Source organism: Lepidochelys olivacea, assembly GCF_965140295.1.
Source record: "Lepidochelys olivacea isolate rLepOli2 genome assembly, chromosome: 5".
NCBI lineage: Eukaryota > Metazoa > Chordata > Testudines > Cheloniidae > Lepidochelys > Lepidochelys olivacea.
The window spans coordinates 3084809-3225355 of NC_140415.1; the positions used below are offsets into that span (position 1 = coordinate 3084809).

General features: G+C 56.7%; 2 protein-coding genes and 2 long non-coding RNA genes across 15 annotated transcripts; 2 read left to right on the top strand and 2 right to left on the bottom strand.

Moving 5' to 3' along the window:
• Positions 1 to 1770: 1770 nt before the first annotated feature.
• IL11RA (interleukin 11 receptor subunit alpha) lies at positions 1771 to 74653 on the bottom strand (the record flags this gene model as incomplete). 7 transcript variants are annotated; one of them, XM_084628328.1, is made up of 12 exons in its annotated part: positions 1771 to 2342; positions 2940 to 3022; positions 4075 to 4174; positions 4730 to 4825; positions 5239 to 5544; positions 5839 to 6005; positions 7431 to 7463; positions 11963 to 12077; positions 12443 to 12609; positions 17251 to 17311; positions 18312 to 18411; positions 74290 to 74653. In XM_084628328.1, 11 exons carry the CDS (start codon positions 18409 to 18411, stop codon positions 2326 to 2328), a joined length of 1245 nt encoding a protein of 414 aa, XP_084484454.1. In that variant the 3' UTR covers positions 1771 to 2325. The 7 variants fall into 7 exon arrangements, with proteins under 7 accessions (XP_084484454.1, XP_084484455.1, XP_084484456.1 ...); XM_084628329.1 differs by lacking the exon at positions 74290 to 74653 and adding an exon at positions 38447 to 38589; XM_084628330.1 differs by lacking the exon at positions 74290 to 74653 and adding an exon at positions 25027 to 25270.
• LOC311520678 lies at positions 22469 to 25005 on the top strand. The gene is made up of 3 exons (XR_014711659.1): positions 22469 to 23080; positions 23216 to 23417; positions 24189 to 25005. It is a non-coding gene; the product is annotated as an uncharacterized lncRNA (long non-coding RNA).
• Positions 74654 to 77832: 3179 nt separating the features above from the next.
• On the bottom strand, positions 77833 to 95387 carry LOC311520734 (dynactin subunit 3-like). 6 transcript variants are annotated; one of them, XR_014711689.1, is made up of 6 exons: positions 95160 to 95379; positions 92627 to 92711; positions 91371 to 91457; positions 84568 to 84626; positions 83337 to 83483; positions 77833 to 80208 (listed from the first exon to the last, which is right to left on the bottom strand). XR_014711689.1 is itself a non-coding variant. In XM_084628448.1 (5 exons), the coding sequence occupies exons 1-5, from the start codon at positions 95247 to 95249 to the stop codon at positions 84245 to 84247; spliced, it is 342 nt and encodes a 113-aa protein (XP_084484574.1). In that variant the 5' UTR covers positions 95250 to 95387; the 3' UTR covers positions 83345 to 84244. The 6 variants fall into 6 exon arrangements, 1 of the variants encoding a protein (XP_084484574.1); XR_014711691.1 differs by lacking the exon at positions 77833 to 80208 and adding an exon at positions 84168 to 84265 and having other exon boundaries at positions 83343 to 83479; positions 95160 to 95385; XR_014711693.1 differs by lacking the exon at positions 77833 to 80208 and adding an exon at positions 84168 to 84265 and having other exon boundaries at positions 83347 to 83483; positions 95160 to 95386.
• An 18234-nt stretch (positions 95388 to 113621) lies between these two features.
• LOC311521275 lies at positions 113622 to 133913 on the top strand. The gene is made up of 3 exons (XR_014711842.1): positions 113622 to 113656; positions 130563 to 130640; positions 133802 to 133913. It is a non-coding gene; the product is annotated as an uncharacterized lncRNA (long non-coding RNA).
• Positions 133914 to 140547: the final 6634 nt, after the last annotated feature.

A 140547-nucleotide genomic window follows, 5' to 3' on the forward strand; every position in this document is an offset into this window, starting at 1 on the left:
GGCTGGGGCAGCAGGCGTGCGGCCAGGACCGTGTTAGCCTGTGAAATGCCACCGCAGAGCCATCGGGGGAGCCAGCATGCTGGTTCTGGTCCTGGCTTTGCCCCAATTAGCTGGGGTGTGTTAACGAGTTGTAGAGCCTGAGGGTGCCCAACCCAAGGCGGCACCTAGGCACAGAGTCCCTTTGAGCACCGTGCGGATACCCTCCAGCAGTGCTGCATGCCCACTCCCAGGGTGTGCCCCAGGACGGCTCCCTGAGCATACACCCCGGCCTTCCTGGGGCGCCCACCCGCCCTGCCAGGCACTGCACCCAGCCCAGTCCTCCGCTCTCAGCAGGGCCGGGCAGCCCAGACCCTGTGCCCAGAGTCCGCACCAGGGCCCCCACATAGCCCTGAGCAGAGGGGCCCCCGAACGTGGCTTGGCACCTGGAGCGGCTGCCACCACGCACAGGGCGCGAGGCACTGCCGGAGCCACATTGGGCCTACGCTGAGGCAGAGGAGCCGGGGGCTTGGGCTGGGGGGATTCAGGAGCCCCCATGTCCCCCTTCCTGCCCCCCAGGATAACCCCACTGGAGCCCCACAATCCACAGCTCCCTCCCACCCTTTCCTCCTGTCTGCCTCAGGCCTCGCTGGGGTGACCCTGCCCCACCCCTGGTCCCGCTGCCTGGCTGGATCTGTTTATGGCTGCCAGCTGCCTCTGCTCCACCTCGCCCACAGCTCCCCCCAGCCCAGGGCCAGCGCCTCCTCCTCCCTCCCCCCAGCCCAGGGCCAGCGCCCCTCCCCCAACACCCCCCAGCCCAGGGCCAGCGCCCCTCCCCCAACACCCCCCAGCCCAGGGCCAGCGCCCCTCCCGCTGCACCCCCCAGCCCAGGGCCAGCGCCCCTCCCCCAACACCCCCCAGCCCAGGGCCAGCGCCTCCTCCTCCCTCCCCCCCAGCCCAGGGCCAGCACCCCTCCCGCTGCACCCCCCAGCCCAGGGCCAGCACCCCCTCCCCCAACACCCCCCAGCCTAGGGCCAGCGCCCCTCCCGCTGCACCCCCCAGCCCAGGGCCAGCGCCCCTCCCCCAACACCCCCCAGCCCAGGGCCAGCGCCCCTCCCGCTGCACCCCCCAGCCCAGGGCCAGCACCCCCTCCCCCAACACCCCCCAGCCCAAGGCCAGCGCCCCTCCCCCAACACCCCCCAGCCCAGGGCCAGCACCCCCTTCCCTGCCCTGTTCTCCCCCCCGCCCCACGCCCCCAGCTCCTCCCGCTCCCCGCCAGGCTCTCGGCTCTGGCACGTTCCATCCCATCTGGATGTGATTGTGGCCCTGGGCCGCTGGCTGCCCAGGCCGGGCTGCAGCCCCAGCCGGGAGCCAACATGTGGGAGCCATTACCCAGCATTGGGAGAGTGGGTCCAGGCAGAACCTCTATGGGGGCGGGGGAGGGAACTGCTGCTGCCACCCCTCACCCCTGCTGCCCCCCTGCCCTGAGCCCCTCTGGCTGGCAAGGGCAGCCCCATCAAACCTCCCCTGGGGGAGCCCCTGGGCTGCTCCCACTGTGCCGGGGTCCAGCTGTCAGGCAAAGCAACCCCCCATGGCGCCAGGGACTCAGAGCCCCCCTCAGCCCCATGGCACCTGGAACAAGCAGAGGCAGGGCTGGCGGGGGGGCCTGAAGGCTGGCGGCCCCCCCTCAGGCCTCTCTTCCGGGGGGTTGAGCAATAACCAGCCCATCCCCCGCTGGCTCTGACCCCCAGCGGAGCTGCCCCCTGGCGCTGTGCAGAGAGAGCCAGCCCGGACCCTGCTGTCACAACCCCCTTTATTGGGATCCCAGGGCGCTGCCCGGAGGGGCTGGACAAGCCCCAGGGGAGGGGGGAGGGGGAGTCCTCCCAGCCACTGGAGGGGGGGTTCAGGGTGGGGAGGGGTCAGTGTCACCCTCACACACCCGCCAGCACCCCCAGCCCGGCCTCCCAATGTCCACGGATCCGCCAGGACCCCAGCCACGTGCCTGGCTTGGGTTGGGGTCCCCGGGTCCCCTGTCCATGAGCCCGGGCTCCTCAGCTCTGTGGACGCCCCAGGGATGCCCCCGCCTCGCCCCCCATTGGGCGCGGATCCGGCTCAGGTCCACACGCTGGCGCCAACGGCAGGACCCGGGCGCAGGGCCGGACCATGGCACCGACCCCATCGCCTGCCCCTGCTGCTGCCGGGGAGCAGGCAGTGCCCTCCGAGAGCCGGGCCCGTCTCCCTCAGGTGCCCGCGAGAGTCTGTCCTGGGGTCCGGGCGAGGCGCTGGCCAGGGCAGACCGCACAGTCCTGGGCGGGTGGGCGGGCAGGCGGGCGGTGTCTGCAGGTCCTGCTACAAGATCTGGGCCTCTGCGGAGAGAGAGAGAGAGCAGGTTGCAGGGGGAGGGGCTCAGGGACCCCCCCCTCACTGGTCAGCACTGCCCCACGCCCATTGTCAGCCAGAACCGCCCTGCCCATGGGGCAGTGCCCGGCCGCTCGTCCCCCATCTCAGTGCAGACGCTGCTCCCCGGCCTCGCCCCAGCTCTTATCCACCAACCCGCTGCCCCCCGGCTGTCTGAGCCCCCAGCCTCCCTCTCGGCCCTGTCTCCCTGCCCTCCCGTTCCATGCCCCCATGCCACCACATGCCCTCCTCACCCGCACCGTCCTGACGTCCCGCACCCGGCCGTACAGGGCCCACATACTGCCCAGTCCCCATGGCCTGGGAGCCCACTGCCACCCTCTGCTAGCCTGTGCCAGTCCATGCCATGGCACGCAGCGCCAATCCGTACCCACGCCCTGAGCCGTGGGGTCCCATAGCACCCCGTGCAGCCCCACGCCACGCCAGCCAGTACGCTGCCCCACGCCCTCCCCTTGTGCAGCCCTACGTCAGCCAGCACGCTGCCCCATGCCCTCCACCCAACACTGCCTCACGCTGCCCCCCTCCTCCCCGGACCCCAGGTCACTCACTGGGCAGGGCCCTCATGTGCACGGCAGCTGCCAGGAAGTCGTGCTTCTTGGTCTCATCTTTGCTGGGTTTTCTCAGACGGAGCCTGGGGGCAGAGCAGAGGGTTTGGTGGTGCTCTGCAGTCTCCACGCGTTGGCCATAGCTTCGGCCAGTTCCCCCGCAGCCCGGCAGGACAGATCCCCAGAGGGGACCCGGCTAGCTGGTGCAGCCCCTTACACCGTAACCTCTTAGCAAAGATTGGTACTTGGTGCCCAGGAACATCCCAGCTCCCCCCAGGCCCTGGGATCACTAATGAATCTAGCCCCCCCAACCCCTGGGAGTTGGGTCTAGGTGACTCTGGGCCATGGGATGACCCTGGGGCAAATGGGGGGCTTCTCTTGCATGTGGGGTGACTCTGGGTGTGGGATGACTCTGGGGCACATGGGGAGGTGGTTCCCTGGTGTGTGGGGTGAACCTGGGGCATGGGAGGGTTCCCTGTGGTGTGGGGTGACTCTGGGGCATGTGGGGGGTTCCCTGCGGTGTGGGGCAACCCTAGGCTGTGGGGTGACTAGCAAGCAGGGGTGGCTGGAAGGAGGAGAACAGCCAGACCCCCGGCCGTGGGCTGCACAGGCAGAGCCATGGGGCCCTGGGGCAGAGGGGGTCCACAGCCTGGACGGGATCCAGACCCACTGCCAGCTCTCATTGCGGCCCGGAGACAATTCTCCCGGCCAGGCCCTGCTTTGCTCACTCCAGAGCGCAGCAGGCTGGGGGAACGGCAGGACCCAGGCTGGGGGCGCCAGGATGCAGCCGGCTGGCAGTGGGGTGGCGACAGACAGGCCCACGGGATGACTGGGAAATGGATGCCAGGAGCACAGCTGGGCAATGCCAGCTCAGGCTTTGTCCCCGCGATGCCTGGCAGGCTCTGGCTTGAGGGGTTCCTTAGCGGTGCCACCCTCCCTTGCCACATGCCCGGGGCCTGGCATGAGTCAGTGCAAAGCCGAGAGCTCCAGCCGGAGCCCTCTGTCCGCAGCCAGCATCCTGCGCCCGGGTCCCACATGAGGTGACTGACTGAGCTCAGAGGGTGAGCCCAGCACCCCAGCCCCTGCCCGCCCTGTGCTGCCAAAGGGCCTGTCCCAGCCACGGGCGTGGGGCACCTACCAGACTGCGATGGTGATGCCCAGAACCACAGCCAGGATGAAGAAAGAGAAGATCCCGAGTGAGATAAGGATGGCGACCTTCTCCATGGGGTCGCTGCGATCTGCGGGGACGGACAGACGGACGTCACTGCCAGGGGATGCCCACAGCTCTCAGGGCACCCCACCGGCTCCACGACACCACGCAGCGAGGACTAGGCAGGTAGGTTAGTGCCACCCCCTCCTGCCCCTGACATGTTCATCAGAGACCCAGGAGCACCCAGTTGCCTGGCCTTTGGTAAAGAGGCAGGTGCCCCATTCACGGGGACAGCGTCCGGGCAGCTCTTTCCGTGCCATGCTGACTGGCATTCATTCCGCCAAGCCCGGCTGCCCCATTGCAAACCTCGCCTCCTCGCAGCTCCCCCTGCTCTGGGCAGCTCCTTACCCAGAGGAGGGGGCCAGTCTGTATGCTGGCTCGCTGGCCCTGGGCACCTCAATCCGTGCGGGTTGGGTGTGGGCACGGTGCCTGGCCAGGCACAGGGGGGCCTTGCTCCCACCCGCCAGGCGCTGCCCGCTGCACTGGCTAGGCCAGGACCTCGCCCTCGCAGCCCCCAGCCTCCACCACGGGCCCCAGTCGCCCTCCCTGGCTCCCCTGTCAGTGCTACGAAGGGGCCGCTCACCGATGGGCTCAGGGTTGGGGGCCAGCGAGGGCATCTCGGCCGGGCTCTCCAGGCCGGCGTTGGTGGTGGCTTCGTCGCCTGGCGTCACGGTCAGGCCTGCAAGCGACGGCAGGAGAGAGTCTGGTTACTTGGGGCAGGGGCCACATCCAGTCCCACAGGGCGGGGGCTGTGCCAGGCCACGGGAGAGCCGGGCGGGGCCCGTGCCAGGCCCAGGGGAGAGCCGGGCAGGAGTCATAGAATCATAGACTATCAGGTTTGGAAGGGACCTCAGGAGGTCACCTAGCCCAACCCCCTGCTCAGAGCAGGACCGATCCCCGACTCATTCACCCCAGGGTAAATCATCCCGCACCAGGCTGGGGGGAGAGCAGGGCGGGGGTTGCAAAACCTTCAGGGAGAAGCGCTGGCCCAGGAGACGCTCAGGAGACTGACCCCCGGCAGAGTCCCCAGAGATGCCTTCCTGCCCCGTCCCCGCAGCCCTGGCCCTGGGCGCCCCGGCTGCCCCTCCTCACCTGGCCCGGGCGTGGCCCGCGCCTTGGCACTCCACTCGCTCCAGTTGCCGGCGTCCAGGAAGTCCTTGGCGCCAACCTGCACCACGTGCTCCAGGCCGGAGAAGGCGTCGGTGATGACTTCAGAGAGGTTCACGGTCTCCACCATGGACCAGGAGCCGTGCGCGACGGGTCGGTACTGGAGCCGGAACTTCAGCTGGAAGTGCGGCTGCTTGGGCCAGGAGGCCGGATACTGCCAGCGAACCCGCAGCCGCCGCGGGGCCGATGGGACCGGCTCCACCACCAGGCCTTCCGGAGGATCCGGCTTAACTGGACGGGACAGACATGGGCAGCACCGTGAGCCCCTCCCGCTGGGCCGCTGCCTCCCAAGGGCTCCCCTGGGGGCTCTACCCAGGGTGGGGAGCGGCTCAGCCGTAGGGCAGGGGAGGACCCCAGAGCCCTCAGCCCGGTTCGCCACAGCCCCCAGGCTTGGCCTGAATTGGCCCCTTGCTGGCAGCCGCAGTCCAGGGCTGGCTGGGCCATGGGGAAGGAGCGGCCTGCCCGTGGGGGCCGCCTGCCAGGCAGGGCCCTGCTCAGTGCCCATGGGTGGGGGCTGGCACTCACTGATGGCCTGCATGGTGACGTCGAGCAGCCGGAAGCTGGAGCCCAGCGGGTTCACCTCGGTGACGTTCAGCCGGTAGGAGCTCCAGAACTCACACTTGTGCACGCTGCAGGTGTGCGGGTGCCCGGGGTCCTGCACGCACGGCCCCACCTGGCTGGGCTGGGTCCTGCTGACGAGAGCACAGGGCAGTCGGTGCCAGGCTGCCGAGCCACAGCTGTTTTGCGGGGTGAAAAGCTCTCGCCCACACAGCAAACACAGCCGGGGCGGGGCGCCAAGGCACCGGACCCATGGCCCCCAAGTGCCACGCAGCTGTGACCTTGGCCAGGCCGGTCCTTCAGCGCAGGCTGGGACAGGGTCTGAATGGCAAACCAGGAAAGCTGGGGGTGTCCATGTCCCAACTGCCCCCAAAGAGCAGGCACAGGGGGCCCCTTTGTATTAAAGCACTGTGCCAGCCAGTCTAGATGGGCATGCGCCAGGTAACCCCCTGCCCTGCCCTGCCCTGCCCTGCCACACACACAGACTTTTGCTCACCATGTGATCCCCAAGCCCCTCGTGCAAAGCCGTGCTGGGAGTCACGCAGGCACCCGGGTGCGGGCGCACCCCTGTGAGGGGCTGGCCCGTGCATGCAGGCCCGTGCATGGCACACTCACAGGCAGGGCTGTGCAAATCCTGCGGCAGGCCCCGCATGCATACGGCCCGTGCACTGGCAGCCGCAGCCTGGGCATGGTCTAGGGCCCGAATACACCAGCCCTGCAGAGCAGCTGGCCCGGGAGCTGCAGCCGGTGAGGAGCAGCAAAGGGAAGGCAGGGCACCGAGGCCATGGGATGGGGCAGGGGCCATGGCGCAGAGAGCCCTGGGGGCAGCGGGGAGCCTCTGGGCTGGCGCCAGGCCCCTTTTCTTCCTGTGGCAGGAAGGTGGGGCGCCAGGGCTGGGTGGGGATTCCCCACAGCGTTGTTCTCATGCGCTGGCATGACAGGAAACGGGCCAGGATGTTTATCGGGCTGGAAACTCCTGCGGGGGCTGCAGGATGACGCGTGGGGGCCGGATCGGGGGCACTGGGCCTTGGGCAGCGTGCGTACAGGCTCCGGCTGTAAGGCAGGGACCCGGCTCCGCAGGCCGGTCAGGGCGGGCCGGGGGTGAGCGGCTGGGGCGGGGCCCCTGGCAAGGGGCTGGCCAGGCTGCCGTGGGTCCAGGACTGGGGGCAGGTCTCGGAGTCCCTGGCCAGGGGCTGGGGCCGGGGGGAGGGGGAAACTGGCCCCAGTAGGTGCCAGCTCCGGAGACTCCAGCCCCTTCTCCCCCCAGAGTGGGCAGTGCCAGGCAAGCTCCCCCGCCCAGCCACGTGCCTCGCCTGCCCTGCGGGACGGGGGTTCGGGCCCGGCCTCACTGCGGACCAGCCGGCTAATTCTGCTTGTGCCATGCCAGGCTGGGCACTGGGCATCACGGGTACGGTGGGCGCTGTGGGGTGGATTCGGGGGGCTCCAGCAAGCACAGCAGGGCCCCTGGCACAGTGCCAGCCATTCCGGGGCCCGGGCACCCTCGGGCAATCAGGGTCCGGGACTGGGCTGTAGCGGGTAGGGGAGGAGCCGGGTCCTACCTCCATTTCTCACTGTCCATCAGCAATTTCTTCCTGGTCGTGGAGAGAAACGGGAAGGCAGCCAGTGAGTCTCGGGGCCCAGGACGGGGCTTTGGAAACGTGCCAGCAAACCCGGCCGGGGGGCCGGGCCCGGGGGCAGAGGCGGGGAGGGGGAGGCCGTCACTGGCCCTGGCTCCCCGGCACGCTTCCAAACCCAGCTGCAGAGACACGTTGGGGGTCGCAGGCAGGGGCTGGAGAGAAGCCCCGGGCACTGCAGGGAGGCCGAATGCATTCAGCAGGGGGCGCTCCTCGCCCGGAGCCAACGTAGGTGCCCGGGCCGCAGTGCGGCACTAGGGGGCACTGTGCCGCTGGCCGCATCCCTCGCACGCCCGGGGGGCGAGCACAGCACATCACGCGATTTACAAGTGCCAGGCCCTCGGGTCTGTGCCAGGGTTAGGCCGCAGGTTCCTCGGGCAGGGCCGCAGCAGCAACTCGAGCACGGGGGGCAGAGCTGTCAGCCCCAGGATCCCAGGCGGGACCCAGCGGGGGGAGAGGATCCCGCTCGGTCTCTCGTCCGTTCCTGGGAACAGGCCGCAGTTTGTCACTTCCTGGCCTAACCAGCGTGGAGCTGCCCCGTGCTGACAACAGCGGCTGTGCTCCACCCCAGAGGTGGCTGCATGCCTGTGCTGAGGGAAGCACACAGGTGACACTTTGCAAAGTGCCCGGGCGTGAAGAGGAACGACTGTCCCAAACGCAGCCAGCTGGCGCCTCCTCGCCCCCTCGTCACCCGACAGCCCTGCCCTGGCCCCAACCCTGAGTCACGTAACACGCCCACACGCCCCGCCTGGGAATCCTGGGAGCGTCCCCACCGGGGGTAGACCCTGCCGTGCATGGCCCCCGTGCAGTGCACTGGCCCGGGCTGTCTGGCTGCTAGTGGTGGCGGCTGGTGATGTCCCACGAAGGGTCTAACAGGGGCTTGTGCTTCCCAGGGTGAGCCCCGGCCATGCTCCGTGTCTGTCTGCAGCCTACAGAGGTCAGCCTGCAGGATCCGCCCCCCGAGGGGGATTCTGCCCCTGCCCGGGGATGGGGTTGGGTGATTTCACCATCCTCTGGGCGCCCGTGGAACCCCCTCTCCGCCCGGAGCTAGGCACTGACTCTGTGCCCAAAGGGGGGCCTGGAGGGGAGAAGGAGGGGCCGGAGCCCTGCACCAGCTCTCCCCAGCTTCAAAGGGACCCGCAGCTTCCTTCCTCCCATGGCAGCATGGGGAGCTGAGCCCAGGCTCGCCTCCGAGAGCAAATCCTCCCTCCCAGATCACTGGACACGGCCCTGGGGCAGGAGCAGCTGGAAGATCCGGCTGGGAGACTTTTCCCATTATAGGCCGCCCACAGGGAAGGACGGGACAGCAGCTTCCCCAGCCAGGCGGCTTGGACACTGGGTCCAGCTCTCCTCTCTGTGGCGGGGATCGGCTCCCCCGGGGCGGAATCGGGCCCCTGCAGCAGCCTGGGGACAAGGGCCCTGATTTTGCTCTGGGGTAACTTGAGAGCCGCTCCCCTGACCCCAGTGCCGGGCCCCTGTCGAGCCCCTGAATTCTCTGTCCCCACTGGGCCCCAACACCTCCCCACAGAGGTGACAGGCCCCTGGCTGAGGCAGCCGCTCTATTCCCCCAGGGGCTCAGCGGTGTCCCTCACACAGCCCAGAGGATCTCCCCACCCCGGCTGAGACCCTGCTCCCGGCCTCCCAGGGCGGCTGCTCTTTGGGAACCTGCCCGGTGCCCTGTTCCTCCCTCAATCTGCTCCGGGGCGGCATTTCCCGCCCCCGCCAGGTGTGAGAGCAAATGGCTCCGAGCCGGTCCCCAGCCCCCGGATACACACACAGCATCCTGCTCTCCTACGCCCTGCCTCGCATTACACACCCCGGGCGGTTCAGCGGACAGGGGGCCGCTCCAGGAGTTCTAGTCCCGCTCTGCCTCCAACACCCTGTGCCACCCAGTGTGCCTCAGTTTCCCCCTCCGCAGAATGGGGCTAATGCGCTCGACCTTCCTGTGGCCAGTGCACTGAAAATGAGGGAGGGATGCACGCTGCGGGAGCGAAGCACTGCGACCATTCACTCCCCTTGTCGCGCTGCCTGGGGCCCCTGAGTGCAGAGCCAGGCCCACGAGGAAAGCGATCAGCACGACTGCACTGCACAGGCCCCCAAAGGCCCCAGGCAGGATTGGGCCCTGACTGTGCTGGGGGCTGCCCGTACCCAAGGCTCAGCCTGGCCCCGGGGAGCTCCCACCCTGCGGGTGGCTACGCGGTGAGCTGGGGGCAGTTCCCAGGCGAGATGTATCCCTGCTAAATCTGACTGGGCCAGAGCGCTAATCACATGGCACGGCTGCCCAGCCAGGGTGCTGGGCGGGGGCGAGGTGCCCCCAATACGTGCCCCTCGGAGGCTCTAGGCACATGCCCGGCAGTGGGGCAAGCAATGTGCTTAGTGCCCTGGCCCGCTCCCGGCTAGCGCGGGTACAGCTCCTCGAGCCAGGGACCTCCCACCCCGCTCACAGCACGACGGAGCGTCCCTGGGCAGGCGGGGCCGGAGGAGGCCGGGAACCGACCCCACAAGTCAGTGACTCCAGGCCAGAGGCAGGCCGAAGCTCACTGGCGGGTGCAGAGAGACGGGCTCCGAACACGGGGGGCCTGGCAGCCGAACATGGAAACCAATCAACAGCTGGGCACGTTCTCTGCTCCAGAAACAGACACCGGGTCCCCACGTCTTACAGGGGGGCAGGAAGGTGCCCCAGACAGCAACAGGTAATCACCCGGGAAAACGGCCTCCCCCATTTCTGCACAGCTCTGCTAGGGACTCCTCAGGGCTTATGTCCCACACAGACCCATCTCTCCAGCCCTCCATCCACCCCCCAACTCTCTCCATCCATCTCTCCACCCATCCGTCCCGACACACGCCCATCTACCTAGCTATCCATCCATCCATCCACCCCCCATCTCTCTCCACCCACACACTCACCCACCTGTCCCCAGCCACACCCATCTATCTACAGTGGACGAGAAGCTGGATATGAGTCGGCAGGGTGCCCTTGTTGCCAAGAAGGCTAATGGCATTTTGGGATGTATAAGTCGAGGGACGTGATCGTTCCCCTCTATTCGACATTGGTGAGGCCTCATCTGGAGTACTGTGTCCAGTTTTGGGCCCCACACTACTGGGGAAGGGACACATGACTTACAAGGAGAGGGTGAGGGAACTGGGGATGTTTAGTCTGCAGAAGAGAAGAATGAGGGGGGATTTGATAGCTGCTTTCAACTACCTGAAAGGGGGTTCCAAAGAGGATGGCTCTAGACTGTTCTCAATGGTAGCAGATGACAGAACGAGGAGTAATGGTCTCAAGTTGCAGTGGGGGAGGTTTAGGTTGGATATTAGAAAAAAAAATTTCACTGGGAGGGTAGTGAAGCACTGGAATGCGTTACCTAGGGAGGTGGTGGAATCTCCTTCCTTAGAGGTTTTTAAGGCCAAGCTTGACAAAGCCCTGGCTGGGATGATTTAGTTGGGGATTGGTCCTGCTTTGAGCAGGGGGTTGGACTAGATGACCTCCTGAGGTCCCTTCCAACCCTGATATTCTATGATTCTATCTGATCCGTTTCTATCGAATGACTTCATTCTCACACGAGCAGACAGAGGCACTTGGCCACTCCCTGGCAGCTGGCTTTGCCTTTTCCAACACTCCTGGTGCTTTCCATCCTCGCTTCCAAACCGATCCCTGTGCAGATTTCACCCCCGCCCCCCGGCGGTTTGCCCGGGGAGCGCGCCACTCGCCCAGCCAGCATTCCATGGGGTGGGGTGATGGCGCTGGGCCGTGGAGGGGGCCTTCCCAGCTCCGACTTCCACCGCCACCAGCAGCCGCCCCAGGCCGGATTTCTGCCTCGTTAAAGCCGGGCTCCGGGCACGGGACTGAAGCGGCTCCAGGGCACCTGGCCACAAACCCCCAGCTCTGGGGTTGTTTTAACTGAAGGAAAACGGGTTCCTCAAGCATGCGCCCCGCAGCAAGCCAGCGGCAGCCCCCAGAAAACGCCGCTCGGCCTGTTTTAATAAGCAGGGCTGGGTTCAAAGACCCACTGTCGGATAACTGAGAGCTCTGTGATAATGAAAAACACGGTTCTCTTATTTCCCCAACATCTTTCATCCGAGCAGACCACAAAGCGCTTCCTGAGGCTGCGACAGGCAGCAAACTTCAGTCACTCTGATCCCCGCCCACCTGCAAACCCAGCCCACCCTCCCGGGGATGAGAAGTCTCCAGCCAAACCCAGAGTCATTCATCAACAATACTTTTATGGCCCCATCTCATTTTCATAAACAAGGTTGGACTCTCCATCTCCCCTGAAATGCAGCCAAGTCTGGGGTGGAACGCAGTGCATAGGGACGCTACACAGAGCTTGAGGCCAGGACGTGACAGGGAATCCTGTCTGCAGGGAAAACCGAAGGTGTTCCCCGAGCTGAGGCCACCGTGGCTAACACCCCAAAGCGAGTGGCATCCCCCCCCTGCACACATGGCCCAGCCCTACCGGTAGGTGGTGATGTATCTGGTGGGGAGGAACGTCTCCACGCTGGGTGTCCAGGAACAGGAGAAATTCTCGTAGTCAGAAGCTCGGCAGGTGACGGACGGGATCCCGGGCAGGTCTGGTGCCGGAAGGGAGGAGACGTTTAGGGGACTCTCCAGGGGCCCCCAGCAAACCAGAGCCTCCCGCCCCGACACCCTGGGCTTTCAGCTGCTAGGGGGCGCTGGGCTAGGTACTAAAGTCCCCGATGGAGCCAAGGGCACCCATGGGGGGCTGTGTGAAGGGATGGGGGGGCTGCCCGCTGAGGCCTATCCCCTGGCCATGGAGCAGGCAGCCAACGCCCGGCACAGCTGGTCTCCCGGCAGCGTGGAAAGCAGCACGTTCACCCCGGTGACAAGCGGGTCCAGTCAGGTCCCAGAAGGGGCATCCCCTGCCCAGTCCTGCCCCTGCCCAGCCCCCCGGTGCCCCGCGTGGGAGCTGACTTACAGCCCAGCCGGAGGGAGACGGAGCGGAGGAGCTGCCCGGTCCCGTCATGGCAGCTGTAGTCTCCTCCCGCAGCAAGCTCGGCCTCTGGCAGCAGCAGGTCGCCGTCCCGCAGGATGCAGCCCTCCGGGAGCGCGGCCGCCCCGTCCCGCCGCCACTCCACCCCCGAGCTGGGGACAGGAGGCCGGGCACTCGGTTAGCGGAGAGAGAGGGCCTGGCTCCTGGCATTGCCACGTCCAGACCCAGCACGGCTGGTGTGTGAGCACGGGAATAGCAGGGGGCTGCGGGTCGGGAGTGAGGGGCAGCACAGAGCTGTGGGGCGGGGACCCAGGGCTGGGATAGCAGGGGGCTGCGGGTCGGGAGTGAGGGGCACCGACAGAGCTGTGGGGCGGGGACCCAGGGCTGGGACAGCAGGGGGCTGCGGGTCGGGAGTGAGGGGCACCGGCAGAGCTGTGGGGCGGGGACCCAGGGCTGGGACAGCAGGGGGCTGCGGGTCAGGAGTGAGGGGCACTGGCAGAGCTGTGGCGCAGGGACCCAGGGCTGGGACAGCAGGGGGCTGCGGGTCGGGAGTGAGGGGCAGCGCAGGGCTGTGGGGTGGGGACCCAGGGCTGGGACAGCAGGGGGCTGTGGGTCGGGAGTGAGGGGCACTGGCAGAGCTGTGGGGTGGGGACCCAGGGCTGGGATAGCAGGGGGCTGCGGGTCGGGAGTGAGGGGCAGCACAGAGCTGTGGGGCGGGGACCCAGGGCTGGGCTAGCAGGGGGCTGCGGGTCGGGAGTGAGGGGCAGCACAGAGCTGTGGGCTGGGGACCCAGGGCTGGGCTAGCAGGGGGCTGCGGGTCGGGAGTGAGGGGCACCGGCAGAGCTGTGGGGCAGGGACCCAGGGCTGGGACAGCAGGGGGCTGCAGGTCGGGAGTGAGGGGCAGCACAGAGCTGTGGGGCGGGGACTCAGGGCTGGGATAGCAGGGGGCTGCGGGTCGGGAGTGAGGGGCAGCGCAGGGCTGTGGGGTGGGGACCCAGGGCTGGGACAGCAGGGGGCTGCGGGTCGGGAGTGAGGGGCACTGGCAGAGCTGTGGGGCGGGGACCCAGGGCTGGGACAGCAGGGGGCTGCGGGTCGGGAGTGAGGGGCAGCACAGAGCTGTGGGGTGGGGACCCAGGGCTGGGCTAGCAGGGGGCTGCGGGTCGGGAGTGAGGGGCACCGGCAGAGCTGTGGGGCAGGGACCCAGGGCTGGGATAGCAGGGGGCTGCGGGTCGGGAGTGAGGGGCACTGGCAGAGCTGTGGGGCAGGGATCCAGGGCTGGGCTAGCAGGGGGCTGCGGGTCGGGAGTGAGGGGCAGCACAGAGCTGTGGGGCGGGGACCCAGGGCTGGGCTAGCAGGGGGCTGCGGGTCGGGAGTGAGGGGCACCGGCAGAGCTGTGGGGCGGGGACCCAGGGCTGGGACAGCAGGGGGCTGCGGGTCGGGAGTGAGGGGCAGCGCAGGGCTGTGGGGTGGGGACCCAGGGCTGGGACAGCAGGGGGCTGTGGGTCGGGAGTGAGGGGCACTGGCAGAGCTGTGGGGTGGGGACCCAGGGCTGGGCTAGCAGGGGGCTGCGGGTCGGGAGTGAGGGGCACCGGCAGAGCTGTGCAGTGGGTACCCAGGGCTGGGATAGCAGGGGGCTGCGGGTCAGGAGTGAGGGGCACCGGCAGAGCTGTGGGGTGGGGACCCAGGGCTGGGCTAGCAGGGGGCTGCGGGTCGGGAGTGAGGGGCAGCGCAGGGCTGTGGGGTGGGGACCCAGGGCTGGGACAGCAGGGGGCTGTGGGTCGGGAGTGAGGGGCACTGGCAGAGCTGTGGGGTGGGGACCCAGGGCTGGGATAGCAGGGGGCTGCGGGTCGGGAGTGAGGGGCAGCACAGAGCTGTGGGGCGGGGACCCAGGGCTGGGCTAGCAGGGGGCTGCGGGTCGGGAGTGAGGGGCAGCACAGAGCTGTGGGCTGGGGACCCAGGGCTGGGCTAGCAGGGGGCTGCGGGTCGGGAGTGAGGGGCACCGGCAGAGCTGTGGGGCAGGGACCCAGGGCTGGGACAGCAGGGGGCTGCAGGTCGGGAGTGAGGGGCAGCACAGAGCTGTGGGGCGGGGACTCAGGGCTGGGATAGCAGGGGGCTGCGGGTCGGGAGTGAGGGGCAGCGCAGGGCTGTGGGGTGGGGACCCAGGGCTGGGACAGCAGGGGGCTGCGGGTCGGGAGTGAGGGGCACTGGCAGAGCTGTGGGGCGGGGACCCAGGGCTGGGACAGCAGGGGGCTGCGGGTCGGGAGTGAGGGGCAGCACAGAGCTGTGGGGTGGGGACCCAGGGCTGGGCTAGCAGGGGGCTGCGGGTCGGGAGTGAGGGGCACCGGCAGAGCTGTGGGGCAGGGACCCAGGGCTGGGATAGCAGGGGGCTGCGGGTCGGGAGTGAGGGGCACTGGCAGAGCTGTGGGGCAGGGATCCAGGGCTGGGCTAGCAGGGGGCTGCGGGTCGGGAGTGAGGGGCAGCACAGAGCTGTGGGGCGGGGACCCAGGGCTGGGCTAGCAGGGGGCTGCGGGTCGGGAGTGAGGGGCACCGGCAGAGCTGTGGGGCGGGGACCCAGGGCTGGGACAGCAGGGGGCTGCGGGTCGGGAGTGAGGGGCAGCGCAGGGCTGTGGGGTGGGGACCCAGGGCTGGGACAGCAGGGGGCTGTGGGTCGGGAGTGAGGGGCACTGGCAGAGCTGTGGGGTGGGGACCCAGGGCTGGGCTAGCAGGGGGCTGCGGGTCGGGAGTGAGGGGCAGCGCAGGGCTGTGGGGTGGGGACCCAGGGCTGGGACAGCAGGGGGCTGTGGGTCGGGAGTGAGGGGCACTGGCAGAGCTGTGGGGCGGGGACCCAGGGCTGGGACAGCAGGGGGCTGCGGGTCGGGAGTGAGGGGCAGCACAGAGCTGTGGGGCAGGGACCCAGGGCTGGGCTAGCAGGGGGCTGCGGGTCGGGAGTGAGGGGCAGCACAGGGCTGTGGGGTGGGGACCCAGGGCTGGGATAGCAGGGGGCTGCGGGTCGGGAGTGAGGGGCACTGGCAGAGCTGTGGGGTGGGGACCCAGGGCTGGGATAGCAGGGGGCTGCGGGTCGGGAGTGAGGGGCACCGGCAGAGCTGTGGGGTGGGGACCCAGGGCTGGGCTAGCAGGGGGCTGCGGGTCGGGAGTGAGGGGCACTGGCAGAGCTGTGGGGCGGGGACCCAGGGCTGGGACAGCAGGGGGCTGCGGGTCGGGAGTGAGGGGCAGCACAGAGCTGTGGGGCAGGGACCCAGGGCTGGGCTAGCAGGGGGCTGCGGGTCGGGAGTGAGGGGCAGCACAGAGCTGTGGGGCAGGGACCCAGGGCTGGGCTAGCAGGGGGCTGCGGGTCGGGAGTGAGGGGCAGCACAGGGCTGTGGGGTGGGGACCCAGGGCTGGGATAGCAGGGGGCTGCGGGTCGGGAGTGAGGGGCACTGGCAGAGCTGTGGGGTGGGGACCCAGGGCTGGGCTAGCAGGGGGCTGCGGGTCGGGGGTGAGGGGCACCGGCAGAGCTGTGGGGTGGGGACCCAGGGCTGGGCTAGCAGGGGGTTGCGGGTCGGGAGTGAGGGGCAGCATAGAGCTGTGGGGTGGGGACCCAGGGCTGGGCTAGCAGGGGGCTGCGGGTCGGGAGTGAGGGGCACCGGCAGAGCTGTGGGGCAGGGACCCAGGGCTGGGATAGCAGGGGGCTGCGGGTTGGGAGTGACGGGCACTGGCAGAGCTGTGGGGCAGGGACCCAGGGCTGGGACAGCAAGGGGCTGCGGGTCGGGAGTGAGGGGCAGCACAGAGCTGTGGGGCAGGGACCCAGGGCTGGGCTAGCAGGGGGCTGCGGGTCGGGAGTGAGGGGCAGCACAGAGCTGTGGGGTGGGGACCCAGGGCTGGGCTAGCAGGGGGCTGCGGGTCGGGAGTGAGGGGCAGCACAGAGCTGTGGGGCAGGGACCCAGGGCTGGGCTAGCAGGGGGCTGCGGGTCAGGAGTGAGGGGCAGCACAGAGCTGTGGGGTGGGGACCCAGGGCTGGGCTAGCAGGGGGCTGCGGGTTAGGAGTGAGGGGCACCGGCAGAGCTGTGGGGTGGGGACCCAGGGCTGGGCTAGCAGGGGGCTGCGGGTCGGGAGTGAGGGGCAGCACAGAGCTGTGGGGTGGGGACCCAGGGCTGGGATAGCAGGGGGCTGCAGGTCGGGAGTGAGGGGCACCGGCAGAGCTGTGGGGCGGGGACCCAGGGCTGGGACAGCAGGGGGCTGCGGGTCGGGAGTGAGGGGCAGCGCAGGGCTGTGGGGTGGGGACCCAGGGCTGGGCTAGCAGGGGGCTGCGGGTCGGGAGTGAGGGGCACCGGCAGAGCTGTGGGGCAGGGACCCAGGGCTGGGATAGCAGGGGGCTGCGGGTCGGGAGTGAGGGGCAGCACAGAGCTGTGGGGTGGGGACCCAGGGCTGGGACAGCAGTGGGCTGCGGGTCGGGAGTGAGGGGCAGCACAGAGCTGTGGGGCAGGGACCCAGGGCTGGGATAGCAGGGGGCTGCGGGTCGGGAGTGAGGGGCAGCACAGAGCTGTGGGGCAGGGACCCAGGGCTGGGCTAGCAGGGGGCTGCGGGTCGGGAGTGAGGGGCAGCAGGGCTGTGGGGTGGGGACCCAGGGCTGGGATAGCAGGGGGCTGTGGGTCGGGAGTGAGGGGCAGCACAGAGCTGTGGGGTCGGGGTCTCCCCCTCCACCCCTCCTGCTTGGAGCTGGGTCCGTTCCAGCCCTGGTGTGAGCAGAACCAGAACCGAAACCGGGCACCCTCCCCCGCCCAGTGGGGACCTACCGTCCGGGGGCGCCGGTGCAGGACAGGACGACGTCCGCTCCCACCTGGCCGTACTGCACACCTGCAACGGGCACAGAGCAGGTGCGTGAGCAGGTGCCGCGGGGGGCAGGGGCTTTGGTTCCTGGGGCTGAGCACCGCAAAGGGCCCGCGGACCCGGGGTCCAGGCCCAGCATCCGGCATCTCCGGGGTAGCCAGGTGCAGCCCCCTGGGTGTGTGACCCGCCGGGGCGAGCAGGGAGAAGGGCTGGACTCCCAGCAGGGACGACTCCCTGGAGACCAGGGCCGCGGGGCTCCCAGGACCCGTGCTGGGCACGGGGAGCCCCCGGGCAGCCAGGGTTCTCTTTGCCCCCGGCACGGGGCATGGGAGGAGCCGGGGGTGGGGGTTTGATCCCTTCCCAACCCCGCCCCGCTCAGAGCACAGCTCCCCACCTGGGGATGCCCTGCCCCAGGAACCCTTCACAGCCCACCCCCAGCACAGCCCCCTGCCTGGGCATCCCCTGCCCTGGGACAGGTCTCCTCTCCCACAGCCCACCCCCACCCTAACACGGCTACTTACAAACGTGGAACTGAAGGGGCCCCAAAAGCAAAGGACACCGGCCAGAGCTGGCAGCCTCCGCGGGAGGGGCCTGGCCCAGGAGAGCCAAGCAGGGGGGCTGGGGATCAGCGGAGCTGGGTGGGGAGAGGGACTGTGCTTGGAACAGCAGGGGCTGCGGGTCGGGATTGAGGGGCACCGGCAGAGCTGGGACAGAAGAGTCGGGTTATTTAACCTGAAAGCAGGATCAGGCTGCACCCCCCGGCGCTGGGAGGTTCACAAGGGTGGATGCCCTGAGCAGGTTTCTCATCCTGGCTCTGATCCTGACTCGCTCCAGAGCCGGGGGGAAAATGCACCGTGCCTCAGTTTCCCCATGTGTAAACTGGGGATGTCCTACTGAGCCCCCACCCAGGGGGCTGGGAGGGCCAGTGCCGTGCCGTGCTGTGCTTGGCTTGCATGGCTGATACGAGCCACAGGGCAGTGTGGGGCCGGGCACGCGGGGCCCAGCGGCTGAGCCTTCCTCCTCTCACCTTCCTCGCGCCAGCCTTCCCCCGCAGCGACAGAGGCGGACACCAGGGCTGCAGCCAGAAGCACCATCACCCTTCTGAGGCCTGGGGTGGGAGGGCACATCTGGGGGGAGAGAAAACACCCTGTTACCCCCCCCCCGCACAGAGTCCCCTGTGCCCAGCCACTCCCACGCTGGGCTCCAGCAATCACTGGCCAAGAACGGGGCTGGGCTGGCCAGGGCTGCCTTGCCCAGAGCCCCCTCCCTGCAGGAAACAGAGCCCCACGCTGAGCCAGGGGCCCTGGGGCTTCCCCGTGTATCCGATCAGTCCTGGGGAAATCAAACAGAGGGCAGCAGGCAGAGATGGGCGCGCACAGACACACACACAACACAACTCAACACCCCCCCCCCGAGCCAGCCAGGACGGCTCCATCACCAGTGGCTGGCCAGGCCCGGCTGGCTCCGAGTGGCAGGGTCACCCCTTGTGCCTGCCCCCCGCTGGCCGGGGCTCCAGGGGCAGGGGGCAGAGCAGGAGCCGGGGCTACAAGGCGGGCTGACCGGCAGCGTGGCCAGCAAGTCGCGAGGCAGGCATGCAGGGGAGGAGGAGACGCTGGAGAGGGCTGTGGCTGAAGCAGGCACGTGGATAACGGGTCCCCCACATCTCTCCACCAGCCCCACGAGGGAGCTGGCTTATGGAGCCGCGACTGGAGAGGGTAACGACAGGTCTCTGGGCTGGCCCCATCCCTGGCGGGACCCTGCGCCGGTCCCAGCAAGGGTCCCGCAGGCAGAGGCGGGGAGGGTGACACAGCGCCAGGGGGTGCCGGAGCCGGTGGGGATGGGGACACGGTCCTGCAGGATGCCAGGGAGGGGAGAGTGGGGGGGTGGGCCCGGCACGGGGGCCGCGCTCATGCCCTGCCTTCCTGCACTCAGGAGTCACCCCGCCACCGGGGCTGGGTCCGACATACTTGGGCCACCAAGAAGCAGCCAGCCCTGAGCTCAGCCTCTGCCCCGGACAGGGGCCGGAGGAGGGGAGACTTACTGCCCGGCCGTGGGACCTTGCGGGAGCCACTCCCGAGGCGAGGGTCCCGTCACCAGCCCGTGGCTCGCTCCAGGGAAGGGGCCAGTGCGAGGGGCCCCGATTCCCTACAGAGCCGCGATGGAGGGACAGAGCGAGCAGGGCCTCCGGCTCCCGCAGGTGGGGGATGGACCGAGCCACGCAGAGCCCTGGCCACCTGCCCCTCCCTGCCCAGCCGAGCACGGGGAACGCAGCCAGCCGGGCGCCGCAGTGGGAGAGCCCTGCAGAGACGTGCCGTATCTGGGCCCAGAGCAGCCCGGGCACAGACGCCACGGCCGTCCCTGCTGCGTGGCTTCCTCCCGTGCCCCTGTGCCGCACCCCCAGGCAGGAGCGCGGCATGCCACAGACCCCCACCGTGGCTCTGGCCAATGCGGCCCGGCCCCCTGCCAGCCCCTCTTTCAGGACACAGTATCTCTGCGGAGCACTGGGGGGGAAGGGAGGGGAACAGGGCTCGGGGAGGCCCCCTGTCCCCCTGGGGAGGGGACTGAGCCATCTGGGTCAGCTCAGCTCCAGGGACAAGCCACCCAGCATGGGCCTTCTTGGCACTGTGTCTGAAGACAAGGAGGTGCCGCCCAGCTCCTAACTCCCTTGGGCTTCAGGGACAGTTCGGAGCCTAAACCCCTCTGAGGCTCCAGGCCTGAGTGTCCAGCTGCTGTGGGCAATATAGACAATAGGGGCCCAGCCATGGAAACGCCCCCAGCCTGGGGTTAGTCTGGCCCAGCTCCCCAAGGCAGAGCTCATGGCTCCCTGCCCCAAGGGACAGAGCACCCAGCCGCCTCCTCCGCGGCCGGTTGCCTCTCCCCCCAGTCTCCTGGGTGAACCCCCCCGCAGAGGGCCGGGACAAGCCCCCCCCCCCCCCCCCAGCACACATCCTGTACCGCTGCCCCTTGCCCCGGGAAGAATTCCCCCGGTGCCACCTGAACGCCAGGGCCAAACCCCGGGACAGGCACATCGGGGCAGACGCAGGGGACATGTGCTCAGGCCAGCAGCGGAGACCCCATGAGACCAAAGCGGCTCGTTGCTCGGTAACCCTGTGAAATAACCGGCGGAGGTGCCCGTCTCGCCACAGGCCGGGGGCTGGAGGGTGCTGGCACCCGGCCCGGGGAAGAGGGTCTAGTTCACACGGCCGGGCAAGGAGATGTGACTCTGACCACAAAGGCCACGGCCACAACGCCAGGCCTGTGCTGGGATCCCGAGCCCAGAAACCGAAGACCCAAACCTGGTGCATTGGGAACCAGGCCTAACGGCACCCCCCCGCCCCTCGGGGTCCTCGAAAAGAGATGGGCGGAGCCGGCTGAAAGACGAGAGAAGGGGTAGGAGCGAGGTTCACCATCCCGGCTCCCACCCCAGCTGTCTCAGGGACCAGGCCCCTTCTTCGCCCTAGTTGTGACCGGAGCGGGCCAGAGCAGGGGACCCAGCGCCATCCCCACTTCCGGCTAAATCCGAAGTGCGCCCTCTCCTTGTGTGTCCATTCTCCCCCCCCTCACTTCTTGCTCCGATCCCTCGTCTGCCTTGGGCTAACGAGTGTCTGGCTTAGCTGGCCACGGCTGTGTCGGTGAGCCGGTGAGCAGAGAGGCCGCCGAAGGCCAGGCCCTAGGCAGCCTGTGCCGGTACGAGTTGCCGGGTCTCGGTGTGGCTGGTCAGACCGTGCGCTGGGCCCGTGTCCAGCAGTGGGGTCACAAGGCCAGAGACGGACGCTGCAGGCTCTCTCTGGGCTGTTCTTTTCTCTCCCCTTTTGGGTGTGTTTGTCTGGGTCCAGAAAACGGGATCCAGCCCATCTCAACTAACTTCTGCATTGCCCAGAAGGGCAGCTAGCACCGTCAGACACCAGCCAAGAGCCGGCCAGACCAGGGGCTTTCCTGCTACATGCCCTCCAGCTAGAGGGAAAGGGAACAAGGCGGCTGTCAGAACGAAAGCCGGACTCAATCCTTTACAATTCAGATGCTGTCCCTGCTTTTCCTTCTTTTCCCTCTCTCTGGGAAAAGGTTCAAACAGCGCCTCTCAGACCTCAGGGGTTCAGGAGCCAAATTAGTGATCAGCATCCCCCAAAGCCGGCCTAGCGTGAGTTCACTGTTTCATTTACCCAGTGCTATAGAGTCAGAGCCCCACCGCGAGGCGGGGAGAAGGGAGATGGTTCTCACTGCGCGTAAGGAAGCTAATAACTTAACTGGCTAATAACATAGTCCCAGCTTCCTGATTGGCTCATGGCTTAGCTCGGATAATAATGAAATCGCCCAGTGTTTTAACATCACGTGCTGCAAAGGGCCACAGGAGACACACTAAAGAGCCACGGGCAGCTCGTGGGCCGCGGCTGGAGCCTTGCCGGGGCGTTTGCCAGGGTGCTCAGCAGGCCGAGCTGGGTTTTCCAAGCCCTGGGCCATGTCTGACATGGTTTGATCCCGGACAGTTTCAGGGTCACGTTACCCCTTTTGACTCTCTGGGCACACCGACCCCCTACCGCACTAACGGGCCAGTGTCTCTGAGGGCACCGCGATCCAGAGGCTAGCCATCCGCAGCCGGCTGGGCCCTGCCTGACCCACGCGAGGCTGCCGAGGGGAAGTGGTTGGAGCCCCAGGCGGCGGGGGGCTCGACAGAGACCCTGGCTCGGCTCTGGCCCTGTATGGCTCTGTGTGGGTTTCTGGCTCTCCTTGCCACCCGGGCACAGGCAGAAGGGGAGCATGGAGCCATGCAGCAGTTGGCAGCTCAAGTGTCTTTCCTGGCCCAGCCCCCATCTGCCACGCGTGGAGAGCAGCCCAAATGCATCCCTGTTCACCACACATGGAACATGTGTGTTGGGAATATGTTGTCATGTGAGTTAATCCAAGCCAGGCGAGATGTCCCCGCTTCCCACCGCGAGCCTGGCTGCCTCTCCCCCCGCGGGGCGGGCGGGGCTCATGGAGAGGCTCCAGGCAGACAACGAGCTCCCCGCACGGGAGCTGGCTCGGAAGGATGCCTAGTGGGCAGAGCACTGGCCTGGGTGTCAGGAGACTTGGGCTCCATACCTCAGACCTGTCCCCGCCCCCGGGCCTCTGATTGCCCTCCCGCCCTGTCTCTGTCACGTCTGTTTAGACCGGGAGCTGAGCAGGGACTTTCTCGCTCCGTTTCTGTGCAGCACCCAGGCCTGGCTTTCAGCTCCATAAAATACAAATATTGCCCCCGCGCCGATCAGCTCAGGGGAGGGAGGAGAGGGCTCCTGGGACACACTGTGCTCCGGTACGGTGAGAAAGTCTGTTTATGGTCAGAGCTGGCGCCAGGGGCAATCCGGCGGGCTGCGAGTTCCCTGCCAGGCCGCTCCAGGGTGTGCAAGGGGCAAAGGTCGGTCACCGGGAGGGAGGAGCCGGAGGCTGCCCAGGGTTGGCAAAAGCTGCACTGAATTAAAGTCTCTCTCTGGAACTTGGCCGGCTGCCCTGGCTGGCTGTAACTCCCGGGCCGTGAACAATGCAAGCGGCGCAGGGCCCGTGACTCAGGCCGGGAGCCGAGGGAATTGGTGTGCCGGCTGAGTGCAGGAGACATAGCTGACTGTGCATAGGCCACGCCACAGCGCTTACGGGGAAACAGGACCCGTGCGCCAGGAGCCCCGGCTGCCATTAACCCTTTGGCCAGGCCGCTACACAGAAGTGTCTGCGATCCGGGCAGGGAGAGGGCGTTCCCTGAAGCGCGTACAGGACGGGGGGATCTTTTCGGGCAAGAGGGGAGTGCAGTGACACTTCAGTTCTGGGGTTTGTAGTTTATTATCAGTGGCACGGTCCTGCCCTGGACCGCCAGCCATGGCCCGGGACCCCAGGGTGCCAGGCGCTGTGCACAGACCCGTATCTAGAACGGTTTGTTCTTACAAGTTGTGTCTCTTGATCCAGGCACCCATCCTGTGCCAGGCAGACAGGCCTGGAGTTCTCAGTGTTAATACGTCCCCTGCAATCGCGGCCAGAGGCACCGATCAGCCCAAACTCCTCCCTCGGTGCAGGATCCGGACTGGGGCCACCGAAAGGCAGCAACATGCAAACAGGACTGGAGGACGCAGTCCCGCTAGGACCTTGCTCTGCAGTCTTGACACAGCAGGTTGGCGGGGGCAGCCGGGGGGGGGAGGGGAGGGGGAATTATAAAAAGATGTGACTGGCGTGTTTTGCACTACTGCGGTTTTGTTTCTCTGGCATCTGTTCTTGCCTGGCTCGTCTGTTTCAGTTTTGAGCTGTGGGGGAAGGGGGGAGCATGGCTGTGTGTTTGTAGGGCGCCTGGCTTGTGTGTATTGTGTGTTTGTACAGCACCTGGCTTCACGCCCCATGGGGGCCTATGACTGCGAGTGCAGTACAAGGAATGAGCGTTATAATTAGACAGTCAGGGTCATTTCACGACACTCACACACCTCCTGCGTGCAATGACAGCATTTGTACACAGGAGCAGCTCTGAGCGAAATCAGCCTCCCCATGTGCTAGCCGCTGTACACACACGTAACAGTCCGAACAGCCACAGGGTGGGAAGAGAAACTGAGGCACGAGTGGGGAAGTGACTCCCAGCATTCGGCGGGATCCCCCCGCAACACAGAGAGCCTCACACTACAGCCGGGCGCAACGCAAGGGTTCCAGCCCACAGGAAATTCCCACCTTTCGGCCCAACTCGGAACGAAACGGGGACATTTCCAACCACAATCCAATTCAGAAACACTAGCCTTGTCCAAGCACATCCACGCGACCGAACGGCCACTGTACGTTCATGTCCTCACTGCCTTCTGCGAGAGTCATAGACCGCAGAGAAACACAAAGTGTGTTGATCATTTCCCTTCGAAATGCTCCAAAATTGATACGCTCTTGGGGAACATTTCAATGCTGTCAGATCAACGCTCGCCGCAGGAAACCCGTGGTGTGGGAAAACTTCCGACTGGTTCTGGTCCCCGCCCGGAGCAGGGAGCAAGCAGCGAGGTCGTGCTCCCTTTGGCCGGCTCCAGCTGGGTGCAGGGCAGAGCACCGAGATGTCTGAAAGAGTTTGACATGGAAAAAGCAACAGGCAGCTCCCATACCAAGGTCAGGAGTGTTTGTTTACACACAGATTCCTGGGCTCAGTGCACGGGGGGGATGGATGGCAGCAGGCAAGCCAGGATCCAGGCACCGGGCACCGAAACATGACTCAGGAAATCCACGAAGCCATTGGCTGGTGGGTCTGACACTTGCCGTCTCAAAGAGGCCAGGGAGGGTGGTGGTGGGAGATTCAGATTTACTTAACGCTGGTGTAAATCCAGAGCAACACTACATGCCTTTTAAAGAGCGCCCCTCTCCACCCCCACTGGTGGGACCTTGCCTGCACCGTGCGTCCGAGATCATGCTGGTGGGGGGGTCGGTCACGCTGGCAAGGGCAGGCCCAGGTGATTCCCAGAAGTACCCAAATGGCCGCGAATCTGCGAGTGACCACCCCATACAGGTCAGCATAAGTACAGCCCTCGGCCTGACATCTGCCACAACCTGGAGCCACGCAGAATCACAGGGTTGGAAGGGACCTCAGCAGGTCATCTAGTCCAACCGCCTTGCTCAAAGCAGGACCAATCCCCAATTTTTGCCCCATATCCCAAATGGACCCCTCAGGGATTGAACTCACAACCCGGGGTTTAGCAGTCCAATGCTCAAACCACTGAGCTATCCCTCCCCCCCAGGCCTGGCCTGAGTGCCCCTGGATTTACCCCAGCGCCACCGGAGCAGGATGTCGGTCCCAAACACTCCTGGTTTTGAGTTACACCCTGGGGAGCTCGCAGGGACGCGGTGAGAACGGCCTCTGAACCCAGGTCCAGCACCGTGCTAACGGCTCTCGCAGCCAGGATCCCTCCAGGCACACCAGTCCCCGGCTCCGCGCTGGAGGCTTGATCAGACCAGAGTCTCCTGCAGAAAATCACGCGGCTGGCTATGCCTGTGCCCGTTGGCCCCCTGGCATGGCAGTGCTGGGCTGCTGCCACCCTGGAGCGCAGCAAGGGGCCCCGGGGGCTCAGCTCCGGGCCGAGGTTTACTCGACACTGTTTATTAGAGGCTTGTTTGTTTATTGTCCGCCAAGGCCAGGGTTTTATTTTTCCACATCCTGCTGTGGGATTTATTTGGACAAGCGGTAACCAGCGATGTTTGGATTTCTTTCTCCTAGGGCAGCACCCAGCGTCCTTGACAGTTACAGATTAAACCTGCCTTTGATGCCGTGTTTCCACTGTCCAAAGGCGGGACGCTGGGCAAATTCAGAGGGCCTGGAAACCGGGGGCTGCTTTAGGTGTAGGAGGTGCCACCAAGCCGGCTCCAACATTAGTGTCGAGCGGCATCCCAGCCCCAAGACCTTCCACTCTAGCCCCTGGGTTTTCACTTGCTCTGAACTGCCTAAGAAAGCCATCCCTACCCGGCGCTGCGAAGCTCCCCGGAAGCGATGACACGTCCCTCCGGCTCCTAGCGGAGGCTCGGCCAAGGGGGCTCTGCGCACTGTCCCCACCCTGAGCGCCAGCTCCGCAGCTCCCATTGGCTGGGAACTGTGGCCAATGGGAGCTGTGGGAACAGTGCCTGTAGGCGTGGACAGTGCGCAGAGCCCCCCGGCCGCCCCTCCAGCTAGGAGCCAAGGGACATGTCACTGCTTCCGGGGAGCCCCCTGAGGTAAGCACCACCTGGAGCCCATTCCCCGAACTCCTCCTGCACCCCAACCCTCTGCCCCAGCCCTGAGCTCACTCTCGCACCCTGACTCCCTCCCAAAGCCCACACCCTGCACCCCAAGCCCCTGCCCCAGCCCTGAGCCCCCTCCCGCACCCAACTCCCTCCCAGAACCTTCACCCCACATCCACTCCCACACCCCAACTCCCTGTCCCAGCCCCCTCCCAGACCCTGCACCAAACTCCCTCCCGGAGTTCACATCCTGCACCCCCTCCCGTGCCCCAACCCCCTATCTCAGCCCAGAGCCCCCTCCTCCACCCCAGAGCCTGCACCCCCAGCTGGAGCCTTCACCCCTCCTGCACCCCAACTCCCTGCCTCAGCCGGGAGCTCCCTCCCGCACCCTGAACCCCTCATTTCTGGCCCCACCTCAAACCCTCACCCCTCCTGCACCCCAATCCTCTGCCCAAGCCTGGTGAAAATGAGCAAGTGAGTGAGGGTGGGGGAGAGCGAGCAACAGAGGGAGGGGGCTGGAGTGAGCAAGGGGTGGGGCCTCGGAGAAGGAGCGGGGCAGGAGCAGGGCTGTGGGGAAGGGCTGGGGCAGGGGACGGGGCTAGGAGGTTCGGTTTTGTGTGATTAGAAAGTTGGCAACCCTGCAAACGTGGGATCTTCATTTTGCACAGCTCTGCCACCCACGCAAGGGGCAGGACACGGAGATCTGGCAGGAGAAGGGCCCTGGCTGACTGAGAACCGCCTGGAAAACTATAGTGAAAACAGCTTTGGATTTGGGTGAATGGCAAGCCTGGAAAAACATACTGCAGGCTTGCGCGGCCATGTGTTAAAGATGGCAGAGTGGCCATTAGAGGCTGGCTGGCCCAGCTCACGCTGTTCGTGTAGCGACAGAGTGAGAAGTGTTTGCAAGTTCAAAAACGTCTGACTTTCTCCAGCGAGGTTCCCAGACGGCCCTGGCCGCTGGACGTTTCCCCACACAGACCAGAAACGAAAACCCCGGAAAAGCCAAAAATCCCAGAAAAAGAAATTAGATCCTCTTTATCAGTTCAGACAAAACCTCCAGCACTTAAAGGCAAAGGCCTGGCTGGGTGGCTGCGGGCATAGACCTTCACCTGTGCAGATGATAATCATAAACCAGTTATTCCTACCGCCGCACCGCAGTGCCCATGTCCCCACACCGCCCAGCGCGTCAGCCGAGATGCTATGCTTCCCTCACTCGCCTCACAGTATGCCCACAACACAAATCCCCCTGCAGCCTCCAGCGCAGGCTCCACGCGTAAAGAATTCGCCTGTAAGGCTGGAGACTGGCCTGAGCTTTCCCTGTTAAACCACACGTCCAAACATGCTTCTCTAGGCACAGCAGTTACCAGACCTTGGCCAGAAGCGCTCCACCGACAGCTGACATGGCAACGGGCGCCAGTTCGCTCAGTGAAACAGTTAGATACTGAAATGGGGATTTAAACCCAACAGGACCAGCCCCTAGGCCAGAGCTAAGGTTATTGTGTTGTGACAAAATGGGCATTTGTAGAGTGGTTAAGCACAGGGTGTTTCCTTGGGCAGTATAAAACATAGGATGTCTGGAGCTATTCGGTCTGCTGCCGAGTGCCTGGCTTTTGTAAATGATGTGATGGGAACACACCCGGCTCTCACACAGCGAGCCAAGCCGCTTTGCTTTGTGGATAGTCTGTGCATGCACCCAGCCTAGTGATGGAGTTTTCACCCTCTTCTTAATCCCCTTCCACTGCTCCCTAATCACCTTGCAGGCCAGTTCAGCAGGGGATTTATGCAGAGAGCTCAGAAGCAATGTAGCCTGGCTGAGCTCGGAGATTACCTAACTGAGCGAAACCACAATTGCTGGATGGTATTGCTGTGGTTACCCGCCTTAGCAAGAGCTCCACTAAAGGTTAAGATAAAGAAAAACCCTCACGTTAACTCCTTGGTGGCCAAAGGCACTCGCAGCTCCCAGGGGACAGACACAGCAGAAGAGATCATGGGCCCATTCACCGGACAGCAGCGGGTACAGGGGGCAGCACCCAAGGTGGGGTTTGCCCCATTACAGGCCTGCCGTGCCTCACTGCGACAGCTAGTTCAGGTCCCCGAGGCAGGCCCAGGCTGGCACTGCTTTGATGGTGCTGGGGTTGTGTGGCAGGAAATATTTTTCATGTGTTTTTGCATATGTCACTGGGTGCCAAGGGGCCCTTGGCTTCACCACAAAAGACACTGAAACTTCCCCAGAACCCCGCCCCTGTGGGCCCAGCCCCGGTTGGAGACGTGCCATTTTCAGCACAACACAACGTATGGGTGTGGGTGCAAAAAAAAAAAAAAAACAAACCCCGCTCAGAACTCAGATACAAGATGAAAGTTACACATAGAACCGCATCAGCAAGTCAGAGATTCGAAGCGCAGCTGGGACCATTAGATCGTCTAGTCTGACCTCCTGCCTAGCCCAGGCCCTCACATTTCACCCAGTTACCCCTGTACTGAGCCCAACCACTTGGGTTTGGCTAAAGCACCCTCCAGAAAAGCCTCCAGCTGGGTCCGAAGCCATCAAGAGCTGGAGAACCTGCCATGCCCCTTGGCAGTCTGTTCCAATAGTTAGTCACCCGCCCAGTTACACATTTGTGCCTTATTTCTAATTTGTCTGGCTTCTGCTTCCAGCCGTTGCTTCTTGTCCAGCCATTCTCTGCTAGATCTGAGTGCCCTTCGGTCCCTGGGATTTTCCTCTGGTGAAGGCAGTCATGCACTGACCGAGTCCCATCTCAATCTACTCGTTGATAAACTAGACGAGGTTTAACTCCGCATGGCTGTATTAAACCCCGCTTCGCTTTTCACAGGCCCGGCTTACACAGCGACCCCGATCGCTCTGTGGGGCCTCGTCACTATTTATAGCTCCGCCAATCTGTGTGCCCGCCGCACGTTTTACCAGCAGGGATTTTATATTTACTGCCCGAATCGGGGCGGGGGAGACGTTGAAAAGCGTCAGGCCCAGGACGGAGCCCGGCGGCCTCCCGCTAGGACCCCATTCGATGAGGATTCCCCTTTTGAGAGCTCCTGTAGCCAGCCCTGAACCGGCTCCCGCAGGCTCTGGTGATATTGCAGAGCGCTCACTTTCACTCTCCACGTCTCCGTTCCCGTCTGTCTCCCATCCTCGGGCTGGGCTGGCCGTGGAGACCAGGAGCTCTCGGAGGCAGGGACTGGCTGGGTCTGGGCAGTGCCTGGTGGGACCTGATCAGAGGTGGGGCCTTTGCCATCCCCATTCCAAGCCCCAGACAAATGCTGAGCCCGCAGAGTCTAGCAGGGAAATCCCACAGGGCAAGGGTCTGCGGAGGTGACCCTGACCCCTGCTAGGAGCCAGCCCAGAGAGCGAGGGATCGAAAGAGGCTGCCTGAGAGAGGGATAAAGGGCCTGGGATGGAACCTGCGGCTAATGCCCGAGCACAGCCAGCCAGCAGAGCGCCCTTGCCAGGAGGAGCCCAGAGAGAGGGGCAGAGAGACGGAGCGTGGGAAGCCCTGGGCCGGCATCTGAGCGCGGCGCCCTGCCCTGCTGTCTGCATGCCAGCCGCTCTGTCCCCGTCGCTGCGGAAAGGAGGGAGGGCTTTTTTCTCCCCTTTCAGTCCCCCCCCCCAGCGGGCAGCGGAGTGGAGCGGCTAAGGGCTGGCAAACGCCATGGGGCAGGCAGCCCCGGTGCCAGCACATACTTAGCAGGGCACGGCCATGAAAGCCTGGAGTGCGGGCCCACATGCGGAGCCAGAGCGGCTCAGAACAGCCAGCGCTCTGTGCTCTGTGCCCCGCCCGGCTCCTGGGCACGGCCCCGGCAGCGAGGGGGGAGAGGGCTTTGTGCTCCGATCCTCCTGGAGAGCCCTGGGGAGGGGCCTTCCCCCGAAGGGCAGGGCGGCCGCAGAGGGGCCTGCGTGAAATGAGTTGGTGGGGTCTCAGTGCCGCGCCCTAGGCGCCCAGACCATGGAAACGAAGCCAAAAGGCACCTGTCCTGGTACCGGCCTGAAGCGCCCGACGTCACCAGCGTTTGCCAGGCTTCGGGACACCGCACGATTCCAGGCACCCGCAGGGGGAGGGAGCGGGACAGAGACGGAAGTGAATGCTACAACCCGACGTAGCTCTGCGCAGCGCCCCCATCAGACAACCCAGGGCAGCTGCTGCCAGCCCAGAACCAGGCTGCCCCCCTTCGAGGTGACGAGTCTGAAAGCTGCTGGATCTAGAAGATCTTGCCCTGCTGCAAGGACAGGAGCCCAGAGCTCACCAGGAGCTGGACGAGGCAACACGCTGTACCTTCACCCCGAGAGCCTGCAGGGCCAGGGCTGACCAAGGGCTCAGTGCAGACGCGGCAGGCAGCTCTAAACCCAGCTGAATGGCCGCATGACCCAGGCAAGAACACCCAGCTTCTCTGACAGAGGGCTTGTTGTCACGGAGTCCCCGGGCGATGCTGTTGAAATGCTCCCTGCGAAGCCAGGCAGGACTCTGGGGAAGTCTCCTTTCTGTGAGCAGCCTGTCTGCAGGACACACAGCTCACCCGGCTTCCACCTTCCTGGGTCCGACCTCGGAGCATTCAGCCTCCTCTGCCCCTCCATGCGCTTCCCACAGCGAGTCCACTCAGGCGGGGCTCCTGGGGAAGCCAGAGGGTCCTGCCCCCCAACTCCGCAGTCAGACGTGACTCTCAGCCAGCCAGTAAAACAGAGGTTTATTAGACGACAGGAACATGGTCTAACACAGAGCTTGCAGGTGCAGAGAACCGGACCCCTCAGCTGGGTCCATTTTGGGGGCAGTGAGCCAGACAACCACGTCTGCCCTTCACTCCATGTCTCCAGCCAGCCCCAAACTGAAACTCCCTCCAGCCCCTCCTCCCCTGGGCTTTGTTCCTTTCCCAGGCCAGGAGGTCATCTGAGTCCTTTCTTCTCCAACCCTTTAGCTCTCACCTTGCAGGGGGGAAGGGCCCAGGCCATTATTTGCCAGGAAACAGGGTGTCAGCCATTCTCTGTGTCCAGACCCCTGCACACACCTGCCCTCTAGGGCTCTGCAATGAGCATACATCCTTATCCCACCTCCTAGATACTTAAGAACTGCCTAGGGGAAACTGAGGCACCCCCACACTATTCAGAGGAAACATTAAGAACAGTCCCACTTCGTCACACTTGTCCTCTGGCTTCTCACAGAGCTTTGCCAGGGAGGTCAGCGCCGTAAGCCTGCATCCCAGGGGGCTCCCAGCCTGGGCGAGACACCCTACCTATCTCTGGTACGGACAAGCCCTACCCAATACTCTGAACCCTATGGATGAGCACCCAGGGCCTGCCCACGCAGAGCCTTCCTGCAGAGCAGGGACTGGGAGGAGCGGGCAGGTGCCTTCTGGTCTATCCCGCGTCTGGGGGACCAGGCAAATCATTAGAATGAAGACACAGTTAACGCCATTCATTACAAATAACTGGCATAAAATGCCACCCGCGAGGCTGCACAAAACTTGGCAGCCACGAATCTACATACAAACGACTTCATCACCTCTCCCCGAACGCCCCCCACAATTCCAACACCCCGTCCACCAGCCAAAGGAACGTCGGCGAGCAAAGCAAAACCCACAAGCCTTCCCCAGGCAGAATCACGTCCCAAAAGAGGAGAAAGACAGACGCCCCCTGGAGCTCACAAGGGATCCACTGTGGAGTTTAATGTGGATGGTGCCTAGATACTATGGTGATGGGTGGCAGGATAAAACAGACTAGATAGACAGACAGAGCTCCACAGAGCAGAGCTGGGGCAGCAGAGGGGGGTCTGGAGAGAGGAAGCCAGCAGGAGACAGACGCCCCCCTTCTATATTTGCTCCAATGATGACCTAAGCCCCAGCACAGGGAGTCCCCAGCAGGGGAAACAATGGGACACTTTCTTCCTCCGCTGGGTGGATTCCTCTGCTGTTAATTACAGAGCAAGAGCGTCTGCTGCCCACGGCCTGGTGCAGCCGGGGACCTCTCCAGGCCATGACCGGCCTCACCCCAGCCCAGCCCGGCAGGCGGGGCTGGCTCGGAGCTGAAATGCAGCAGCCGCTTCCAGCCCTCCCAGGCGGTGGGAAGCCGAGCTCAGCTGCGCACCCGGAATCAACGTGGTGTCTTGGGAGGGTCAGCGGAGGGGGGTCCCCATCTTCCATCACACGGCGCCGGGGTGGCGGCCTGAGCCAGCTGCCCCTCCCATCCCAACACCCTCCATGCAGCGGGAGTCTGGCGCCCGTCCAAGTAGCTTCCTCCCCCCTCCCCCCGCAATCCAGCCAGCCAAGGGGCGGCCTTGGGACCCCAGCCGGGGCAAGCCGCCAGGCTGCTGCTGGCCAGGGGCGACTCGAGCCTCGAGGCACCAGCCTATCCGGTCCTTCTGCCCCCACTGCTCCGCGGCCCCTTGCTTTGCTCTGAAGGAAGGACTGGGTGCGGACAGGGCCGCCTGGCCCTTGGCGAGGGCCCGCCCTGGCAAAGCCCAGCATTCGCACAGAGCTCTGGTGAGCAGGGTGGCCATTACCTCTAGCCCTGCTGGATGATGCAGGCGGAATCTGGGCTGATCAAGATGCAAGCAGCAGCCCTGGCCGCCGGCTGCCTGCTCGGATCTGCGCGGCTGGTGGCGACAATACTCCTGCGTGCAGACATCTGCCGGGTGCCGGCTGGGCAGCAGATGCGGTGCGAAAGGCCAGCCAGCAGGGAGCTGGAGAAGGCAGAAGAGCCTAGGCTTGCTGCAGAAAAGGGGGGTGGGAGTTGCCCAAAGCGCCCAACGTTGGCCAAGCTCCTCCGAGTTTTCCCGCTCACTACAGTCCAGATCAGCGCAGCTTGCTCGCGGTTTTCTCACAAGCCTCGTAGCGTGGGGCGGTTCTCGTACAGCCCCACCTCCCGGAGTCCTGGGATTCGAGGGGAATCTTGGCTCGCGTTAGCAAAGCAGTACGTTTCCAGCACCTCCTGGCTGCAGGGAGAAGCTAGGAAATGTGACCCCTACAGCCTCGAAGCCCAGAGGATGACTGACCAGACCCCAAGCGGGTTACTTAAAAAACCAAAAACCTCATGATCTTTCAAGCCAATCTCATGATTTCTGTGGGGGGCCAACTCATGATTTTGGAAGGTTTGATGCTGGAAACACAATGGTGATCCCAGCTGATCCGAGGGGCGGGAGGGGACCTGCTAACACAGCCCTCCACAAGAACCATCCCCTTTCAAACTACGTGAGCCCAAATGTCCCAGCTTATTTCCAACGGCACCCCCTGCAGGCCATCAAATGGCCGTGCACTCGGACACAAGTTAGCTGCGTCACCCCATCGGGAAGCTCCCGCTGGCTGAACGAGCCCGAGAACCAGGGAATGGAACCCAGCAGCTCTCGGTTTGTAAATTAACCCTTCCAGATGGCGCGCCTGTGATTTCCCAGCCTCCGTTGACCTATCTAAATGCAGACCTGATCCCCAAGCCCCATGCGCCTCTGGGGGCCTTGAACCAGCCAGCACCCCAAAACGCCCAGCAGTTGGCATGGCCCGTCGGCACCCACTGTCCTGCTCTGCCCCCATCCACTGACAAGAATCTCTGCTGGGTTTGCTGCTTGTTTTGTTTCCTGCTGAGGATGACGAAACACACACGCGTGTGCGCACAGAGACATACACACACTCGTTCTATGCCATGCCCCGCAGTGGCCTGGCAAGGAGATGGCCGGGATTCCTGGGGGAGGCACCAGGGTTGGGCCAACTTTCCACTGGACTGAGTGCTCTGTGCTTGGGTTTTTTTTGCTTCATTTGATGTCACTCTTCAAAGCGAAAGGGAGACGCGGGCAGAGATTGGGGAGGGGATGCGGGGGGGGAAGAGACGCTCGGGGACTGGGGTGGGGACAGAGGCCCCTGCCAACCAGGCTGAGGCGCCATGGGGGCCTCCGAAGCTCCCCACTGCCAATCCTCCCCGAGGGTGGTCTAGGGCAGTCCCAGTGAAGTGGTGGCACAAGGAGCCAAGTGGGCTTGGCAGCGTCTCCCCCTGCATGCTTGGTGCCAGCTTGCTGCCTCCAGGGTCACCCGCCTGCAAACACAGCGTCAGCCACCCTGGGAGCTGGGCGACATCTCGCCCACGGCACCCTCACCATGGCAGGGGGATCCAGGCTGGGCTGGGTGCCACGTGCCGGGCGACTAGAACCCACGCTCTAACGTGCCTGGATGGGGCCTCCAGCCCTGGGGGGCACCCTGGTGAAACGGACCTGGGCACCGTGTGGCTGCAGCTGCAGGCGAGAAACCAACGGGCCTCCAGCCCGACCGGCTTGCGAGAGCCCTTCTGTGCCAGCCCAGGACACGAGGCCCCAAGCAACTCGCTGCTCAGGAGACTGATCCAACACTGTGCCTCAGTCTGGGCAATGCAGGGAACATTCGCACAGCCGCTTCTGTCTCTGAGCTGTCCGGGGAAAGAGCCCTGGCCCCAAGGGCCCCTCCATCTCTCCCCCCAGCACCGCAAGAAGAGGGCGCCTGGCCCAGGACGAAGGAGGTCAGACAGCCCCAAAGCGCCTTGAGAATAAGCTAGAACCATATTCTGGGCTTGCCTATCCCGACAGCGGCAAAGTGCTTCCCAACCCGGGGGGCCGACCCCTCCATTGACTCCCCCCAGGCTCTGCACCGGAGCCGGGGATCTGCCCCTCCAGCCCTGGCTCCTAAGGGACGAGCCATCCCTGCAAGTGAACAGTGCAAATCAAACAGCCTGACCAGGCACTTCCCTGGCTGTGGATCCCAAAGATAAACCAAGCAGGGGCTGGGTACGGGGTGTCCTTTAAAGAGACTCTCGGGCCCTGGGGCTCATGGACGCAATCCTGGAAATGGCCCTGTCCAAGAGCGGGGATACAAACACGCCTTCTGCCGGCGGGACGCCTTGCCCCGCATTGCGGCAGGGGGCGCGCACTGTCCTACCTACACAACCCCGACTGCCTGTGCACAGAGCCCGGGCTTGTGGGGGCAGTGAGCACACGTCACCACACTGAGCTTCCCAAAGGGCTCGCTGCCTGCGGGTCCACCAGCCTGGGGCTGCAGTCGGGCCTGAACCAGGCCTGACGCCACGAGGACTTGCACCAGGGGAGGGGCTGGCCCAGGACTTTGAAGGGGCAACTCCAATTCGCCCTCCCAGCTGCAGAGCTCCAGCGGCAGGTGGTTGGGGCTAAGCCTGATCCCCCCCAAACCCCACGTTCTCCTCAGTGCTCCTGGTAAGGACCCAGGCCCAGAGCCCCAGCAGGGCCCAGGGAGCCTCAACGCCTCTCCAGAGGAGGGACGCTCCTTCCACCGGCTCAGTCACGGCCAGGATGAAACATGTGTCGGACTGTGCCCGTCAGCCCCCCAGCAATACCCCTATGGCCCAGCAAACCTCGCACTCCCTTTGCATGGCCCGTCTTTAACGCTCTCCCAGTTACTGGCCCTAGAAGGGAAAAGGTTTCCCCCCATGAAGATGCCAATTAAACCAAGAAAAACTCTCTGCAAACGCTGCCCTTCCTCCAAGCGCCACGGCAGAGTCCTGGAGCCCCACGCGAGCTCGGAGCCCAGGTACGCTCACATGGGCTGCAGCCAAGTGACCCCAGAGGAGCCTGGCACCGAGCGGGTCCCTGGCACCTGCCCGCCAAGCCAGGACCAGGTCTGCAGCGGGTGTGAATGTGCTGGAGCCGACAAAGCAGTGCCCACATGCCCGCTGCAGACCTAGCTCCAGGCCCTCTCCCACCAAAGCTTAGCGCTTCTCTCAGGAATATCCCCACCCTCGCCCTGCCCCTCCCTGTTAGCCCCCATGCGGATCCGCCAGCCCTGCACCAGCGTTCCGTCTGGGGGGCTCCCCCCAAGGTATCGGACGGCGAGGAGCAGCCCCTTCCTTGCCTGCTTCCGCAGTGGGGTTCTCCTGGGTGCTGGGGCCAGAAGGGGCCAAGGCGACCGCTGGGCTGACCCATGTAACACAGGCTGGGGCATTTGGGCAGGCCCCACCAGCCATGCAGCTCCTGAACCCTCCTGGCCCGGTGGGCCCAGCACACAGAGGCTCAGAACAGACGCAGCAGTGCTGGGGTGCAAGAGGTGGACTTGGCCCCAGCCAGGAGCCTGCTGCCGCGAACCCGGAGCAATGCTGCTGGCTTTAGTCCGTTTACACTGGAGTCACGGGGGGCAGAAACCCCGATCCCGAGCTGGTGTAAATCAGCAGAGAACTGATTTAAAGTCCATGGAATGACACCGAATCACCCATGCGTGCATGCGTGCGGCCATGCTCAGAGCAAACCCAACCGTGGGCTGTGTCTAGGGACCGGGGAGCCGCGGGGGTTCGGAACGACAGGAAAGCACTAGAATGGCTTCCGTTTGTTTGAGGAACTCGTTGTGTCCCCAGAGACGGTTCTGAACGACCGAAAAATTCAATCCCCCTCCATTGCAACAAGCGCAGGGCTTGCTGTGCACACGAGGAGTCAAGGCGGACAGTCGCCCCTGCCTGGCTTTTGGGATCAGAGCTGCACCCCCAGCCTTGCCTCTGACTAGGATCAAACGGAGACAGCGTCTCTGGTGTCCCCAGCTCCCCTCAAACCGTAGGGCCCTGAATGGGCTGAGCCCGGCCGGCGAGGAGACCAACACTGCCAGAACGAGAGACAGCCGCAAATCTCACCTGTGCCCCCACCCTTCGTACGGACTCGAGTCTCACTCGTGGGAGCACCCCCCAACACTTGCTTTCTTGCTGCCACTCCGGAGCACCCAGGCTGGGCAGCGCGGGCATGTCCTGACCTATAGGCAGGAGCCAGCAGCCATCCCCCTGAAATCGTGACATCCAGCGACCGAGTGCCTGGCTCCGACACCAGCTTGGGCGTAACGCTGATTGTAAACCAACTTGCCGAGTGGCGCTGCCCAGCTGCCCGCAGCGTGTGCCCGGAGAAGGACGCCGCTGGGATGGCAGGTTGTGCCATTCCCCAGTGCGGTGCCCTGGTGGCCCGAACCAGCAGAGCGCTGCAACTGCACCAGCTGTTCTGGTCTCCCCAGGGAGAGAGCGGGGAGGTGGCAGAGGGGTGCCAGTCCCTCCTCTCCCCAGCCAGGCGCATCCAGCAGTGCTCAGGCTGAGACGGTCAGCAGAGCACACCCCAAGCTCCCTCAAGCCATCCACTACCCCCGCGCAGCAATCGCACCAGGCCGGAGCCTCACCTCACATCAAGCAGCCCAGGTCCACTGGGCCTGCTGGAGCGGGGCCGATTCACACCAGCTAAGGACCTGGCCCCACACGTTATTGGGTCGAGTGGGAAACCCATGACGGGGACAAGGTTCATACAGTCACCGTCAGGACAGGACCGGGGGCCAGGTTCCCATCTCAGCTACTCCACCGAAGTCAGCTGAAGTACACCGGCACTAAACCAGAGTGACTCCGGATTGGCACCGGGCGCGAGCAGGACGTCCCTCGGCAATCCCCTCTCTGCCTCAGGGTTCCCCCAGAAGCGTGACACTCCCTCGGACGGACGGGGTGAAAGGGCCGTGTTTGTTGTGAACGCTAGCAAAGGCCTCTATCCGGCCAGCTCCGAGCACAGACGAAAATAGAAGACAATAGACATAAGCAGCCAACAAATGTTAACGCAGACAGATTAACGAGCTCCCAAGGCAGCTGGGGAAATCTGAATGAGCCCGAGGCTGGCCAGACCGCCGGCTGGCGTAAGGGGGGCGCTGCGGTGGCACCGGGAGAGGGCGCTGGTGTGGATTGTGAGGGAAGGCAGAGCAGGAGAGCCTGGCGGGAGGCTGGCGCGGGCAAGACCACGGCCAAGGCGTGTGCGCAGCCAGACTGGCGTTTACACTGTGCTGCTGGGTCCCGCTTCCCCCCCCAGTTCGCTCACAGGAGCCGCCCGGCCCCTGCTGCCCCCTTCCCCATCACACTGAGCTGCAGAGAGTGGCCGCTTCCCACCTGGGGGTGCCCTGCCCCTCTCACGTGGCGTGGGGCTGCCAGCCAGGGACGGAGCGTGACCCTTAGCAGCAGAGACAGACCCCCATCCCTCTCACTGGGGCAGGCCACTGAGACAGTGACACTCACCAGGGGATGGCCGGAGTCACGCCATGGACTCAGCCAGGGCAAACCTGGAGCACCCCCCTCCCTCCCCAGCCAACCCTTGTCCGGTCACCCTGGGGCAAACCTGGAACACCCCTCCAGCCCGACCCTGTTCCAATCACCCCGGGGGCAAACCCAGAGCAACCCCCCAAGCCTGGTTCTGGTCACCCTGGGATAAATCAGCTTTACCCCCATGTCCAATCAGACCCAGCACGCCCACGGGCTGCCTGGCTGGGCAGCGCCATCTGGGCAGCCCCAGCCCACAAGCACCAGTCGATTGGCCTGATGTCCCGATACTATCCGGACTATCCTGATATTAGGGGCTTTGTCTTATATACACAACTATTCTCCCCCTCCCCTCCCAGCAGCCTCCTCCGGGAAGGGTGCCCCTGGCCCAGCACAAACCCGCCCGGCCCCGAACCCGTGTGCCGGAGCGGCTCCCCATCCCTCCATCCTACCTTCAGAGCCGGCTGCCACGGCCGCAGGTCCCCATGCTGGCCTGGCTGCCCCGACCCGCGCTCGGCTGCGGAGAAAAGGGGGGATTCTCCCCCCTGGCCTGCAGTGGGAGGCTCGAGAGCGCACACCAGAAATCTCACTCGCGCTGGCCCGCCCCCTGCAGCGCGCCCCCCCCGGCCCCACTGCAGGGAACCAGAGCCTCTCGCTTCCCAGCGGTAACCCGAGGCGCTGGCAGAGCCGAAAACCAGGGCACTGAGAGCAGCCGGCAGCCAAGCCCGGAGTCGCTGCCAGCTGGGAATAGTTTTTATTGCAAAAAAAAAAAAAAAAAAAAAACCTTCTTCCCGCCCCCGCCCCCGCCCCCACCCCCGCCTGGGCCGCCCCTCGGCCCCCAGCCATGCCGACCGCACGCTCCAGAAATTCCTAAAAATAACCTCCCAGCAAAGTAACAGCTCAGCAGTTGGGGGAGCGGGGCGATTTCAGCCCCCAGGCAGCCGCAGGTCGCCAGGCGGATGGGGCAGGCCGGGTTCGGGGGGCTCTGCAGCCAGACGGGGGGCCCAGAGCTGCAAAGAGCAGGGCAAGGCGCTGGTCCAGCAGTGAGCCCCCTCTCGCTCCCCACAGGTTAAACAAGTGTGGTATAGCCCGTCACGTCTCTGGGGGTGGGTCGGGTCCCTCTGGGCCTCTCCCCTCACTAACCTCTGGGACCCCGGGACAGACGCTCCTCCAGCCCCCCTCCCGGGAGGGGGAGGGGAATGTCCCACCAACAGGGGAAGGGAGAGGTGCAGGCCTGGGAACCCCAACAAGAGACGGTTCCAAAATGGATCTGAACCAGGCCCCCAAACCCTGCCAGGAGGGGGTGTCAGTACCCGGCCTGGCCATTGTCAGCCCTCAGTACATGAAGAGTTTGCCAGCCTGGGTGCAGACGGGCCTGGGGAGGAGGGTTCCGGCGCTCCTGGAGGCTGAGAGCGGGCGCTGCCCGGGCATGGCAAACTGGCCTGCCTCACGACAAACGGGGACACCACCTGCTCAGTCGCCAGAAGGCTGGTGAGTGCCCGGAGCAGCCCTGGGGCTGTGACGGGGCTCACGACCCAGCCAGGCCGCGTTTGCAGCCCGAGCAGGGTGCCCGGGCAGGAGGAATCCCAAACCGCACCATGTCCCTATGCCCAGCGTGTGCCAGCCACTGGTTCACACCAGTGCCAATTCCTTGGCCCTCACTGAGCTGCCTCCTTAGGCGCAATGAGCTCTAAATGAATCCCACTACAAAACTACCTTCCACTTTGCCCCGGTGGCACGCCCGGGACCCAGTTGCTGGGGAATGTCCTCTGTCCCTCGCCTTGTCCCCGGCCAGCCCCACGGCACTTCCCCCACCAGTGGGCAGAGGAGAGGGAGCTGTGCTCGGGGCTGGGAAGCTTTCTGGCCTCCGCTCCCTTCCAAGCACGAAGGCTCCCGGGTCAGCCAAACACTGGAGCTCGGCAGCTCCAACCCAAACAGCCACCGTTCCTGCTGGCCTCCGGCGCTGGGGCACAGGGGAGCCTGCAGCTGGCCATGTGCTGTCCCTCCCTTTCAAAACAAAGCCACTTTGGGCACCCAGCGGTGCCAGGTGAAATACACGCCCTCCCCCACATGCACACAGGGTCACTGGGGGTTCCTGGGGACCAACCCTGCCAGCTAGGACCCATTAGCTCCTTGGCACCTGCAGCAACCTGGGCCGGGCGTCAGGCCGCGGCCGCTCACAGCAGAGATGGAACGACACAGGGCTGCTGCACCCCCCTCCCCAAACCCCTCCTGGGGACGGACCCAGCGCAGTGGGTAGACAGGCGCCGAGCACCCTTGTCGCCTGCTAAAGTCCACGGGCTCAGGGCTGCCCGGGCTCAGCCAGGGCTCCCCAGGCTGTAGGGGCGGGAGACAAAGGGGTCCTTGTTGCTCAGTCCACCCCCACCTGGGATGCAGGGCCAGTGCCCTCTTGGAAGCGACACCCCCCCAGGGCAGGGTGGGGAGGGAACAGGTCTGCACCGCTGAGACCATGCACCCGAGACACTGCCTCCTCCATGGCCTTCAGCACTGGCCTGGTCCCAGAGAACAGCAGCTGCCCCAGCCACTCAGCTCTCGCCCTCCACGTCGCCCAGCAGCCGCCTTGCTGAGCTGGCAGGGCCCACGCCAGGAGCCAAGAGTGGGCAGATGCTGCCCGCGGCTGCCTGCCGTGATCTCAACGTCAGCCGGAAGGAGAGGTGGGAGGGGCACGGACAGCAGCAGGCTCTGCCTCCAGCCCTGCCCCGCCCGGTATCCATCAGCCGGCAGCACTGTGCAGCCCCCCAGGGGTCCCTCGACTTCATTTATCCTCGGTGACTTTACCGGCATGACAAAGAAGGGGGGCAATTGCTGCCGGAGCTAATCCACCCGCACCACTTCCTCGTAGGACACCTCCCGCTCAGCAGAGTCCCTGCCCAAGCCGGCAGCCACGGAGCGAGGCACAGGACGGTGTGACGGGAAGCAGGTGCCCCGGCCCTGGGGCTCAAGAATCACCCTGCGCCTGGGGGCCTCTCGGTCAGAAAAGCTCCGATGGGTCCCCTTCCTGTTGCCAACGCAGCCACGTCCAAATCCAAATGGTTCCGCAAAACAGAAAACAAGGCTGGTGTCCCATTTCTGTCTGCAGGGTGAGTGGCCCCAGGATATCGGAGAGACAAGGGGGCTGAGGTGAGATCTTTTACCGCCAGCCAAGCTGTCGCACTCCACAGAGCTCTTCTTCGGCCCTGGGACCCGCGGAAAGGCTGCTCAATGCAAGGGGGCAGCGCCTTGCATTGCCGCTCAGTGCAAGGGGGACCGGACTGCTCAGCGCACCTAGCTAACCCCGATCGCAAGAGACACTCCAGGTGCAGTGGCCAGCGAACAGCTCAATGCCCAGCCCCGAGGACGAGCTCTGCGTAGGCCGGAAAGCTTGGCTCTCTCCCGAACACAGGTTGGTCCAATCAAAAGGTTTTCCCTCCCCCACCTTGTCTCTACCGTCCCGTTTCCACCTTTGCAGGACGAAACATTCCCACTGCTCGTTCTGAAATGGCTGATTTTACACGACGGCGCGTCTCAGAACAGGGAGCGGAATCACAACGGGTTAAAAAGGAAACATTTCAATCGACCAAAACTTTTTTTTTTTTTTAAATTTCCCTTTATTTTGCTCCGATTCAAAATGAAGCCAAAGTTTCAAAATCTCCAAATCCTCCATGAGATGGAATTTCTGGTCTCTGCCCCGCTCTAGCTTTGGACATCAAAAATCCAGGCCCATACGCTGCGAACAACGGGCACGAGGGCTACAGAAATCTCCTCGCACACGAGGGCAGTGGGGCGGGAACCTGCTCTCAGCGCTGCCGGAAACAAAGGCCTCTAGCACTTGAGCTAAGGGAGCATACCTATAGCTAGCGGCAGTAGTAGCTGCTTTATCTTCCACTCGTGTCTTTCACCCACACTCTGGCCCCATCAACTGCAGCCGACTGTAATGTTGTGTAACGGCACAAACGCTGCAGGAAGGACGCAGGCATTTTGTAGCTCCAGCCCCCCCTTGACCCCAAGCGTCTCTGGCTTCCCCGTGGGAGCTGCAGGCTCCAGTCCGAGAATGTCCCCAGGCCGTCAGACAGGCTGAGCGAGAGCAGGACAGAGGTGAACGACCTTCTGTTTTGAAAGTTGTACCGAGTTAACATTCGGCCAGCTGGAAGAGTGAACCTGGCCCCATGGGAGGGGGCATGCACCACTTTCCACAGCGGGGACACAGCCAGCGCAGCAGCGGACATGCATATGATGGGGCAGGAGACACTCGCGCCCAGTAGGGGGCAGCGCTGCATGGGCAAACTATGGCCCCAATCCTGCAATCAGACCTGTGTGAGCAGAGCGGCTCGGTTACCCCTGACCCCTGGGCTATGTTCCCTGTGCACACGTCTCCTCGCTCCCAGCAGGGGCAGGATGCGCTGCTTGGCAGGCAGTGCTCCCCGGGGTTCCTGCCAAATCCCACACACCCAGGGGGGTCAGGGAGTTGATCTGCAGAGCGTCCTGATCAGCAGCCAACACCTCGGAGGCTGAGTCAAGCCAGGCCAGGCCACGCTACGCTCTCTGCGGGTTCACTCAGCACTACCTTCCGCCCCCAACGTGTGGGGAGAGTATCCAGCAGCAGACAATGCTCCCTCATTGCCACAGGCCGTGCACAGCTGGCCGTGAGGAGCTGAGATGTGGCCACTCCCCCAGAGGCTGCCGTAGCTTGCATGGTGCTAGGAGAGATGCCTCCCCCTTCCTCGGGCCTCCAAGGGGTTCGCAAACCTGAATGCATCTAGTCAGCCAGTCACTCTGCAAGCAGGGTCAGGGGAACTATGCTCAAGGCACAGATGGGGAAACCGAGGCACAGGGCAACTAAGTGACTTGCCCACAGTGAGCCACAGACAGAGCTGGCAATTACTCATTAATAACAATAAGAAGAAATGACTCGCTAAGCCCCAAATGTGCTCTGTGCTGTAACAGACATGGCAGGAGATTAGGCAGGGACCCTGCCCCAGCAAGCTCAGCCTAAGTGAGCATTTGGTGATGGAAACCAGACCTCTGGCTCCCAGGCCCCTGGCTCATTACACAGCCCCCTTTCCTGCCTAGGTGGGGTGGAGGGTTTGCGGGGCCCAGATTCCTGTCTGGGCTGCAAGGGGCCACGTTTTCAATAGCAGTTCTCCACCCTATATGTGCGCTCAGCTGGGCGAGCCTATAAAACCCCAGATAGCAGAAGAGCCGACGCTGCCCAGCACGGAGGTACCTAGCACCTGTGTGCAGACAGCAGGAGAAATGCCCCTTGCACCCGGGTGAGAGCGGGTGAGCCCACGGACATTCCAGCCGCTCTCGCACCGAGCCCTGCGACGGGCCGATGTGAAAACCAGAGCCAGGCCGTGCCTCTGTTCTCAACTCTGTCCCGTCTCCGGGACGACCCACACTCGCCCATTGGCGGTGGCTCTGCACCCTCCTGGCACGTGCCCAGACGCAGCCCAGCCATGCCCATCTGCCCCCGCCTCTCGCCTCCCTCACACAGACGGCCCTTCATGGGACACGCACAGCTGCTGTGGCGTCGGGAGCACCCCCCCCCCGATCAGCACGGCCGGCCCCCGGCCCCGGCCCCTCGAGAAGAGGCCAGATGCTGAGCTGGTGTTTGGGAAGGGAGCGGGAGCCTGCGGATGGAGATTGTAAAGCAAGCCTCCCTCAGGTGCATTTGCCTTGGCTCCGGCTCAAGCCAAGCCAATTAGGGCTACAGAAAACAGCTATTAAAAATCAAGGAGAAAAATAACGTTCTCCCCCGCTGGGCCCCGGGGCTGGGCCGAGGTTCCTTGTCAGGCTGAGCCCTGGCGCTATCAGGCCCAGCTGGCAGCAGGGCGGGAGGGGTCCGTAAAAGGACAGCCTTGTTTCGGAGCGAGTCTCTGCGGCACTTCCATCTCCCAGCATGCCCAGCACCTGGGCTAGGGGGGCACGGGCTGGGAGGATGGGCTGGGCCCCGACATTTTCAGCAGCTCCTCTTGAGAACAATGGAGACCCCCTCCCTGTCCCCCAACTCCCCCACTCCCCCGAAACCGCTGGGAGCCAAAGGCACTCGGCTCTGGGGGAAAACTGGCCCCAAGGGCATGTTGCTGGGGAGGGGATATGGGAGCGGGGGCGGGGAAGGAAGGCGATCCAGTTCATACCTGCAAACAGGACAGAAAGAGTGAGCTCGCCGCCTGCCGAAGAGGGATTGCTCCCATCCCACCCTCCGGCACTCCTTGGGCAGGTTAAAAACTAGAACACAACCATGGCACACAGGAAATGGATTAAAAGCCGGTTAACGGCTCCTTCCCCAAATGTAGCTGTAAAGGGGGAAACCTCATCCAGTGGGTCTGTTTCCAATGGGGTCCCGCTGGGATCGGTTCTCGGCCCTGCGCTATTCATATCAGCGACCCGGCAGACAACATCAGATCCTCACTGATAAAGTTTACAGATGCCACGCAGGTTAGGGGAGGGGTGAATACAGAAGAGGGCAGGTCACCGATACCGAGCGATCTGGTCATTTGGTAAGCAACATAATATGCATTTTAATACATGTAACCCTTCTGCCCGTCAGAGTTGGCAGCAACAAGGGCCGGGTTCAATATCTAGGGGTTCCATTCCAATAACACAATGCAAACCGGCTCGAGCCCCCACCCAGTGACCTGGGACAAATATATACCACCCCCGCTGGGCGCCTCCAAGAGGCAATACTTCCCCTCTCGCAAGCACATAGTCTGAGTGTAGCAAAAGTCTTTTAATAACAGAGAGAAACAATGTGGCATTATGTTGGGGAAACACCACCAACCGGATTCATAACACAACCCATGAGCAAAAACAACCCCACCCCAGGCAAATTGGGGCATGCCCTTTTCCCTTTGGTTCTTGAGTCCAGCAACCCCAAAAGTCCAATGCCCCAAAAGTCTCTGTCCCTGGTCAGGGCAGCCCCAGAGTTCGAAAGTTTATCGGCGGAGCTTTACCTCCCAACCTGGGTGGAAATGGGACGGGGGTAAGAGGCACCTTACGTGATCTGAAGCTGACCGCCCCATAGCTCCATAGCAGCGCTCCGCTCCGCCAGCCGCCCCACAAAACTCCTTCGCGCAGCTGCACTCCGCTCCACCAGCCGCCCCACGAACTCCTTCACTCAGCTGCGCTCCGCCAGCCGCCCCACGAACTCCTTCGCTCAGCTCCACGGCCCACAAGCAGCTCCTGCCATCCACACACTGCTCCGTGTCGAACTGCTTCGCCAGCCGGCCCGCAAACTGCTCCACAATATATCTTCAGGCTCCCCCACTACTTAACACAACACTCAGTGATTTCAGCGCTTAGGTGAATTCAGCTTATAATAGGGGAGCCCCAGTGCTGGTGCACTGTCAGCCCAAAGTGAGCTCAGCAGCCTGTAACTAGACTTCTAATGAAATCAAAATTAGCTCTGATATTCCACAGTGGAGAGAGGAGGAAGTGCAATCAGCATGTAAGGCCCTCACCAAGGGGCCCATGCCACCAAGTATTAATACTTGTCCCCAGCCTCTCTCCATTCACACAGTTTTGGAACCCATGACCCTTGCCTAGCGAGTGCTACTTAGATGATGGTGAATCCCTCCATCGTAACAAAAGGCCACGTACAGTTCCAAGCACAGTTCCCATAATCAGGGTAATAACAATTTATTCTTCCTGCCCCAATAACAGAGACACTGGGGATCCCACAGCAGCCAAAGTGACCATTTGGGCAGCTATGGTCTCATTCTAGGCGTGGTGGGTGTGCCTATGCAAATGAGATCGGCCCCTGAAATTCTTTTCCACAACTTGCCACACCTCACCACCAGATGTCAGGGTGGAGCTCATCCTGACACTGCTTACATCCAGCTAAATGTAAACGTATATACACCTGGGAACCAAGACTGCAGGCCAGACTTACAGTCTGGGGGCCCTCTCCTGGGAAGCAGGATAAAGATCTGGGGGGCAGGACAGGGAATCAGCAGAACAGTGAGCTCCCAAAGGGCTCGTGCGATCCTGGGATGCATCAACCGAGGAATCTCCAGTAGGAGCAGGGAGGTTGTTTCCCTGTGTTTAGCACTGGTGCGACTGCGGCTGGGTTCCTGTGTCCAGTTTTGGGGCCCACAGTTCATTGTAGCGGGTTCAGGGAGGAGCCGCGAGAATGAGGAAAGGATTCGACAAGCCGCCTTAGAGTGAGAGACTCACGGAGCTCAGTCTCTTTAGCTGAACAAGGAGGAGGCTAAGGGGTGACGATCGATAAGACCCTACATGGGGAACAACAAAGGGCTCTTCCATCCAGCAGAGGAAGGTCTGACAGGATCCAATGGCCGGAAGTTGAAGCGAGACAAACCCGGGCTGGAGATAAGGCCTACATTGTTAACGAGGGTCATTAACCATTGGAACAACGAGGGTAGGGAGGGATTCTCCATCCCTGACCACTGCTAATTCAACAGTGGCTGTTTTGCTGAGATCTGCTCTGGGGAGTCCTGGGGGCAGGCCTCTGGCCCGCGTTCTCCAGCAGGTCGGACTCGATGGACACATTGGTCCCTTCTGGCCACGGACTCGATGACTGCAGGAGCCTGACGCGGCACAGACAGACGCTCTCCCTCGCGCCGCACGAGGGAGGAGACGGCGGCAGGGGAGTCTCGCTGGCTGGGCACAGGCTGAATTGCCCCCTCCACACCCAGCCCTGGCCAAGAGCAGAAAGTAAAACAGCCTCCCACCTCCCGGGGGACGGGGCTTAGCCAGAGCCAGCTGGGTCCAGGCCCAGCTATGCTGGTGCAGGCCGGGTCGCCAGGAGAGGCAGCCAGAATAGCCCCTGCTCAGGGGCGACCAGTGTGGCCAGCCGGAGCGGGATCTCTAGGCCCCCTCCGAAAGCTGGGGGTCCACAGGCTGCCCTGGGCTGATGCGGCAGGAGTAACAAGCCCCAGTGCTGCAGGCAACAGACCGTGGCTAGTAAAGCCGTCCAGCTGGGACTGGGGCCAGCTGAGCCCAGGGGGATCCCCCCGAGGGGGGGAGGAGGAGCAGGTGCTGTGTCTTGCCCTCTGGTGGCTGGGCTCAGGGACAATCTCGCTGCCCCACAGGGCAGGGCAGCCATGCATTCCCCCCTCTCCCCGGGCCAGCAACATTCCCCCAAGGCACCCGCCCAGAGCAGGGCTCTCCAAGCAGAGATGGGCCTTAGGCCCGAGGCTGCCCGTGTGCCCCCGCCCTGCTTGCATGGGGGAGGGGGGGCTTGCATTCCCCCCCCACGCTCCTGCTGGCGGGGCTCATAAAACCTCCTCACCCCAGGGACACCTGAAGAGAAGGGGGGGTACTGCTGGCAGCGTGATCTGGGCATCCAGCTCAGACACTAATATCTACCGGTGCAGAACAGCCCAGGGCTCTCAGGGCGCCGTACAGAGAGCAGATAACCACCCAGCCCCCGGGGAGTCGGGCGACATCTCCCCCCTCTGACAGCAGAGAGGATGGAGATGATTTGCCCAAAGTCATAGAGAGAGTCAGTGGCACAGGTGCAAATAGAACCCAGGAGTCCTGGCTCCCTGCTCTAACCACTGCACTACGCTCCCCGCCCAGAGGTGGGACTAGAACCCAGGAGTCCTGGCTCCCAGTCCCTCTGCTCTGACCTCTAGGCCCAGACACAAAGTAAGTGGCTCTCTCCTTCCCCCTAGCCCCGCCGATCCCTGCCGTGCCCGCGGCCGTGCCCGGGACGTGGCGGAGGTGGAGCAGGGTGCTGGCGGTGGCCAGAACCCAGCTTCCCCAGCTCAGTGTCCCGCTGACAAAGGCGGAGGATGGAAAGGGAGCCGCTTTCAGCACCGCCTTTGCCAACTCTGCGTTGTGCTTGGCCCTGGGTTCAGGTCTCGCCCGCGTTCGGGTCTCTCAGGGAGCAACACAGCCTGCCAGCCAGGAAGCCAAGTGCAGGGGTCCGGGGGGAGGCGCGTGGACCCCAATGACAGCCAGCACGGGGGGTAATGCAAAACGGTGAGACACAGATGGGTGTAACTCCAGGGCCGTCCATGACATTACACCAGGGCTGTGTTTGCCCCACAGCGCCCTGTCCCTTTAAACCAGGCCGGGAGGGAGGATTCAGGGGGCAGGGGCCCTTCACTGGTGGCGTTTGAAACCTAAGAGACTGCCACAGGACAGGAGCTCAGACCAGCCCGAGCTGGTACCATCACCCTCCAACAGCCCTGATGGAGCCAGGACTCCTGGGTTCTCTTTGAAGCTCGGTGGCCTTGGCAGGTCTGTTTCTCCGGCTGCAGCCCCCGGGAGCTCTAGCTGCCGGCTGCAAGGCCCCATGGCGGGATGCCCGGCTGGGTACGTCTGCAGTAAGGAGCGTTAAGGAAAAGTCATTGTTCTGAGCGCAGGAGCGTTGCTAGACGCAGGCCAGACACGTCGCAGTCCCGGCCTGGCGAGCCAGGGGCCCCGGCTCGAACATCTGGCCCCGCTGAGAGTTGACCCAGCCCGGTGTGCCAGGGGGCTCAGAGCTGACCCAGCCCGGCGTGCCAGGGGGCTCAGAGCCAGGCGGGGGCGTTACTCTTTCCAAATCTAACCAGCCAAGCTGAGAAACACCACACAACATTTGCGTGTGGCCCCCAGTAAGGGGGTTCAGCATTCCCCCTGCTTGCCGGGCCGTGGCAGTGACCAGAGAGGGGCTGCACCCCGGACCTGCCTTCGCTCTGCAGTTGGCACAAAGTCCCGTGGCTTTCCCAGAGGAGAGGGGCATTTTTAAGGCAGAGCGGTTGGAAGATGGGGCTGGGGCGGTGGGTGTGGCTCTGCTCAGCTCAGCGCCAGCTGGGCCGTGGGGCATGGCGGTTGGGGCTGGGGGCTACGGGCCAGGGTCCATGTGACGGCAGAGCTAGCCTGCAGGCAGGGAGGGGAGGTTACTCTGAGCCCCTGGAGACCCAATGGATCCAGGACCCACCCTGTAGCTTGAGCCCCCGGCGCAGGCCCCTGGCTGCCAGTGCCATTACCCAGGGCTGGCCTGGGCTCTCAGCTGCAATGTTTTAAGGAAAACTCCAGTGAGCCCCTCCCTGCCCTGCCGTTGCCCGATGCTGAGACGGGGCACGTTGGGCTAAGGGGCAGGGGAGCCACACTCCCCCTCCAGTCGGGACCCTCCGCCCCAGCCTGACAGGGGCTTTCTGTGCAACAGACTTTCTGCGTGCTCTGCAGACAGCCAGCGAGGAGTTCCACAAGTGCTCCCTTGTGTTTGCCCTCGCTCTTGGGACCCCACGGGCAGGGAGGCCCCACGCGGGCCCAGGGGGCACAGAGAAGGGACGGGGAGCCTGGGCTCCAGGCAAACACCGACCAGCGTAGGGAGTCCAGGGCAGACTCCTGGGGCTGCTCGGGTTTTGGGATGAGGGACCCGTGGCACGACGGCCGAACCCTGCCCCTAGCCCAGGTTCAACTGGATTCATAGCATCCACTGGGGCATCTGCAAGAGTTGAACTGCATCACTTTGAAGTCCCGTCTTAAGTAAAGTCAGTTCCCATCACCAGCCCGCCCTCCCCCGCCCTGGTGTGTCCTCTTTTCCCTCTCCCCTCTCTGCCCCCACAGTCCGCCCCCCGCTGCCCTCCCCCCATTCCCCCGCACTGAGCATGTTAACAGCTCTGGCTCTGCCCACTCCCTCCAGCCCAGGTGTTTGGACACAGCTGGGATTTGCACCACGGCTATTTCTTCCACGCGTGCAGCCTCAGCGCCAGGCAGAACAAGCCTGCCAGTGTTCAGGGGCGCTTAAAATTAGTGCTGGGAACCTGACACCAGAGGGGCTGCCCCGAGGGGCTGGTCCCACGGCTCTGCCCCCATCCTGACCCCCTGGCAGCTGCGGTCTCAGCCCCTCTGGGCCTGCCGCTGCCAGCCTGCCCCTCTCCGTACCACCTCCTGGAGGCCAGGGGCTGCTACGGCACAGTACCGGGCACCGGGGTCCCGCATGGGGCTGTCACCGGAAGCTGGTGCACCAGAAGGTGCAGGGTTGCTGTGGGGCTCGGGGGGCTATGGCTGGGCTGGGGGCACAGGGGTCAGAGAGGGAGAAGTTAGCACGGTAGCAGGCAGAGGGGGTTGGGCTTTAAGGTCCCTCAGTTTCCCTCCTGTGGTGTAAAGGGGTCCTGTCCCCCAGGCGGAGGGGTGAGGCCAGAGATGGGGGCTGACCCGTCCCGTTCTCAAGGAGGAAGCGCAGCGTAGCGGGGGTCAGGGGAGCCGGGGAAGTGCTTAGAGCAGAGGCCTGGACTCCAGGAGACCTGCACTGGGCAGCGCTAGCTGTCTAAGGGTACAACCCCAAAACACCCTGGCCCCACCCCCGCTCACTCCAGCCCCCCCTCCCTCCATCGTTCGCTCCCCCCCACCTCACTCACTTTCACCAGGCTGGGGCAGGGGGTCGGGGTGGGGGAGGGGGTGCGGGTTCTAGCCTGGGGCCAAGGGGTTCGGAGTGTAGGAAGTGGCTCTGGGCTGGGGCAGGGGGTTGGGGTGCCGGAGGGGGTGCAGGCTCTGGGAGGGAGTTTGGGGTGCACGAGGGGGTGAGGGGTTGGGCTCCAGGAGAGAGTTTGGGTGTGGGGTGCGGGCTCTGGGCTGGGGCAGGGGGTTGGGGTGCCGGAGGGGGTGCAGGCTCTGGGAGGGAGTTTGGGGTGCACGAGGGGGTGAGGGGTTGGGCTCCGGGAGAGAGTTTGGGTGTGGGGTGCGGGCTCTGGGCTGGAGCAGGGGGTTGGGGTGCCGGAGGGGGTGCAGGCTCTGGGAGGGAGTTTGGGGTGCACGAGGGGGTGAGGGGTTGGGCTCCGGGAGAGAGTTTGGGTGTGGGGTGCGGGCTCTGGGCTGGGGCAGGGGGTTGGGGTGCCGGAGGGGGTGCAGGCTCTGGGAGGGAGTTTGGGGTGCACGAGGGGGTGAGGGGTTGGGCTCCGGGAGAGAGTTTGGGTGTGGGGTGCGGGCTCTGGGCTGGAGCAGGGGGTTGGGGTGCCGGAGGGGGTGCAGGCTCTGGGAGGGAGTTTGGGGTGCACGAGGGGGTGAGGGGTTGGGCTCCGGGAGAGAGTTTGGGTGTGGGGTGCGGGCTCTGGGCTGGGGCAGGGGGTTGGGGTGCCGGAGGGGGTGCAGGCTCTGGGAGGGAGTTTGGGGTGCACGAGGGGGTGAGGGGTTGGGCTCCGGGAGAGAGTTTGGGTGTGGGGTGCGGGCTCTGGGCTGGGGCAGGGGGTTGGGGTGCCGGAGGGGGTGAGAGGAACGGTGCTTACCTCCAGTGGCTCCCAAAAGCAACTGGCACACCCTTGGGGGGGGGAGCACGGGGGCGTCTCTGCGCACTTCTGTTCCCACAGGAACCACTCCCGCAGCTCCCATTGGCCGCAGTTTCTGGCCAATGGGAGCTGCAGAGCCGGTGCTCAGGGCAGGGACAGCACATGGAGACCCTCTGCCCCAGGGACCACAGGGATGGTGCCGGCTGCTTCTGGGAGCGGCCCAGGGCCAGGGCAGGCAGGCAGCCGCCCTAGTCCTGCTGCGATGCCAGATGGTTAGCGCCCCAAATCTCCCAGTTTGCCTCAGGTAGATAGGGCCTGATTCTGAGAGAGGGCCCAGCCTCCCGGTGATGGGTGCGTGGGGCGTCCCTGCCCGTGGGGTCCAGAGAGCTAGCAGAGGGTGGTCAGGGGCCCTGGAGCACGAGCTAGCCAGGGGGGACAAGGGACTAGGAAAGTCCAGTCGAAAAGGGGACCCGGCTGTGTCCAGTCAGATCTACTGACTGGACACCCAATGTCTGCTTGCTTTGGGCGGGGAGGCATCGGGTCATCACCTGCACCAGCCCCTATGTAGCCAGGCCTGCTTCCGACCTGTATTGGGTGGCCGCCACTCCCAGCCCGGCTCCGCAGGGGGGTCCCTCCTGACCCAGGGGGGGGAAGCAGTGAGCGACACGAGGGGCGGGGGGGAAGAGGATGGAGGGAGAGAACTGGATGGGGCAGAGCCTCGGGGGGTAGGGACAGGGCAGGGGAGGTCCCTGCACTCCTGCTGGATTGTCCGGTTTCGAAATATTATCAAGTTGGCCCCCTACAAGGGGCCCTGGATTTTTAGCCTCTTGCTAGCACGGGGGGCCGGCTGCTGGCCAGACCCCAGCACTGGGCCTCTGCAGGCGACTGCCCAGGGCGGCACGTCCGTCCCGCGGGGCTGATCGAAACGGGCACCAACAGCGTGGAGCTGTGGCCTGGCTGGTACTTCCCTGATTTTGTTCCTGACCGGTCAGCACCCCTCCCTCCCTCGGAGCCCTGAACTTCCCCCAGGCCTCACTTTTCTGCAGCCAGCCGCCCCCCCACCGCCCTGCAGCCAGGAGTGTCACACGCAACCGGCCCTGAAAAGCCAGGCGGGCGGGGGGCGGGGGGGGGGGGGTTGGCGCGGGGGGGGCAGGGAGCTCTGGCAAGGTGCCCCCTGCCTGGCCCCCACTGCTCAGCGAGGAGTCCAGCTGGCAGCAGCTGCCGGCCTCTCAGCACGGTCCTTGCCCTTTCCTGCTTGGCAAGCGGTGCTTGAGGCACAAGGCAGGGGCCCCGGAGCGCCCCCAGGCTGGCACGTCCCCTTCCCATCTGAATGGGGGAGCCTGGGATGGAGCTGGGGGAGGACATGGCTGGACGGGAGCCAGTGGGTCCCGGGTGGGAGAACGGAGCCCCGAGCCCGCAGAACTGGGACAGCGCCCGTGGCACGGGGCTGCCCCCCTCCATTCCCCCTTGGCTCTCTGGTGCCCGGGGCGTCCCCCTCACACCCATTCCAGAGGCTCGGTTACCCCCCCCACACACAGGTGGGCACCTCCCCCTCCGCTCCTAGGCTGCCTCTGGTGCCTGCTTCAGAGGGGGGCTCCCTGCCCACACGCTCTAGCAGTGGCTGGGCCGGGGGTGGCAGGGTGGCCAGGCCCGCTCTCCCCAGCCCGGGTCAACGATGCCACGGACTGGGGGCCCCCAGCTCAGTCCCGGGACCCTGCTCCCCTCTGCACCGTGAGCGCCCGCCGGCCCAGACCGTGTCCGGGTTAGGAGCTTAGGCGGGAGGATTAACTCTCTGCCAGCGAGCGGGTGGCCCCTGGGGCGAGCGGGGTCCTGCCACTGGCTGCACTCCCACGGGTGGGCAAAGTCACGTCTGGGGAAGGCTCTGAGCCCCCCTGCTCCTAGCACGGAGACTCCCTCCCTGCCCGCCCGGCTCCTGAGGGGCGGGTGCCAGGGCCCAGGCTGAGTGGTGGTCAGCAGGAGGCCAGCCAGCTGCTGCATGGGCATCACCCAACACCTTCACCCAAGTGGGCGCGGTAGCCTGACTCCCTCCGAGCCCTGGGCCATGCTGGCACGGGGGAGTCCTCAGCCCACAAGCCAAGGGGGGAGGGTGCTTTGTGCCCACGTGCTGGGCTCTCAGGAGCACCCCCTGCCAGCTTCCCTAGCAGAGCGGGGGGCTGCAGGGGAATCTCACAGGCTGCAGCTGGGGGCCCCCCAAACTCTCCCCCTTTCTCCCTCTCATCCTCTCTCCCCCTCTGCCCTGCCTTTCTCCGTCTCCCCAATGCACCCCCGCTCTGCTCGCTCCCTGGAGCCTGCCAAGCCCGCGCTCGCCACCCAGCCGCTGGGGATGCTGCGAGGGGCCCCCCCAGAGGGCCTCGCTTCCCAGGGCCGTGCAGGGTGTGAGGCAGGGAGCACTCGAAGGGCAGACGAGGGGGGGCTTCCTGGCCTGATGGGAACCGTGCAGGGCTGATAGAGGGTTCCTGTGGGAATGGAAACTGCCAGGGAGGCCGCACCCCAGCGCACGCTCGTAAATTGCTCTGCGCCAGCGAGCGGAGACCTCTGGCCGCCCGGTGACCTCTCTGGAGCAGCGCAGCCCCAGGGGACCGTGGGGCGCTGCTAATGCCCTGCTCCACCGTTCCCTGCAAGGGGGAGCAACTCGGGCTCAGCAGCGCAGGATAAGGGGTGGGACAACTGATGGGAAGTCTGGATGCCTGGGCTCTATTCTTGGGTCTGCCAGCAACTCACTGCGTGACCCTGAGCAGTCACTGCCCCCCTTTCCCCCCCCCGTCAGCTCGGTGCCTCAGTTTCCCCTGTGTGAAATGGATACATAACCTGCTCAGGGAAGCACTTTGCGACCTAGGGCTGGCGAGATGCTAAAGTATCATAACCACGGCTGAGAAGGAAATGGCTCCTCCTGCTCTCCATGCAGCCTCCGAAATGAGCCTTGGAAACGCAGCAAAGAGGTGGGTTTTAACGATGCTGGTTCTGGCGGGACCCAACTGAGGGTGCCAATTCAGGACAAACTGCTTCAAGCAGGGCAGTTACAGCCCCAGGCTGGGGTTTCTGTGCACACCAAGGCAAACCCAACCAGCCAGACAGAGAGGACTTTGGTTTTACCCCACTGGCTAACCACAAATCACACAAGCAATTCCCTCAGACACCCCAGTTTCCCAGTATCCCCACCAGTGCCACTCGTTATGGGGACAAATGGTTATGAAAACCAAATACCCCAGTAAAAGAAAAAAGGTTCCCTCGATCCCAAAGGACCAAGCCCCAGACCCAGGTCAATATACAAATCAGATCTTACCCACAAATCACACTGTTGCCAATCCTTTAGAATATAAAATCTAAAGGTTTATTCATAAAAGGGAAAAGATACAGATGAGAGCTGAATTACATACAGTAATGGCCAAGTTCTTGGTTCAGGCTTGCAGCAGTGATGGAATAAACGGCAGGTTCAAATCCAGTCTCTGGAGAACATCCCCAGCCGGGATGGGTCCTTCAGTCCTTGGTTCAAAGCTTCAGTGTAGCCAAGTCCCTCCAGAGGTAAGAAGCAGGACTGAAGACAAGATGGAAGAGCTGCAGCAGCTTTTACAGTCTCTTGCCATGTGGTCTCTGCTTTTTTTGTCTCAAAGACAAGCAGCCCATCCCATAGCCTGGAAAAACCTCAGAGTTGGGTCCACAGGCAGGTCCCTGCATACCTTGCTGAGTCGCAAGGCGTGTCTGCCTTCTCTCAAGGGGTCAGGTGTGTAGCTGATGGTCCTTAATGGGCCATCCAGCAGGCTAGGCAGAGCTGACACCAACTGTGTCTGGGGTGTCTCCCAGAAGCACAGCACAAGTTTGAAATACGGACAGTCTAGAGCCAATACTTATATCTTTAAATACAAAAATGATACATGCAAACAGACAGCATAATCCTAACCAGCAAACCATAACCTCGTCTTAGACACTCAGGGAGGGATAGCTCAGTGGCTTGAGCATTGGCCTGCTAAACCCAGGGTTGTGAGTTCAATCCTTGAGGAGGCCACTCAGGGATCTGGGGCAAAAATAGGGGATTGGTCCTGCTTTGAGCAGGGGGTTGGGCTAGATGACCTCCTGAGGCCCCTTCCAACCCTGATATTCTATGATTTGACCCCCTTTATACAAGATTTGGTGCCACTACTAGGACCTTGGTTGCAACAATGGTCTATACAGTCCCAGTTCAAGTCAATAACGTCACACCCCCAACACAAAAGTGATGCAGGAAGGGATGACACAAACATCACTGACTGCATCCCAAGAGCTCCCCATCCTGGGTTCTGCCTTACTACAGCTAGTACTGGGTTAGAAGCCGTACCAGTGTAGAACAGAAATGGTTCATCAAAGTCATGTTCAATAACCTGATTGAATTTCTTTACAAACTCAACACAAAACTTGGTTAGAACAATAGTGGATTGGATCTGCTCTTGCAGCATGGTTCCTGAATGTCGCATGTGATCTTGCCAAGAGCTAAAGAACATAGCTACCTTATCCATACAAACTCTGGCAAATGTTTGAACCCAATTAACATCAAGTCAATGTAGATATGAATGTTCTTCATAGTATAGAAATCTTGGCATTTAGCCATGAAAGCAATATGGTAATGTGCCTCAGTTTCCCTTTTCATACAGCACATCAGGTCTGGAATGTCTTTTCCCCTGTGAAAAGTTTCAATACTGTTTACAGGCATTAACTGTGCAACATCAGCATAACATGGCCTTTTAACATAAAGGGTGATCTTATGTATCACTTTTAACACATTCGAGGGATTTTCCAAAAGATTAGGCACATTGTACATTTTTACAGTTTTTGGTAATAGCAACATATTAGTCACAAAAATTACCATGAGCAATAACAACAAATTCATTGGAAGTGTCCATTTACAATCATTTCTGTCATGCCACAGCTTTGGCTCCATACCATTGGGGTTTGGGCCTTTTAGGGTCAGCCTGTGGCTTCCCTTTGCAAAATTAAGTCCAGTTTAAGTCTCATTTTCCTCCTTGTCCTGAAAGCTCAAACCCTGATTTCTCTTGCTTAACAGAATTCACTGGCTGATTGGGTGTGCTCTCTGTGCTAACAGCTATTAGCAAGTCCTTCTTCTTCCTGCCAGCCAAGTAATTTGCATTCAGACAGACAGGAGCCAGTTCACCAGTGTTCAGATCCTTCACTGCTACCAATCCCAAGGCTGGACTCTGTCTTAAAGAGAAACCGTTCATTTTCACTAACAAGCTAGACTCCAAGTTCTGTTGTCCTTCCCTTACCAACCTCTGCTTCCACATGGAATCAGATGTTAAGTTCACTGAGAGACTACAAGTCATATCCAAAGTGCCTAGAGATAAGAGTTTACCTGCCACCCCCTGCATTCTCCAGAGACTAACTACACAGCTGTTCTGCTTTGCAGACTCAGCTCCCCAGTCTTCCCTCGGAACCTGAGATACAGACGGTTCACTTACAGAATCAGCATGGAGACATTCCTCTCTCAACAACCTTGTCTCCCCAACAAGCTGGCCAAACCCAGCCACTTGGTTATAGGACTGTTCAACTTTCTTACCAGCTGTCACTCCATCTGAGACCTTCTCAAAGCTTTCCACACTGGATCTTTCAACAGGAAAGTAAGTAGATCCATTCCCCACAGAAAATTTCTGGCTGTTAGGAACTGAAACTTTCTTGATTAAATCACTTTCACACCCTTCAGTTGCATTAAACTGCTTGCACAGACTCCATGAGGATTCCTTTCCCTAGGGGCTTTTCTATGCAACAATTCACCCCTTGCAGAAATTCAGCCCTTACCCTCTTCACCTAGGGCTTGCTCTAGAGAAACACTTTCCTGAGCAACAACAGACTCTTTCTGGGTCTCACTTACATCCAGAATCACCTCTGGCCCATCAGGTGGATTCCTAAACAATCCCCCTTCAGGTAAACTTCTAGACTGCCTAGATAAAAGATTAGAAGCATTCTCCTTCCCTTTGCCACACACAAGTTCAGGAATCTTTTCCTTCTTGCTACAGGTTTCCACACCCTCAATCACCTTTCTACTCTCCTTGTGCCCTGGCTAGGGTATCACCCTGATCAGACAGAGTTGCTACACCCCTTCCCAGCCACACACTAGCAACAGGCAAAATACAAGCACCAGAATTGTCTGGGCTCTGGGATTTTGCTAGGACACTAGTTACAGGCCCATTCTCCCGAGCAGACACAAACTTAGGACCGGTTTCAGAGTAACAGCCGTGTTAGTCTGTATTTGCAAAAAGAAAAGGAGTACTTGTGGCACCTTAGAGACTAACCAATTTATTTGAGCATAAGCTTTCGTGAGCTACAGCTCACTTCATCGGATGCATACTGATGAATATGCATCCGATGAAGTGAGCTGTAGCTCACGAAAGCTCATGCTCAAATAAATTGGTTAGTCTCTAAGGTGCCACAAGTCCTCCTTTTCTTTTTGCAAACTTAGGACCCTTCCCTTCCTGGGCTTTGGCTGAATCCAGAACCAACTCTGAGACAACTGCACTCCCCTCAACCATCACAGGCTGAAAGGCCCCTTCTGTCGCTCCACAGACAAAGAAGAGCTGGACACACTTTCTCCTTTCCCAGACACACAGCTTGGGATCTCTTTCCCCTTGTCCCAGCACACAAGGCTGGTCACAAACAACTGCTTGGAGACCGGGGTAGCTCCCTCCACAGGCAAGTCAATACCCCTGACAGACACAGGCACGTTTCCTTCACTGTCCCAATTCTCCACCTAGCTAACAGGTAAAGTCCAGGGACACTCATCTTCCCCTCTCCTCGCCTTCCCACCCTGCTGACTAGACACAGCCATCAGCTCACAAGGCTGCCTAGGCTCATCCAAAATCTCCTTCCCAGGCACATTGCCACTCCCCACAGATAAACTGCTGTTCTTTTCACTACACTGAGCTACTTCCAGCAAATCACCGTTACCCTTTTCCAGGTTCACTTTTACAAGCTGTACTAGCCAATAATCCATCACCCATCAAAAATCTACCCTTTCCTTTCTCAGTTAGGGCTTCCACCTGACCATCCACTTTAATCTGCGCCTGAGAAACATTGTCCTGACCAATGAGTTCTTTCTGTGCTTGATCTAATTCCAGCTTCACTTCTGAGACATTAGACAGACAGTCAGAAACTTCATTCACAGACAAACTTCTCTTTTGCTCAGACAAACACTTGGAGAAACCCTCCCCAGGCAAATCATTGCCCATAATAGACACAGGTTTAAGATCATTTCTTTCCTGTGACTGGCTGCCTGGACTGAATAAAGCTTTGACCTTTCCCCCAATCTAAAGATCCTTAGGCAATAACCTCCTTACACCAGCTACAACTTCATGCTTAGTACCATCCCATTCAAGGTGGATTCTGGCTAAAGGCACGCTTACAGTAAACTCATAGAGGACTACAATGTTCACACTCTGATTTAGTAAGTAATCTTCCTCTTTGACCAGATCTGCTTTAACAAGAGTGATGTTAGAAGCCATAATTTGCCCTAAACAGCTTTTACCGTTGACTTTTACACGCTCTGAGTTTTTCATTACCAGTCCCATCCGGAGCATTGGCACATTATGGAGTCACCTTCCACTGGACTCAATGGAACAGCATTTACATAAACGGTAGCAGTGCTGGGGTACATGTGGTTACACCCAGACAACAAGCCAACATGGTTAGAAACTGGACTTTCAAGAGGATGCAATTTCAGCTGTTCTTCCATCGCTTTTTTGACTTGGAATCATAGAATCATAGAATATCAGGGTTGGAAGGGACCCCAGAAGGTCATCTAGTCCAACCCCCTGCTCAAAGCAGGACCAATTCCCAGTTAAATCATCCCAGCCAGGGCTTTGTCAAGCCTGACCTTAAAAACCTCTAAGGAAGGAGATTCTACCACCTCCCTAGGTAACGCATTCCAGTGTTTCACCACCCTCTTAGTGAAAAAGTTTTTCCTAATATCCAATCTAAACCTCCCCCACTGCAACTTGAGACCATTACTCCTCGTTCTGTCATCTGCTACCATTGAGAACAGTCTAGAGCCATCCTCTTTGGAACCCCCTTTCAGGTAGTTGAAAGCAGCTATCAAATCCCCCCTCATTCTTCTCTTCTGCAGGCTAAACAATCCCAACTCCCTCAGCCTCTCCTCATAACTCATGTGTTCCAGTCCCCTAATCATTTTTGTTGCCCTTCGCTGGACTCTCTCCAATTTATCCACATCCTTCTTGAAGTGTGGGGCCCAAAACTGGACACAGTACTCCAGATGAGGCCTCACCAATGTCGAATAGAGGGGAATGATCACATCCCTCGATCTGCTCGCTATGCCCCTACTTATACATCCCAAAATGCCATTGGCCTTCTTGGCAACAAGGGCACACTGCTGACTCATATCCAGCTTCTCGTCCACTGTCACCCCTAGGTCCTTTTCCGCAGAACTGCTGCCTAGCCATTCGGTCCCTAGTCTGTAGCTGTGCATTGGGTTCTTCCGTCCTAAGTGCAGGACCCTGCACTTATCCTTATTGAACCTCATCAGATTTCTTTTGGCCCAATCCTCCAATTTGTCTAGGTCTTTCTGTATTCTATCCCTCCCCTCCAGCGTATCTACCTCTACTCCCAGTTTAGTATCATCCGCAAATTTGCTGAGAGTGCAATCCACACCATCCTCCAGATCATTTATGAAGATATTGAACAAAACTGGCCCCAGGACCGACCCCTGGGGCACTCCACTTGACACCGGCTGCCAACTAGACATGGAGCCATTGATCACTACCCGTTGAGCCCGACAATCTAGCCAGCTTTCTACCCACCTTGTAGTCCATTCATCCAGCCCATACTTCCTTAACTTGCTGACAAGAATACTGTGGGAGACGGTGTCAAAAGCTTTGCTAAAGTCAAGAAACAATACATCCACTGCTTTCCCTTCATCCACAGAACCAGTAATCTCATCATAGAAGGCGATTAGATTAGTCAGGCATGACCTTCCCTGGGTGAATCCATGCTGGCTGTTCCTGATCACTTTCCTCTCATGCAAGTGCTTCAGGATTGATTCCTTGAGGACCTGCTCCATGATTTTTCCAGGGAGTGAGGTGAGGCTGACTGGCCTGTAGTTCCCAGGATCCTCCTTCTTCGCTTTTTTAAAGATTGGCACTACATTAGCCTTTTTCCAGTCATCCGGGACTTCCCTGGTTCGCCACGAGTTTTCAAAGATAACGGCCAATGGCTCTGCAATCACAGCCGCCAATTCCTTCAGCACTCTCGGATGCAACTCGTCCGGCCCCATGGACTTGTGCACGTCCAGCTTTTCTAAATAGTCCCTAACCGCCTCTATCTCCACAGAGGGCTGGCCATCTCTTCCGCATTTTTTGATGCCCAGCGCAGCAGTCTGGGAGCTGACCTTGTTAGTGAAAACAGAGGCAAAAAAAGCATTGAGTACATTAGCTTTTTCCACATCCTCTGTCACTAGGTTGCCTCCCTCATTCAGTAAGGGGCCCACACTTTCCTTGGCTTTCTTCTTGTTGCCAACATACCTGAAGAAACCCTTCTTGTTACTCTTGACATCTCTGGCTAGCTGCAGCTCCAGGTGCGATTTGGCCCTCCTGATAACATTCCTACATGCCCGAGCAATATTTTTATACTCTTCCCTGGTCATATGTCCAACCTTCCACTTCTTGTAAGCTTCTTTTTTATGTTTAAGATCCGCTAGGATTTCACCATTAAGCCAAGCTGGTCGCCTGCCATATTTACTATTCTTTCGACTCATTGGGATGGTTTGTCCCTGTAACCTCAACAGGGATTCCTTGAAATACAGCCAGCTGAAGTCTGGCAGTTTCTTGTTGCATCCGGCGAACCCCCTCCTAAGCAGCCAGCCGCCCCTTACGAGCCCTTTCCTTCCTTTCATCAGCCTCCTTTTCCAGCTGGGCCAAGGCTTGCTTCTCTCTCATTCCAATTTCTGCCAGTTTTTGTTCATGTTCCAACTACAGGCCAACTCTCAGGGCTTGCAGTTTCATTGCTTCTGCAGTATCAGGTAAGGGCTGTGCTGGCCATTAACAGATCTCTCAGTTCTTGATTTGTAGCTTTCTTTCTAAAGCTTACCCCCTTTTCTGACCACAAACCTTTCAGGGCTTTTTTGTCAAGGCCCTCATAGGCTCTTTGCTCACCCATTGCAACGGCTTTTTAACCAACCAAACTCTCACTACCAAAATTCAGATTTGGATAGCGTGGGGTTCTGACCCAAAGTTTAATTGACCTGGTTCTGTGGATCCAAGCACGACTATGCCACTGCACCGAGGCTGGCTCTGGCGGGACACCACGGAGAGTGCCAATTCTGGACCAATTGCTTCAAGCAGGGCAGTTACAGCCCCAGGCTGGGGTTTCTGTGCACACCAAGGCAAACCCAACCAGCCAGACAGAGAGGACTTTGGTCTCACCCCACTGGCTAACCACAAGTCACACAAGCAATTCCCTCAGACACCCCAGTTTCCCAGTATCTCCACCAGTGCCACTCATTATGGGGACAAATGGGTATGAAAACCGATACCCCCGTAAAAGAACAAAGGTTCCCTCGATCCCAAAGGCCCAAGCCGCAGACCCAGGTCAATAAACAAATCAGATCTTACCCACAAATCAGGCTGTTGCCAATCCTTTAGAATCTAAAATCTAAAGGTTTATTCATAAAAGGAAAAAGAGAGAGATGGGAGCTAGAATTGGTTAACTTGTCTGGGGTGTCCCCCAGAACCACAGCACAAGTTTGAAATACAGACAGTCTAGAGCCAATACGTATATCTTTAAATACAAAAATGACACATGCAAACAGACAGCATAATCCTAACCAGCAAACCATAACCGTGCCTTAGACACCTCATTTGACCCCCTTTATTCAAGATTTGGTGCCACTACAGGACCTTGGTTGCAACACTGTTCTATACGGTCCCAGTTCAAGTCAAGAACGTCATGGGGTGACCATGGATTTTCTCATCGGCTCTTCAGGGGAGGGCCTCCCAGCTGTTTGGACCAGAGAGGCTGCATCGCGGCCTCCATGTCTCCACCCTGAGGGTTGCCCTGGCCCTCCCTTCTCTGCGCTGGATTTGTGTGTCACTAAACGCCAAGCCCTCAGAGCCAACCCACTGCACACGGGGGAGGAGGACGGGACACACAACACGAAGGGCTGATGGTCCATGGGGAACAGCACATGCGTACACACACGCGTGTGCTCACACCCACGTGCACAGCTACCACCACTGCAACTGCTCAAGGGCACGTTGGATGGCAAAGCCTTTGTTTGCACATGCAGCCATAGTCCAGGCAGGCACAGCCATGGGAACTGGACGCACAGGGCCTACCCCTGGGGGAATTTGGCCCTGGGCTCCATAGACGCTGCATCTCCCGGCGCGTTTTAGAACTAGTCCAGACAGAATCCAAACCCCATGCAGATGCCTGCAGCTGCTCACGGCTGGATTCTGCACGTGACATTCACAAGGATTTGCACGGGCCCTGGGTGCAGGTGGAAATATTCACCAGCCCCCATATTTTCACATCAACAGATTGTTCTGCTACAAAGCTCCATGGGAAAGCACGCTAATTGATATGAGACGGGGCGTGTGCGCAGCCAGGGAGCAGAAACCTGCCCCCACGCACCACAAATAGCAAACAGCCCGGCCCAACTCCTTGGCGTGCATTCACCAGCGACGCACCAGCCAGCCCGGCACCTGAGCAGCCCAGCAGCCCTGCCTTCTAACCAGCCCTCTGCCCGCGGGGACGGTGGCCACGCGTTGGCCGGACAGCAGACAAGCAGAGGAAAGCTGGCGTTAGCCGTGTGATTCACTCTGCTCTCCCAGTGCCCCTCCAGGCAGCGGAGCGTGTGTTCGTGAGGGTTTAAATTAGCTTCCTTTCTCTGGTCTCTGCGGCCGCGGCTCTCCTCTGCCCACGAGGCCACAGGAACCACGGGGAGTGTCCCAACCCAGGGCTCTCGGCTGAGCAGACCCGTACGAGGGACCTGCCTGGGAATTTCACAGAGTTACAGCTCAGATCTTAAAAAGGCAAATGCTGCAGTTAGCAGCCCCATGGAAGGCAGGCACGGGGTGAGTCAGCAATTAACGCAAGAGCCTGACCCTCCTGGAGACCTATGTTCGAATCCTGCCTCTGCCACTCCCAAACAAAGGGGACTGCCTGCTCCCATCCCTTCCTCAGGCTGTTCACAGCCAGGTCAGAGCCAGCAGGGTCAGTGCTCCTTGCTCGAGAATGGCCCAAGATTGGAATAACAGGGGGCTGTGGGTCGGGACTGAGGGGCATTGGCAGAGCTGGATATACAGAGCTCAGGACTGGAATAGCGGGGTGTGGGGGTGAGGGGCCCCAAGAGAGCTGCCGTAAGCAGTCCCGGGCTGGAATGACTGGGAGCTGACATCCCGTGGCAAAGCCGGAGGTAAGGGGCAGGTCTGGATTAGCCGTGTTTGCTGCTGGCTGCCTTTGGGGGCACTGCCTGAGGGACCCACACTAAGCCTGGCTCTACCCCGCAGTCCCAGCTCGATGGCACGGGCCTGCACCCCCAAGCTCACATCAGAGCCAAGTCAGGAACGTGGCGACTCTCTGAAGGCAGCCCTGCCGTGTGCTGCGGCAAACCGGCAGGAGGCACTGCTATGCCATGCCACGGCTGCAAGTGCCCATCTCGAGCGTGGCTACCATTCTCCCGTGCCACCCGCCAGCGTGAGCAAAGAGAGGCTGCATGACAGTGCAGTGCTGCCTGCCAGGCCCCTTTGGCTCTCCCAGCAGCAGCCAGCCCTTTCCAGGCGTCCACACCAGCTCGTCTGGTGCAGGGGTTAAACGTGCACAGATGCATGGCTAGCGGGTGGGCAACGGCCCTGCAGCCAAGCTCCCAGCCCCGCCCCCGTCTGTTTGCAATGGGCTTTGGAGCGGTGACGCTTGGCATCAGAGCAACTGCAGGAACTCACGTCCAGCATCCCACGCGCCAAGGGCACGCTGGGCACTGGTGGGCATGGCTGCCGGTTTTCTGGGGTGCGTCCGCCTAGCTCCATTAAGCACCATCATGGCAACCCTGCACCAGTCACAATCTGGGGGTGAGGAGAGGGGCCCTGTCTCTTTAAACCTGGAGCAGGAAGCGAGCCGGAGTGGGGCTAGCGCTGAAGAAGCAGAGACACAAAAGGGCTCCCCTTGGTCTAGGAACCTGCCTTGTTTGGGAAGAAATCGCCTGCTTAGAGGGGAGGGGTTTTGTTAATGTCACATGACCTGGGGTCTGAGGACAATTTATTTGGAACCAGAACAAGAGTAAAAGACAATTGCCGAAGTTCACCCGTCCCCATGGACCTGCCCGCAGGGAAAGAGCCTGGCACCAGCTTCCAACCCCACCCTCCCCGCCCCATGTACGTGTACACCCCCCATATATGTACACTCACGCGTACACCCCCCGTGCAAACACACCTGCTCCCTGACAGATGCCACAACCACCAATGCACTCAGCCCCCAGCTTCCCTCACCTCCCCTTCACCCCCATTCACACTAGCGCCTCCAAACACTCTTGCCTGCCCCTGCCCCTGCCCCCCCCCAGCGCCGACACTAACCTACCCCAGGGGACGGCTGGGCAGGAGCTCCAGAAGCAGCAGCCGCTCCTCGGAGCCGAATCCCAGCGCCCTGCCCTGGTCACACGCACGCTGCTCTCCAGAGGACGCGGCCCCTGGGAACACAAGGCTGGTAATTGCGGCCGGCATCGTCAAGCTCAGCTGGTTGAATGAGAGACCCAGAGCTGGAGCAGGATGGGGCCAGGTGCTTTGGGGCAGAGCAACCCAGAGAGCAGGGGTCGGGGGGGCTACACAGTTATGAATGTAAAAAAAAACAACTAAAAATCCCAACACGAGCATGGGGGGACAAAATGAGAAAGGCCGAGGCCCAAAGTGGGATTAAACTGGCTAGGGGCGTGGAGGGTGACGCGCGACCATTTTTCAAGTACATGAGAAGCCAGAGGCTGCCCACGCACAGGGCAGGCCCAGCACGCAGCGAGGGGGGAAGCCAATGACAGGGAAACTCAGTGGTGGCCGAAGGATTGGACACCGGGTTTTTTCCGCTTCCACCAGAAAAGGACAGCAGCGACCGGCCAGCTACCATAGTGACCATCGGTGCACGGGGGGTAGGATCTGAGGCTAGGACAGGAAAAGGACAAGCTCAGAACTACTTGGACAAGTTATACGTCTTCGGGTCTGCCTACACAGTCACTAGCCTCCCGCGGCTGGCCTGTGCTAGCCGACTCACTGCTGTGTAGATTTCCGGGTTCGCGCTGGAGCCCGGGCTCTAGGACCCTGCGGGGTTGGAGACATTTCTAACACACCCTGGAATAAATGAAGAACTGGCTGGAGATCTCCGAGCCAGTAGCAATTAACTTTGAGAACTCGGGGCAGACAGGAGAGATCCTGGATGACTGGAAAAGGCACACGGAAACCGTGGGATCAGCCCAGGTCTGTCGCTGGGGGGTCCAGCCGGGAGGAGGTACCTTGGCCCTTCAGTCAGCTGCTTGGTGATGCTGCTAGACCCGCATGTTGCACTGGTCCCCGGGCGCAGAGAGAAGATGTGATAGATGCCCCAGGCTCAGGACAGAGGGAGGTGCCCTCTCGGGCGGTATTGGACAGGAGAGAACAGGCCTCTCCCTATGAAAGCTGGGCAGATCCGGGTCCCTGCTCCCAGCCCGTCCCTCCCGGCAGGTGGGAGAGCGTCACGCTGGCCAGTGAGCTGCTGGCAATGAGGGAGCAGAGGCAGCTGACCCTGCTCCCACCAAGCCCTCTCTCTTCTGAGGGCGACGCGCAGAAAGGGGCAAACGTGGGAGGAACTTGGGACAGAGCAGGAAGCCGGCTAAGGACCTGATTCTGCTCTCTGGCACTGGTGTAAATCCGGAGGGACTCCACTCCGGTCAGCAGATTCACACGCGTGCGAAGGCAGGATCCCACCCAAACGCTGCTGCTTTGAACCTTCTGTTTAGATTTCTCTGGGATGAGGTCACCACTCCGGTATTTTTTTTCCACCAGGAACTCAGTTACATTGTCCTCCCCGCACCGCCCTGGCCCCCACCGAGGCCGGAGCCTGCACATGCCAGCACACGGGCGGCTGCTCCGCACAGGCTGCTGGCCTTTGCCTGCTAACGGCCGCCTGTCAATTGAAAAGCATCTGGAGGGTCACCCAGGGTTCATTAGCTGCCGCATGCGGCTGTTTGTGAAGACGGGAGACCTTGGGGATGCCAGGAATCTTCCAGCTGATAACCATGGACCTCCGTGCCTGCAGCTTTGATGACTTGATCTCGGGTCCCTGGCCCGGGCTATGCAGGAGGGTCTGGCCCCCAAGTCTGCTCACCTCACAGAGGAAAAGTGACCGATGGATTCTTCCAGGCTCGGGATGAGGGACTCTCTGGTGACTGAGGAGGATTTGGGCTTTTCCAGGGTGCCCAGCACGGTCATGAACAACTGGGCACCTCCAGGCACTGGAAGGGGCTAGACACACGGTCACCCAGGCAGCCTGCTGGGTCCCTCGGGGCTGTGACTTTTCGCACGCACAGCTAAAAATTTCAGAGTAGCAGCCGTGTTAGTCTGTATCCGCAAAAAGAAAAGGAGGACTTGGGGCACCTTAGAGACTAACCAATCGGTTAGTCTCTAAGGTGCCCCAAGTCCTCCTTTTCTTTTAGAGCTACAAATGTTATTGGCCAGGGGAAACGACTGTGCTCCTTTAAAGGTCCAGCGCTTGTGTGTACCTCCCGCCATACCTGCCATGCGAGAAGGGCCAGCCCGGGTCGGCCCAGAAGCCTGGATGTTGCTTCCCCTGCCAAGCGCTGGGCAGTTTCTGTTCTGTGGAGGCTTTACAACTATCTGCCAGTTTAAACCATTCGTCTGAGCTGCAGCGAGGCCCTGGCTGAAGTTCCTGAGCGGAGTCTGGGGAGGAATCTGGGTAATTCAGTGACTGGAGCCGGGCTCTTCAAAGCACGTTCAGAGCCAACTAACGTGAGGTCGAAGGCCTATGCTCTGGGGTCACTTATCTCAGGCGGGGGAGATTTTACAGCTGCGTCCATGAGACACTGCTACAATCTTCTCCTGAGGCTAGACTGGACTTCACACCCGGCCAGCCACGTGTGCACAACAAACCCAGGAATCAAAATCACAGGGCAGCCGAGACCAGACCTGAGATACAGCGCTGGGTGGGGACCCTGGGGATATGAACAAACCAGAGGGAGTTCAGAGCAGAGGCAAACGGAGCTGAGAGGAGACGCGGCTAGGCAAGGCTCAGGGGTCAGGGTAATGCTCGGTAAACACTCAGAGGACACGGTAACAGGTAAAGCTTGCCACAGAGGGAGGGAACTGAGACAGGGAACCTGAGGCTAACTAGGTGTGGCAAGCCTCTGGCTGGGGGCTGCCTCGGGCCATCAGTTATTCAGCTGAACTGCCCACAGAAATCAAGGCCGATGGCACTGGATGGCCCAGTGAGGCTGTGGACTGGGGCACGGTGGGAGACCCATCACCTGGGAGCCCTGACACAAGACAGGGCGAAGCCCTGGAGAACACACAAAGGCCACGCTCCAGCCCCAGGGAGACGGCCTGAGTGAGAGCAGGCCAAGCCCATCCACAGCGTCTCAGATTAGGGGCTGGATCCAAAACCCGTGGGCATCGCTGGAAAGACGCCCACCGACTCAGTGGGCCCGAGAGCCCCACACAGAGCTCAGGGCAGGCCCAGGGCTTTTCTGGGTAAATGCCGACATGCCCCAACTGGACCAGCCTGGGAGGAGCGTGAGGGGAACATTCTACGCTGCATCCTCTGCCTGGGAACGGGCCCACCCGGGCCCCCCGGCCCTGCTGGTCACTCAGAACAGCGCTGTTCTCCCCATCTGCCACCCCTCAGCGGCGGGCTCGCCACGTCTCCAGCTTGGCGTCCAAGTCCTTTTGCTCTTGCTAATTGTGCAGAAAACACAACTCGTCTCAATTGCTCTTTTTTAAAAGCAGAAAAAAAGTATAACTGGGTTTGAAAGAGAACTAGACAAGTTCCTGGAGGACAGGTCCTATGAGTCAAGATGGTCAGGGACAAAACCCCGTGCCCTGGGTGTCCCTACGCCTCTGACTGCCAGACGCTGGGAGTGGACGGCAGGGGATGGATCACTTGATGATTACCGGTTCTGTTCATTCCCTCTGGGGCACCTGGCACTGGTCACTGTCAGCAGACAGGACACTGGGCTGGATGGACCTTTGGTCTGACCCAGTCTGGCCCTTCTTGTTTCTATTCTCTTCCCTCCCCTCACATGACAGGGACTTAAATAACTTTGTAAATAACATCTGAACTGAGACAACCTGTGTGGGGAGTTTGAGCCCCACAGCTGCAGAAAGCTCTGGGTGAGTCAAAGCAGGGGTTACCCGAACGCAGGAATACAATTCCATGGACTTCAGTGGGAGCTGGCCAGGCCTGTACCCAGTCCCCTCTCAGGAGGAATATGGCATACTCCTAGAACTGACCATATGCGATACGTGCGTACAGGGGACATTTCTGTCTAACCCAGTCAGGCAGTGGTAGGTTTGTACCCTAAGCTATAGATTTGGTACCCCTGACACACATCACTATCCTCACTATTCAGGGTTTGAGTCCCTCTAATCTCTTGGCAGGAGTGATGTCTTGTGGCAGTGAGTTCCATGGGTTCATCACATGTTACTTAAAAACACATTGTCCTGGGTCAGTTTTGAATTTGTTGCTTTTCAGTTTTGCTGAAAGTTGCCTTGTGCCTGTGTTACAAGACAGGGTAGAAAGAAATGCTCAGTGACTTGCTCCTCCCTTCACACTCTGTACCCATCCACAGCACTCCTTGCTCAGTGTGATAGCCCTGATCTTTGCCAACTCTCCTCTTACAGCAGTCTCTCCAGGCCTGCAATCATTTTTACTAGCCTGTTTCTATTTCTGCTCTATCCTGTCTGACAGGAGGGGACCAGAACTGAACACGCTCTCCCATGTAAGGGCATCCCACTGCTTTATAGGGTAGGGCCACCATAGTTCAGCTTCATTCTCCAGCCCTCTCTTAGTGGGGCCTCACAACTTGCCAGTGTTTTTGCCCACTCACTGCTGCACACATTACCGAGCGGCCCACAACGATGCCTGGATGTTTCTCCTGAGCAGGTACAGTCGATGGAACCCAGGACTGTGTGCGATCGCTTGAAAGCGCCCTTCCAACCGGTCTCCTAGCACTTGCCCACGCTTAGCTTAACCAGCCGTCACACTGCCCAGGCACCTCTCAAGCTCCCCACGCAGCCTTGTCTAGAGCCGACCCCACTGCAGTTCCCGCTGTGGTCAACTTTCCGCTGCCGGCAGCGACAGCTAGGCCAGGCCGCCAGCAAAACAACGGTCCGACATAGGCACATTTTCCAACTTTCACGAGTGCCGGGGAGGGAGAGACGGAAGCGTGGCTGCGGGGGTCAGAGCTTCGGTGAGTGAGAACCTGGGCTCACCACGTCAATGACAAGGGCAAAGGCGGGAGTGCTGCAGCTCTTCCCACGGGAGCGCTGGTAAAACTCGACTCCTTTTATTATTTGGCGCATTGCAGTCACACGAGGTGCTGTACAAAGGCAGAAGAAAGAGACGGCCCCTGCCCCAAGGAGCTTGTGTGTCGCGCTGCGGAGAAAAGGTGTTTCAGAGCCCGTCTCAAAGTGGACACACTGTTTGGAGGGGAAGGGGGCCAATTTTAGCATCCCTCTTCCCGTGTCCCCTGTTCGCCTCGGAGCGGGCTGCTTGGAAAACAGGGAGTGTTCCCCACAGCAATATTCTGAAGAAACCAATCATTTTCTTTGAAAACCAAACACCGCCGGGCTTTTAACAACGGAACGAGCTTTGGTTTTGCATCAAAAAAATGAAAGTTACAAATGAAATGAAAATGTTCACCAGAAGGGTTTTTTCGGGGGGTTGGTTTTACAACCAACACAAAAACAGATGGAAAATGTTCAAACTATTGTCACTCTCGTTACGAAAACATCACAACTTTGAAAACTCTCTAAAACCAGCCCAGCAATCCCCTGGAGAGCTTGGAGCCATTACGTATTGCTGGGTTTGGGCAGAGACGCCAGCTGGCTCATGGCCCGTTGTACTAGGTGTTTGGGGCAGTCCTGTCTACACCCCAATTCCTGGCCCATGTCTCTGGAATGGGCAATGGCCAAACCCTGAGATCTAGACATGCCCCGAATCCACACCCAGCTCAGACTCCTCTCTGGAAAAAAAAAGAAAAGAAAAAGGGAAGCACCAAGTTGGGGCAGATGGAAACAAGGGAAGTTCCTGTCCCGTGAACGCAGTCTCTAGCCAGCCAGTTCCCCTGAGACGGATTTTCCTTTAGTGGAACAGAGCACAGGGGAAATCACTGCAGGGGGGAGGGCTAACGCACGTGCACCCTCACGTGGGTCCGGGTCCGTGCGCGCCCACGGGTGTACATCCCCCCCCCCCCACGTGGGTCTGTGCCTGTGAATGCTCGCGGGTGTACACCCCCCCCACGTGGGTCTGTGCCTGTGAACGCTCGCGGGCATATACCCCCCCACACCTGGGTCCGGGTCCGTGCGTGCTCGCGGGCGTATACCCCCCCCACACCTGGGTCCGGGTCCGTGCGTGCTCGCGGGTGTACACCCCCTCCACGTGGGTCCGGGTCCGTACGTGCTCGCGGGCGTATACCCCCCCACACCTGGGTCCGGGTCCGTGCATGCTCACGGGTGTACACCCCCCCACGTGGGTCCGGGTCCGTGCGTGCTCACGGGCATACACCCCCCCCACGTGGGTCCGTGCATTCGCACGTGTGCACACACACAATTAGACTTTAGACAAGTTTCTGATGTGACATTTATAAACAGCTGCTCTCAATCCAAGCAGCCTTCATCCCAACCGAGGCCCAATGCCCCCCGGGCCCCATCACGCCAGCGTGGGCCCCCCCGTCTTGCCAGCGCTGTACATAACGTGGTTCTGTCAGGTCGCTGAGGGGGCCGCCTTGAGAATCTCGTCACGAAACGATTGAGCCGGCGTAGCCAACACCTGGGCTCATCCGAAGCCGCCACCGACCCCGCAGACCCCAGCCAGAGCACAACACACGTCCTCTGCCCCAAACCCCTGAGCTCACACCGCACCCCATCCTCTGCTCGGGACACCCAGCCACCAGCTAGGGACAGGGACGGCGCACTTCTGAGTCAGAGCCACCGGCAGCTCCCTCCGTGGGTCTGCGTCTCCTGCCGTGACGTGGGAGCCATTCCCCACTGCAGCGCTTCCCCGCGGGGATGGAAGGCTAGGGGGTGGGGCACTAAACTGGGACCCTAACGAACCTGGATTCAGTTCCCTGCTTCACCGCAGACTTCCTGCCGGACCCTGGGCAAGTCACTTAATCTGCTGTGTGCCTCGGCTCCCGTCCGTACAACGGGGGCACTGCCCTGCCTGCGGGTCAATACGCCAGCGACGGGGAGGCGGTCAGACGCTCTGGCAACTCGGGCTGCATGGGTACGCGGAGAAAGGCGCATCCATCACACGAGCAGCGTAACCATCCACGTGCACAGAGAGACGCGGCGGCTGTCAGCCAGCTGCCTACGGGCACCCATGGGGAAGGGATCCGGGGCGTCCTGCCCCACTGAGAGAGATGGGGGCCCGCACAGCTGCACTCAGGGAGATGGGAGCGTGCCCCTACCCGGCGGGCACACACAGAGGTGGCTATGAGCGCCCTGTATCACAGTGCCGCTGATCCATTCCTCCCGTAGGGGGCAGCCCCACCCCACACACTCACCAGGCACTCGGCCGAAGACTCCCATTCTAGTGCCCGTGACTAATGCCCAGGGACATTCAGGTTTGGGCAGGGCCTAGGGAGGGGGATCCCCCAGGCTCCAACGTACCTGACGTCTCCTAGTGGGAACCCAGGAGCTGGGCTCAGTTACAGTGGACGCCTAGGCTAGGCAGCCGGCCTGGCTGGGCCCTTTGCTCCGCAGCCCTGCGATGCTCTGGGGGACGCGTTCCCCATGCAGCCGGGCTCTCTGCCTGGGCCGGGCGCAGACAGCAGAGCTGCCAGGCAGGGCTGGGCCCCAGCTGGGCCCCGGGATGTCCTGCGGCAGAAGGGCCATGGAGGCTGTAAACTGAGCCCAGGGGCTTCCGATAAGCCCGGCAGCAGCAACAGGGAACCGGGGCTGGTCCAAGTTTCTCTGAGCTCGGAGTCTCCATCGGCATGAGTCACTCGCTCATCTCACCGAGCCAGCGCGGTGCAGGCCTAACGCCCTTCCCCCGTGCCCGCACCGAGCCCAGGGACTTCACCCGCCAGGGAAAAAGCGGCTTATCAGAGCTCATCTGCACGTCAGGTTTTCCCCCTTCGGTGTCTGCAAGAGTAAAGAGCTGGGGCCAGCTGGGCAGAGCGGGCAAAGGTGGAGGAAGGGCTGGGTCAGCTTCCCACCGCTGGCTGTGCCAATGTCTGTCAATGCTGAGCCACGACCCCCTGCTATTCCAGTGCCAGGCTCCCCCCCCCACAGAGCTCCCCCAGTGCCCCCCAAATCCCAACCCAGCTTCCTTCCCCTGCTATTCCAGTGCCAGGCTCCCCCCCCCACAGAGCTCCCCCAGTGCCCCCCAAATCCCAACCCAGCTTCCTTCCCCTGCTATTCCAGTGCCAGGCTCCCCCCCCCCACAGAGCTCCCCCAGTGCCCCCCAAATCCCAACCCAGCTTCCTTCCCCTGCTATTCCAGTGCCAGGCTCCCCCCCCACAGAGCTTCTCCAGTGGCCCCCAAATCCTGATCCCAGCCCCCTTCCCTTGTTATCCCAGTGCCAGGCTCCCCCCCAACAGAGCTCCACCAGTACCCCCCAAATCCCGACCTGGCCCCCTTCCCCTGTTATCCCAGTGCCGGGCTCCCCCCGCCCCCATAGAGCTTCTCCAGTGCCCCGCAAATCCCGAACCGGCCCCCTTCCCCTGCTATCCCAGGGCCAGGCTTCCCCCCCACACACACATAGAGCTTCTCCAGTGCCCCCCAAATCCCAACACGGCCCCCTTCCCCTGCTATTCCAGGGCCAGACTCCCCCCCCCCCACCCCCGAGCTCCACCAGTGCCCCCCACTCCGCCGGCTCCCATTTGAGACGACCCCCAGCCCTGCGGGGTTCAGGGTGCACTGCAGAGACCCTGCCCCCCTCGCCCTGGTCCCGGCCTGACCCCCCTCAGGGTAGCCACCTCGCAACGGCAGGTGGGCCAAAGCAAAGGGCTGGCTGGAGTGTCCCTCTGCACCCAGCGGCTCCCCCTCCAGGGCGGATCGGCGCCGGCCGCCGGCCAGCCCTGCAGTGACCTGCGCTCGCATCGACCCACGCTGGGTGTAGACACGGAGCGGGGCCAGCCCCGTCCAGAGCCCAGCCCGGTCCCCGCCAGCCCGCGGTGCAGAAGCCAGCTGACCAGCAAGGAGACGGCCCCGAGCACTGGATCCACTGGCCCCTGGGCTTCCCACTGCACCCAGCAGCGACCGGGTGAAGGAGTCTGGTGCCTACGAACCCTTCGCGAGCGAAACTCGACCCCAGCCCCCACCGCGAGCCCCAGGCGGCCCTGACCCCAAACACGGGGGCCGAGTCAGCTCCAGACCCACAAGCGGCACCTTGCAGGCTTGTCCCTGGGACGGGTCTGACCAGCCCGGAGCCGCGGGGAGTCTGGCTTCCAGACCGCCCCAGGGACCGGCTGCCCGGCCCCCCCGGCGCTGTCCCGGCAGCGGGCACCGCTAGGGCGATGGCCGCGGGGAGGCCGGAATGCCCCGGCCAGGAGCGGCAGGCGCTGCACGCAGGGACCGGAGGGGCACAGAGCGAGCTGGGGCCGGGCCGGCGGCTTCTCAGCCGGTGCATCGCTCGTGTCCCCGACGGGCCCGTCCGTCTGTCCAGAGCCGCCAGGGGACCCCCGGCCAGACGCGCACGGACCGCGCTGGGGGTTGGGGGACACGCTGGGGCCGGTTGTCCCGGGGAGGACGAGTGGGGGAGCCCCGCACCCCGCTCCAGCCCCCGCCGCAAACGGGCCGGGGGAGGGGGGGGGGATCCGGCAGCGCACGGTCCCTGGTGGCTGCTCCCCGCCGGGGCCCCGCTCTGCGCCCATCCCGGCGGCGTCTGGGCTCCCCGCTCTCTCTTACCTTCCCCGCTGTTACCGGGCTGCGAGCTGCATGGTGGCCGGCCGGCCCTCGGGCGCGCTCCGCGGCTCTCACTGGGCGCAGCGACCCTCCGCCGAGCCCCGGCGCGCTGCGCCCCTCGCCATGGCGCGGCCCCCGCCGGGCTGCCCGAGCCTCCCGCCCGGCCCGTCGGAGGAGGCGCTGGCCGGCGGCGGGGGCTCCCGCAGCCCAATTGGAGAATCCCCCTGCCAATCCGGGGCCGGGGCTCCCGGGCGCTTCCTGTCTGGGCGGCGGGGCCGGGCCCTGCGGGGGGCCGGCCGGGAGGAGGCTTTGCGCTCTCGGGAGCGCACGGCGTGGGCAGGGCGCCGGGCTCCCCCTGCCTGCCCCCGGGACCCGCCTGGCGCGGGCCCCTGGACCTGCCCCCTCACGCTGCCCCGCAACCGCGGGGGCGGCCAGCGCCGGCCCCCAAACGCCCGGCCTCACCCCGACCGCGGGGTCCCCGCCCCCCTAGGGTCTGCGCAGCGGGCAGGGCAGGAGGGCAGGCCCGGGGCCGCCTCTGCCCGGAGGAGCGATGCGGAAGCGACTGGGGGACTGGCTCTGTACTGAGCCCGCCCAGGGACCTGAGGCGAGTCCCCTGCTCCGTGCCTCAGTTTCCCCACCCGTGCCCCATGGGCGGAGTGTTCCTGACGGGAGCTGCTGGGACAGAAGCAAAATCAATATGGTTTTTCAGATTAAAGTTTTTTCTTTTTCTTTGAAAAGTTTCGCCAAAACTTTCACAACTTCCCCCTGCCCCCATTTTCCTTTTGTTGGGCAAAATCCCACTTTTCCTCTCCCTTTGTCAAGCTTTAAAAACTTTCCACAGGAAAAGGTGCGGGGAACACACGCAAGATGAGTGTTCCACCACATTTTAAAACCGGGCGTGGGGGTGTTGGCTGGTTTTGGTTTGGTTGGAAATTACAAGGGAAATGATTTGTTTGAGGTGAAAAAGTATCCAGTTGTCAAATCCCCATTTTCCAATTAAAAAAATATTCAACAAAAAAGTTTTGTGCAGCAACACCAGAGCCACGTCCGAGCGACGCCCCGAGCCACGTCCCAGCCACGTCCGAGCGACACCCCGAACCACGTCCCAGCCACGTCCGAGCGACACCCCGAGCCACATCCCAGCAACGCCCCGAGCCATGTCCCAGCCGTGTCCCAGTGACATCCTGAGCCACGTCCCAGCGACGCCCCGAGCCACATCCCATGTTGATCACAGGGCCCAGGAGTGGGTGTGCCCCTGTGCCGGCCTACCAGGGCGGCCCTACACTAACAACCCCGGGGGTGCCCCTGTGCCGGCCCCCTGGGACGGCCCTACACTAACAACCCCGGGGGTGCCCTGTGCCGGCCCCCTGGGACGGCCCTACGCTAACAACCCCGGGGGTGCCCCTGTGCCGGCCCCCTGGGACGGCCCTACGCTAACAACCCTGGGGGTGCCCTGGGACGGCCCCCTGGGACGGCCCTACGCTAACAACCCCGGGGGTGCCCCTGTGCCAGCCCACCAGGGCAGCCCCATAATAACAAACCAGGGTGCAGAGGGCAGCACAACGAGGAATCGTGCATTAACCAGCCATCCCTGCAGCCCTACAATGCCAAGCGGCGTGGGTGTCTCTGGGTACGTGTGCGCTGTGATAAAACACCCGCCGCTGGCCCCGTGCCCAGCCCCACAGCACCAGCGCTGGTCAGGTCTGCGTGTTACGGAGTAACAGTCCTTGCCAGCCTGCCTGGGATCAGCCTCCCGCCTGGGGGAGGGAAGCCGCGTTCGTTCGGCTGTGGAGGTCATGGAGGAGTGCTGAAGTGTGGGGGCGGGGACGAGAGGCTGCAGGTCTGCCCAGGGCCCTGGCAGCAGGCGAGTTGATGTCTGCCAGACGCCTCGCTGGAGCAGGGATCCACTGGGTGCAAACAGTTCGATGTACCTGCCACCCCCAGGAGCGGCCTGTTCACCCGCCGCAGCCCCGGCTGGAGGAGACGGTGTTAAACCCAGCAAGGCCGGACACCAGCAGAGCCCACTCCCTCCCGGTGCCATGCCCGAGGGGGGATCCGAACCGGAGCCCCGAAGGCACTGGCAGCAGGTCCTCCATGAGGGGCCCTCGGCCCGGCACTTGCCAGCCTCACGGAGGAATTCCCAGACACGCTCCAGGGCCATTGGGGCAGGGGAGGGACCGGCCGGGGGGGATGGGGTGGGAGTGAGCTGTGCTGGTCTGAGTCGTTAGCGTCACTGGTAATTACTGTGCTGGGGGGATCTGGGGGTTGGGGCGGGCGCACCTCAAATCACCAAACACAACAGGCTTCAAGTCCCCCTTTCACGCCCCCCAAGACACAGAAACCCGGAGGCCAGGAGCCTTCCTGGGAAGCGGCTGCCGAGCGGAGGAGGCTGGGGAAGGGGCTGCAGGCTCCCCCTGCCCTGGGTAGCCCCCCCAGCATCCCAGGCTGCCAGTGACGAGCAGGTGGGGATTAGACACAGCTGGGGCCACACCACAGCGCGCTGGGCACGGCCGGGCTTCTTATGTGCTGAACGAGCCCGGCCCGGGGAACGGGAATCCAGAACTGCAGCGGTTCTAGCCCTGGGGGCTTTACCCCCCAAATGGAAGAGGAGAGAGGACAGCAGGGTTAGGGCACATGAAACTGAGGGGGGCTATTAGCTAGAGCTAGGCATGACAGGCACGGGCAAGCTTCCCTCCCCCAGCTCTGCTAGTGCCCCTCACTCCCGCCCTGCAGCCCCCTGCGACCCCAGCCCTGGGCCCCCCACCCCCACAGCTCTGCCAGTGCCCCTCACTCCCGACCCGCAGCCCCCTGCGACCCCAGCACTGGGTTCCCCATCCCCACAGCTCTGCTAGGGCCCCTCACTCCCGACCCGCAGCCCCCTGGGCCCTCCACCCCCACAGCTCTGCCAGTGCCCCTCACTCCCAACCCGCAGCCCCCTGCGACCCCAGCACTGGGTTCCCCACCCCCACAGCTCTGCCAGTGCCCCTCACTCCCGACCCGCAGCCCCCTGGCACCCCAGCCCTGGGTTCCCCACCCCCACAGCTCTGCTAGGGCCCCTCACTCCCAACCCGCAGCCCCCTGGGACCCCAGCCCTGGGTTCCCCACCCCCACAGCTCTGCCACTGCCCCTCAATCCCGACCCACAGCCCCCTGCAACCCCAGCCCTGGGCCCCCCACCCCCACAGCTCTGCCAGTGCCCCTCACTCCCGACCCGCAGCCCCCTGCGACCCCAGCACTGGGCCCCCACCCCCACAGCTCTGCTAGTGCCCCTCAATCCCGATGTTAAACCATTTATGGTCTCTGAAGATCCTAAAGTATTTCTTGTGTGGGTACTTATCCATCCTCCCGCGGCCTAGTGAAATTTCAGCGCAGGTAATTATATCCTTCCTCCTCCCTTGCTGCTGCCGTTTCAACTGAGCTACCCAAACCCTACTGGATAGTGGTGTTGTGTGATGATGCAAAACAGCTTCTGCTTCCACGTAAGAGGTAGCTTATGTTGTCTTCTAAAAAGGAATTAGCTTAAAACAACACAGAGTCCGAGGGCATCTTAAAGACTAACAGATTTATTGGGGCATAAGCTTTCGGGGGTAAAAAACGCAGTTCTTCTGCTGCATGGGGTGAAAATTAGAGATGCAGGCACTATTATACTGACACATGAAGAGAAGGGAGTTACCTCCCCAATTAGCTGTTATTTGTAAAGCACTTGGAGGTACTCAGACACAAAGTACTATAGAAATGATAAAATAACAACCCTGCACCCGCTTAAGGAAGTTTTTCAGCTGCGGTGGTAAAGAGAAGAGGCCTGATAGCTTGTAAACAGAACATACAAAGCAAGTCTCTCTTTTTGACTTTTCCCACTGTAGAATTCCAGTTGAAAGAGTTAAAGGCAGATACTCATAGATACAGGCTCTGGCTACACTGTTGCAGCGCTGTAAAGTGCCATTCTCACCCAGGGGTGTGAAAAAACAGGCCCGAGTGCAGCAAGTTACAGTGCTGTAACACGCCTGTTAAACAGTGTCCCCTAGGGAGGGGGAGTACCAGGAGCCCTCTCTCCCAGCACTGGTGCATGACCACACTCGCACTCCAACGCGCTGCCGGGGGAGCACTCCCAGGGCAGTGATTTGACCTTTGGAGCGAGGCCATGCCCACAGCAAAATCCTTCGGGGCACTAATTACATTGCCCAGAGGGAGAGACTGCCTTGGAGATGTGCTGAACTGTAACCTAAGCCTGAGTGAGAATGAGTCTGTAGTCTAGTGGTTAGGGAGTCTACCTGGGAGGCGAGAGACCTGGGTGTGACGCTGTGTAATAAGATGACCATTTATACCTTTGACATTCATAGAATATCAGGGTTGGAAAGGACCTCAGGAGGTCATCTAGTCCAACCCCCTGCTCAATTTTGCCTCAAATCTTCTACAAAGTAGGGCACGTAAGGTGTCAGGGGAAAAATTCTGATTTGCTAAGTCTGATGATCCTGTTTATACGCATGTATCATTTTTGTATCAGAAGTTATGAATATTGGCTATGCACTGGCAACATATATACATATTTCAGAGTAGCAGCCATGTTAGTCTGTATTCGCAAAAAGAAAAAAGGAGGACTTGGGGCACCTTAGAGACTAACAAATGTACTGGGAGCATAAGCTTTCGTAAGCTAAAGCTCATTTCATCGGCTGCATCGTATTCCTAGGTAACACCCACCAGGTAAAATAGAAATTAAGGCCAGACAGCTATCTACTGATGGCACATCAAGGACACTTAGCTCTCACAATGGGACATAGAAGAAACTCACTCCACCCAGATAGCTCTTCCTGTGGACACATCAGCAAGAATATGGGCAATGGCTACCCCGAGAGTCATCAAGCTATGTAAGGACATGTGATATGCTCATGTAACCCTGGACTCCATCTTAGGCCAGTACCTTTCCCCAAGTAGAGACAGTACATTTCCAGGCATGTGGCAAAGGGTATAAAAGACCCTGGAGCTATCTCCATTTTGCCTCTTTCCTGCCCTGATTCTCTGGACTGGATTTACAACTAAAAGGAGAATTTGAACTATGGACTGAAGAGCTTCCAATCTTTTGGAAGTTACCACAGAGAGAGACTTTCCAAGCCAGCAGTCTATTCCATCACTGCTGCAAACCTGATAATAAGGACTTGTTAATGGTTAATAAATCATATACATACAAATAATTGCCAACTTTCTTCTTTTATGATTAAACTTTAGTTTTTAGTTACTCAAGAACTGGAATCAGCATGATTATTGGGTAAGATCTGAGGTATATATTGACCAGGCTAAGTGGCTGATCTATTGAGATTAGAAGGACCCTATGTTTGATTAAATTGGTTTTCAGTAACCACTCATCTTAGAATCCAGTATCTGGGTGATGAGACAAGGGCTGGAGTGTCTGAGGACACTGCATTTTTGACTTCTTGTTGACCAGTGTGGCGAGACAGAAGAAGTAGTTTACTTTTGTTGCTGGTTTGGTATGCTCCACTAAGAGAGCCACCACCAGTTTGGGGTGAGCCTGCCCTATTTCACAGGGGTTTGTCTGGAATTTGGCACTGTCAGCTGTGACCCACTGAGGCACAGGGACACTGGGTCCAGTCCCCCACTCCAATGACTCATTTAGCCAGAGCAGTTTATCAAAATGCATATTCTCCACACCTGGTGCCCCTCGACCCACCCTTAATTCGTGGGCTAACACTGTAGGTTCATCACTGAAGAACTGGTTCTTGAGAAGGTTTTTGAATGAGGGCATTTGAAAGCAGTACAAGAGAATCCACAGAGTGGACAGATGCGCTCTACCTGTGAAATAGTAGCTGGAAGGTTTGCAAAAGAAAAGAACGAAGGTCTCCAGTGATGGTCTCCCCTCTGTTCTGCCAAGTTCATATGTCTGACATTTCGCCAGAATCACTGGTGGCACCTGCAATTAACATATGAGCAGATTAACAGAGGCCAGACCTGACAACAAGCAGTGGGTTACAAGGCATTTCTAATGTTACAGATAGACCTATCAGTCTATCCATCCTATGTTCCTCATGATGGTATGACTGCCTAGGTGTCAAAGAAAAACAGTGGATACAATATCTCATGGCTGAATTCATCTCACAATATGATGTAGAGAACATCCCATGAAGAGCTCATGCGGAGATTAGCGTGGTATAAACGATGGGTAAAAATACAGAATGGGTTGATATCACACTCTTAAGGAAAAAATCAAGATCTCATCATTCACCTTTGGTCAAGGGCATCAATCAATGCAGAGGAAAAGATACTTCTCTGATACTTCTTAAAAAGTTCATAATAACATTACCGAAGACATCATGGTGTAGCAGCCGGGTAGAGGACAGGGATTCTGCTGACTCAGGTTATATCCCTGACTCTGCCACTGACATCCTGTTTGAACAGAGTCAGTAAGGAGGAGTAACTATACTGATATTTGTAAAGGTACTATGTAAGAGAAGACTGCTATTAGTATCCTTACCAATGTGCCCTCTAATGTTTTACATCCATGTGCAGAATGAATTTTGTTATGTGCACCAATATGGAGGGGATGTGGGGCGGGGAGGGGGCCGAGGGGTTTGGAATGCAGGAGAGGGCTCAGGGCTGGGGCAGAGGGTTGGGGTGCAGGGTGTGAGGGCTCCAGCTGGGGGTGTGGGCTCTGGCATGAAGCCAGAGATGAGGGGCTGGGGTGCAGGCTGCCCCAGGGCTGTGGTGGGGAGAGAGGCGCCTGTCCCCACCGCAGCCCCACCTGCCCAAACTTGCTCCCCGTCCACCCCCTACCTCTGTCCTCTCCAGGCCCTTGTGGCTCTGCCCCTGTGCAGCCCTTGATAGCCTGCTGCATGGCCACGCAGCTTAGGGAAAGCTTAGCTTGTAGCCTATTTTCAAAGCTGCAAAAAGACGTGTACACCGCAAGGTTTATAGGGTTTTGTACCTCTAGCTGCAGTTTAATTGTAACTACTATTGCCACTTTTTACCAGCACAAAGAGTATGTGTCATTTCAATGATTGCGTCGGATACCAAAAGTTTTCAACTATAAAAAACAATATCCAACAGTGTGTGCTACCTTCAATTTGGTTGGGAATGCACTCCGTCTTAAAGATGTCGATCAAATAATCAAGCAAAATTCCGTGTATCACCACAGACCAAATGCATGCAAGCCAGTAAAAAACACTGGGGGTGTGGGGGGAGGAGGAGGAGGAGGAAGAAGAGAGAGAAAGAAATTGAGACTCTCTACAATTTTATTCCTGTTTGTCAATATTTCAAGGAAAAAAGGCTTTCCAAATTTCCAAATGTGAAAATTGACCATCTGTAGTAAGAACCTACTGCCGGTAATTTAGCTCCCTCTGCTGGTTTTACACCAGCAATGCTCTGTCCCTGAGCACATCCTGACATCAAAAGTCTGAATGCCCAATCAAGCAAGCTGTTAACAGAGCGACTTTGACAAAATGCAGCTTCATTAGGAAGAGCAGGTGTTAGCACACAGCTGAGTTTTCAAAAAGAAAAAGATTTGGTAGGATAAGCTAGTTTAAACTAGTTTCAGAGTAGCAGCCGTGTTAGTCTGTATCTGCAAAAAGAAAAAGGAGGACTTCTGGCACCTTAGAGACTAACCAATTTATTTGAGCATAAATTTGTCTGTCTCTAAGGTGCCCCAAGTCCTCCTTTTTCTTTTTGCAGATACAGACTAACACGGCTGCTACTCTGAAACTAGTTTCGTCTCTAAGGTGCCACAAGAATTCCTTTTCTAGTTTAAAAGAACAGCAAATATTATAAACTTCTATACAGATATCGTTAAAGACATAAAAAGCGAACACCAGCGTTGTGGTGTGGCTTATTTATTTATTTGAAATAATCAGGTTTAGTGGAGGAGGTATGACAACATTCTTTTCAAATTACAATTGATTCCATTACTCCCATTTGTGTTAGTAAACCTGCATTTGAGGAAGGATTAAAGTTTCTGGGTAAGATTTCCAGAAGCACTTGGTGTTTGCTTATCTCCCCTTCACTGAAGTCAATGGGAGAACTTCAGCCGGAGCAGAGTTAAGCCAATGCTGACTGCTTTTGAAAAATATCCCACTCTGCATGTGAGGTGCTGAGTCACACACCTGGGCTATGTAAACCACTTGAATTCAAGTGGTAGGGCCTACACCCAACCCTCTGCCGCAGCCCTGAGCCTCCTCCCACATTCTGAACCCCTCAGCCCCACCCCCACCACACATCACCTCCATATTGGTTCACATAACAAAATTAATTCTGCACATGGATGGAAAAAGTTAGAGGGAACACTGGTCTTTCAAAGCTAAGGAATCCAAATATCAAGTTTCCATGATGGGAAGAGAAGGTTAAGTTTAAATACAAAATCCCACTAACTTGTAGTATTTTAAGATGTACTTATACAGTGTTTCCATCCAAGGATTTCCAAGCACTTGATAAAGAAAGCGAAGTATTGTCATCTCAGTTGTACAAATGGAACAATAAATGCATAAAGAGGTTAAGTGACATACCCACAGTCACAAAGCAAGTCAGTGGCAGGGTCGGGGATATAACCCAGCTTTCCTGACTCTCAATTCAATGCCTTATTCACTACACCACACTGCCTCTGTAATTATGTTTGCTATCCTGTAAGGGACATCTCAGGCCTCTAGATGCCATTTGGGACCAACTGTTGCAGGACTTTGCAACTCCAGATTATACATTTCCAGGAACAAGTAAAAACCTAAACAATTTCCTTGGAATAGTGCCCTCCACCTGGTAATGTTAAGAGTGTTCAGATACTGTCAGGGCACAGCAGTGAGCAAGCCCCTAGGGTGAGATTTTCAGAAGTGCTCCACACTGGCATAACTCTGACCACAAACTTCACTGGGAGCAATCTCCCACTGACTTCAATGGCAGCAGTGTCAGGCCAGCGCTGACAGCTTTTGAAAATCCCATTGCTAAAGGCCCTAGCAAGCACGAACAAGATCTCATTGGCTCGCAAAGGTATGGCAGGAAGCAGCGTAAGGAAATGGGGAGAGCTACAGAAAGGTCTAATACACAATTCCAGCCTCTTACATCTCTCCTGGGGTGTAGCTCTTCTCCATGATTTCTTTAGCTGTGTGGAGCATGCCATCAAACATGGTCCTGATGTCTGCGTGTAGATGTTGATACATCCGATGTTGCATTATCTTTGACTTGTTGCTTGTAATAAACTCTGACTGCCTTGAAAACGTGGAAAAACCCCCAGATATTAGATACCATTCAGCATCCAAAGAGAACAGGAGACTGCAAATACGCCCGTGCCTCTCTCTTCTTTGTTTGGATAGACAATCTTGCCCCATCATCCCCGTTTGAGTTTTCCTTGGTACCAGTTGTCAGGCTGCCTCTGGTGTATCTGGGACCTCTGCTGCAATAATGCACTGGGAGTGCGGTGGTTAACCTGAGGCTGTATGTGTGTGGACACCTCTGTCATCACCAGGGATGGAACCCAGGACCTACAGCTGCAAGAGCCCCTGTACTGCTTCAATAAAAGGGGTTAACTCTATTAGCTGAGTAAGCCAGCTCAAATCCTCCAAGTGGACTAGCTACTAGAAGGAGACAACCATGCACATTTAGCCAGAGAGTTGCAGTGACAACTCCACTGAAGTAGGAAATCAATTCATCATCAAGAAATCCTTCTTACCTCAGTGACTTTGGAACAGCTCTGTCAGAAAAGCAACCAAATACACTAACCACTAACACAGCCTCAGTGAAGACTTCTCAAGGAAGACAGGGCAAATGCTCCTTCCACTCCTTGCAATCAGATACAACATGCTCAATGGATTAGGCCTTGAGGCAGACACTTTACCTAGTGCTGTAAGCTGAGCTGCTTATTTTATTTTAACTGATGTTCAGATTCCCACCCACCTGAACTGGGAAGGGGACTGTAGTTGGGTGGTGGTTGTCTCTCCCTCTCTGCGTCGGAAGGAGGCCACACTGCCTCACTATGCCATCGGGATCTCAGCCTAGTATTGGGGGTAATTAGCAGTTAGACATTAGTATCCCCACTGCAGTTTTTAAAAAAGCCACCCAAAGCTATTTGTACACTGAGATGTTCCTGAGCAGAGATCTCGTGTGACTCCTGGCAAATTCCATGATTTGGACAAACTGAAAAGAACGTAATGGAAAGAAAAAAATACTGATAATCTTAACTAGAATGGCTCTAGTCTGTGCTACTAATTACCCCATCCTTGCCCACGAATTACCTACGATTAACAAAAGGCCCCATCCCTGCCCATTGAAGATTAACCATAAGTATTCATGCTACCTGCTGCTGCATGTGGATTTGAGCAAGTCGCTGCAGTTTGGCAGCATGGTCAGGAGCAGCTGCAAAGCACACAGAACAAAAGAACAAAAACTGCTTAGTTTTTACATCCAGGAAATTTGCAGTTACCAAAGTAGAGACAACTGTGTAAAAGCATATTTAAAGTGTTTCTATTGGGATTAATTTAATACACTTCTTTGTCAGAGGAAGCACATTACAGCTCAGAATGCCCTGAAGAGAAATACTGCTGGCCACCATACCACCACTGGTTACTGCCACTTTACTGCAAAGTAAGTGAAATGCCAACATTTTAGTTGTTTGTGTACACGCTGATCAGAACCAACTGAAAACAACTTTCCAAAGTCACCCCTCTGCTGCTTCTGGGGCCGTGAGATATGGGTCCCAAGCTGAGGATTAGATGCCCAAGAGACTTGTATGAAGCATGCAGATGGATTACTATATGTGAATATTACTGATAAGCAACTGCATGGAGACTAGAGAGACCTCACTGTGCAAGGGGCAGGGATACTAAGTGAACAGGAAGCTACCCCTTAGAATGGAGACTTTCTACTGAGTTTTTCCCTATAACATTCTAAGGATTCTCTAAAGTGTGTATCTGTTGGCCTACACTTTCCCTCATAGTTACACTGGCTCACTTGACCAGCATCTCAGGAATATTTAACAGTCCAGCAAGTATAACATGGCTCTGGGGTCACTGAAATTCATCCTTCCTGTACAGTGGGAGTATCGTAGCCAGGAGAATATATTCAAGCCCATAGAATCATAGAATATCAGGGTTGGAAGGGACCTCAGGAGGTCATCTAGTCCAACCCCCTGCTCAAAAGCAGGACCAATCCCCAATTAAATCATCCCAGCCAGGCCTTTGTCAAGCCTGACCTTAAAAACTTCTAAGGAAGGAGATTCCACCACCTCCCTAGGCAACACATTCCAGTGTTTCACCACCCTCTTAGTGAAAAAGTTTTTCCTAATATCCAATCTAAACCTCCCCCACTGCAACTTGAGACCATTACTCCTTGTCCTGTCATCAGCTACCACTGAGAACAGCCTAGAGCCATCCTCTTTGGAACCACCTCTCAGGTAGTTGAAAGTAGCTCTCAAATCCCCCCTCATTCTTCTCTTGTGCAGACTAAAGAATCCCAGTTCCCTCAGCCTCTCCTCATAAATCATGTGTTCCAGACCCCTAATCATTTTTGTTGCCCTTCGCTGGACTCTCTCCAATTTATCCACATCCTTCTTGTAGTGTGGGGACCAAAACTGGACACAGTACTCCAGATGAGGCCTCACCAATGTCGAATAGAGGGGAACGATCACGTCCCTCGATCTGCTCGCTATGCCCCTACTTATACATCCCAAAATGCCATTGGCCTTCTTGGCAACAAGGGCACACTGCTGGCTCATATCCAGTTTCTCGTCCACTGTCACCCCTAGGTCCTTTTCCGCAGAACTGCTGCCTAGCCATTCGGTCCCTAGTCTGTAGCGGTGCATTGGGTTCTTCCCTCCTAAGTGCAGGACCCTGCACTTATCCTTATTGAACCTCATCAGATTTCTTTTGGCCCAATCCTCCAATTTGTCTAGGTCCCTCTGTATCCTATCCCTGCCCTGCAGCGTATCTACCTCTACTCCCAGTTTAGTATCATCCGCAAATTTGCCAAGAGTGCAATCCACACCATCCTCCAGATCATTTATGAAGATATTGAACAAAACCGGCCCCACGACCGACCCCTGGGGCACTCCACTTGACACCGGCTGCCAACTAGACATGGAGCCATTGATCACTACCCGTTGAGCCCGACAATCTAGCCAACTTTCTACCCACCCTATAGTGCATTCATCCAGCTCATACTTCCTTAACTTGCTGACAAGAATATTGTGGGAAACCGTGTCAAAAGCTTTGCTAAAGTCAAGAAACAATACATCCACTGCTTTCCCTTCATCCACAAAACCAGTAATCTCATCATAGAAGGCGATTAGATTAGTCAGGCATGACCTTCCCTTGGTGATTCCATGCTGTCTGTTCCTGATCACTTTCCTCTCATGCAAGTGCTTCAGGATTGATTCTTTGAGGACCTCCTCCATGATTTTTCCGGGGACTGAGGTGAGGCTGACTAGCCTGTAGTTCCCAGGATCCTCCTTCTTCCCTTTTTTAAAGATGGGCACTACATTAGCCTTTTTCCAGTCATCCGGGACTTCCCCCGTTCGCCACGAGTTTTCAAAGATAAGGGCCAATGGCTCTGTAATCACAGCCGCCAATTCCTTTAGCACTCTCGGATGCAACTCGTCCGGCCCCTTGGACTTGTGCACGTCCAGCTTTTCTAAATAGTCCCTAACCACCTCTTTCTCCACAGAGGGCTGGCCATCTATTCCCCATGTTGTGATGCCCAGCGCAGCAATCTGGGAGCTGATCTTGTTTGTGAAGACAGAGGCAAAAAAAGCATTGAGTACATTAGCTTTTTCCACATCCTCTGTCACTAGGTTGCCTCCCTCATTCAGTAAGGGGCCCACACTTTCCTTGGCTTTCTTCTTGTTGCCAACATACCTGAAGAAACCCTTCTTGTTACTCTTAACATCTCTTGCTAGCTGCAGCTCCAGGTGCGATTTGGCCCTCCTGATTTCATTCCTACATGCCCGAGCAATATTTTTATACTCTTCCCTGGTCATATGTCCAACCTTCCACTTCTTGTAAGCTTTTTTTTTATGTTTAAGATCCGCTAGGATTTCACCGTTAAGCCAAGCTGGTCGCCTGCCATATTTACTATTCTTTGGACACATTGGGATGGTTTGTCCCTCTAACCTCAACAGGGATTCCTTGAAATACAGCCAGCTCTCCTGGACTCCTTTCCCCTTCATGTTCGTCCCCCAGGGGATCCTACCCATCCATTCCCTGAGGGAGTCGAAGTCTGCTTTCCTGAAGTCCAGGGTCCGTATCCTGCTGCTTACCTTTCTTCCCTGTGTCAGGATCCTGAACTCAACCAACTCATGGTCACTGCCTCCCAGATTCCCATCCACTTTTGCTTCCCCTACTAATTCTTGCTGGTTTGTGAGCAGCAGGTCAAGAAAAGCTCCCCCTCTAGTTGGCTCCTCTAGCACTTGCGCCAGGAAATTGTCCCCTATGCTTTCCAAAAGCTTCCTGGACTGTCTATGCACCGCTGTATTGCTCTCCCAGCAGATATCAGGAAAATTAAAGTCACCCATGAGAACCAGGGCGTGCGATCTAGTAGCTTCCGTGAGCTGCCGGAAGAAAGCCTCATCCACCTCATCCCCCTGGTCCGGTGGTGTATAGCAGACTCCCACCACTACATCACTCTACATCACCCATGTTGCTGAAGAGGACTGCCATGCCACATTCTGCATTTGTTCTGCATGCTGCTGCACTGCTTTAGTCTTCCTAGACTGCAAACTCTTCAGAGCTGGAAACTCTTACAATAGTTTCCGGTTAGTTGAGGCAGACAGCTAGAGAACACGAAAGCTCATGCTCAAATAAATTGGTTAGTCTCTAAGGTGCCACAAGTACTCCTTTTCTTTTTTTAAAAACAGCATTTCCACACACTTCTAAGCACGAAGGGTAACAAAAGAGAGGCCACTGGTCTTTGCTAACATCAAGACAGCAGCTACGAAAAGGTAGCTTGCAAATGAGCACGTGTTACCTTTGATGTGGCAGGCGACCAGCTTGACTTAACAGTGGAATCCTTGCTGCTCTTAAACACAAAAAAGGAGCTTACAAGAAGTGGAAGATTGGACAAATGACCAGGGAAGAGTATAAAAATATTGCTCAGGCATGCAGGAGTGAAATCCAGAAGGCCAAATCACACATGGAGGTGCAGCTAGCAAGAGATGTTAAGAGTAACAAGAAGGGTTTCTTCAGGTACGTTAGAAACAAGAAGAAAGTCAAGGAAAGTGTGGGCCCCTTACTGAATGAGGGAGGCAACCGTCTGACAGAGGACGTGGAAAAAGCTAATGTACTCAATGCTTTTTTTGCCTTTGTCTTCGCGAACAAGGTCAGCTCTCAGACTGCTGCACTGGGCAGCACAGCATGGGGAGGAGGTGACCAGCCCTCTGTGGAGAAAGAAGTAGTTCGGGACTATTTAGAAAAGCTGGACGAGCATAAGTCCATGGGGCTGGATGCGCTGCATCCGAGAGTGTTAAAGGAATTGGCGGATGTGATTGCAGAGCCATTGGCCCTTATCTTTGAAAACTCATGGCAACCGGGGGAGGTCCCGGAAGACTGGAAAAAGGCTAATGTAGTGCCCATCTTTAAAAAAGGGAAGAAGGAGGATCCTGGGAAATACAGGCCAGTCAGCCTCGCCTCAGTCCCTGGAAAAATCATGAAGCAGGTCCCCAAGGAATCAATTCTGAAGCACTTAGAGGAGAGGAAAGTGATCAGGAACAGTCAACATGGATTCACCAAGGGCAAGTCATGCCTGACTAATCTAATTGCCTTCTATGATGAGATAACTGGCTCTGTGGATGAGGGGAAAGCAGTGGACCTGTTGTTCCTTGACTTTAGCAAAGCTTTTGACACGGTCTCCCACAGTATTCTTGCCAGTAAGTTAAAGTAGTATGGGCTGGATGAATGGACTATAAGGTGGATAGAAAGTTGGCTAGATTGTCGGGCTCAACGGATAGTGATCAATGGCTCCATGTCTAGTTGGCAGCTGATATCCAGTGGAGTGCCCCAGGGGTCGGTCCTGGGGCCGGTTTTGTTCAATATCTTCATAAATGATCTGGAGGATGGTGTGGATTGCACTCTCAGCAAATTTGCAGATGACACTAAACTGGGAGGAGAGGTAGATATGCTGGAGGGTAGGGACAGGATACAGAGGGACCTAGACAAATTGGAGGATTGGGCCAAACGAAATCTGATGAGGTTCAACAAGGACAAGTGCAGAGTCCTGCACTTAGGATGGAAGAATCTCATGCACCTCTACAGACTAGGGATCGAATGGCTAGGCAGCAGTTCGGCAGAAAAGGACTTAGGGGTTACAGTGGATGAGAAGCTGGATATGAGTCAACAGTGTGCCATTGTTGCCAAGAAGGCCAATGGCATTTTGGGATGTATAAGTAGGGGCATTGCCAGCAGATCGAGGGACGTGATTGTTCCCCTCTATTCGACATCGGTGAGGCCTCATCTGGAGTACTGTGTCCTGTTTTGGGCCCCACACTACAAAAAGGATGTGGAAAAATTGGGAAGAGTCCAGCGGAGGGCAACAGAAGTGATTAGGGGACTGGAACACATGACTTATGAGGAGAGGCTGAGGGAACTGGGTTTGTTTAGTCTGCACAAGAGAAGAATGAGGGGGGATTTGATAGCTGCTTTCAACTACCTGAAAGGGAGTTCCAGAGAGGATGGCTCTGGACTGTTCTCAGTGGTAGCAGATGACAGAACGAGGAGCAATGGTCTCAAGTTGCAGTGGGGGAGGTTTAGGTTGGATATTAGGAAAAACTATTTCACTAGGAGGGTGGTGAAGCACTGGAATGCGTTACTTAGGGAGGTGGTGGAATCTCCTTCCTTAGAAGTTTTTAAGGTCAGGCTTGACAAAGGCCTGGCTGGGATGATTTAGTTGGGGATTGGTCCTGCTTTGAGCAGGGGGTTGGACTAGATGACCTCCTGAGATCCCTTCCAACCCTGATGTTCTATGATGATTCTATGATTCTGTGTGTGCACTGTCCAAGAACGGCTGGAGGTTGTTCACCTGTTCCAGAAGGGCGGCTTGGGAAAGAATAAACTGCTCCTCCGGTTTAAAAGACAGAGAAGGAGAAGTTTAAGTCAAACACTATTTCAGCTTTCCACAGATGAGAAAAAATAAGTTGATTAATTGGCCTGGTTCAGCTTCCCCTTCTCATAAGGCAATCAAACCTACACGCAGCAGAAAGACTTCACCACAACGATACTGTGGGTTACTATCACACCTTCCAACCAATCAAGGATCTCTGTGCCTTTCGCAAACATCCCCCACCCTTTTCTGGGGTAGCTATTATCAGATGGGGAAACAGAAGCTCAAAGGCAGCACACAGTACATAAAAGGGAAGAACCAGGAGCAGAAGCCAGGATGTTCCTCACTGAGCTAGCAATGGAAAAAGCACGTTTTTGCTCTTTCATTGGCTCAGTTGTTGAGCCCCATTAAAAGTCAACCTCGTGGCTCCGACTCTCCCTTGCTTACACCAATAAGAATCGGGGACAACGCCACTGGAGATAATGGAGTTACACACGCCTACCACAGGAGAGGGGCGACTCAGGTCCCCTGTGAGAGAGCAGGGCAGGGTTAGAAGTTCAATACTTATGAACACTGAAGTATATATATTGTGATGTTTAAGAGCAGTTTTGTTACCATAACAGTTGGTAGACATAGGGAAACAATTCCACACACCCCTTCTCCACCCCCCCTCCACCCCGCAAAGCTTCTGACCAAAGGCTAGACAGACTCAGAGAGAGTCAAGGTCCATTACTCATTCAGGGAAGGCCTTTGGTAGCGAGAAAAGCACTCCTCATGCAGGAACTAGTTCCACGGTGCCAGTTGCATTCCAAGTGCTTGCCAGGGAGCCAGACTGGGGACTGAACCAGGCTTGTTCTTCCCTGTACAATTCATACTGTAGTTTCTCCAGTTCTGATCTTTTACTGAAGCATTGGCCAGTTTACAGGGGAAGATGAGAAGCCAAATGAGGCATTTCCGTCCTAAGCCCATGATTAAAAGAGAGATGGACAGGTGCATTCAGTTAAGATCTCCCTCACCCTGCTTGTCTTGAGAGCTTTTGGGGAATGAGCATACTCCTTTCATTTCATGACATGCCTGCTAAGATGAACTGCAGTTTCATGGCATCGGGAACAGCCATTCGATCAATGTACTGAGGATCCAGGTATTTTGTTAAATCTTCAACTAAGATCAGAAGTAGGTTACAGGGAGGGAGAGAGAGAAGTGATTAGTTCTGGAAGTACTGCCAGTCGCAACTTCCTACTTACTACAAAATTTTGCTAAAAAGAATCAGCAGCTATAGTATTTCTATAGTACCATGAACTTTCACAGCATTTTATAGACCACTTGAATGACATACTCTGCCTCAAAGAGCTTACAAATCTGAGCTGACTAACTAGTTTAGACAACAATCCAGATGTAGGAAGATGCAGAGGCATCCTCAGTGGGGGATCGGAGAGGAATGGCTTTTGACTCAACAGTACAAAGTCGCTGCTGCACCAAGCCTGTAAGTTTCCTTATTTGATTTTATTTTAAAGAAGTGTGTACTCACATGGCCCAACGCCAATAGGCACCCATTATTTACACAAGGTCCCACTAACCTTCTAAGTATTACATTAGCCAATTTTAAATTCAACTGCAGAGGTCACAATTCATTCTTTAAAGGGAAGGCACAGAGCGAGTGCTCCCTTTCCATCATGTGGCCTGCTACTTCCCCTGCCCTCTGAAATGTCTTTCCTTTACACATGCAAGTCTTGCTTTCTGAAGCTGGCCGAGGGTGTGCTGAAGTGGCACCAGTGTCCTCTCCAGGCACAGCATGCCGTTTCTGCGACATCTCTCCTCTGATACAAAAATCCCAAGGTTGCTTGCAATCGGAGTTGTCCTTGATAGACGCAGCGGGGAGTAATAAGCTCCAATGCCAGTGAGAAGTCAAAGCCCATGATTTTCTGCAGGTGCACATACACTGAATATGTACTACCCCTTGCTGATAACACCAGACCTGATGGGCTGCAGATTTCTAGGGGGATCTGATCACAGTGGGTAGAATGCACAGTCCTAGGGAAGGAATAAAGCTGAAACCTTAGATTTTAGATCTCTGATAATGGAACAGAAACCAAAGTAGATGCCTTACTCTCACAAGGTACACCCCACTCAAGAGAGCTGCCAGCTTGTCTACTCAGTCATAATTAGCTCCTTTGGAGGCAAAGGAAGGTTGTTTTTAAACCCACTGCAAAACACACCTCAAATGATCTCAGACAGGCCACCCAACAAGACCACCACATAAAATACAATTTGGATCTAAATCCTGGGGGTAAAAAAAAACCGCAACACACAAATGCTGGATGAATACTTACTTTTCTTATACAAAATTTTAATCCTCTCTCTTTTGCTTGTAATGTTCCCCAGAGCCACCTGAACTTTCACCAAACCATCTGCTGCCTAGAAGGTAAGAGATGGTATAAACCAAACAGGGATTAAGTGACACTTCTATGATCCCACAACTAAACTGTCAGGAACAGACCAGCAGTGACAGGAGATAAAATGTCTATTTAAAACGGATGAATGCATCCGATGAAGTGAGCTGTAGCTCACAAAAGCTTATGCTCAAATAAATTGGTTAGTCTCTAAGGTGCCACACGTCCTCCTGCTCTTTTTGCGAACACAGACTGACACGGCTGCTGCTCTGAAACCTATTTAAAACGGTTTCAGCTACTAACATTCACAGGCAGCATAGTTCAAGGAGCTGCCCGAATGGTGACATGACCTTAGGAGGGGCTGCTAAACAGAGCCCGTGTTGTACCCCAGAGGGGGCGGCAATTCAGAAGTAAACGAAGCAGCCCCGAGCCAGGCAGCCCGTCGGGGCACTGGGACAAAAGGCCCCGCACTAGTCCTCCTGCCCCCCGTGCAGGGCCTGCCCCCCCGGCCCGGGAGCGCTCTGCCCGCCGGGGAGCATCGCTGGGGGCAGGAGTGGAGCGAGCAAGGCCCTGGAGGAGAACCCGCAGCCGGGGGGGGGCTCATGGCCGCGCTCCTGAAGGAACCAACAGCCAAAGCTTGGCGCCCCCCCCGGGCCCAATCCCCGCCCCCCAGGAGCCTCCCCCCCCCCGGGCCCAATCCCCGCCCCCCAGGAGCCTCCCCCCCCCCCCCCGGCCAATCCCCGCCCCCCACGAGCCTCCCCCCCCCCCCGGCCAATCCCCGCCCCCCACGAGCCTCCCCCCCCCCCGGCCAATCCCCGCCCCCCACGAGCCTCCCCCCCCCCCCGGCCAATCCCCGCCCCCCACGAGCCTCCCCCCCCCCCCGGCCAATCCCCGCCCCCCACGAGCCTCCCCCCCCCCCCGGCCAATCCCCGCCCCCCACGAGCCTCCCCCCCCCCGGCCAATCCCCGCCCCCCACGAGCCTCCCCCCCCCCCCGGCCAATCCCCGCCCCCCACGAGCCTCCCCCCCCCCCGGCCAATCCCCGCCCCCCACGAGCCTCCCCCCCCCCCCGGCCAATCCCCGCCCCCCACGAGCCTCCCCCCCCCCCGGCCAATCCCCGCCCCCCACGAGCCTCCCCCCCCCCCGAGCCTCCCCCCCCCGGCCAATCCCCGCCCCCCACGAGCCTCCCCCCCCCCCGGCCAATCCCCGCCCCCCACGAGCCTCCCCCCCCCCCCGGCCAATCCCCGCCCCCCACGAGCCTCCCCCCCCCGGCCAATCCCCGCCCCCCACGAGCCTCCCCCCCCCCCCGGCCAATCCCCGCCCCCCACGAGCCTCCCCCCCCCCCCGAGCGTCCCCCCCCCCCGGCCAATCCCCGCCCCCCACGAGCCTCCCCCCCCCCGGCCAATCCCCGCCCCCCACGAGCCTCCCCCCCCCCCGAGCGTCCCCCCCCCGGCCAATCCCCGCCCCCCACGAGCCTCCCCCCCCCCCGGCCAATCCCCGCCCCCCACGAGCCTCCCCCCCCCCCCCGGCCAATCCCCGCCCCCCACGAGCCTCCCCCCCCCCCGGCCAATCCCCGCCCCCCACGAGCCTCCCCCCCCCCCCGGCCAATCCCCGCCCCCCACGAGCCTCCCCCCCCCCCGGCCAATCCCCGCCCCCCACGAGCCTCCCCCCCCCCCCGGCCAATCCCCGCCCCCCACGAGCCTCCCCCCCCCCGGCCAATCCCCGCCCCCCACGAGCCTCCCCCCCCCCCGGCCAATCCCCGCCCCCCACGAGCCTCCCCCCCCCCGGCCAATCCCCGCCCCCCACGAGCCTCCCCCCCCCCCGAGCCTCCCCCCCCCGGCCAATCCCCGCCCCCCACGAGCCTCCCCCCCCCCCCGGCCAATCCCCGCCCCCCACGAGCCTCCCCCCCCCCCCGGCCAATCCCCGCCCCCCACGAGCCTCCCCCCCCCCCCCCGGCCAATCCCCGCCCCCCACGAGCCTCCCCCCCCCCCCGGCCAATCCCCGCCCCCCACGAGCCTCCCCCCCCCCGGCCAATCCCCGCCCCCCACGAGCCTCCCCCCCCCCCGGCCAATCCCCGCCCCCCACGAGCCTCCCCCCCCCCCCGGCCAATCCCCGCCCCCCACGAGCCTCCCCCCCCCCCGAGCCTCCCCCCCCCGGCCAATCCCCGCCCCCCACGAGCCTCCCCCCCCCCCCGGCCAATCCCCGCCCCCCACGAGCCTCCCCCCCCCCCCGGCCAATCCCCGCCCCCCACGAGCCTCCCCCCCCCCCGGCCAATCCCCGCCCCCCGGCGCTGCTGCGGGGCAATGCGGAGGCTGGAGCCACCCGCCCCTGGAGCGGCGCAAGGCCCCGAGCCGCAGGGTCCGCCCGGGCCCAGCCCAGGGGCCCTGGATGGTCCCTGGTGGGGGGAGCCGGCCCCGCAGCGGGGGCCACACACAGGCCGGGGGGCGGGTGCTGAGGGGCCCGCCCAGCCCCCACCTTGCGCGGCCCCACCCGGGCCGCCCCGGCCCCGAACACCCGCCGCTCCAGCGCCTCCACCCGGTCCTGCAGCGCCCCGACCGCCGCCATCTTGTCCACACCCGGCCGGCCGGAAGCGGGGGCGGGACTCCCCCGTGACAGGAGCCAATCGAACGCGGCCTCTCCAGAATTGACGGGCGAAGGCAGGGGCGGTTAAATCCGATGATCTGTTCCAGCCTGCCCTGCTCCCCCAGCTCCAAGCGTTGCCATGGAGATGATCAGTCCCAGCATGCCCTGCTCCCCCAGCTCCAAGCGTTGCCATGGAGATGATCAGTCCCAGCATGCCCTGCTCCCCCAGCTCCAAGCGTTGCCATGGAGATGGTCAGTCCCAGCCTGCCCTGCTCCCCAGCTCCAAGCGTTGCCATGGAGATGGTCAGTCCCAGCATGCCCTGCCCCCCAGCTCCAAGCGTTGCCATGGAGATGATCAGTCCCAGCCTGCCCTGCTCCCCCAGCTCCAATCGTTGCCATGGAGATGATCAGTCCCAGCATGCCCTGCTCCCCAGCTCCAAGCGTTGCCATGGAGATGATCAGTCCCAGCATGCCCTGCTCCCCAGCTCCAAGCGTTGCCATGGAGATGATCAGTCCCAGCATGCCCTGCTCCCCAGCTCCAAGCGTTGCCATGGAGATGGTCAGTCCCAGCATGCCCTGCTCCCCCAGCTCCAAGCGTTGCCATGGAGATGGTCAGTCCCAGCATGCCCTGCTCCCCCAACTCCGAGTGTTGCCATGGAGATGATCGGTCCCAGCATGCCCTGCTCCCAGTGTTGCCATGGCGACAGCGTCCCGGGCCTGCCCTGCGCTGTCAGCCCGGGCTCCCCTCCGGCGCTGAGCTCCGCGCCCCGGGGCTGTGCTGGGCCCCGGCGGGGCGCGCTCCTGTCAGCCCGGCGCCTGTGGGGCCGAGGGCTCCCCCCGTCCCGGGGCTGAGCTCCTCGGGGCTCCCCGCGAGCGGCCCGGCGGCTCTTGGCCCCGCCGCAGGCCCCGGAGCCGGGGAAGGAGGCGTGGAGCCGAACGACGTCGGAGCCTTCGCGGAGCCAAAGCGAAGCAGACGCGGCGGGGCCCGTAACTGCGGCCGCGTACAGGCGTCGGGATCCGTCACCGGCCGCATGCGGGCCCGGCTGGGGCCCGTGGCGGCGAAAGGCTCCGGGAGCTGGGAGACGCCGTTGCGGCCCACCACGGTAGCATTTACTTTGAGAAAGGGGAACGTCACAGAAATGAGGTAGTGCCTTCAAAGGAAATTAAAAAGCTACAGCGCAAAAAGCGAAGTCCCTGCAAGCTGCGTGGGAACTTTTTAAAGACACCGTACTAGAGGCTCAACTTAAATGGGTAGCCCAAATTAAAAAACAACATAATAAGAGACCCGAAAGAGTGTCACCGTGGCTAAACAAAGTAAAAGAAGCAGCGAGAGGCAAAAAGGCATCCTTTAGAAAGTGGACGTTAAATCCTAGTGAGGAAAATAGAAAGGAGCATAAACTCTGGCAAGTGAAATGTAAAAATACAACTAGGAAGGCCAAAAGAGAATTTGAAGAACAGCTAGCCAAAGACTCAGAAAGTTATAGCAATTTTTTTTTTTAAAGTACATCAGAAGCAGGAAGCCTCCTAAACAACCCGTGGACGATCAAGATGCTAAAGGAGCAATCAAGGATGATAAGGCCATTGCGGAGAAACTAAATAAATTCTCTGCATTGGTCTTCACAGCTGAGGATGTGATGGAGATTCCCAAACCTGAGCCATTCTTCTTAGGTGACAGATTTGAGGAACTATCCCAGATTGAGGTGTCATTAGAGGTGATTTTGAACAAATTGATTAAACAGTAATAAGTCACCAGGACCAGATGGTATCACCCAAGAGTTCTGAAGGAACTCAAATGTGAAATTGCAGAATTACTAACTATAGTTTATAACCTATCATTTAAATCAGCTTCTGTACCAAATGGATGGAGGACAGCTAATGTGATGCCAATTTTTAAAAAGGGCTCCAGAGGTGATCCCGGAAATTACAGACTGGGTAAACCTGACATCAGAACTGGGCAAACTGGTAGAAACTATAGTAAAGAATAAAATTGTCAGACATATAGATGAACATAATTTGTTGGGGAAGTGTCATGTTTTTTATAAAGGGGAAATCATGCTTCATCAATCTATTAGAATTCTTTGAGGGGGTCAACAAGCATGTGGACAAGGGGGATCCAGTGGATGTAGTGTACTTAGATTTTCAGAAAGCCCGTGACAAGGTCCCTCACCAAAGGCCCTTAAGCAAAGTAAGCTGTCATGGTATAAGAGGAAAGGTCCTCTCATGGATCAGTAACTGGTTAAAAGATAGGAAACAAAGGGTAGGAATAAATGGTCAATTTTCAGAATGGAGGGAGGTAAGTAGTGGTGTCCCCCAGGGGTCTGTACTGGGACCAGTCCTATTCAACATATTCATAAATGATCTGGAAAAGGGGTAAACAGTGAGGTGGCAAAATTTGCTGATGATACAAAACTACTCAAGATAGTTAAGTCCCAAGCAGACTGCGAAGAACTACAAAAGGATCTCACAAAACTGGGTGACTGGTCAACAAAATGGCAGATGAAATTCAGTGTTGATAAATGCAAAGTAATGCACACTGGAAAACATAATCCCAACTATACATATAAAATGATGGGGTCTAAATTAGCTGTTACCACTCAAGAAAGATCTTGGAGTCATTGTGGATAGTTCTCTGAAAACATTGACTCAATGTGCAGCGGCAGTAAAAAAAAAGTGAACAGAATGTTGGGAATCATTAAGAAAGGGTTAGATAATAAGACAGAAAATATCATATTGCCTCTATATAAATCCATGGTACGTCCACATCTTGAATAGTGCGTGCAGATGTGGTTGCCCCATCTCAAAAAAGGTATATTGCAATTGGAAAAGGTTCAGAAAAGGGCAACAAAAATGATTAGGGGTATAGAACGGCTGCCATATGAGGAGAGATTAATAAGACTGGGACTTTTCAGCATGGAAAAGAGATGACAAAGGGGGGATATAGAGGGCTATAAAATCATGACTGGTGTGGAGAAAGTAAATAAGGAAGTGTTATTTACTCCTTCTCATATCACAAGAATTAGGGGTCACTAAATGAAATTAATAGGCAGCTGGTTTAAAACAAAAGGAAGTATGTTTTCACACAACGCACAGTCAACCTGTGGAACTCCTTGCCAGAGGATGTGAAGGTGAAGACCATAACGGTTCAAAAAAGAACTAGGTACATTCATGGAGGATAGGTCCATCAGTGGCTATTAGCCAGGATGGGCAGGGATGGTGTCCTTAGCCTCTGTTTGCCAGAAGCTGGGAATGGGCAACAGGGGATGGATCACTTGACGATTACCGTTCTGTTCATTCCCTCTGGGGCACCTGGCATTGGCCACTGTCAGAAGACAGGATACTGGGCTAGATAGACCTTTGGTCTGACCCAGTATGGCTGTTCTTTTGTTCTAAAAAGAATCTTCTCCACAGGGTGGTTCGCCCTCGTATAGGGTCCTGGCACTATCCTGAATATTGATATCCGTGCCCAACCTTCCATGCCCAATCTAATTTCCTCACCCAGATAAATCTTAGGATAGAATTTACTTACTCTATAGGATATATTCTTACGTATTGATACTGATTATCTCATTCTCATAACTGCTATCTTTGATCTGAGCTGTTACTTCCATGTTCTTGCACTGTACCCTGTGGTTACCACTATGTTCCAGAATTCTGTTAAACACATTCAGTTCCCCAAAGTTAAAAAGGGGTAACTGGTAGGCCATTTATCAGTGCCAAAGATTACAAACACTCATGGTAATTTGCTCTTGCTAATTATACAGGATATAGGCCTGTAATTTCCTTGCATTACAGCCAAATAAAGTGAAGTAATATTTACTGAAATTATTCAGCACAAAAACATCAGTCAAAACAATATAATCAATCAAACCAATAAAGAAAAAGGGATGATATAATATAGCAGGCTAGCCCCGTGGGCTACAAGGTGCAGGGAGCTGCTGTCTTTGGAGGCCACTTGGCTTCGGGTGCAGGCTGGCATGCTAGAATTCTTCACCCCCATGGTGCGAGACACAGAGCATCGCGTGTTGGGAGCTGTGGTCTCACCGATGTCATGGAGCAAAGCATGCTATCTAACCTGTCAATGAATAAACTGCCCCCAGGTTCCATGACTTCTGCCCTTTGAACTGTCATTTGAGGGCTTCCATCATGAGGAATCGTGGCATTGTGATGCCTCTAACCAAAGGAGCAACAGGTTCTGCTTGAACTGCACATGGTCGCTGGTGCACTGGTCGCTGGTGCACTGTCGACCTTTAGGACTTGTCCCCTGGAACAACAAAGTCTTTGGATCAGGATGCTGATGTTGTGTCGTCCCTGGCTAAAGATGCAAATAAAAGCACAGTGAATAGATGGAATTAACAGTCCCGCTGTCAGAGCTGAGCACTGGGAAAGCTCAGCAATGGCCACACAGCATTCTCAGACGAGGCTTGTAATATGCATAGAACATATCAGAGGTTCTCAACCAGGGGTACCTGTACCCCTCGGGGGTGCAGAGGTCTTCCAGTTGGCAAGTTCCTCACCTGGAATACTGTGTGCAGTTCTGGTCTCCCATGTTTAAGAAGGATGAATTCAAACTGGAACAGGTACAGAGAAGGGCTACTAGGATGATTCGAGGAATGGAAAACTTGTCTTATGAAAGGAGACTCAGGGAGCTTGGCTTGTTTAGCCTAACTAAAAGAAGGTTGAGGGGAGATATGATTGCTCTCTATAAATATATCAGAGGGATAAATATCAGAGAGGGAGAGGAATTATTTAAACTCAGTACCAATGTGGACACAAGAACAAATGGATATAAACTGGCCACTAGGAAATTTAGATTAGAAATTAGACAAAGGTTTCTAACCATCAGAGGAGTGAAGTTTTGGAATAGCCTTCCGAGGGAAGTAGTGGGGGCAAAAGATCTATCTTGCTTTAAGATTAAACTCGATAAGTTTATGGAGGAGATGGTATGATGGGATAACATGGTTTTGGTAATTAAATATTCATGGTAAATAGGCCCAATGGACTGTGATGGGTTTTTAGATGGGGTAAGATCCAAGTTACCCGGGAAAGAATTTTCTATAGTATCTGGCTGATGAATCTTGCCCATATGCTCAGGGTTTAGCTGATCGCCATATTTGGGGTCGGGAAGGAATTTTCCTCCAGGGCAGATTGGAAGGCCCTGGAGGTTTTTCGCCTTCCTCTGTAGCATGGGGCACGGGTCACTTGCTGGAGGATTCTCTGCTCCTTGAGGTCTTCAAACTACAATTTGAGGACTTCAATAGCACAGATATAGGTGTGAGGTCTTTTTTAGGAGTGGTGGGTGAAATTCTGTGGCCTGCATTGTGCAGGAGGTCAGACTAGATGATCATAATGGTCCCTTCTGACCTAAATATCTATGAATCTAAGTTAACTCATCTACATTAGTGTTTCTCAACCTGGGGGTCGTGACCCGCGGGGGTTGCTGGACAGGTTTAGGGGGTTGCAAGTGCAGGGCCAGTGTTCAGGGGTGGCAAGTAGGGCAATTGCCCAGGGCTCCACACCACAGGGGGGCCCGCAAAGCTAGTTACATGCTTCAGCCCCAGACAGGGTGGCTCGGGCCCAACCCCAAGTGGCAGGGCTCAGGCTTCAGTCTCCTTAAAGGGGTACAGGAGTCTGAAAGGTTGAGAACTGCAGCAATAAGTCCAGCTTTTAGGGAACCACCCACCCCGAATATCACTGGAGAGTCCTGACTTTGATAGGGCTGCCTTGATTCACGTCCAGAATTGCTTTGGAGATGAGGTCCTGGCCTCATAGGGGATTGTAAGCACAACAGTATGTCAGGGTAGCGTATTGAGCTGAAGACTGTGTCATGACACAATGCAATGTTATCACGGTGTCATGTAACACAATGCCATGGGACACAATGATTTTGTCCTGAAAACCAGCCTTAAAGGTGGTAACCCCACCTGAACTCACAGTGCAGAATTCAAAAGGAAAGTAAATACAGGTGCCCTGCAGAGTGGAGCTTCCCACAGCAGCCTGTGCAAACTAGTTTTAGAAGGGCTATCCAGGAGATGGCGTATTTGGAACCCCATCTGTTATAATACAATTAATAATAACACTGAGCATGTTACAGCATCAAAGTGTTGTACAATTAATTAATTAACCCCCTAGCCACAGTACAACTTCCCTGAGATTCCCGTAAGGCCCCTGCCCAGTCCTTGATTAGTCCCTCTTAAAGACCCATTCCTGCCACGGTCCTTATACTGACTCAAGCTGATTTTATAAAAAAAATCCCTATTTATTGTTCTCCTTCCCCAACCTCTGTCCCCTTGTCAGTCTGTCCTGCGACTGTGAGCTCCCTGGGCAAGGGTCATGGTCGCTTTTTGAATGGCTGGAAATTGTCTCCCACAGGCTCTGCTGTAAATAAATTCCAAATAAACAAATTGTAAAGGAATAAATAATGATTCTATAACAAACATCAGTCACAATGACATGGGGAATATTAGGTTTCAGAGTAGCAGCCGTGTTAGTCTGTATTCGCAAGTGAGCTGTAGCTCACGAAAGCTTATGCTCAAATTAATTTGTTAGTCTCTAAGGTGCCACAAGTACTCCTTTTCTTTATGGGGAATATTGTAACACAGAATCACACAAATGTCGGGCTGGAAGGGACCACGAGAGCTTATTTAGTCCCGCCCCTTGCCCTTAGGCAGGGCCAAGTAAACCTAGACCAGCCCTGACAGGGGCTCGTCCAGCCTGGTCTTAAAAACCTTCAATGACAGAGATTCTACCACCTCCCTTGGACACCTGTTCCAGAGTTTTAACTATCCTTAATTAGAAGCTTTTTGTAATATCTAACCTAAATCACCCTTGCTGCAGATTAAGCCCATTGCTTCATCTTACCTTCAGAGGACGTGGAGAACAACTGATCACCATCTTCCATACAGCAGCCTTTCACATACCTGCAGACTCTTATCTGGTCCCCGCTCAGTCTTCTTTTCTCAAGACTAAACATCCAGATTTTTTAACCTTTCCTCAGCGGTCAGGTTTTCTAAATCTTTTATGTTTTCTAAATCATTTATGTTGCTCTCCTCTGGCCTCTCTCCAATTTGTCATAGAATCATAGAATATCAGGGTTGGAAGGGACCTCAGGAGGTCATCTAGTCCAACCCCCTGCTCAAAGCAGGACCAATCCCCAACTAAATCATCCCAGCCAGGGCTTTGTCAGGCCTGACCTTAAAAACTTCTAAGGAAGGAGATTCTACCACCTCCCTAGGGAACCCATTCCAGTGTTTCACCACCCTCCTAGTGAAAATGTTTTTCCTAATATCCAACCTAAACCTCCCCCACTGCAACTTCAGACCATTACTCCTTGTCCTGTCATCTTCTACCACTGAGAATAGTCTAGAACCATCCTCTTTGGAACCTCTCAGGTAGTTGAAAGCAGCTATCAAATCCCCCCTCATTCTTCTCTTCCATAGACTAAACAATCCCAGTTCCCTCAGCCTCTCCTCATAATTCATGTGTTCCAGACCCCTAATCATTTTTGTTGCCCTTTGCTGGACTCTCTCCAATTTTTCCACATCCTTCTTGTAGTGTGGGGCCCAAAACTGGACACAGTACTCCGGATGAGGCCTCACCAATGTCGAATAGAGGGGAACGATCACGTCCCTCGATCTGCTGGCTATGCCCCTACTTATACATCCCAAAATGCCATTGGCCTTCTTGGCAACAAGGGCACACTGTTGACTCATATCCAGCTTCTCGTCCACTGTCACCCCTAGGTCCTTTTCCGCAGAACTGCTGCCTAGCCATTCGGCCCCTAGTCTGTAGCGGTGCATTGGGTTCTTCCGTCCTAAATGCAGGACCCTGCACTTAACCTTGTTGAACCTCATCAGATTTCGTTTGGCCCAATCCTCCAATTTGTCTAGGGCCCTCTGTATCCTATCCCTACCTGCCACCGTATCTACCACTCCTCCTAGTTTAGTATCATCTGCAAATTTGCTGAGAGTGCAATCCACACCATCCTCCAAATCATTTATGAAGATATTGAACAAAACCGGCCCCACAACCGACCCTTGGGGCACTCCACTTCATACCGGCTGCCGACTAGACATGGAGCCATTGATCACAACCCATTGAGCCCGACAATCTAGCCAACTTTCTACCCACCTTATAGTCCATTCATCCAGCCCATACTTCTTTAAACTTGCTGACAAGAATATTGTGGGAGACCGTGTCAAAAGCTTTGCTAAAGTCAAGAAACAATACATCCACTGCTTTCCCTTCCTCCACAGAACCAGTAATCTCATCATAGAAGGCGATTAGATTAGTCAGGCATGACCTTCCCTTGGTGAATCCATGCTGACTGTTCCTGATCACTTTCCTCTCGTGTAAGTGCTTCAGGATTGATTCCTTGAGGACCCGCTCCATGATTTTTCTGGGGACTGAAGTGGGCTGACTAGCCTGTAGTTCCCAGGATCCTCCTCCTTCCCTTTTTTAAAGATGGGCACTACTTTAGCCTTCTTCGAGTCGTCCAGGACTTCCCCCGATCGCCATGAGTTTTCAAAGATAATGGCCAATGGCTCTGCAATCACAGCTGCCAACTCCTTTAGCACTCTCGGATGCAGGGCATCCAGCCCCATGGACTTGTGCACGTCCAGCTGTTCTAAATAGTCCCTAACCACTTCTTTCTCCTCAGAGGACTGGCCACCTACTCCCCATGCTGTGTTGCCCAGCGCAGCAGTCTGGGAGCTGACCTTGTTCGTGAAGACAGAGGCAAAAAAAGCATTGAGTACATTAGCTTTTTCCACATCCTCTGTCACTAGGTTGCCTCCCTCATTCAGTAAGGGGCCCATACTTTCCTTGGCTTTCTTCTTGTTGCCAACATACCTGAAGAAACCCTTCTTGTTACTCTTAACATCTCTTGCTAGCTGCAGCTCCAGGTGCGATTTGGCCCTCCTGATTTCATTCCTACATGCCCGGGCAACATTTTTATACTCTTCCCTGGTCATTTGTCCAATCTTCCACTTCTTGTAAGCTTCTTTTTTATGTTTAAGATCCGCAAGGATGTCACTGTTAAGCCAAACTGGTCGCCTGGCATATTTACTATTCTTTCGACACATCGGGATGGTTTGTCCCTGTAACCTCAATAGGGATTCTTTGAAATACAGCCAGCTCTCCTGGACTCCTTTCCCCCTCATGTAATTCCCCCAGGGGATCCTACCCATCATTTCCCTGAGGGAGTCGAAGTCTGCTTTCCTGAAGTCCAGGGTCTGTATTCTGCTGCTTACTTTTCTTCCCTGTGTCAGGATCCTGAACTCAACCAACTCATGGTCACTGCCTCCCAGATTCCCATCCACTTTTGCTTCCCCTACTAATTCTTGCCGGTTTGTGAGCAGCAGGTCAAGAAAAGCTCTCCCCCTAGTTGGCTCCTCCAGCACTTGCACCAGGAAATTGTCCCCTTCACTTTCCAAAAACTTCCTGGATTGTCTATGCACCGCTGTATTTCTCTCCCAGCAGATATCAGGATGATTAATGTCGCCCGTGAGAACCAGGGCGTGCGATCTAGTAGCTTCTGCGAGTTGCCGGAAGAAAGCCTCGTCCACCTCATCCCTCTGGTCCGGTGGTCTATAGCAGATTCCCACCACTACATCCCTCCTGTTGCTCACACTTCTAAACTTAATCCAGAGACACTCAGGTTTTTCTGCAGTTTCGTACCGGAGCTCTGAGCAGTCATACTGCTCTCTTACATACAGTGCTACTCCCCCACCTTTTCTGCCCTGCCTGTCCTTCCTGAACAGTTTATACCCATCCATGACAGTACTCCAGTCATGTGAGTAATTCCACCAAGTCTCTGTTATTCCAATCACATCATAATTCCTTGACTGTGCCAGGACTTCCAGTTCTCCCTGCTTGTTTCCCAGGCTTTGTGCATTTGTATATAGGCACTTGAGGTAACCTGCTGATCGCCCCTCTTTCTCAGTATGTGGCAGGAGCCCCCCCTCTCACGCACTCCTGCTCATGCCTCCTCCCGGTATCCCACTTCCCCACTTTCTCAGGGCTTTGGTCTCCTTCCCCCAGTGAACCGAGTTTAAAGCCCTCCTCACTAGGTTAGCCAGCCTGCTCACAAAGATGCTCTTCCCTCTCTTCGTAAGGTGGAGCACTTCTCTGCCCAGCACTCCTCCTTCATGGAACACCATCCCATGGTCAAAGAATCCAAAGCCTTCTCTCTGACACTACCTGCATAGCCATTTGTTGACTTCCATGATTCGACGGTCCCTACCCCGGCCTTTTCCTTCCACGGGGAGGATGGACGAGAAGACCACTTGCGCCTCAAACTCCTTTATCCTTCTTCCCAGAGCCACGTAGTCTGCAGTGATCCACTCAAGGTCATTCTTGGCAGTATCATTGGTGCCCACGTGGAGAATCAGGAAGGGGTAGCGATCCGAGGGCTTGATGAGTCTCGGCAGTCTCTCCGTCACATCGTGAATCCTAGCTCCTGGCAAGCAGCAGACTTCTCTGTTTTCCCGGTCAGGGCGGCAGATAGATGACTCAGTCCCCCTGAGGAGAGAGTCCCCGACCACCACCACCCACCTCCTTCTCTTGGGAGTGGTGATCGTGGAACCCCCAACCTCAGGACAGCGCATCTCATGCCTTCCAACCAGCGGAGTCTCCTTCTGCTTTCTCCCCCCAGACATATCATCTGGTCCACTCTCCTGTGGTACCTGTGGAGAGAACATGAAAACAGTTACTTACCTGTGTCTGGGTTGCTGGTACCCGGACATTCTCCCTTCTTCTTCTGGAGGTCACATGTTGCCAAGCTTCTTCACTGGCCTCTTGGCTCCGCTGTGCAACCTGCTCTAAATCTAAATTTGTCCACAACTTTCTTAAAGTGCGGCACCCAGAACTGGACACAGTACTCCAGCTGGGGCCTCGCCAGTGCCGAGCAGAGCAGAACAATTACCTCCCTAGTCTTACATACAACACTCTTTGTCAAGGCTGATTCCCCACTCTGGCACTTCGAGTGCAGAAGGTGGGGGCCTGCAAGGATTCTAGCAATTAATAGTGGCCACTCCAGGCTTGTATTAAACTCCCAAGGTTACAGCTTTTCTCTGACCTTGGATGGGTAGATGCTGCCACCACCCAAGTGCAAAAAACTGTATGGGATCCAGGAAGGTGCACTTGGGAATTCCTTCCTGTGGGGTACCCACATGCCCTTTCACACCCCCTCCAGGGAATAGCTGAGAAAAGAAACAAAGGAAATCAGCTGTTGCCAACAGCTAATTAAATAACATATGCACAAACCTCTTAGGACACAAAAAACCCAATCCTGTTCTTAAAAAAGGTAAATTTTATTTAAAAGAAAAAGAAAGAAAATACATCTGGAACTTAGGCTTTTTGCTACATTTAAAAAGAACCACTTATAAGGATTAAGCATCAAAATAACTTTCCTGAGGTCCACTTTAAAGGTTACAAGCAAAACAAAAGCACCTGGGGTTAGCACAGAGGAGTCCACAAGCCAATAAGAAATAAACAGAGATAAACCTAATTGCATCTTTCTAGACACTTCCTGATCTACTTACATATCTGGGGTTTCAAATAAGTAGTTCTAGGTATGATCTGATGATTTTCCATACCTGGCTTAAAGCTTCTTATAGCATTGCTGCTCTGTGTCTCCTCTCTCCAGAGAACAACCACAGACAGACAAAGGGGAAGTTTTTTCCCAATTTTAAAAAGTTCTAGCCCTCCCATTGGCTCTTTTGGTCAGGTGCCCACTCCCTTCCTTTTACCTATGGACTTGTCAACCCTTTTCAGGAAAAGCAAGCAGAGAACAACTACCAAGAGGGATTCTATAGCTAACTGGCTGGCTGGGTGTCTACAAAAGGGAGCTACCCCTCCCCTTCTCATTTATCACACTCCTGTTAACACACGCCAGAATAATATAGGCCTTTTGATTTATATTCAATTTGTGATCCCCTATAACCCCCAGATCCTTTCCAGCAGTACCTCCACCAAGCCAGTTATTCCCCATCCTGTAGCTGTGCATTTGATTTTTTCCTTCCTAAGTGTAGTACTTTACACTTGTCATCACTGAATTTAATCTAGTTGATTTCAGATCAATTCTCCAATTTGTCAAGGTCATTTTGAATCTTAATCCTGTTCTCCAAAATTCTTGCAGTCCTAGTCTGGTGTCAGCCACAAATTTTATGAGCATACTCTCCATGCCATTATCCAAGTCATTACTGAAAATGTCGCACAGTACCAGACCCAGGACATATTATGGTCGTCTAGGAAATGTCTGATTGTCAATGTGGCCACTCAGAGCTTCGCAGAAACTGCAAGCAGAAAATGCTCCAAATACTCAGGCCCCTATCAACTGAGCTGGAGCAGAATGTTCTGTATCTCGGGAAAAGATTTTCAGAAGCACAAGTTGAACAGTCTGACTTCATCTACTGCAGGCCAGTGCTCGACTTACAAACCAAGACTGTTGTTCTTTATCCCCCGCAGTGGCTGGTCCACATAAGAGATTTACACTCTGAATACACACGAGTCTGATCATGACATTCTTATTAATTCTTCTTATTATTATTATTACCATGTTATGGCTGAGGACAGGGAGAGGTTGAATAACACATTCAAGGCCACAGAGTTGAGTCAGTGGCAAAGCTGCAATTGGGACTTAGGATTTCCTGGCTCCTAGCCCCATGCTTACTAGTCTATATTGTCTCCCCAATACCAAGAGATCCCATCTCATACCAACCGAGAGAAGCTCAGCATCCTATCTAAGAAGTATTAAAATGGAGGCTTTTAAAATCTTCCTCTGAAACATGGAATCTTCCCCGCAGCTCCTCCCCAGTCATAGTCCAATACAATTGTATTTACTGGGGTGATTTTTATATAAATAGTATCCCAAAACGCTCTATGGACTTCAACTGTATGTAAACAGTGGACCATATAAATGACAGAGAACAAATTAAAGTGTGGCTCTCAAGCCCAAGAGCAGAAAGGGAGAAAAATATAGAGGCATAAAGAAAGGGAACAGTATGCAATGTGTATGTCCACGATTGCCCTCTGTGGGGTGGAATCAGAGATTCTCAACTGTGTGCTATAGACCCTATACTGCTACCAGCTAATGAAGATTCTCCTGTAGCTTTAGGGATAGAGGCCTTTAGGAGTAGGAAGGTCTTTTCATGCAGCAGAAAAGGAAGTTCCTAGATGCCCATGTATTTATATAATGCATGTCATCCAGTACTTAACAAACTTTACCAGGCTACACACATCAGCTACTTTGTCCACTGCAGATGTGCAGACATCTCTGGGGTGAAGCACAGCAGTAGAACAGTGCACAGCAACACTGCACAACAGAACAGCCTCTGTTTTCAAACCCCAGGACTTGACACTTCCGCATCGATGGTGCCTCCGTGTCTGCCTGTGTTTGAACTGCCAATGTGGCTTCCAGAGCTGACTGAATTACAACTCCTCAGGTCAGGGGCTTGACTCCTTCTCTGTCTGCAAAGTGGCCTGTGCACTCTGTAAATGATAATTACTCCGCATCACAGATGTGTTGCTTCCAGCCTAGACCCTGATCCTGCAACCTGGACTATGCTGGACAGAGGGACAGGGATGGCTCTTAGAGATATTACGGAGGATGAAGCAGCAAGATCTGGAGAGGGGCTAGAAGTGTGGCGCAAGGGAAGAGGAGCTGGGCCCCAGGCGACCGGCCAGGGTGACGTCAATCACCTGTTATTATTCTACCTGTTCTACAGGTGGATAAGCTGGGGCCCAGGCAGGTTGCTGAAGATCACACAGCAAGTGAGTGGCAGAAGTGGGAACAGGACTTGTGAGTCCTGTCTGCTGGGCTCTTGCACTGACCACTAAGCTATGCTACAACCACAGTTAAGCCTCATGAGAGCATGAGCCCAGCTTGAGCCAAGTCAATGGAGCTCAGTCGCGTCACAGCTGCTGAGGGTCCGACCCTCACAGGAGGGCTCTGGTTTTGCAGCCTGAAAGTTCTTAGACCTTCATTTTGAAGGGCACATTTGTCCTCTATGACAGCCAGGTGCTAAGCTAAACTCCAGCTCACGCAGCTCCCCCCTCAGAAGAGGCTTAGTGAGGTCCAGACTACGGCATGGTGGTGGCAAAATACATGAGGGCAGGTCATGGAAATTGGCTTTCTGGAACCGAGCGGGAGATGTGAAGCCGATCTCAAAGCCAAACACAAAAAGTTAAAGCAAATCAATGCTGATTTGCACTGTAGAAAGAGGCGCCTTCCCGTGCAAAGCTTTCACACCGCCTGGTCGATCGATACCCACTTCATCCACCCCAGCGTCTCAGGAAAGAGTCACTCAAATGTCAAATTAAAAATTCCAAATTAAAAATCACAGGGAAAAACGCAGCAAGTGCTCTGCTAGAAACCCAGAGGTCATTGCTAAAACAACTAGCAACTACTTACTGATAAATATTTTTGAGTAGTTGCTATTAAAATGTAAATTAAATAGCACAATGCCCTGCATCTGCACCATGCTAGCAAAGCTAAATGATGAAGTGCTAAGAGTAATAAGAGTAATAAAAAAAAGTTCAACCCTGGGGAGATTTGGTAAGATCAAGGCATTCCCAGAGCAATCCGTGTTTCTGTGTCAGAGCCTGTATGGACCTGCCTGGTCACCCGGCCCAACGCCCACCATAGGCACAGGAAAGACTCTCAGAGAAAAGGGGGACTAACTGGCAGAATAAATGGGCACACTGGGGCACTGCCGGGCACTGCAGACTAGAGAGCTGGGAAACAATTGTGCAAGTTTGAAGTGGAATGTAAACAATACTTGTGATGCCAGGGCAGATGCTTGTTTCTTCCCAGCAGGGAAAGATTCCCAGGGGGCCCTTCTGCAGCGCTGTACTTGCAGCCTGAAACTCCAAAGCTGGACAATTATCCCTGCCCTGAATGTGCTGGGGGCAGCAGCCTCGAAGCCTTGTCCCGACCTGCCCCCCGGGCGCTCTCAGTGGGGCAGCGCCTGGGATGAGGGGCATGTGCTGCCCAGGCACACGAGCGGGGGGACGACACCCCATCCTCAGCACCGGCCTGGTTCTGCCTAGATTAGGAGTCTCCAGGCCCCGAGCAGCTGCAGCCAGAGCGGCTCCAGGGTAGGGGGTGCAGGGGCAGCACAACCGTCATGCATGCTGCAAACATCACCCAAGGCAGGCGGGGGGGGGGCGGGGGGGTCAGACCCTGACAGCAGGGTCTCAGCAGGGCAGGGGTCAGGGCAGATCAGGAGGCTCCTTCCCCTTCAGCAGATGTTAATGAGCATCCTCAGTACAACCTAAGCTGCAAATTCATTCTGTCAGGGACTGGGAGCTGGGTCTGACACTAATCTGTGACCAGTGACAGCCTGTCACCTCAGTACCATACATGCACCTAAATTACGCATAGAGCAAAGATCACAGGACTGGCACCTGGGCTCTGGGGTGGGTGGTGGTTGTGTGTAGGGGCTAAACTGTGCCTACCTCGAATAGGTCTGTGAAGAGGAAGTAAGACTCCCATCCCATTCCCATGTTGTAGCTTCCCTGCATGTCTAGTCCAGGGGTGGGGAGGAAGAGCAGGTTCCAAAGAGCTGTCCTCCGCATGCTCGCAGGTATGGCAGGGAGGATTTGGATAGGGGCAAGGGGTAGCCAAGCCTTGATTCTGCACCCTCTGAGGCAATGTCTCTCAACCTTTCCAGACTATGGTTGACACATAATAAGCTGAAACAAACACATAATAAGCTAAAATACATAAAGAAATATAGTACAGGCAGTCCTCGGACCTACCACACAAATGGTTCCTGGGCATTGCTGATCTTGTCATTTGATTTGTAGGTTAAGCAACCTACTGAAGGAATGAAGAAGGAAATGGGACACCTTCTTCTGAGCTCATGGGTGGGTCTAATTGGGTGAGGTTTTCAGGGGGTTTTGAGGTGATTTGGAAGGACTTAAAGAAAGTGCCCAAGGAAGTTTGGACAGATGTTTTCCTCCTTTCCTTGTAAATTTCTCTGTAGCAGCTGTACATGTTGGATATGCTCCTATTTACAGATGCACTGCGCTCAATGTTGGGGTCATGTTCCTCAAACAGGGACATGGCAGCTTCCAAATGTTGAAATGCCTCAGCCATCACTTTTGTTGTCAAGACTTTACGAGGAGGAGTCTCTTCAACAGTGGGTGCATCTTCTTCTTCCTCTGCCACTTTTTGCTGTTCCAGATCAATGAGGTCCTCATTAATTAATTTTTCAGAATGTGATGCCAGCAACTCATCAACATCCTTGGGTGCAACATGTAAGTTGCGTTCTTTGCCCATTTCAGCAATAGTATTGGTCACCTCCTCAATAGTGTCTGTAAAGCCTTGGAAGTCAGACCCAAAATCAGGATACAATTTTCTCCAGACACCATTCAGATATGATTGTTTGACTTCATTCCATGCCTCACCATTATTCTTAACTACATGGTAAATGTTGAAGCCCTTCCAGAATTCCTTCAGAGTTGGTCCACCTTCCTCTCAGTTGCCCTGATGAGCTGTGCAAATGTGTTCCTAAGATAGTGGGCCTTGAAGGATGCAATTACCCTCTGGTCCATGGGTTGCAACAATGAGGTGGTGCTGGGGGGGCAGAAACATCACTTTGATGTCAGGATGCATGTCATGAAGGATGGTTGGATGACCAGGAGCATTGTCAGGGATTAACAATGTTTTAAATGCAAGACTGTTTTTGCTGCAATAATCCTTGACACTTGGCACAAAATGATGATTAAACCAATCCTCAAAAATGTTCTTATTGACCCACGTCTTACGACTGGATTTCCATATCACTGGGAGAAATGCCTTGGAATATCCCTTGAAAGCCCTGGGGTTTTCAGAATGGTACACAAGCAAAGGTTTAAGTTTAAAGTCACCTGCAGCATTTGCACCGAGGAAAAGAGTAAGCCTATCTTTAGCAGCTTTGTACCCTGGCATGGATTTTTCCTCTTTGGCAATGTCAGTTCTTGACGGCATTTCTTTCCAAAAGAGCCCAGTTTCATCAACATTCAAAATTTGCTGAGCACAATTCTCCCTCACCCCCCAATGATCTCAGCCAATATCTCTGGAAAAACATGAGCTGCCTCCTCATCAGCACTGGCTGCTTCACCAGAGCCCTTGATGTTATGCAAATTGGCCCTGGCTTTAAAAGGCATAAACCAGCCCCTACTGGCATTAAAAGGCTCAGGCTCTCCCCCTGTTGTTTTTTTAGATCATCATAAAGACTCCTGGCTTTGTCCTGTATTCTGCCTAAACTCAAAGGAGCACGGCATCGATTTTTATTCTCCAGCCAAACAATTAACAGTTTTTCAACCTGGGCGATAAGTCCAACACAGTGCTTAGTTATCACAGTGGCTTGCATAGGAGCTGAGCCCTTAATACGTTCCTGAATTCCTACCTTGTCTTTCAGGATGGACATGATAGTCTTTCGGGGGAAATCCAAAGCTTTACCAATTTCAGTTGGCCTCTCACCTTTCTCGGACCTCTTAATTATTTCCATTTTTCTTTCCATAGTAATTGTTCTATGTTTCTTAGAAGAAGAAACATCACTTGCACCAGTTTTTCCCTTTTCTGCCTTTATTATGTGCAAAGAAACACTAACTTTTCAGAAAAAGTTTGGAAGCACAAAGATTCAACATGTAAAAATGGTGTTGGAACAGCTACTGAGCATCTTGATTCAGGGAGATGGGCGGCGCAGAACATCGATGCACATATGAACTTGTTCGCTGGCATGGCGTTGTGTCAGGTCAAGTGTCGTAAAGTCGAAATCGGCATTGGAAAATTGAAACAGGGTGTCCATTTATAAACGGCGTAAGTGCCGTTTGTCATACCTTGAACGTCGTAAAGTTGAGGACTGCCTGTATTCATAACCAATGCTGGTTTTAAATGAACCATTCAGGAAAAAGGCCTAGGTATCGTCATGCACAGCTGTTTAAAAGCCTCTTTATATACAGAAGCAGTCAAAAGTTAGCAGGTAAATGGCAGATGACTGTTTAAAACGGGGTGGGCATACTACTGGCAGCGGGCTGGATCCGGCCTGCCAGCCATTTTAATCCTGCCCTTGAGCTCCCACTGGGGTGCGGGGTCTGGGGTTTGCCCTGCTCCAGCACTCCAGCCAGGGAGTGGGGCCGGGGGCTGCTCCACGCCGCTCCCGGAAGCAACAGCATGTCCCCCCTCCGGCTCCTACACGTAGGGCTGGCCAGGGGGCTCGGCTCCGCACACTGCCCCCGCCCCAAGCGCCACCCCCGCAGCTCCCATTGGCCAGGAACTGCAGCCAATGGGAACTTCAGGGGCGGCGCCTGTGGGTGGGGCAGCACACAGCAGAGCTGTTTGGCCGCGCCTCCGTGTAGAAGCTGGAAGGGGAATATGCCGCTGCTTCTGGGAGCTGCTAGAGGTAAGCGCTGCGTGGAGCCTGCACCCCTGAGCCACCCTCCCACGCCCCAACCCCCTGCCCCAGCCCTGATCCCCCTCCCAGCCTGGAGCACCATCCTGCACCCCAAACCCCTCATCCCCAGACCCACCCCAGAGCCCGCACCCCCAGCCGGAGCCCTCCCCCACATCCCACCCCACCTGCCTCAGCCTGGAGCCCCTTCCCGCATCCTGAACTCCTAATTTCTGGTCCCATCCCGGAGTCCGCACCCCCAGCCAAAGCCCTCACCCCCTCCTCCACCTCAACCCCAATTTCGTGAGCATTCATGGCCCGCCAAACAATTTCTATACCCAGATATGGCCCTTGGGCCAAAAAGTTTGCCCACCCCTGATTCAAAGATCACCAGCAGTAAAGGAGGAATGGTCCATTGGGTCTGTTTTCAAACAACGCTGTATCTTTGCAGAACCCGTAAAACTATTTGGGTCACATATGGCGGCTGCACAAGTCTCTTTGCATTTGGTATGAAACTTATTGTTGAATGTATGCAGTCAGAAAAAGACTGAAAAGCCGTTTTCTAGCATGCACAGTATTACTGATTAAGGCCAGGACCAGGCTCTCCCTGACGAGCCATAAAGGTCCTAGTCAAGAGGTTTGACTGATGTCATTTTTCGAGCAAAAGCTGAGCCGTGAATGCAGAGGATGTCAATCAGCCCCTCACTCTGAGATCAGCTCTTGATTGTCATATTGTGGAACAATACACGGAACGTGGGGGTAAATCTTCTTAAAAACAAGAGAGAGCAAGTGATGGGATGCAGAAGGGGGAAGAAAGTGAATGGTACAAAATTCAATATAGGGGCTAATTTGTGCAGAAACACTGAATTAGTTGGCATAGAAGGTGGTCTTAACCCATGTCTAAAATAGGGAGATATCTCTTTAAGAGACCCATGGGAAGGGGAGAAGGAGTGAGTTGTGTCTGGGTCACTGTTGCTAGGCAGATTGAGCACTCCACACCCAGAAGCTTCTGGAATTGGGTGTGGTCGTTTGGCGTCTGCTCCATTAGGTTCCCTGTTGCTGGGGTCAGACTCCATGCAGGCGAGCAGTCAAGGCAGCTGCTTTGCAGGGGGCCATGTGCGAGGGGGAGAAGCTGAGCCCAGGAGCAGACAGCAGGCCGTTTGCCCAAACTCTGGAGCATCTTGCAGCAGGGTTTTAAAATCTGTGTGTACTTAACTGAGTGGCTGGTTCATCAGTTAGCTGGCTGGCTAACAGTGCTGTCCGCAGAGGAAGAGAAGTGTCTGTAGAATGCTTGTGAAAGTGAAAGCTTGCACTAGTGGAAACATACATCTTTGATATCCACAGGAAGTTGCAAGCTTCACCAGAGCCCCTTTTTAATCACTGTCTCTGAGGTCTGAGAGAATGGTGCACGGGCAGCAGGGTTGGTGGAAGGGAAGGAGATTTTCTTTTTTGAATAACATGCTTTTGGCCTTTTGTCTTAATTAACTAGTGTTTGAACACATAGAACTTTTATTGAAGGGAGGCCCTTAGATTAGACTTCAAGGATAATTTTAAGGGCAAATATCTAGTGCTGTATTAAGTAAACCAAGTCATTCTAAAGTCACTCTTAAAGGGGGTGTCCCTTACATCCCTTTCATTCCATGCCATTGTTACTCTCTGGTCTGAGCTCATAAGCCTGCCTTTTAATAAGTAAGCAGGATGGAATTCTCCCTGGGAATCTCCATCTTTAGAGGTTCTTAAGGCCTGGCTTGGCAAAGCCCTGGCTGGAATGATTTAGTTGGGGATTGGTCCTGCTTTGAGCCGGGGGTTGGACTAGATGACCTCCTGAGGTCCCTTCCAATCCTGATATTCTATGATTCTATGATTCAAAAGCCAGTAGGGCACCTGAGACACCTGAGACATTTCCATTTTGGTTCTCAGAAATTCTCCACTTTCCCCTGGTGCCCACTCAGAAGTTATTGTGAGCAAATCTCCATCAGGGTAGAGATTGACTTTTTTGGAGAAAATGCCACTTACAAGAGAAATTGTCTGTTCTCTTAAATAAAACAAGCTTGAAAAGAGATGCCCAATTATTTAACACCAAATCAAAAGCGGTAATTGACCATGTCCCTCTTGCTGGCACCCAGTGCCGAGAGGCTAAACAACAGCTGGGGTTGGTTCGCTACCCGGTGTGCGTCACCCAATAATCACAACGGGGTGGAGAAGCAGAAAAGTTTATTTGCAGCTGCAAAAAGGTCCAGGGAGAATAAGATCTCAAATCCTGCACCCAGAGCAGGAAGTTACACAGGCTTTTATACATTTTTTTTTTTTAGCATACTTATTTAATAGCAAGCTGCCCTAAGTATCCATATAGCCAGCCAATCCAGTTCCCAGCTAGTTTCCTTGTGGAAAGGAACCCACCAAGGAACAGCTGATTGCCCAGTTGTAGGAGGGCGATCACTTGGATGACCCGATCCTTGTCCCCGAGGGAAGCTGCCCGGTGGATGCAGCATGGGCCCTGGGGCCTGACCGGGCTGGGAGGGGTCAGACTGCTGCCGAGGACATCCCGAGACCCTTCCTACCTAGGCCTAGGGGCGGGGTTGGGGGAAGCCCAGCGAATACTGAGGGCACCCTGACCCCGGCAGCCAGCAGGGGATCCTCCCGGCGGAGCTCTCCATCCCTGGAGCGGATGCGGCTGGAATGGGAGAGGGAGATGAAAATGAGGGAGCTGGAGGATCATGAAAAACAACATCAACATGAGCAGGAGAAGAAGGAGCAGGAACGTCAGGAGAAGGAGTGTCACGGAGTCCCTGGGCGATGCTCTGGAACTGCTCCCCATGAAGCCAGTCAGGACTCTGGGGCAGTCGCCTTTCTGTGAGCAGCCTGTCTTCAGGACACACAGCTCACACAGCTTCCACCTTCCTGGGTTTGACCTCGGAGCATTCAGCATCCTCTGCCCCTCCGTGCGCTTCCCCCAGCGAGTCCGCTCAGGCGGGGCTCCTGGGGAAGCCAGAGGGTCCTGCACCCCAACTCCGCAGTCAGACGGGACTCTCAGCCAGCCAGTAAAACAGAAGGTTTATTAGACGACAGGAACATGGTCTAAAACAGAGCTTGCAGGTGCAGAGAACGGGACCCCTCAGCTGGGTCCATTTTGGGGGCCAGTGAGCCAGACAACCACGTCTGCCCTTCACTCCATGTCCCAGCCAGCCCCAAACTGAAACTCCCTCCAGCCCCTCCTCCTCTGGGCTTTGTTCCTTTCCTGGGCCAGGTGGTCACCTGATTCCTTTGTTCTCCAACCCTTCAGCTCTCACCTTGCAGGGGGGGAAGGGCCCAGGCCATCAGTTGCCAGGAAACAGGGTGTCGGCCATTCTCTGTGTCCAGACCCCTGCACACACCTGCCCTCTAGGGCTCTGCAATGATCATACACCCTTACCCCACCACCTAGATACTTAAGAACTGCATAGGGGAAACTGAGGCACCCCCACAATATTCGGAGGAAACATTAAGAACAGGCCCACTTCGTCACATCTCTCCCCCCTTCGAGATCGAACTGAGCGGGGTCACTTTACCCGGTGACCTGGGGAAGTTCGAAGCCACCAATGTTCCCATGGATGCCCCAGCCTTCCTTGGTAGGAGTTACACCAGGCCCTTCCAGTTTCACGCCCTCCCTTAGGTCAGGGGTGGTCGATAGCACTCGCAGGCCGCATGTGGGAAGGTTTATGCAGCTCATGCCCTTTGGCCCCCCAAGAATGTCTCCCCATTGACCATCACCTTCTGCTCCCACTGGAGATCCGAGGGGCCTGGCCCCAGGAAACTCCACACAGACATATAGGTTGGGACCAGGAGTGGGAGCCTGTCCACCTCCCCACCCATCTGGCTGACGGAGTCTATGGCCTTGGGACCCAGCAAGGGAGCTAGACACCGGGGCTTTTCCGCAGGGTCCCCTTGGTTCAAATCGCCAGCCTGCTCAAAGGCAGTGAGGTGGCATCCACATCCCCCCCCCCCCTAACCAGGGGCAGCAATTTAGTCTCGAGGTTCCCTGCGGAACTGGCCCCCCAGGGTCTATCCCCACTCACCCCTGGGGGGTCCCCTAGGCCTCTCCGCTCCCCCACCGCCAGTTCATGCTGCTGCTGCTTCTGCAGCTCTTTCTCGGGCTCTCGCTGTCTCTCACGGTCCTCTGGCTCTCTCCGACTCAGCTCCAATCCCGTCCGTCTCCGATCCCTGGATGGGGAACCCGATCGTGAAGACCCTTGTCTGGTCGGGGACAGGAGTCTTGGCGATGCCTGGCTCCTACTCCAGCTGCTCCCAGATCCTGCTATAGCCCCATTTGGGGTCAGGAATCTGTTCCTTAGCGCGGTCATCCTCCTCCAGCTGCACGATTAACTCTGCTTTGGTGAACTTTCCAACGCTCAACCCTCTCTTTCTGCACTGGGTTACAATGTCCTTCTTAAGGAGACGGTGACAGGCCGTCACTCCGCTCCTCCCAAGTTGTTGTGGACTCACAGGCCCGTGTGTTCTCAGCTCCCCACGGTTTCCAGGGAGAACCCCTAGTGTGCCAGCCCTTCTCGAGGTCACCACCTCTTTGCCAGGGTCGAGCTGCAGACTCCTCCGCCCCTTGGACTGCTCACTGCAATCCCCAGGGGAACCCTGTTACTGCAAAAGTCCTTCTCGCTGGTCACACACTCCCAGGGGTTAACCGCCCCCCGAAACCGCTCCTCTCTGAGCCTTCAGCAGGCCTGGTCCTCGGCAATCCCCCTTCGTGTTACTGCTCCCCAGTCACTTACTGCAGGAAGCGCCATCCACGGGGTGCAGTACATCCCACCGCTGCCACCAGTTGTCACGGAGTCCCTGGGCGATGCTCTGGAACTGCTCCCCATGAAGCCAGTCAGGACTCTGGGGCAGTCGCCTTTCTGTGAGCAGCCTGTCTTCAGGACACACAGCTCACACAGCTTCCACCTTCCTGGGTTTGACCTCGGAGCATTCAGCATCCTCTGCCCCTCCGTGCGCTTCCCCCAGCGAGTCCGCTCAGGCGGGGCTCCTGGGGAAGCCAGAGGGTCCTGCACCCCAACTCCGCAGTCAGACGGGACTCTCAGCCAGCCAGTAAAACAGAAGGTTTATTAGACGACAGGAACATGGTCTAAAACAGAGCTTGCAGGTGCAGAGAACGGGACCCCTCAGCTGGGTCCATTTTGGGGGCCAGTGAGCCAGACAACCACGTCTGCCCTTCACTCCATGTCCCAGCCAGCCCCAAACTGAAACTCCCTCCAGCCCCTCCTCCTCTGGGCTTTGTTCCTTTCCTGGGCCAGGTGGTCACCTGATTCCTTTGTTCTCCAACCCTTCAGCTCTCACCTTGCAGCGGGGGAAGGGCCCAGGCCATCAGTTGCCAGGAAACAGGGTGTCGGCCATTCTCTGTGTCCAGACCCCTGCACACACCTGCCCTCTAGGGCTCTGCAATGATCATACACCCTTACCCCACCACCTAGATACTTAAGAACTGCATAGGGGAAACTGAGGCACCCCCACAATATTCGGAGGAAACATTAAGAACAGGCCCACTTCGTCACAAGGAGAAACAAAGACAGCATGAACTGGAGCTGGCCAGGCTGAGGAGCAGTGGGGCCCCGGCTGCGGTGAGTGAGGGGGGACCCAAGACTGCAAGGAGCTTTGATAAGTGCTTCCTGGCCCAGCGTAAGGAGGGGGAGGACATAGATAGCTTCCTGACAGCCTTTGAGAATGCCTGCGACCTGCACAGGGTTGACCCTGCAGACAGGCTCCAGCTCCTCACCCCCTTATTGGACCCCAAAGCCATGGAGGTGTACAGCAAAATGAAAGGGCAGGAAGCAGGGGACTACGAACTGTTCAAAAAGGCCCTGCTCCGTGAGTTTGGGCTGACCCCCGAGATGTACTGGAAAAGGTTCCGGAGTCAGCGTAAAACGCCTGAGGTCACCTACCTACAACTGGTCAACTGGATGCAGGGGTATGCCCGCAAGTGGACAGCTGGGGCCCGAGCTAAAGAGGACCTGCTTGACCTAATCGTACTGGAGCAACTGTATGAACAGTGCCCGTCCGACCTGAGGCTGTGGCTGGTGGACAAAAAGCTCGAGAACCCCCAGCACGCAGGGCAGCTGGCCGACGAGTTTGTGAACAGTCGGTCAGGGGGTAGCAGGGAGGAGTCCCAGAAGAACAGCCCCCCCCTCCCCAATGCTGAGAGAGAGTCACCATGGGACCTCCCAGTGGGGAAATGTGGAGAACCCTCTCCTAAGGGGAACGCCTGGCGTCAGGACCCTCCGACCCGCTCGAGGGGACCAACGTGACCTGAGCTGCTATCACTGTGGCCAGAGAGGCCACGTACGGACCCAGTGCCCCAGGCTCAGGGACAGACTGAGCAGACCCAACCTACCCAGGGTTAACTGGGTAGGGACCCAGCTGGACGAGGGGCAGACGGCCCAGGCAAGGGGGGCTGCCAGCTTACCACCTGCTCAGGAGGGAAGAGTACCCCAGGCCAGCTCCGCCAGAGGGCTGGAGGCTCTGGACTCAGGGTGCTCAGTTTACAGGGTGGGCGCGGGGCTGTCCCTCCGGAGCAAGTGCCTTTTTCCCCTGGAGGTGGATGGGAGGAAGGTCAATGGATACTGGGATACGGGCGCGGAGGTGACGCTGGCCCGGCCCAAGGTGGTGGCCCCAGATCGGGTGGTGCCCAACACCTACCTGACCCTGACGGGGGTGGGCGGGACCCCATTCAAGGTGCCCGTGGCAAGGGTACACCTGAAATGGGGGGCCAAGGAGAGCCCCAAGGATGTGGGGGTACACAACCATTTGCCCACTGAGGTTTTGATGGGGGGAGACCTAGAGGACTGGCCAAGCAAGCCCCAGACCGCCCTGGTTGTGACCCGTAGCCAGAGCCGGCGAGGGGCACTGCGCCCTGACCTTGGGGAGGGTATCACACCGGAGGCGCAGGACCCTACCCTGGTGGGGGGGGAGCACCGAGGGGCACGGCTCGGAGAGGCTGAGGCCTCAGACCCGGCCAATGAGAGGGAACCGGGCCCCGTCCCTGCCCCAGCCGCTGAGTTCCAGGCTGAGTTGCAGAAAGATCCCTCCTTGCGGAAACTCAGGGACCTGGCCGACCTCAGTGTGGTACGGACCATGAGGAGAGGCTGCCAGGAGAGGTTCCTGTGGGAGAAGGGGTTCCTGTACCGAGAATGGGCTCCCACAAGGGAAGTGGAGTCCTGTGGGATCAGGAGGCAGCTGGTGGTCCCCCAGAAGTATCGCCGCAGGCTCCTGTACCTGGCCCATGACATCCCCCTCGCAGGGCACCAGGGAATCCAGCGCACCCGGCAGAGGTTGCTACAGAACTTTTACTGGCCCGGGGTCTTTACCACGGTCCGGCAGTATTGCCGATCCTGTGACCCCTGTCAGAGGGTGGGGAAGGGCCGGGACAAGGGGAAAGCACCTTTGAAACCTTTGCCCATCATAGAGGAGCCTTTCCAGAAGGTGGCCATGGACATAGTGGGGCCTCTCAGCAAGACGACCCGGTCGGGGAAGAAATACATTCTGGTGGTGGTAGATTTTGCCACCCGCTACCCCGAGGCAGTGCCCTTAGCTTCCATTGAAGCCGACACCGTGGCAGATGCGCTCCTGACCATTTTCAGCCGCGTGGGGTTCCCCAAGGAAGTCTTGACAGACCAAGGCTCCAACTTCATGTCGGCCCTGCTCCGGTGCTTGTGGGAGAAATGTGGGGTCCGGCACAACTGGGCCTCAGCTTATCACCCCCAGTCCAATGGGCTGGTGGAGAGGTTCAATGGGACGCTAAAGATGATGCTGAAAACCTTTATGAACCAGCACCCGCAGGATTGGGACAAGTACTTACCTCACCTGCTGTTCGCGTACAGGGAGGTGCCCCAGGAGTCTACCGGATTTTCGCCTTTCGAACTGTTATATGGCAGGAGGGTGAGGGGCCCCCTGGACCTGATGAGAGACGAGTGGGAGGGGAAGGCCACTCCCGATGGAGAGTCAGTGGTGGAGTATGTCCTGATCTTCCGAGAGAGACTGGCTGAACTCATGGGCCTGGCCAGGGAGAATCTGGCCAGAGCCCAGAGGAAGCAGAAGGTCTGGTATGACTGCACGGCGCGGGCCCGTGCCTACGCCACCAGGGATCAGGTGATGGTTCTCATCCCCGTGAGAAAGAACAAACTACAGGCCGCCTGGGAGGGCCCTTTCAAGGTTGTCAAGCAGCTCAATGAGGTAAACTATGTGGTGGAGCTGTCGAACCGGGCGCACCACCACCGGGTGTATCATGTGAATATGATGAAGCCATATTATGCCAGGGGGAATGTGGTGTTTGCCGTGTGTGGACATTGGGAGGAGCAGGGAGATGACTCTTTAGTAGATCTATTCTCTGGGACCACTGCTGGTTCCCCCTGGAAACAAATCCCCTCTCGGATCAGCTAACCCCTGCCCAGCAAGCTGAGGTCAGGGGGGTGCTGCATCCGTACCGACAGCTGTTTTCCAACCAGCCTGGACGCACTAATCTGACTGTCCACCGGGTGCAGACAGGGTCACACCCGCCGATAAGATGCTCCACCTTCTGAGTCACAGGGAAAACTGCTCAGGACCTGGAAAGAGAGGTCTGGGACAGTCTGGCTTTGGGGGTGATCCAGCCATCGGCCAGCCCTTGGGCCTCGCCAGTGGTGCTGGTCCCCAAAAAGGACGGGTCGGTCCGGTTCTGTGTGGATTATAGGAAGCTCAATGCCATCACAGTATTGGATGCCTACCCCATGCCCAGGCCTGATGAGCTCCTAGACAAGCTAGGAGGAGCTCGATACCTTACCACCATGGACCTTACAAAGGGCTACTGGCAAGTGCCGCTGGATGCAGATGCCCGGCTGAAATCGGCCTTTATCACCCCTCTGGGACTCTATGAGTTCCTGACCCTGCCTTTCGGCCTCAAGGGAATGCCGACCACCTTTCAGCGCCTGGTGGACCAGCTACTGAGGGGGATGGAGTGTTTTGCCATGGCGTATATTGATGACATCTGTGTCTTTAGCCAGACCTGGGAGGACCACGTGTCCCAGGTTAGACAAGTGCTGGACCGACTCCAGGGGGCTGGGCTGACTGTAAAAGCGGAGAAGTGCAAGGTGGGGATGGCTGAAGTATCTTACCTGGGCCATCGGGTGGGGAGCGGCCGCCTAAAGCCGGAACCAGCCAAGGTGGAGGTGATCAGAGACTGGCCCGCTCCCCACACCAAAAAGCAGGTCCAAGCCTTTATTGGGATGGCAGGATACTACCGAAGATTTGTGCCCCACTTTAGCGCCATAGCCACCCCCATCACTGAGCTATGCAAGAAGGGGAAGCCAGACAAAGTGGTCTGGACCGAGCAGTGCCAGGAGGCTTTCCGGGCGCTGAAGGAGGCTCTGGTCAGTGGCCCGGTTCTGGCAAAGCCAGACTTTGACAAGCCCTTTGTGGTGTTCATTGACGCCTCAGACACGGGACTGGGTGTTAATGCAGGAGGATGGAAAGGGGGAGAGACACCCCATCGTGTACCTGAGCAAGAAGTTGCTACCCCGGGAGCAACACTATGCGGCCATCGAGAAGGAGTTCCTGGCCATGGTGTGGGCCCTCAAGAAGCTAGAGCCCTATCTCTTCGGGCGACACTTCACCTTGTACACCGACCACTCTCCCCTGACCTGGCTGCACCAGATGAAAGGAGCCAACGCCAAACTCCTGAGATGGAGCCTGCTCCTGCAGGATTACGACATGGACGTGGTCCACGTGAAGGGAAGTGCCAACCTGATAGCGGATGCGCTGTCCCGGAGAGGGGGCCCCGAACTTCCCTAGGTCACTGGTCAGAGTGACCCCGCTCAGTTCAGTCTCGAAGGGGGGAGAGATGTGACGCAGCAAGGAGGGGGGAGTGTTGACCTGGGAATGTGGCAGGGGAGTTTCCTGAAAGCATTGGGGGTGCTTCCTCTGGCTCCTCATCTATTCCACTGTCGCTCTCTGCCTCTGTAACTGCCATTAAGTCTAGTAGTTCTTCTCCTGGCATAGTTATCAGTTCTACCATCTCCTGCTCATTCATTTCAGGAAGGTCATCAAACCATTCTCCTGCCATCCCTCCCCCCCGCCTCTTTCTTTTTTTCTATCAAATTTAATGAGGAAAAATATTACTATATACACACACTTATTTTATTCTTTTTACTAACTTAATCTATTGCCTACAGAACATTCTTGATGAGATCTATTGAACGTCACAACACTTTGAGAAGGTCTACTCCTATTATTCTGAGTCCATTTACTCCAAGCTCCATAATTCCAAAGCGTGCGTGTGTTACTTTTTCATTTCCCAGGCTGACCACCAGTGGAATGCTTAGTGGGATTTCACTTTTATTCCTTGTACCGCCGCCATATTTCTATTGTTTCTAAAGAAAGATATGGGAGGATATCTGCTGGGATGTATGTCGTATTTAGTACTGTGTAGTCAGGTGGCAGTCGTCTCTCCCCCTCCGGGTCAGAGGGAGGCCACACCGCCTCACTATGCCATTGAGATCTCGGCCTAGTATTGGGGGAATTAGCAGTTAGTACCCCAACTGGCCTAATGGGGTTGAACTCCCAGAGAGGCAATTAGCTTCAGCCGGTAGGCAGAAACAGGTTCTCCCAGGAGTCTGTTTGCCCTTGCCCTGAGGCCGGGGCTGAACAGCCAACAGTCTATGGTCCTTGGGCTCTTTAAGCAGGACTGGGCAACCACCGTAGGCTATGGCTTGGGGTCTCTTCGGCGGGGGCCAGAGCAATCTCAGCAGTCACTTAGCTCTGGGTACTTGATGCTGGGACAGAGTAACCCCAACAGTCAATTAGATCCAGGTTCTAGCTGCAGAGACAGAGCAAACGCTGTAGTAAATTAGCCCTGGTCTCTTGATGCAGAGACAGGGCAAAGCCGGTAGTCAATGAGCTCTGATCTCTAGTTGCAGAGACAGAGCAAACCCCAGGGGTCAGGAATCCTAGCTCCAGCAGACATAAGAACATAAGAACGGCCATACTGGGTCAGACCAAAGGGCCATCTAGCCCAGTATCCTGTCCTCTGACAGTGGCCAATGGCAGGTGCCACAGAGGGAATGAACAGCCAGGTTATCATCAAGTGATCCATACCCTGTCACCCAATCCCAGCTTCTGGCAAACAGAGGCTAGGGACACCATTCCTGCCTATCCTGGCTAATAGATTCATGGAAGATAGCCATTGATGGACCATCTAGCTCTTTTTTGAACCCTGTTATAGTATTGGCCTTCATAACACCCTCTGGCAAGGAGTTCCACATGTTGACAGTGTGTTGCATGAAAAAATACTTTCTCGTGTTTGTTTTAAACCTGCTATCTATTAATTTCATTTGGTGGCCCCTTGTTCTTGTATTATGAGGAGTAAATAATAAAATTCCTTATTTGCTTTCTCTATACCACTCATGATTTTATGGACCTCTATCGTATCTCCCCCAGTCGCCTCTTTTCCAAGCTGAAAAGTCCCAATCTTATTAATCTCTCCTCATATGGCAGCCGTTCCATGCCTCTAATCATTTTTGTTGCCCTTTTCTGAACCTTTCTCAATTCCAGTATATCTTTTTTGAGATGGGGCAACCACATCTGCACTCAGTATTCAAGGTGTGGGCGTACCATGGATTTATACAGAGGCAATTATTATCTATCCCTTTCTTAATAATTCCCAACATTCTGTTTGCTTTTTTTTTGACGGCCGCTGCACATTGAAATCTTTCTTGAGTGGTAACAGCTAATTTAGACCCCAACATTGTATATGTATATTTAGGATTATGTTTTCCAATGTGCATTACTTTGTATTTATCAACATTAAATTTCATCTGCCATTTTGTTGCTCAGTCACACAGTTTTGTGAAATCCTGTTGTAGCTCTTTGCAGTCTGCCTGGGACTTAACTATCTTGAGTATTTTTGTATCATCTACAAATTTTGCCACCTCACTGTTTACCCTTTTTTCCAGATCATTTATGAATGTTGAATAGGACTGGGCCCAGTACAGATCCCTGGGGGACACCACTATTTACCACTCTCCAGTCTGAGAACTGACTATTTATTCCTACCCTTTGTTTCCTATCTTTTAACCAGTTACCAATCCAGGAGAGAACCTTCCCTCTTATCCCATGACAGCTTATTTGCTTAAGAGCCTTTGGTGAGGGACCTTGTCAAAGGCTTTCTGAAAATCTAAATACACTATATCCACTGGATCTCCTTTGTCCGCATTCTTGTTGACCCCCTCAAAGATTTCTAGTAGATTGGTGAGGCATGATTTCCCTTTACAAAAAACAGGTTGACTATTTCCCAACAAATTATATTCATCTATGTGTCTGAATGAGGGAGGCAACCTAGTGACAGAGGATGTGGAAAAAGCTAATGTACTCAATGCTTTTTTTGCCTCTGTCTTCACAAAACAAGGTCAGCTCCCAGACTGCTGCAGTGGGCAGCACAGCATGGGGAGGAGGTGACCAGCCCTCTGTGGAGAAAGAAGTGGTTTGGGACTATTTAGAAAAGTTGGATTAGCACAAGGCCATGGGGCCGGATGCGCTGCATCCACGAGTGCTAAAGGAGTTGGCGGATTGCAGAGGCATTGGCCATTATCTTTGAAAACTCATGGTGATTGGGGAAGGTCCCGGACGACTGGAAAAAGGCTTATGTTGTGCCCATCTTTAAAAAAAGGAAGAAGGAGGCTCCGGGGAACTACAGGCCAGTCAGCCTCACCTCAGTCCCTGGAAAAATCATGGAGCAGGTCCCCAAGGAATCAATTCTGAAGCACTTAGAGGAGAGGAAAGTGATCAGGAACAGTCAGCATGGATTCACCAAGGGCAAGTCACGCCTGACTAATCTAATTGCCTTCTGTGACACTTTGTCTGTGGATGAGGGGAAAGCAGTGGACGTATTATTCCTTGACTTTTTAGCAAAGCTTTTGACACGGTCTCCCACAGTATTCCAGCCAGCAAGTTAAAGAAGTGGGTAGAAAGTTGGCTAGATTGTCGGGCTCAACGGGTAGTGATCAATGGCTCCATGTCTAGTTGGCAGCCGGTGTCAAGTGGAGTGCCCCAGGGGTTGGTCCTGGGGCCGGTTTTGTTCAAATGGGGAAGAGATGGCCAGCCCTCTGTGGAGATAGAGGTGGTTAGGGACTATTTAGAAAAGCTGGATGTGCACAAGTCCATGGGGCCGGACGAGTTGCATCCGAGAGTGCTGAAGGAATTGGCGGCTGTGATTGCAGAGCCATTGGCCATTATCTTTGAAAACTCGTGGCGAACCGGGGAAGTCCCGGATGACTGGAAAAAGGCTAATGTAGTGCCAATCTTTAAAAAAGGGAAGAAGGAGGATCCTGGGAACTACAGGCCAGTCAGCCTCACCTCAGTCCCTGGAAAAATCATGGAGCAGGTCCTCAAAGAATCAATTCTGAAGCACTTGCATGAGAGGAAAGTGATCAGGAACAGCCAGCATGGATTCACCCAGGGAAGGTCATGCCTGACTAATCTAATCGCCTTTTATGATGAGATTACTGGTTCTGTGGGTGAAGGGAAAGCAGTGGATGTATTGTTTCTTGACTTTAGCAAAGCTTTTGACACGGTCTCCCACAGTATTCTTGTCAGCAAGTTAAGGAAGTATGGGCTGGATGAATGCACTATAAGGTGGGTAGAAAGCTGGCTAGATTGTCGGGCTCAACGGGTAGTGATCAATGGCTCCATGTCTAGTTGGCAGCCGGTATCAAGTGGAGTGCCCCAAGGGTCGGTTGTGGGACCAGTTTTGTTCAATATCTTCATAAATGATCTGGAGGATGGTGTGGATTGCACTCTCAGCAAATTTGCGGATGATACTAAACTGGGAGGAGTGGTAGATACGCTGGAGGGCAGGGATAGGATACAGAGGGACCTAGACAAATTGGAGGATTGGGCCAAAAGAAATCTGATGAGGTTCAATAAGGATAAGTGCAGGGTCCTGCACTTAGGACGGAAGAACCCAATGCACAGCTACAGACTAGGGACCGAATGGCTCGGCAGCAGTTCTGCAGTAAAGGACCTAGGGGTTACAGTGGACGAGAAGCTGGATATGAGTCAGCAGTGTGCCCTTGTTGCCAAGAAGGCCAATGGCATTTTGGGATGTATAAGTAGGGGCATAGCGAGCAGATCGAGGGATGTGATCGTCCCCCTCTATTCGACATTGGTGAGGCCTTATCTGGAGTACTGTGTCCAGTTTTGGGCCCCACACTACAAGAAGGATGTGGATAAATTGGAGAGAGTCCAGCGAAGGGCAACAAAAATGATTAGGGGTCTGGAACACATGAGTTATGAGGAGAGGCTGAGGGAACTGGGATTGTTTAGTCTGCAGAAGAGAAGAATGAGGGGAGATTTGATAGCTGCTTTCAACTACCTGAGAGGTAGTTCCAGGGAGGATGGTTCTAGACTATTCTCAGTGGTGGAAGAGGACAGGACAAGGAGTAATGGTCTCAAGTTGCAGGGTGGGAGGTTAGGTTGGATATTAGGAAAAACTTTTTCACTAGGAGGGTGGTGAAACACTGGAATGCGTTGCCTAGGGAAGTGGTGGAATCTCCTTCCTTAGAAGTTTTTAAGGTCAGGCTTGACAAAGCCCTGGCTGGGATGATTTAATTGGGTATAGGTCCTGCTTTTGAGCAGGGGGTTGGACTAGATGACCTCCTGAGTTCCCTTCCAACCCTGATATTCTATGATTCTGTGATTCTAAGTATGGGCTGGATGAATGGACTATAAGGTGGATAGAAAGCTGGCAAGATCATCGGGCTCAATGGGTAGTGATCAAGGGCTTCATGTCTAGTTGGCAGCTGGTATCAAGCGGAGTGCCCCAAGGGTCGGTCGTGGGGCCGGTTTTGTTCAATATCTTCATTAATGATCTGGAGGATGGTGTGGATTGCACCCTCAGCAAGTTTGCAGATGACACTAAACTGGGAGGAGTGGTAGATATGCTGGAAGGTAGGGATAGGATACAGAGGGACCTAGACAAATTGGAGGATTGGGCCAAAAGAAATCTGATGAGGTTCAACAAGGACAAGTGCAGAGTCCTGCACTTAGGACGGAAGAATCCCATGCACTGCTAAAGACTGGGGACCGAGTGGCTAGGCAGCAGTTCTGCAGAAAAGGACCTAGGGGTTACAGTGGACGAGAAGCTGGATATGAGTCAACAGTGTGCCCTTGTTGCCAAGAAGGCTAACAGCATTTTGGGATGTATAAGTAGGGGCATTGCCAGCAGATCAAGGGACATGATCGTTCCCCTCTATTTGATATTGGGAGGCCTCATCTGAAGTACTGTGTCCAGTTTTGGGCCCCACTCTACAAGAAAGATGTGAATGATAAGGGGTCTGGAACACATGACTTATGAAGAGAGGCTGAGGGAACTGGGATTGTTTAGTCTGCAGAAGAGAAGAATGAGGGCGGATTTGATAGCTGCTTTCAACTACCTGAAAGGGAGTTCCAAAGAGGATGAATCTAGACTGTTCTCAGTGGTAGCAGATGACAGAACAAGGAGTAATGGTCTCAAGTTGCAGTGGGGGAGGTTTAGGTTGGATATTCGGAAAAACTTTTTCACTAGGAGGGTGGTGAAGCACTGAAATGCGTTACCTAAGGAGGTGGTGGAATCTCCTTTCTTTGAGGTTTTTAAGGTCAGGCTTGACAAAGCCCTGGTTGGGATGATGTAGTTAGGGATTGGTCCTGCTTTGAGCAGGGGGTTGGGGGGACCTCCTGAGGTTCCTTCCAACCCTGATATTCTATGATTCTATAACAAATTTTTTCTTTACGATAGTTTCAACCAATCTGCCTGGTACTGAAGTGAGGCTTACTGGCCTGTAGTTGCCAGGGTCACCTCTGGAGCCCTTTTTAAAAATTGGACGACCAATGAACGCAGACCACTGTTACCCGTACAAAATTGTCTGTTACTCACACACTCTAGGGGACACCCACTTTTACCCAGGTCCTAGGGCTCAGAGCGTACTCTTTGTGGATCTGCAGGACCTTTTACCAGTGAAAGAGCCTTTCCCAGTAATATCGTTATCCTCTCTACAATTACCAAGGAGAATACACATGCTAAACATACAATGCTATGATCACCAATCCTGATCAGGCAGGCGCACTTTCCCTGTTGGCCAGGCAAGGTCAGTCGCGTCTGGATGCTGGTTGCTGAATGTCACAGTCGTGCAGAGGATTCTTAGCAGCTCTGATCTCAAGCTGTGTCTTAGAGGTGAGTTCTTCTTCTTCCAGGTCTTTCCTTCTTATTCTTCTGCTCCTTCTCTGCTGGTCTCCTTTTTGGACCCCAGTTTATATAGTGAAACTGGAGTCCTGCTTGGCTATACTGTAACCCATCATTGTACTAAAATTTTACTAACCAATCCTAACATATTGTAACAAAATCCTCTAATCTAATCATACACCATGTTAGAGAAAAGGACAGAAAGACAAAAAAATATATGTGGGCCTGTGCTTCCTGTTTCCTTAGATTCGACCCTCTCTGGCCAGCATCTATCAACTGGTAGGTTTTGATTTGCCCATAAACAGTCCCTCCCACCTTGAATGATGAGGAGTCAGTTGGGATAAGGTGAAAAACAAATAAAGTGTATTGAAGAATTGGTGTACAATGAATAGGGAAAAGAAAAGGAGGGAGTAAACACTAAAATTATGCAATACAGTGATTCCCCAAAATAAACCCTATAAACAGGTAAGTAAACCCCTCCATAGAAACCTTCTTCTATAGATTAAGCTTTGATTGTTGCCTGGGACCTCAGTCCTACGGCTAGCTGAAAGCCATCGGAGAGGAGCTCCAGGGAGTCCCTTGATTTTCCTCTGGGTCTGAAGAAGAGTAGATGGTATGTCAGGGGACAGCAGCTGAAGATGGATGATGGTAAGTGGGATGTGGCTGTCTGTCCTTTTCTTCTTGCAGGTGATGGCAAATGCACATCCAATGGAGGCGGAGCTGTGAAAAGAAAACCCTAGCCCCCTCTACCACTAGGATGAGTAGGTAAGTGCAAGTCAGACCCGTGACAGTCCGTTGCTGTCACTCAGATGGACAGCTCCTGAGCAGTGCTCCAGAACGACTTATCTAACCTTGCCTGGGAAACTCCGTAGAAGGAGCAGAAAACCCCTCTGGGAAACCCAGTGGAAAAGGCAGTAGAAAAACAGTTCTATCCAGAAGTTGTTTACCACATCTGAGGAGAAATAAAAGGCAGGAAAGCTGGGTCACATGGGCACAACCTCCATTTTGGGAACCAATATGGGTTCCTGAAATTATACAAAACATACAAAATGGACATAACCCAACACCCACCACCTTAATTAATTTACACCTAGCAAAATTAATTATGTAACAGACAGAAACAATCAAAGAACCAGACAGAGACCAGACAGATAAACAATAAGGAAGTGGGGACCATAATGACAAAACAATAAAGAAAGGAGGGTTTCACAACCACTACTATTGATAAGTGATTTCTTGCCAGACAGGATGCTATCAAACTAAGTTTTCTTTAACCATCATAAGATCTGTTTCTTGATCTGGTGATAGTGGGTGCCATTAGGACAGGGTCTCCTTAAGAGCCTGATATTACATTGTTTTAATGAAGTCCAAAGTGCTGTCATTTACAAATTTTTGGTTAAAACCTTCCAACCTCAGTTTCCACCCTTCTGTTCTGCAATCTGATCCTGTTGTGATCTTGGTCTTGATCTTGACTGCAACTGTTTACCGGGGTGTCGTGACCCCTGTATTTGGATCTGATGGCCTGAACTGTTCAGCGAATCAGTTCTACCCATTTAGCATGCGGCACCTATTTGAGAATCTTCCGTCTTCCTGACTGTCACACTTTTGTTATGCTGATAGGGGTAGGTGAAATTTAACTGATGTTTTTCTCCCTCTATCTGCTTCCAGCTGTGTGGCTGAGTGCTCTCCTTGGTGCTGCTGCTTTTCTTACACAGGACACTCTCTCCGAGACCACTCTTTATACACAAGTTGTGTAGTGCCCCTCCGAGGTAGCTAGTTACTGCTCCTCTGACGTGGTTAGTTACCACCCTTTACCTTCTACATGTTGGTTCAATCGAAACATCTCTATCCATCACACTGTCATCCGACCTTATCTTTAAGTGTGTGTGTGGCGGGGGGGCTGTCAGCATATCCTTGTATCATCTTCAGGGAGTGTGTTCGCACCATACTTGGTGTCAGGGGTCTCATTCTATTCCTGCTAAGGGCCTCAACTGTTTTGTCCTCTTCCCATACACTGGGAGTCGATAAGCCCAAGTGTATTCTATGTTGCTGTTTTTGCTCAGTGCTGTCCATTGTTTGGCTGTGTGTGTGTGTTCTCTCTGCACGCTGTCCCAGCTCTGCGCAGACTGCTGGCAGAGCAGACCTCGATAGAAACGCCCAATGACTACAAGATCCGTTATGGTACGAAGGCACTTGGTCAGGTTTATTGTCAACAAAGCATGATATTGGTACCTTGACTTGCTACAAGTACACTCAGTGCATGTATGCCCATGACAAAGGACAGCTCAATTAGTGGCAGGACTTTCCACTATCCCCCTAGGCTGGCCAATATGTATTGCCCCTCTGATGTATCTAGGTGCCACCCTCTGACATATCTAGGTGCCACCTTTTACATGTTGGTTCCATCAAAACCTCTCTCTCCATCATGCTGTTATCCTGACCTTATCTTTAAGATGGGTCAGCATGTTCCTGTTCTCTTTGGGGAATGTCTTGATATCAAGACATTCTGGTACCATCCTTCTGGAATGTGTTTGTGTGTTCTTGTGCCTAGAACTGCTTAGGAATGTGTGTTTCTGCAATATCAGCCCTGTTCTTGCCGGGTTCTGCGAGCAGGCCCGGCCTCTTGATTTTGCTTTATTTTAACAAAGCTTTGACCACTACTTTAGCCCAGGCCCAGGCCTCTGATACAAGGGCTTATGTTTCAGGCCCTCTTCCTACTGCAGGTGTCGGTCTCAGTTACCAAGTTGGACATTGATACCTCATCATGTCATTAGGTAGGCAACTCATCCCAGCATCTATGCACCATTTCTATTTAACTCCAACCATTCAGGTGGAGTCTAAGTGCTGCTGGGATCTAAAATTTGTTTTCTCTGTGTCTCCCCTTCCATTTGCTCTCCTCTCATTCTCTTTCTGCAGTTAGTGATGAGTAGAGGTGACCAACAAAATGCCTTGAGACTAGACTGTCTGTTCTCACACCAGGCTGCCCAGACGGCTCACAGCCGATAGAGCAGAGCTTGCTGTCTCGAGAGCATTTGCTGGTCACTTAGTGTTGGCTCCTCCTTCACTGAAGAGCCTGAGCAACTGAAGAAGAAGCTGTAAAGGGGGAAGGTTATAGTATAGTATAGCAGGCTTCTGCTATTCAATAAGGATAAGTGCAGGGTCCTGCACTTAGGACGGAAGAACCCCATGCACAGCTACAGACTAGGGACCGAATGGCTAGGCAGCAGTTCTGCGGAAAAGGACCTAGGGGTGACAGTGGATGAGAAGCTGGATATGAGTCAACAGTGTGCCCTTGTTGCCAAGAAGGCCAATGGCATTTTGGGATGTATAAGTAGGGGCATAGCGAGCAGATCGAGGGACGTGATCGTTCCCCTCTATTCGACATTGGTGAGGCCTCATCTGGAGTACTGTGTCCAGTTTTGGGCCCCACACTTCAAGAAGGATGTGTATAAATTGGAGAGAGTCCAGCGAAGGGCAACAAAAATGATTAGGGGTCTGGAACACATGAGTTATGAGGAGAGGCTGAGGGAGCTGGGATTGTTTAGCCTGCAGAAGAGAAGAATGAGGGGGGATTTGATAGCTGCTTTCAACTACCTGAAAGGGAGTTCCAAAGAGGATGGCTCTAGACTGTTCTCAATGGTAGCAGATGACAGAACGAGGAGTAATGGTCTCAAGTTGCAGTGGGGGAGGTTTAGATTGGATATTAGGAAAAACTTTTTCACTAAGAGGGTGGTGAAACACTGGAATGCGTTACCTAGGGAGGTGGTAGAATCTCCTTCCTTAGAGGTTTTTAAGGTCAGGCTTGACAAAGCCCTGGCTGGGATGATTTAACTGGGAATTGGTCCTGCTTCGAGCAGGGGGTTGGACTAGATGACCTTCTGGGGTCCCTTCCAACCCTGATATTCTATGATTCTATGATTCTCCAGTAGCTGCTGCAGCCGTACGAGGAGGAATGAAAGGAACCCATAATTCAGTGAAAAAGTATTAGCCAGTGGAATCAAAACCATCAGAGCAACCAGAGCCACAAACTTGCCCAGGGAGGTCTCCATCCTGCAAAGAACTTAAGCAGGTGAGTAATTTTGTTTATGTTAAACAATGTCAGTGTAGTCACCCCCAGGCCATTACCTGGGAATCCCCAGCACCTTGGTACCAGGTGCCGAGAAGTCAACTGGACTCACAACTACTCAGCACTTCTAAGCATTGGGCCATAGGTGTGGAAATGTCCATCTGCAGAATTCTTGCCTTTCTGCCTTTGACAGGTTTTTAAAAAACAGCTGGCTTGCCAACCTTTAGCACAAATTATCATATTTTACAATTTCATTCCCAAAGTAGCTTTAGAGCGCTTTACAAAAGCAAACAGAGATCTGTTTTTTAGTTGGACTTACTCTCATCTCACTGGCCCTTCTCACTTGGATTTGAAGACCCTTCTCTAGAAGTCGAGTCACTCTTCGGCACTTTGTGATGGGGTTCACTCTCCTCTCATGAGTACGCGCTTTGGCCAATTGCGCACTCCTGTACTCCCTTGGTTTCTTCCTTCTCCAGGATAGAGCAGTGTCACAGGGCTCCCTCCCTCCTGGGGCTTCCTTGCTACAGCCAGGGCCGGATTAACCTTTCGTGGGCCCGGTGCCAAACTTATTTGTAGGTCTCCATGGGAGCAGTGGAGCGTGGCGCAGGGAGGTCAGTCCCCAGAGCGAGGGGCCAGCCAGGGGTAATGGGGCATGGCATGGCGGGGTGGCCCTGCTCCGCCCAGCCCAGTGCGAGGGCACTATTTACAAACCAGCAGTTGCCAGACACACAGTGGCCTGCCCAGCCCTGTGCTGCCAGCATGCCCTTCCCCTCAGGGGGCAGGCCCAGGCCACGCCACATAGCCCGCTCCACCCAACATCCTCCCGACCCCCTATGGCCAGAGCCCACTATGTTCAGCACCCCCCCAACCCCCTCTCCACAAATGCATAGCACTCTGCCTAACACCACCCCTCCCCTGCCCAGCACCCCCCTGCCCACAGCCACACCACAACTGCCCAGCACCCCCCACAGAACCCCACTCCCTAGTGCCCAACATACACATCTTCCCTGCCCCCTCACAGCCCAGAACCCGCCCCCCCCCCGCCAAGAAACCCTCTCCCCCACACCCTGCCTCGCATCCGCACTCGCTGGCCCTGCTGGGAGGCAACTGTGTCTGCTGGGCTGAAGGGTCTTGGGGCGCAAGGCAAGCTGAGCAGGCCAGGGCCCCTTCTGAGCATGGGCCCCGCTCCATGGAGCCACTGTAAACCTGGGACTGGCTACAGCTCTCTAGCTGGGCCACTATGCTTCAGTTCCCACTCTGGGGTGCCTCAATGTCCAGGCCACTTCCCCCCAGTGGCTAATGGGGTTGGGAGCCTGCCCACTACTCTGGGTCCTGGCCCAGGGACCCTGTAGAGAGAAGCTATCTGCTGTGTCCATTCATTTAATGCTGCTCTAATTCCCTGGGCCACTTCCCCATGGCCCTGCACCGTCTTCGCCCTTACCTCAGGGCTTTGTCCCAGCAACCAGCTCAGGGCTCCTTCTCGTTCTCTCTGGACCTGACTCATGGCTGAACTTTAAAGACTGGTTAGGAAGAGATGGAAATGAACAGAGCTTTGAAATGCAGGTCTGCATTGTTAGAGGTAGAAGGATAGAGGTTTGCTCAGGTCTTGTGATGGCAGCAAACAAGTCTTGGCTATGGCTATAGCTTTGATTCAAAGATCAAAAAAGGAATATTAACATTTAGGAAGACACTTGAGTGCAATAGTATTGTCTGTGTCTCATTGAAGGTTGTGATAACCTGTGTCTGAACTGTTTAATGGATAAATGATCCTGTCTAATTGCCAGGATGTTTGGAAGAAGGAAAATTAAGCCTATTGTTTTCTCAGGCCAAATGGCTGTAGGAAACATATAAAAACCTCGGGATACGATCCTTCTTCATCTCAGATCTGCTTTGGGTTTCAAGAGTGGGAACCTTAAACCACAAGGACTGAGATCCCCAGTCACTGACTGGAGGCACCCTGAACATGGACATTGGACTATAACCTATGGACTATTTCTAAAAGGACTTTTGGCCACTACAAACTCATCTCTGCTGTATAGCTGTAGCCAGACAGCCAGCCCCCCCCCTCTCAGACCAGCATTGCTGGAAACACAGGAGGAAGCAGGAACAGGGCACTTAACATATATTCCAGCACAGCCTTTGAAGCTGTGAAAGCACAGGTGTGCTGCTACAATGTGCCTCTGGGAACAGATACAACGATTAAGCTCACAGCAGGCAGAGGCCCTGTGACAGACATGGCTGTTAGCCCCAACTAAATAGCGTGATGCACACACACCAACATCCTAGGTGGGAAAATATTTACCCTGATAAAAGAAATGTCCAGTCATCGACACTTATTGTTTCTCTCCTTTGCAAGTGTAAACTACTCTTGCGAAAGCTGGCGTCACCCCGACAGACCAGCCTCAATTTGGCATAAGAAAGGAGAAAGAGAATAAAGGAGTACAGAGGTATAAGTAGGGGACCTACAGCACCATGATTTTTGAGTGCTTTTCACTATCTATCTGCTGGTCAGATAAGTGACAGCCTCCCAAGGCTTCTGCAGCTAAGAGGGTCCCTACGCCTTGTCCCTTATTCGTCTTTCCGCGGAATTGAGTGACCGATCCTGGCTTGGCACCGCTGGAATCGAGAGATGCAAGGAGGGTAAGAAGCACCCACACCTGATCTCCTATCTTTAGTGTACACATATTTTGAAATAGAGCTCTATATTTTGTTTTCTTTCTTTGGGATTGTGGCTTCAGTTTTGTAACTTGTTTGTGTGTATAACATCTCTACATTTAAATAAGTAGGCACTAGCAATTTTGTAACCACATGATTAGAATCTAGCTTAATAAATTTTTGGTAACCATTTATGCATAAGCCTGACTTGTTTTCTCTGGTTTACTGTAAAGCAGCCAACACAATTAAAGAACCTCAGCCGTTTTGGCTCTAAAGCCTGGCCATTAGGTGAGAGTACTAAGAGCCTAGCGTTGAGTTGTGCCGCCTCCACGGGGCAAACTCTTGGGGCACCTGTCAGTCAGTATTGACTGCCCGCTGCGAAGGAGCTCTGAGCTCTAGCAGTTAAAGTCACGGGTGGTTAGGACCTTGGGGCATCCGTCAGCCTAGCCCGGGCTGCCCGCCGCGAAGGGACAGTGCGTCCTAGCGGTTAAAGTCACGGATGGTATAAACGGGCATAGCTGGCACCTCACCAAACATCCTTGGCCGTCGGCTAACAATAGCTGAACCTCAAGAATTGAATGCAAGTCTGTCTGTATATTGATCTTTTAACCAACACGCTTTCCTTTTTTAATACATTTTAGTTTAAATAAGAATTGACTGTAAGCGTGTATTTTGGGTAAGATCTGAGTTATCATTTGACCTGGGTCTGGGGCTTGGTCCTTTGGGGTCAGGGGAACCTTTTCTTTTATATAATGAAATATAATTTTCAGAGTTTATCATCCTCTGTTTGACATGTGTGTCTGGATGGGGGCCTGAGGTTGGATCACTTTAAGGGAACTGCGTTGTGTGTACGTCTGAGTACCCAGGGAGGTGCTAGAGAAGCTGTTTTGGGCTGGCTGGGTAAATCTAAGTATTGGAATACCCACCAGCGTTTGGGGTTTGTCTGCCCCTGTCTGTTTGCAGATCACCCTGATTGAGTGACCTCAGCTGGCTCCCACAGGCAGCACCATCATGACACCCTGTTGGGGAGCGGAGCTGCCTGTCCACCATCCACACTCCTACAGCCCCAGCAAGGAATTGAACTGCCTCTGGCCCAGCAGCTCTCTTTATACCACCTTGCTGGGTCCCGATTGGCTGCTTCTCATACAGCTGCTCCAGGCAGCTTGGAGGACTTCTCTACTGCTCTTTTCTGGGGCGGGGTGTGGCAGGGCCACAAAGCCTCCAGCAGGGGTCCTCGGGGCCTAGTCCACCCCGTCACACATTGTCTCTGACTGTAAGTGCCTATTGAGAGAAAGAAGGGGGTAAATTACCCACCATTTCCATTATTTAACTGGGCAAGGAAGAGCAGCCAGAATTTTAGGTTACAGAGGAAACATCTGCAACAACAACAAAAGATGCAGAAAAGGTGCAACCACCCACTACCCCGTGTCCCAGAGGCGACCTGCTGGTCTGTCCCGCCACGTCTCGGCATTTGACAAGGGGCAGTCACCCAACTTTAGCAGCAACGTCCCAGTCCCTTTGATTAAAGGTTGCAGAATGAGGCTCTATACTGGGATTATCCCACAAAATGTGGGTTTTGTGGGTCCCAAAAGTTGGTGATCGTTGTATTCACTTCTAGTTTTCACTACGACTTCCCCAACTGAATTGTATTCATATGAATGGTGTTATTTAACTAATAGCACTCCGGAAAAAAACCCAGTCCCCTCTATACCTATTTGTCTGGAATCCTGACTTTGTCCACCCGCCCTTGAATTATCACCCGTGTCAGTATCAGTTTCCTTCTCTTGAGAGGCTGTTGGCAACAGTCTTGGACTTCTCCACAGATTCTTTTTTCCATTCTTTACTGTGAAAGTGAAGCAAGAACTAGATGAATAAATGAATCTACTGCCCTCTACTTCACCAGCTAGGGAAGGGAAATAAAGCTTTTAAAGAGCGTTCCTCTGGGCTTGTTCTATTATCCACAAAACAAAAAGTAAATCAACTGAAAAACCCTGGGGAATAATCCTCAGAGCACGCACCCTTCCCCTAGAGAGTTCTCTTTTGACCCAGCTTCTCCTTCCTTTTTATATCCTCCTCTTTGAGCACCCAGGTCCTGGAACCCTTCTCAGACTGCCATGCCTTTACCTTGTCACAAGGTGCTCTATCAGAAATGGTACCAAGTATCAGGGGCTAGCCATGTTAGTCTGTATCCACAAAAACAACGAGGAGTCCGGGGGCACCTTAAAGATTGCACCTGAAGAAGTGGGTTTTTTACTCACGAAAGCTTATGCCCAAATAAATCTGTTAGTCTTTAAGGACTCCTGGTTGTTTCTGTCAGAAATGGCATTTTTAAAATGCACTCAGTTTAAAAAAAAATCAAGTTACAGCTGTCCCTTTGATTTTCTCATGAGTGACTGTGCTAATGTACAGAATATTACAGCTCCATTGTCGATTTAAATATCGTACGCATAACATGAGCAGCCTGATTCTCAAGAATGCTCATACAGTTTCTGTGACTTTGTACGCGCAGAGACATGTTGTAGCCACAGGTAAATTACAACATCCTAAATACTGTCCTGACATACATTTTGCAGTGATCAGCATGACCAGTGGGATACAGGCTCTTGGTAGCTATCCTTTGGAGAACAAACACACACATATCTGACCCAGGGGATCCCTGTACAAGCCTGAGCTAACCCTGTTTCTTATTCCAGTTGGCATTAAGAGGTCCCTGGTCACAGGCCCCTGGGTCTCCCACCTTCCTGGTGGATGCCCTAACCACCAGGCTATCCTCGTTCTCTCTCTCTCTGGCTTAATGAGAAGAGAAAGAATAGAAGGGGGCCAGCCCACAAGAGCAGGCAGGGAGAGGGGAAGCTTGGAAGCTGCCTGCAGACCATGGGAGGCAGAAGAGTGGCCCAGAGGTAGATGAACCATCTCTGAGATACCCCCCACCCCCACGGGGACAGAAGAGGTGGGATACTCCTTGGGTCCTGAAGTTCACAATAACTCTTCAAGCCCAAAGGCAAAGCTAACGGCTCCCCAACCTTCTCCTCTTAGACTGGCATTCGCCCACCCTCCCCAACCCCAAGGGCAGCTCCTCCCTCTAGTTGCCCCAATTGAGGTAGGGCTTATGCTACAAACTCCCTTTCCCACTGAAGCCATCTGCAGGGCCCACTCCCACCTACCTCTCACCCCCGAGGGCACAGTCTGATAGCCACCTGCAAGCCCCCCCTCTCCCCCCCCCCCGTTAGTCTTTCTCTTCACCCGTCCTGGCTGGCTATGGCGGAGTCAGAGACAAGTTCTGCCTGCAGAAGAGTGTATGCCTGGGGGTGCCGCTGGCCCAGCCCTGCCGCCGCAGTGAGCAGCCAGCACAGCCTACCTGAGCGACACTTGGGGCTCAGGGATTTCTGCCAGGATGTGAAGTGTCGGGGGGAGCTGCGTCAGTCTGTATCCACAAAAACAACCAGGAGTCCGGTGGCACCTTAAAGACTAACAGATTTATTTGGGCAGAAGCTTTCATGGGTAAAAAATCCACTTCTTCAGATGCCAGGACGTGACCATCTCAAGCCAGGAGCTTCACCGCACAGAAGGAGAATGGAGGGCCACTGAAGGCGTCGCAATTGCACTGAAGACTGATAAAGTGACAGCCAGGATTCTTCAACAGGAATGAAAATGGCTTCACTTCTTTCACTCGTCTTTGTGCCTTTCTGTTCCTACTTCCCTTGCCCCAAATAAGCAAACAGAAAAGAACAAACCGGTAACCGCTTTGACTGCTATCAGCCACCACACTTCAAATCTCTGCACCAGTGTATACTGTGACGGGATCCCCGCTGTACAGCCTGGATCTGTGGTACCGCGGTGCCCCTAACTCTCCAGCCTGGGCTGTCTCTCACAATGCTTTGCTAGTGGCAAGCAGCAAACCCCTCAGGGAGCTGTTATCACTCAGCACAACAGCAAGTGGGGCCCCCCCAC

Coding starts and splice junctions, on each gene's coding strand:
- LOC311520734 (XM_084628448.1), bottom strand. CDS start 95,249: ATGGCGGCGGTCGGGGCGCTGCAGGACCGGGTGGAGGCGCTGGAGCGG. Junction 92,712..95,159: donor CCCGGGTGGGGCCGCGCAAG/GTGGGGGCTGGG, acceptor CTTACCTTCTAG/GCAGCAGATGGTTTGGTGAA. Junction 84,627..91,370: donor ACTGCAGTTCATCTTAGCAG/GCATGTCATGAA, acceptor TGTGCTTTGCAG/CTGCTCCTGACCATGCTGCC.